This window comes from Dermochelys coriacea, chromosome 6 (assembly GCF_009764565.3).
Source record: "Dermochelys coriacea isolate rDerCor1 chromosome 6, rDerCor1.pri.v4, whole genome shotgun sequence".
Classification (NCBI taxonomy): Eukaryota; Metazoa; Chordata; order Testudines; family Dermochelyidae; genus Dermochelys; species Dermochelys coriacea.
In genome coordinates this window covers 97,007,635-97,151,813 of record NC_050073.1, presented here as the reverse complement: position 1 = coordinate 97,151,813, position 144,179 = coordinate 97,007,635, and the positions used below count along the sequence as shown (strand labels likewise).

Genomic DNA, 144,179 nt, shown 5'->3' with positions numbered 1-144,179 from the left:
ACTTGCCAATGTCTAAATTTTAGCCATTTCCATCTGTTCACCTGTGCTCTGAATCCAAGTGTAGTAGGTAGGGAAAGAGTAGCAGCCGTGTTAGTCTGTATTCGCAAAAAGAAAAGGAGTACTTGTGGCACCTTAGAGACTAACAAATTTATTAGAGCATAAGCTTTCATGAGCTACAGCTCACTTCATCGGATGCATTTGGTTTTTTCCACCAAATGCATCCGATGAAGTGAGCTGTAGCTCACGAAAGCTTATGCTCTAATAAATTTGTTAGTCTCTAAGGTGCCACAAGTACTCCTTTTCTTTTTAGGTAGGGAAAGAGCTGCAAAATTGTGTCACCTTTGAAATGCACTAAATAGCACAAAGCGGTTTATAAGGAAAAAAATGATTTCCCGCTCCAGACCATACCTTCAACATCCTCCTTCACAGGCTTTATCCCCTCTCCTTCTCTACAAAATTAACACCTGGAGAGGATTATGATTTAAAAAAATACAAGAAACAAACAGCATTACTTCTGGTTTCAGAGTAGCAGCCGTGTTAGTCTGTATCCGAGAAAAGAAAAGGAGGACTTGTGGCACCTTAGAGACTAACAAATTTATTTGAGCATAAGCTTTTGTGAGCTACAGGTCACTTCATCGCATGCTGTAGCTAACGAAAGCTTATGCTCAAACAAATTTGTTAGTCTCTAAGCTGCTACAAGTACTCCTTTTCTTTTTGCGAATACAGACTAACAAGGCTGCTACTCTGAAACAGGTAAGGTGAGCTATTACCAGCAGGAGCTGGTGGGGGGGGGGAACCTTTTGTAGTGATAATCAAGGTGGGTCATTTCCAGAAGTTGACAAGAACGTCTGAGGAACAGTGAGGGAGAGGGGAAAATAAACATGGGGAAATAGTTTTACTTTATATAATGACCCATTCACTCCCAGTCTTTATTCAAGCCTAAATTAATTGTATCCAGTTTGCAAAATTAATTCCAATTCGGCAGTCTCTCGTTGGAGTCTGTTTTTGAAGTTTTTTTGTTGAATAATTGCCACTTTTAGGTCTGTAATTGAGTGACCAAAGAGACTGAAGTGTTCTCCGACTGGTTTTTTAATGTTATAATTCTTGATGTCTGATTTGTGTCCATTTATTCTTTAACGTAGAGACTGTTCAGTTTGGCCAATGTACATAGCAGAGGGGCATTGCTGGCACATGATGGCATATATCACATTGGTAGATGTGCAGGTGAACGAGCCTCTGATAGTATGGCTGATGTGATTCGGCCCTATGATGGTGTCCCCTGAATACATATGTGGACACAGTTGGCAACGGGCTTTGTTGCAAGGATAGGTTCCTGGGTTAGTGGTTCTGTTGTGTGGTGTGTGGTTGCTGGTGAGTATTTGCTTCAAGTTGTGGGGTTGTCCGTAAACAAGGGGCTGTCTGTCTCCCAAGATCTATGAGTGTGATGCGTCATCCTTCAGGATAGGTTGTCTGTCTGCCAGTACTCCCCTCCACTCTGTCCAATGTTCAGGAAAAGGGAACTTGGGAGAGGGCTGACTGTCCAGACAGGAATTTACATTTCTCAAGAAAACTTTTTAGGACTATTTGATTAAAAGGAGTCGGATGTGCCTGGAGTTTGAAGTAGAAGGTAAAACTGGGGTGCAGGGAGTCAGCATGTCTATGATTGCCTTTTTTCAAAATAGGGTAACCAGATGTTACGATTTTATAGGGATAGTTCTGATATTTGGGGCTTTTTCTTACATAGGCGCTTATTACTCCTCACCCCGTGTCTTTATTTTTCACATTTGCTACTGGTCAACCTATTTCAAAACCATATTTTTTTTGTCAAGAACCAACTAGATCACAATAAAGTCCTGACCCAGAATCGGATTGTCTACTAATGATTTAGCACTAGGATCCCTTCCCCACAAAGGTCCAATGTACTACAGATGAGAGGCATCACCATACTGTCCATGTCCTGATTCCAAAGTGCATGGCTTCTCTGCACTAGCCCTACATCTATTTTTTGTGGTTTGTTTCCTAAAGTGGTATAAAATATCCCTGATAAATATTTTATATGCATTCACACCATGTATTCTGTACCTATATGGAGACTTAAGAGTAGAGATGGGTCTAAATTAGAATGTAGGATGTTGGCTCCATTCATTAAAAGGTACCCACTGGATTTGAGCTCATTCTCATAGCTCAAAATTTTATATCTGAGGTTTGGGTTTGGGCCCATCTTTTAAAAGGAGAGTGTCAGATACTTTCAATAAGTGTCTCAATTCTGATTTGTTTGTAATATCTTCTTTAAAGCCTTAAAATACAATTTTTCCTTATTGATTTTTTCTTTTCTTTTTGAAAAACCTCATTTACTTCTAATGTTTTAAATAAAGGCAAAAACAGGTTGTTGTTATTGTTTAACAACTCATTTTTGTTATGTAACTATTTATTTGTTAGTTTCTATGGAATGGAACAGTAGATTTGCACACACAACCTTTAGATATTTACGAAGACATTCCCCAACAGATTCAACAGTAGCTTTTTAATATGTCACATTTTGGTCCCAAAACTTTAGTAACATTCCTGTAAAGTGCAGTATTTGAAATAGGTTTCAGAATAGCAGCCATGTTAGTCTGTATTCGCAAAAAGAAAAGGAGTACTTGTGGCACCTTAGAGACTAACAAATTTATTTGAGCATAAGCTTTCATGAGCTACAGCTCACTTCATCGGATTGTATTTGAAATAGTGTCAAAAGTCATTTGCAACTAAAGATTCCACAATTGGGGGTGGTTTTACTTAAGCTGCAGAGTATGATTTTACTACTAATCACTAAAGTTTTATTTCTTGGAGAGGAAAAACATGAACACTGATCTTTTGTTTACAAAGCTAGAGCAACAATTTTAAACTATTATTTCCTTATTCTTCCTATGATACATAGCAGAATCTTCAATTGGCCTGGGCTGCTGGAAAATATTTTGCTTGGATAAATGAGTCTTGGATATATGAGTCTTGTAGGATGTCTGAAAGAAGAATGTTAATGTAGAAATACTGTCCTTATTCAGGTAAAGCTCTCATTTATTGGATCAAGAATCATACTCAAACATTGGATTAAGGGATTTGCATGATTATCCTCTGACGTCAAATATTAAGTCCAATCCTGCAGTTTTTGGCCAAAATTTTGAAATGTGGGAGCTTGAAATTAATAGCTGCAGGGTATGCTTAGGATCTCTGAAAGTCAGGCTATGTGTGTATTTGCTTAAATATAAATGTAGATGCCTAACTTTAGTCCCATATCTGAAAGTTTCCCTTTTTGTGCACGTATGTTCTCCATTGATTTAAAAACTTAGTCCCATTAAAAGTGATGGGAGTGAGGTGTACACATCGATCAGGGAATGTTTGTGGAATATAAGGAATTAGACAAAATGAAAATAATCTCAAAGAATATTAATATTATAATGTTTAGTACTTCTGTGAAAAAATTCAGAAATGCTATAGTAAATTACTACTAAAAGCAATACTCACTTGCCAAAGATTAAATAAAAAGACTTGGAGAGGAAGGGTTATTGTATATTTATGCATAAATCATTTCACAAATTTACTTTTTTAAATCTTTATCTTGTTCGTGGGTGCATATACTAAATATGTATGTTATATATACCAGTTTATAATAAAATAGTATTTTAAAAATAAAGTTACATTTGTATATTTTTAATACAGGTGTCTCATTTTACTTTAGGATGGAACAGCTTCAATTTTAATAATCAAGAGTCAGTTCTGATCTGTAATAGGTTCTGCAAAATTGCATGATTCTGTATGTGAAAATCTTGCAAATTTAATCCTCAAAATAACGTTCTTACTTACTCTAAGCCCTATCATCTGTCTAGTCCTTGCAAATTTGCTTTCACCCGATTGTACAGCTATTGTACAACTAAGTCTTGATCCTGTATTCCTTGTTTCAGAGTAGCAGCCGTGTTAGTCTGTATTCGCAAAAAGAAAAGGAGTACTTGTGGCACCTTAGAGACTAACAAATTTATTAGAGCATAAGCTTTCGTGAGCTACAGCTCACTTCATCGGATGCATCCGATGAAGTGAGCTGTAGCTCACGAAAGCTTATGCTCTAATAAATTTGTTAGTCTCTAAGGTGCCACAAGTACTCCTTTTCTTTTTGTATTCCTTGTGCATCTAAAATTTAGGGCTTGTCGACACTACCGCGCGGGGTTGATCTAAGATATGCAACTTCAGCTACGTGAATAGCATAGCTGAAGTCAACATACTTAGATCTACTTACCGCGGTGTCTTCGCTGCGGTAAATTGACAGCTGATGCTCTCCTGTCGATTCTGCTTACACTTCTCTTTCTGGTGGAGTACCGGAGTCGACGGGAGAGCGCTTAGCGGTCGATTTATTGCGTCTATACTTACACTGAGAGTTTGGGCATGCAAGGAATGCAGGATTATTCCCTAGTTTGACTAACATATAAGAAGGTCAAATAACTTGCCCAAGATCTTACATATAAACTGATCCAACCCCAACTGAAGCCAAAGGGAGTCCTTCCATTGCCCGCAATGGGAGCTGGATTGGGTCAGTAACTCAGGCAATGTTTGTGCCTAGAACTATAGAATTTTGTACCTCACAGCTATTCATTTTTTTGCTCTGGACAGTAAGGTAGGCTATGACTGTTATAATGAATAAACTATTTATTTATATATATATATATATATATATTATTAGGGCGACATTTGTTCTTTTAAATTATTATTACTATATGATTTAATTATCTAATACTTTTACTGATTAAAATGTTTAATTTGTAATATTAGCAAACTATTACTGTAGCTATACTACTCAGTGTAATAGACAATTCTGAATCTATACTATTTCCTATTATATTATTTAAAATTGACTTACTATAACAGTAAGATTACAATTTTAGGTCTGCTCCTGTGAAGACTGATGTGCCTACTTTCTCAGGGACTGGGCCAAGACTGTGGAATGGACTCCCATGGTAAGGACCATCACAAAGCTCAGCACCTTCCGTTCTAAGTTCAAGGCTCCTTTCTTTGACATTGCCTTCTCTAACATAAGCATCTAGCAAAACGCAGTATATATTATTTTTTAAAATCCAAACCAAAACATTCCACTGCACACACTACTTCCCCTGGGGAGAGGATGAGAGAACAAATGTGACAGATGTTAGTCATGTTGCTTAATTCACTAATGAAAGGCACTCAGATACTATGGCAATGTGCACGGCATAAAAACCTATATAGAATAGAACTTTAATCATATGAATTGTCCTACTGAAGTCAATGGAATTACTTACATACTCAAAGATAAGCATGTGCAATAATGTTTGTGGGATTGGGGCCATGCGTTCAAATTCACTCCTGTATTCACTAATGTAAATTCACTAATATCAAGTAAGTTGCACTTTTGCACACTAGGTTTGAATTTGTTCAAGAGAAAACCATTCAGCATCCTTTTAAGTCGACTGGAGTTGTGTGGACATATCTGATAGCATAGCTGGGATCACTACATTCTTAGTATTGAATACAGCTCAGAGTTTAAAGCAAAGAGATCTGGGCACCCAATTCCCATTAAAGTTAAGGAAAAGTAAAAAAAGGAGATTAAACCTAACCCTCTCATATCTCTGATTATTTTCCTGTATTCCTCCACTGTTGCATATGGAAAAGTATGTGCAATTATAGATCTTCACAAGGAAATAACAGCACAAAACCTTATATATAGAAACTGATTAAGATTGTTATTATGCCACTATTTAGTCCCATAAGTAATTCTAAAATGAGTGCACATGTGTAAAACTGATTAGTCAATTGCTTGAAACTGTATTATTTTTAAATTTAAATTATTGTATGTTTGTGTGTATTGCTATGTAAATTGACCTCATTCAGGACTAACTACTTAGAAAGTTTCATCTTGTAAATCTCAGGCATTTTTGATTTACTGTTTATGCTAATGGGACTGAAAGACCCTAATCTAACAAAGATATGCATGCGGCAGTTATGGAAATATTCACATACACACAGCTAAGTACATGTATACGTTGTCATAGGTTTACGGTTACTGTCTTTTTTAATAGAAATATTTTTTCACTCTTCTACAGTTAAATGAGGTGAACAGATTTTGCTCTAACTTGAAAAAACCCCTCACTTTAAGGCTGGGATCACATATGGAAAATTCCAGATGAAAGGAAGAATTTTCCAAAAAGTTATGAGCATGTGAAAACAAGGGCTTATAATGCACGAGTCAGCCTTCACAACCATCAAAAACTAATTCATGCTACAAACATGAGTCTGCTATTGAATTATATTTCTTTAAATGCTGATATACATTTTTCTTCTTGGTGGTGAGACTAGACACCAAATAATATAAATTATATTTCAGAAACCAAACACAGAGGTGGGCAGAATTTGTATCTTGTTATTAACTATGTATCTCACATTTCCATAGGTAACACTACTAAACACACTGGTATTTCAGAGGGCAGGCTACTTTACTGTTGGCTTAAATTTATTCAAATCAGATTCTCTGAGAACCATTATAAGTAATAAACCTGTTAAAAGAAATTAAGTGTTTTACCACAGACTATTTAAAAATATTTTACATAAAAAGATGCATGAGATAGCATTCACTCCAACTATTGAAAATTTTAGTTTTTAACTTTTGTAACTATGAACCATACAAAATTATAGCATATGGATACCATATAATAAACAACCAAAAACAGATTGTCAAATTACGTTTTGAGGATGGTTTTGTATCATCTCCTTTCTCAAGAACACATCAGAAACTTTAGTGAGCCAGCAAACTAGTTTACTTTGTACTTTCAAATTTCTGTGCTGTAACCAATTTATAAAAGCTGAACCATTGTAGCTGTTAGCAAGACATTTTAAACAGTTTGTAATTTAAAATAACCTAATACATAATGACAAACAAATAATGTTTCAGAATTTAAAGTCCTAAAAACAAGTTGCAGAGCAAGAGTAATTAGTTAGTTCTACTCGGTTCATTCTTACTCATTTCTGTTTTTATCAATCAACACTGAAATAAGAAAAAAATTCAAAGTTAACTAAGATTATTTTTTTTAACCATGGAAATCCTTAAAAGTTATTTTTTTGCATTGTTTTTGCAACCCACTTCTCACACAAGTGATCCTTATTCATCTGAGTATTTCTATCCGGCCAAATTGGGAGATATAGTTCCAGTTGAATTTAATGATAAGTTCTCCTGAAAAAATAGATGCTATAGCTCTCACTTACATTAGTGGGGCTAATGGTACGTGTAAGGAATAGGCACATGAGTGAAAGGCCCCAATATCATACAAACATAAATGAAAAAGCCTTTTCATATTGTGCTTGTTTGTGATGCTTTGATAGCAATTCAGAACTCAATGAATAGGAATGACATGGAGGTGAACAACACAGGCATACTTTTCAGAGTGGTAGCCATGTTAGTCTGTATCAGCAAAAAGAATGAGGAGTACTTGTGGCACATTAGAGACTAACAAATTTATTTGGGCATAAGCTTTCATGGGCTAAAACCCACTTCATCAGATACATAGGATCACAGGCATAGGAAATCCACAGATATTGATCCCAGTGGCCAGACCTGTTGCTCTCCTCAACTTGTATCCCAATTCTATAGTAACTCTGAGTTCTATTATTTTCTGAAAAGTAGAGAGGAAGGGCTAACATAAACATAGAAGCTAAGAAACATAAGAGAACATCTAACAACATGGCATATACATTTCAATCAATACCACTTTTAATTTAGAAGTGTAATCTTTAGGGCAGCACATCCTCAGCAGGTGTGAATTGTCACAGCTTCCTTCATTGACATCAATAGAGCTATGACAATTCACACCAGCTGAGGATCTGTCCCTCTATCGCTAACAAATAAAGTGTTTCTATCACAATTTGCACAAAACCACATCAATAGATTTTGGGATAAGAAACCATGAGGTATCTGATGTTCCAATCTGCCATACTATTGTACAGGGCTGAGATGAACTACATTATATATATATATATATATATTCTAAATTAGTGATGCTGGAAGTTAAACTCTTTCATCCAGACCAGTGGTTTAAAAACTTTTTTTCTGGAGACCCAGTTGAAGAAAACTGTTGATGCCCCTGACCCAACAGAACTGGGGATGAGGGGTTTGGGATGTGGGAGGGGCTCAGGGCTGTGGCAGAGGGTTGTGGTGCGGGGGTGCGGGCTCTGGGGTGGGGCCGGGAATGAGGGATTCAGGGGTATAGGAAGGGGCTCTGGGTTTTGGGGGCTCAGGGCTGGGGCAAGGAATTGGGATGCAGGGTTGGGGCATGGGCTTACCTCAAACAGCTCCTGGTCAGCAATGCAGCGGGGATGCTAAGGCAGGCTTCCTGCCTGTTCTGGCACCGCAGACCACACTGTGCCCCAGAAGCGACCAGCAGCAGGTCCGGCTCCTAGGCGAAGCACAACCAGCTCTATGTGGCTCTCACCCGCAGGCACCGCCCCCCAGCTCCCATTGGCTGGTGCTTTGGGCGGGGGCAGCACGTGGAGCCCTATGGTCCCCCGCCTAGGAGCCAGACCTGCTGCTGTCCACTTCCGGGGCACAGCGTGGTGTCAGAACAGGTAGGGACTAGCCTGCCTTAGCCGGGCAGCACCGCAAACAGGACTTTTAATGGCCCAGTCGGCAGTGCTGACCAGAGTTGCTGCAACCCAGTGCCTTACATTCCGTGACGACCTGCAGTTTGAAAACCACTGTTCTAAACAACTGATCTACTGTACCTCACTTATTCTGTTGTACTAAGTGTATGAAGAAAGTTATGCAATCATACCACTTCTCTGGGTAGCCATTTTATGATATCTGGCCCCACAAAAAGTTACAAGCAAGTCATGCAGGAAAAGTCTGACCAAACCCTAAATTTTCTAGCAACCTGCCAGAGAAACTTCTAACTCTATTATCAGATTGGGAAACTGTCAAAAAATACTCAGTTCTCCCTCAGTGCCACCAGCCTGTCTCTCCCTTGTCTATCTGAGATGGCAGTATCTCGGAATCATAGCACTTTAATCTTCTGAGATTTGCGGTTTTTTAGTAGAAAGGACTAAACTGGATATGACAGGAACCCCTGGAAGCCTCCTAAAATCTAGTTTTAAACTCCCTATTTAAATAGTTCCTTTATCCACTTCGGAGTTCAGTAGCTGGTTTTCTAATTGCTTGGAACCAAAAGTACTCATCCTTGAGAACTGTAGTTTGGGCACTGTCCAGTCTCTTATAATAATTGTGACCCTCAGGACATACGATCCTTCCCATACTTAAGGACCTCCGATCACTGCTTCGGCTCTAGAGGTTGCGAACAGAAAAGAAACTCCTGTCCTTTCTGGGAACAGGAAAAACAGAGCTGGCCCAGTTTGGCTGATTTTCCCAAATTCTTTGTGTGGGTGTTGCTGTCAATAGCTATTGTATCTCCATCTAAATCTCTATCCTGCTACCTTTATTCTGAGACTGAAAAAGTCTCAGTCTTTCTGGACTGAGGAAATGCCTAAAATTCAACTATGATCCAGGCATCTCACACACTGGCAAACAGTGTGTCCATCCCCTCCACAGGGCTATTTTCTTGTTATTTCTGTTGTGGCAGAAGTGAGCAATATGCTTAGGACGCATTTATTTTCAGTAAATTTACAACTAGGTTCTGGACTTGAGGTTAGCAGTCATAGTATTGCAGAGCACAAGCATAACAGGAAGGTGCATTGCATCAAGACTTGGATTTGTATGCATTAAAGATAAATCTGATTAGTTTAGTTTGGTTAGTCTTCCGGTTTAGTCTTGGGTTTGCCTGGACTGAGATAAATTTTCCAGTCATGGAGAATCAGGTCACACTCTTTTTTTCACTGCTCTGGGCCTAACACAGTACTTCAGATCATTTCATTTTGGCATCCAATCTGCTTGGGCTCTCTTGCCTTCTCTGTAAGCTATTTTAGGTGGAGTTAGGGTACCAATCTCCTTAATGGAAACACAGGTTAACAAAAATGCAACACTGGATAAGCAAAAATGTAAAGGATTTGAAATGCACTCTTTTTTTTTATCGTGGGGTTAAGCCTTTTAAACATGGATACTTTCCCTCTTTTCCTTCTTTTTTTCTTCAATCTGTATCTTTTTGCTCTCTTTCATCTTCAGATACATAGTAATGCAGATACACAGGCTTTTGCAAAAAGTGGGGGTTTGCACTAAACTCTCTACAGAGTTCATTTTGATAATCTAGTTTGACCTCCTGCATAACACAGGCTGCAGAACTTTATCATGGGAGTCTCGTATCAATCCCATAATTTCTGCTCGAGCTAAAAAATATCTTTTAGAACTACAACCAATCTGGGCATGACTCAGACTCAGGTTGATCTCTCCCTTAAGTTGCTCAAGAAGCTAAGGGCATGGCTACACTTGCAGATGTAGAGCGCAGTAAGGAAAGTGGTACAATCTGTCCACACTGATAGCTACAAGCGTACTGGTGTGGCCACATATGCGGCATTTGCAGTGGCATTGGGAGCGGTGCATTATGGGCAGCTATCCCAGCATGCAAGTGGCTGCAACGTGCTTTTCAAATGGGGGGGTAGAGTGTGACAGGGAGTGTGTTGTGTGTATGTGGGGGGGGGAGAGAGTGGGTTTTGGGGGCCTGAGAGGATGTCAGCATGCTGTCCTATAAGTTTAGACAGCAGACCGCCCTTGCCCCCCCACCTCTCTCTCTCTCTCTCACACACAGCATTCCACACTTATGGTTGCTTTGTCTCAGAGCAGATAAGCAGCCAGCTGTCAGAAACGGAGCTGTCAAAGGGCATTTCTGCATTCCTACAGATGATTCCAAACAGTGACAAGAGTGGCCACTTGATTTAAGGGGATTATGGGATGTTTCCGGAGGCTGATCAGAGCATAGTAAAGCAACACCTCGTTCACAGTTGCCAGTGTGGATGGATAGTGAGCTAGTGCACCCAGACTCCTTTGTTGCGCTGTAACATGCAAGTGTAGCCAAGCCCTTAGACTCAGCACTGACTGAATGCCTTACTACCTAGTAATATTATAAATACTTCTCACCATCCCCAAAGGAGGCACAGTTAGAAATGCACTGAAGACAACCAACCGCCCCAAATTTTGTTACAAACAAACGGAATTGTGTGGTTGGGCAGTAACGGCGATGGAACTTCTCTAACATCCCTTTAAATTCTGCTTGCATCAAGATTTTCAAAGGCAAATCTCAGACTCTCATGTCTTCATAGTGGGGCACCCATTCCTTTACAGTAGCAACCTGAGCTGAGCTCAAGAAGCACATTTCTCTTTCTTCCCCAAAATTGCATTTAAGCTTGGCAAAGCTTCGGTATGACATTAAAACGAAAGCTTATGCTCAAATAAATTGGTTAGTCTCTAAGGTGCTACAAGTATTTCTCTTTTATTAAAAGGGAAGCAGCTTTGTAAGGAAACAGAAACTCGGCGTCCAATCAGCAAATAAAGAGGCTAGAAACTGTTGGAAGTGGATTTACAGGGGGGTGTATGTGTAGGGAGTGAGTTAACATCAGAAAGGGCAGGCTATGGGATTTCTATTTTTGCAAGGGGGTTTCTTTATGGCTGCTGTTGGAGTTGCAGAAAAGAGCTGCATACAGAGACACTGCCCCCCAAGCACTGAAACATGCTCTCTCAGTGGGTGCTGATCATTGCCTGCAGCTGTTTTAAATGCAGCCAACACCATGCAGCCAGCTCCCACAAAGCTGAGAAGAGGGAAGCAAATGCACGCTAAGGTGCAACGGTCTGAAAGCCAAACCTGACGACGTGCCTAGTACCGAGCAAAAGCGATCCGCTCGCACGTGAATTAATTGAAGGCAGGGATTATATCCTCCGGCGGAGGGTTACCAACCTCTCGCGCTCTGCTACAGCGCATAACGTAACTGAAAGCTGCTGATGCGTCTGCGGGGAGCATTTTGTCAAGGGCTCTCCGATTGGCCGAAGGGACCCTGCAATGGTTTGTCGGGAAGAGCCGAGCCTCCTGATTGGTTGCGTTGCACCTGCAATGCGTCAAGTAATGATGCCCGAAAGTGAGTGTGCTAGGGCTTGGCTTTCCTGTGACTGGCTGCCGCGCCGCGGCGGGGGCGTGGCGCCCTTTACACGCGGGAGCTGGCTGCAGAGTGGCGCGCGCGGGGCAGAAGCTCGGTGCGCGCCCTTGTAGGGCGGATGCGCGTGCAGCTCCAGCAAGCGGCATCAGTCGCCTGCATTAGAGCCCTGCCGCCGCCTGCTCTGATACTTGCAGCGGGCGCAGGGACTGGGCTCAGGCGAAGCATCAGGTGTGGCCGGAAGGAGCTTTTCTCCTTCCAGACCCAATGCTCCCCCACCTTAAAAAAAACAAACAAACAAACAAAACCCCCCTTAGCTTCTGAATTAGAAAGCAGCCAAAAGACAGGAACAGCCTCTTGTTTAACCGCGCCCCTGTCCAAACACACATAGCTCCAAGAGCTACAAACTGGGCATTAAAATCTCTCTTACTCCCCTGCTGCTGTGGGTGCAAAAGCATTTACTGTAGGGGTTTTCAGACTGTGGCAATGGGAACGACAGGTGAGGATCTGTCTGTACACTGAAGTCAAAAGATGTACAATCTTGTGACTATCCTATTGAAACACTCTGCAAAAACCTTCATTGCAAGGAGATGCTTTTGCAAAATTAGACCCAAATTGAAACTCTCTGCAAACAAATGAGAACTTGTCATACGGTTATTTAAGACACCTAACAGCATCCAAAAATCTCAAACTCGTTGGCCCTGGCTAGAGATCATAGCTGTATATTGCATAATAAGCTACAAGATAAGGCTGCCAACCTGTGACAGTTCGAGGTTAAGAAAAAGAGAAAGATGAGCTAGTTTTTTAAGTCATGTAATCCTAGTCTAATACAAATGTCTAATTAAAACACACATGCTGCAAAATATTCTTTATTATTAGAGGAAGATGCTTTAAAAACTCCCTTGAAATTGCTCCAAAATGATGGAGTTTCTCTTCAAATAAGCAACAATTTGTTGGCATCTCTGCAAAAGCTAGCTACAACAAAGAATCTAACCATGGGGATGGTTTATAGAGGCTTATTATTTTATTGAAAGACTTAAATAATTTTTGTTATTTGAGGCTTTTTTATTGTGCTTTCAGAATCCTGTTGTTGAAGGGTGAGTCAGCAACAAGTCTGTGAACACAAGGTAGGAAGTAGTATTTTAAATGAGGCTTCACTACTAATACATTATTAAAAGCATGTTTGCATATGAAAAATCCTACTTCATCAATTGCAACATGGAATAGGAACATGGGTCCTGACCACCCAGTTCCTTGACTTAGTGGGAGTTTTGCCTAAGTACAGAATGCAAGGCTCATTGTGTTCTGCTGCAAGCATTTTAAGGTTAAATAATTTTGAATTTTTTTATTTCTTTTGCTCACTATGAAATGAGTGAATTTTTATTTTAAAATTGTCATGATTTCTTTTTCACAGCTTTGCTGGTATGAACACTTTTTACTGCATTTTTTCCCCAGAAGAATTGTCTCTAATATTTTGAAAGAATCTAAGCACATTGTAGCTCCCAGCCAAGCGGAACAAATACAATGAAACCTTTATTAGAAAATGATATGCCTGTGTAATTATAATTATAACATTTATGGGTGAAGCAAGGTTTACTAAAATAAAACATAAAAGCAAGATTATGAGCTCATTCCTTTTCTCACTTGGCCTTTTTGAGTATGAGAACATCGCTTGGCAATATCAGATCTGAAAAACTTGGGCCTAAACAACTATAGGGTCTTCAGCAAAGGAATCTAAGGGTATAAAATAATAGGGAAACTTGTTTCTAAGTGATGTTTTTCTTTGAGAACAACTGTGTACTAGTAGTTATTTGTGTACTAGAAATTATTCATTTTAATAAAAATGTAATTACGCTGAATTCAATACAATGATTAAAGTATATGAGTGTCAGACTGAATCTGAAAAGGTATTTATAAATTAACATTTTACTGAGGAAATAAGCATGTACATTTTAGGGTTTAAAATTAATTATTGCTGCAATCTCTTGAATACATTATATAAATTTTACATAACAAAAAAATAAAAAATATTTGTTTGAAAGGAAAACACTAATGCTCTGAAGATGGAAAAAAATGATGGGTGTTGTTTTGTGATAATATATGTAAAGCAAGAGCTAGTTTACTTGGTTGTTGAAGATGAGTCAGTACAAATAATTGTAAATTATTCCTATATTAAAAATAGGTCACTGATTTAGTTAAGATAATCCAAAACTGAGCTATATAACTAACACTGGTGGTTTTATCAAATAATAATGTACTCTGTGATTCTACTCCAAAAGCAGAACACCATGGATCATAAATAATGGACTCTTATTTGCATCCTTTCTATATTTCCAAGTGTGTCATTGTAAAAATATTCTGATTTTGAAGGAAAGTTTTTCCTACATACGGTGATATTATTAGCCACTGCATATAACATGTATCATCTATTTTAAAACAACCGATCTATGTTCACTGCAATGGTTATCACACTGAAAACTAATATATACAGGTCTGCCATCTTATGGACCGTGAATGGTACTACCAAAACATTGGGTACAGCATTATTTTATTAGGATCAGGAGAATACTGTGTTTACAGTTTTTTTCCTTTCAGATCCTTTGTACTGGAAGTTGCCCCAGCATTTTGACCAATTATTTTTATCTGCTTTTTCATAGCGATTGTACATATATCTATATATAATCACTATGATATTTTTGTGTGCGCCCACACACACACACACACTAATTCACTACATAAGAACATTATTAAAGTTGAAGACAAGCACTCAAAAGTTAGGAAATGCTAGAATTAAGGGTGCCTGTGCAACCTTAATTTGGTCCCCTTGTGCATGTGTGTTATGAGAGAGTCTTTAATTACATGCTCACAGATAATTTTTTTTCACAGGATCCCTATCTTATTCATTGCACAGGATGGACATGTATATAATTAGAAGTTATTCCGTGTTTTGTTTTCTCCGTATTGTTCAATGTGTGGGCCCATGCCTTATTTACTGCACTCTATTCAAACCCTGTTCTGAAGACAGAATTATTAATTTTCTCATGGGCTTTTCTATGGTGCTCATCTTCAGTAGACAGAGTGATTTACAAACATTAATTAATTTATCTTTATGACATCCCTGTGAGGTGAATGGGGAGTATTATTCCCATTTTACAGATAGGGAACCAAGTTACAGATAGATGAAGGTAAAAAGTTTTCACTAATTTTGGCTGACCAACTTGAGACACCAAGAACCTGATTTTTTCAGAGTACTTAGCATTATGTAGCACTTTCTGTGTTCAAAGCACAGCTTTCATTGATGTCAGTTGCAGCTGTGAGTGCTCAGAATGTCTGCAGATCAGACCCCAGGGTATCCTGTTAGCACCCAGAAAATTAGAAACACACAATGACCACCTGTGAAAAAGTGTGGTTTATATTACTTGAGTAGCATCACAGAGGAACTCTGCCACAGATCTGTAAAGGCATTTAGGTACCTAAACATGCAGATAGGTGTCCAAATCTACCATGTAGGCAACCCTGACATTTAAAAAGTCATAGCTCAGGTGCAGCTTAACCTTTCTAGGCACCTAACTTTCCTCTAGTCAGCATTTTCAAAGCAACCTAAGCATTCCCGCCATCCCACTGCTAATGAGCTGTGCAGAGCCCTAGTTTAAACTGGAGGCCCCAAAACAGGATTCTCAAACGAGGCAGGGGAATGTCTGTCTCACCAATGGGGCCCGATCCCATAGACATGCCCTAAGGGAGGTGCCTAGCTCTGGCTCATCTGCCAGGTGTACTAGGTTAACCAGAGAGATACCTAAGCCCCTTTCCTCCTGTAGGCCTAGTATGACATGAGTAATTGGACATGGGTAAGGCCTTATATTTTGGGAGTCAGGATTAGGGAGGTAAATGGATCAGCAGGCTGGAAACAGAAGTCTGTACTAGCTAAAATAAGAGAGAACATCCAGGGAACTATTTACAATGGACGTGTTAACTGGATAAAATAAGCCTGGAATGCAAGATGAGGCAAAGAGTAAGTCATGCATGGACAGAGTATGCTGTACACAGGTTGGTTTTTACAAAGTGACCAAGCCAATCCCAAAATGTGTGGTGCAATATAATGTGTAAACGTATAAAAAGGAAAAGTTTTCATGCTGTGATGCTCTAGCATGTCTCTATTGAGCATGTGCAAACTGATTGATTTTTTTTTTTCAGTTTATAACTTGGCCAGTGGATTTTCACAGAGATGGCAAAAGGCACATCCTTGATAAAAAGCCACATCTATGCCTAATTTTAAGCCTTTGCTCCAAAGCACAGGGGCATTTGAGCTCAGAGAAAAGGTTTCAAGATTATTTTAACATGGATAAAACAACATATTTTTTCCATAGCCTCATTCTTGGAAATGGCTGATCTGTTTTGGCTGATTTTTTTTTTTTTTTTTTTTTTTTTTTTTAAATTCAGCTTGTGGCAGACACCTGGCATAGAAAATTTCAGCCTGAATGGTTAAAATTTGGCAAAGTTATAAGAAAGGCCCTATGTAAATCAGGATTTACTGGCTGGGCTCTTGGGGGAAGGAGGTGTGAGTGTCTGGGCTGGAGGGGCATGACTGGGCTCTGGGGGATATGGGGGTGTGAGTGCACAGAAATTGTGAAAATACTGAGATTTTTTTTCAGTATTCTTAAAAAAGAAGAAAAAAGTGTGAAATACTTTATATTTTATATAAAAAATCACTTTGGCAAACTGTAATGCTCAGTTGTAACGTGTCTGTACTGTTCTACGTGTGCAACACAGAGTGCTGTGTAATACTTTATTCTTGGGGGAATTCTGCATCACTGCGCAATGCAGAATTTTGCAGAAATGAACATTGGGCATGCAGAATCCTATTTCTGTGGAGTGGGGGAGAAAGGTACTGCAGAGATGTTGGCTGCCACTAGGGGTCACTGGACCTGGCACAGCCTAGCTCACAAATAGAAGACAAGGCCTGCGGGAGGGAACTTGAGGGTTCCCAGCAGCTGCAGTTCTTAGCATACCCTGAGGGAAGGAGGCGGCTGCATGCAGGAAACTCCATGCAAGCCCAGGACCCAGCATCATGTTGTTTCTCCCTCTGGATCTCTGGGGGCATAGGGTCTGTGAGTGTCTGGGCCGAGTGGACCACACAGCTGGGCTCAAGAGGGAAAGGGATGTGAGTGTCTGGGCTGGGTGGGGCCATGGCTGGGCTCTGGGGGAGAAGGGGTTGTGAGTGTCTGGCCCCCCAGCTGGGCTGTGGGGGGGAGGAGGCAGAGAAGCAGGATCTGAGTTGTCATAGGGGTTTCTTTAACTCTCTACTCCTGGGGAAAATTTTGTGTGTGTCTGTATTGTTACAGACGTACTTGCTGATAGGTATTTTGAAATAAATTACCAAAATAAGTGAAACTGGCATTATTATGTATACGTGCATCTGAAGAAGTGGGTTTTTTACCCACAAAAGCTTATGTGCAAATAAATCTGTTGGTCTTTAAGGTGCCACCAGACTCATTGTTTTTGTGGATACAGACTAACATGGCTATCCCTCTGATACATGATTATATAGTGTTATTTTGACCAATAAAATTTGCAGAATTTTAAAATGTGTGCACAATTTTTAATTTTTTGGTGCAGAATTCCCCCAGGAGTAGTAATAAATCAATCTAATTGCAGTCTAGGTGGGAAACACTGAAAGGAAGCCCAGTCCCACTCCCCCTGAAAGGCTGCCTTGTTGGATCAACTCAGACTTTCCCCAGAGGTGAACCAGAGGAAGTTCCATTAGGAAGTGTTCCCAAAAGGGGACTGTCCACAGACTCTTGCTTAATGGCTCTGTGATTTAGCCACTCGCTGGCTGATCCTGGAAACCAAGACGATGGGTGACCTCATGGATAGTATTATTTTAGAACAATATTTAAAAATTCTTCCCACAATGGTAAGACCTGTCTGTCGCTTCTGCCCAGCAACCATTTCAGAGACCATAGACAATGAAGAGGTTTTTGGAAGCAGAGCTCTGGAGCATTGGGAGGATTCCCCCCCCCCCCCCCGATGAGGTTCACTGGACCCAGGCTGTGTTTTGGAGCTCCCAGAACAAGGAGGTGCCTGTAGTTCTGGGCCCCTTACATCCCTGTGGATCTCCAGGGCCCAGTGCTCTAAGTTTCCAGGCCTCAAGGAGGCCTTCATCGACCGTTCAAGAGGGCTTAGTCTTATATTATTATTATGAGCAACTGAGACGCAGCAAAAATGCTATGTGTTGGAGCGTGATTATCTTAGGTGTCACTTTGTCCAACAGGATAAGACCTCAAACCCGCTAAAAAAGGTCGCCATAAGAACCTTCCTGGTTCCCACCAAGATAAGATCACACTGGGCAGAAATGTTGTGAGGCCAAACAGTCCTATGCCAAGACTTGCTCCAACTCAAAGTCCTTGAACCCAATCAAACAATCCAAATTGCCTGCATACACGGTGTGACATTATCTGATTAAAATATGACCATATAGATCATTATTGTAACCGCTGTTATATATTTGCAACAAATCTTGTACAAAATATGGCATGTAAGTTGTCTATGAAAAGGTTATGATTTGCTGGTTATGATTATGCTATCTGTATGCATGTATCTTTTGCCTTTGAAGTTATGAATATTGGCTCTATACCTGGATTTCAAATGTTTTGCTCCTGGGGTAATGCCCACAAGGTAGTTAGCCAGCACATCTTGGAGGGACTATTCAAATTGAGTGGCCCATTAAAGGACATTTAACTCACAATGGACCATGGGGATGCCTATCTACAGATAATGGTCTTTCCTGCTGTGACTAAGCAGAAATATGCATGGACATGTGACTTGCCCATATGATTCCAAACCCCATCTTGTCACCTGTGATTTTCCAGTGGCTGTGTTGAGAGCTTTGTTTGGAAACAATGGGTTTCCCTCCACATGGCAGAAGCTACAAAAGGCCCTGGAAACATCTCCATTTTGCCTCTTTCCTGCTCAAACCTCTGGACTTTATACTAATAGGAGCATTCTAGCCAAGGGACTGAGGTCCTTCCAATGATTTGTAAGCAACCAGACTTATTAAGCCAGCAGTTTATTCCATCACTGCTACAAGCCTGAACCAAGAACTTTGCAATTACTATATGTATTTGATTCTTTTAATCAATTTTAGCTCTCACTTTCTTTCTTTTTATGAATAAGCCTTTAGTTTTTAGATACTAAAGGATTGGCAACAGTGTGATTTTTGGGGGGGGCGGGGCGGGTAAGATCTGAGTATATATTGCCCTGGGTGTGTGGCTGGTCCTTTGAGGTCAGAAGAACCTTTTATTTGATGAGGCTGGTTGTAAAGATCTTTAAATTCAGTGTTTTTTGGGGTGTTAGAAGAACTGGAATACCTAAGGAAACTGCTTTTATAACTTCTTGTTAGTCAGTATGGTGAGACAGAAGTTTACTTTTGTTGCTGGTTTGGTATATCTTATGGAGGAACAACATATAGGGAAGAAGCAGATTTTTGTCTGTCCTTCCCAGGCTGCCAGAAGGTAGTCCCTAAGGGATGAGGCTGGGTTCCCTTAATTCCCCTCACCCTCATAACAAAACCATTTGAAAGGGTGGGGATTGATATCATAGGCCCCCTTAAGAAAAGTGCCTTGGGCCACAAATTTATTGTAGTACTTGACTATGGCACAAAGTACACAGAGGTGTTCCCTTGTGGTTTACTTAAATCATGACGTTTATTGTCTGGACCAGTGATGACCAAAATAGATCTACCATGTAAACTGCTTAAGCCTTGGAGGTCTCAGGAAAACCTCTTCCCATACAGAAGAAGGAGATGAAGATTTAGGACCCCAGCTCACAGAACCAACTGAGGTAGGGATTAAGGGGGTCCTGCTTGGGGATGGGTTGTCCACTGGTCAGAGAGAACAATTAGAGACCTGTTGCAGATGCACCAGGGCATATTTTCCCCATTTCCAGGATGAACCTCTGTAGTGGCCCACCAATCTATATAAAACCTGGGACCCAACCCAGTCAAAAGTCAGTATCCCATCCCAGAGGGGTTGAAGTCCTAGTTAGTACAAGAGGTCCATAAGATGTTAAACTAGGTGTGATTGAGGAACTGAGAAGTCCCTGGTGTAGTCTGGTACTCCTTGTCCCTAAACTGGATGGGACTGTTTGATTCTACATAGACTTCCACCAAATCAATGTGAACTTTGACTTCGTTGCCCAGGCAGTGCCCCGAATTAATGTCCTGTTTAATTGGCTCAGCCAGACCTGATGCATCTCTACACTAGACTTAACTAATGGCAATAGGCAGATCCTGCTCTCCCCCAATTCCCATGCTGAGACAGCCTTCTCAACCTCTGTAGGTCTTTTTCAATTTGTTAATATGCCCTTTGGTTTACAAATCAGCCTGGCCACCTTTCAAAGACTCTTGGACCAGGTGATGTGGCACCATCAACCCTGAGCAACAGCCTACTTGGATGATGTGGTAGTCTACAGTCCAGACTTAGCCACAGTTCTGCAGACCCTACAGGATGCCGATTTAACCACAAACCAAAAGAAATGCACATTAGGGAAGTGGCAGACCACATACTTAGGGTACCTGGTGGGGAACAGTAAAGTGGAACTCTTGATTGGTAAAGTGGAAGCCGTAGCCAACACTCCTGTTCTGAAATCAAAAAAGCAAGTTTGGGCATTTCTTGGTCTGGTGGGGACTGGGATTTTATAGAAAATTTGTTTCCAAGTTTGACTCTCTATTGACTCCCCTTACTGATCTCATTAAAAAAGCAGCTCTTTGCCAGGTCACTTGGTCTCCCCAATGTGATCGGGCATTCCTAGAAACTAAAAAGGTTCTCTAACAAAGCAGTGCTGCGTAGCCCTGATTTTTCACAAGAATTTATTTTACACATGGATGCCTCACAGCGGGCACTGAGCAGAGTTGTCCTAGATGCTCCACATTCAGGAACATCTTATTCTGTATATAGGATTAGGACACTCCAGGACTGTAAAATCCAGTATTTGGTCCTCAATAAAGAGTGTCTAGCAATGCACTGGGCAGGGAAAGCCCCGCGCTCCTATTTGTTTGGGACTCCCTTTTTTTCTTGTCACTAACTAAGCAGCGCTCCAACAGCTCCAGACAATGCCTGGGTGACCCATTCGTACTTCACCTTACAGCCCTTCTGGTTTTGTATAGAGAATTGGCCTACCAAGGACCACCAGAATGCAGACTTTCAGTCCAGGATGAATGAAGTTATGCAGTGAGTACCTTGACAGGCCTATTCAAAGCTTACAGTCAAATGCTTGAGGGATTACTGCTTAACTCAGGTCATTTTACCTGCAGTGCTCACATAGTAGCCCTTGCTAGTGACAGCTGGAGGACCTATGTCTCAGACATTGACAAGCTAACAACCACAGTCAAAAAGGTTTGTAAATATTGCCTAAGCAGAACTTTGCATTTTAAAGAGTATCTGCAAAGCACAGGCTGTGGGTTTGAATCATCCTGAAAAATTGTCCCCGGAACTAGGTAATGTTGACCGAAACAGGAGCTAAAATTACAAGTGGCCCAGAAATCTCGGTCTCAGGTTCGCCTTCTACCCATATCTGTCACCGGGGGCTTATATTTCCACATAAAACTCGAACAAAATAAAGGTACAACAGAATTTATAGAAGGGGTGGTGAGGATTCCCAGAATAAACAAGGTAAAACAGATAACAACCAGGCAGATAATAAAAATAAGGCAGGTTGTATCAACAGGGGGACTATGCACACAAACAAATATCCCCTACTCAAAGTAACCCTTGTGGGGTGAATGGCCTATGCTTAATTACCTGTTCCGTCTCAACCAGACTCTACCACTCAGATGGGCAGCAGCGATCTGATCTGAACACTGCCTTGTATAGACACTCTGTCACTAGGCAGATTAGATGATTGACAGCCACTGTCTTTTCCCGCCTAAACAGAAAAAGGCACCAAACTGGAACGAGGAGGGGACAAGAAGGGCTCACAAAAATGGACGACTAGTTGTCCTTTAGAGAATCCAAGATGGCCTTAGGATTTTTACCTCTACAGTAAGATGAGATGGGGAAGCTGTTACGCTACTATTGCATACCATCCACAAGACATTACTTTTTACTCAAGTTTTTTGGAAGGGGAAATTAAAATTACACCAGTATTAAAGGAGCTAAAATGTCTGCTGGACATTCAGAAATGTTACAGAAACAACTCGACTTAATTGCAGAGTCTGGCAAGTAGCTTGTTGATTTAATCAGATGGTTAGAAAGCCATGAGATTTGTGTTCATCAAGTGTACAATAAAGTTATTGACTTAATGAACACCTATTGAGCACTTAAAGTTGAGCAAGAAGGATTCAACACCAGTGTAAAAATTTCTATTGAAATTGCAGATAAGCTTACAAACTAGTGTCTCCCTGATCATGGTGAAAGAAAACCCTATTTTACTCAGATAACACACTAGTTCCTTAAAGCAGTAACAGTGTTTGATTACATGCAAGTTTGTATGTTAAACTTTGATGCCCTCCCACTGGATTCCATACCTGGTTTCAACAAGAGCTTCAAAATTGAATTAGAAGGGTGCTGGTTTTACGCAAAGGAAAGCACGAGTGACCTTTTGATGACTGCCTTTTGGAGGTCTGCAGAACCATGCTTTCCCAACATTGCAAAACTGGCCAACCGATATTTGTCTGTTGTCCCTAGATCTGCATGCCAAGCAAAGCGTTTCAGCATATGAGTAGGTTCAGGCTGTACAGAGGCAATTCATGAAAGAGGAATGAATGAACTGGCAAACGATGCTTAACTTTAATTCAAAAATATAAACAGAAATAACTGAACATTTAGTGGACTGTATATGTTTGTGTTTATTGTTGATTTTAGTTGTAAATAGGGCTGTCAAGCAATTAAAAAAATTAATCCTGCGATTAATCACAATGTTAAACAATAATAGAATACCATTTATTTTAAATATTTTTGGATGTTTTCTACATTTTCAAATATATTGATTTCAATTTATAACACAGAATACAAAGTGTACAGTGCTCACTATATTTATTTTTGATTACAAATATTTGCACTGTAAGAAACAAGATATAGTATTTTTCAGTTCGCCTAATACGAATACAGTAGTTCAATCTCTTTATTGTGAAAGTGGAACCTACAAATGTAGAATTAGGTACAAAAATATAACTGCATTCAAAAATAAAACAATGTAAAACTTCAGAGCCTAAAAGTCCATTCAGTCCTATTTCTTGTTCAGCCAATTGCTCAGACAAACAAGTTTGTTTACATTTGCAGGAGATAATGCTGCCCACTTCTTGTTCACAATGTCACCTGAAAGTGAGAACAGGTGTTCTTATGGCACTTTTGTAGCCGGCGTTGCAAGATATTTATATTCCAGATGCGCTAAAGATTCATATGTCCCTTCATGCTTCAGCCACCATTGCAGAGGACATGCGTCCATGCTGATGATGGGTTCTGCTCGATAACAGTCCAAAACAGTGTGGATCGACACATGTTCGTTTTCATCATCTGAGTCAGATGCCACCAGGAGAAGATTGATTTTCTTTTTTGGTGGTTCAGGTTCTATAGTTTCCGTATTAGAGTGTTGCTCTTTTAACACTTCTGAAAGCATGCTCCACACATCGTCATTCTCAGATTTTGGAAGGAACTTCAGATTCTTAAACCTTGGGTTGAGGGCTGTGGCTATCTTTAGAAATCTTACATCGGTACCTTCTTTGTGTTTTATCAAATCTGCAGTGAAAGTGTTCTTAAAATGAAAATGTGCTGACTTACCATCCAAGACTACTTTTACATGAAATATATGGCAGAATGCAGGTAAAAAGACATAAAATTCACCCCAAAGGAGTTAAGTCACAAATTTAATTAATGTATTATTTTTTTTAACAAACATCATCTTCATGGAAGCATGTCCTCTGGAATGGTGACCAAAGTACGAAGTGATGTTTAGCATATCTGGCACGTAAATACTTTGCAATGCCGGCTACAAAAGTGCTATGCAAATGCCTGTTCTCACTTTCTGGTGACATTGTAAATAATAAGAGGGCAGCATTATCTCCTTCAAATGTAAACAAACTTGTTTGTCTTAGCGATTGGCTGAATGAGAAGTAGGACTGGGTGGATTTGTAGGCACTAAAGTTTTGCATTGTTTTGTTTTTGGGTGCAGTTATGTAACCAAAAAAAAAATCTACATTTGTAAGTTGCACTTTCACAATAAAGAGATTCCTCTACAGTACTTGCATGAGGTGAATTCAAAAGTACTGTTTCTTTTGTTTATAATTTTTACAGTGCAAATATTTGTAATAAAATAATAATATAAAGTGAGCCACATACACTTTGTATTCTGGTTGTAATTGAAATCACTATATTTGAAAATGTAGAAAAACATCCAAAATATTTAATACATTTCAATTGGTATTCTATTATTTAATAGTGCAATTAAAATTGCGATTAATTTTTTTTGAGTTATTTGTGTGAGTTAACTGCAATTAATCGACAGCCCTAGTTGTAAAGTTAATTAAATTTAGTTATAAAATCAGTTCCATGTGTCCTCTGTGAAATTATATATTTTTACCTTTTACATCGTTGTGAATTTTTGAAACAAAATTTGTAATTTACATAAAGCCCTGTTTACAAGCAATTGAAAACAAGGTCTTATAATGGGAAGTGTCAGGCAATTTTAATAATTGGCTTTGCTATCAGTGCAATCTATTATACATTTGGGATAGCTAAGAAGAAATACTATTTTGGCTACTATTAGTTTCCATATTGCATATTATAATACAATAGCTTCTTTTTTATTTTAAACTGGTGCAAAATTTTTTAGCCATAAAGGGCTTTTTATTTTCCACAGGAGGTGCTTAGTCTTTACTATTGAATAAGCTTGCATTAGGATGAGTAGTAGCTGTTTACAGTGATTATTATAATTGCCATTCATTATCATGCAGGTATATCTTTTTATGAAGAATATGATCAGCAACTTCTCCATCAATGAAGAAGGTAAAAATATTTTTATCATGCATCATGAGGGGATTTTAGTATACTGTATGTGGGGTTCTTAATACTTTTGCCCCTTTTCAATCCAGGTGGCTGGCTAGTGCAGTGACTCAAGCCTTGGCTACTGTGAGAAGAGGAGAGGCAAACCAATACAATAGAGATCACCTTAAACCTTTTAAAGGAAAAACCCAGAAATTTGACAGGAACGATGATATGAATAATATAAAGTAGGATCAAATACTTGCTTAGGAAAATAATAAACTGTCAATTACCAGCACAATCAATTTAGTTTTTTTTTTCAACAACATGCTGCATTACCCCAAGAGGGAATCAATTGCTATCCCGTTTTTGCCTCTCTGCTTTGATGCTGCAATGACTGAACCTCTTTCCAACAGGTCCACCGGCAAATGACAGCTCCTCTCCCAGAGGGCTACACCTGTTCCCCAGGCAACCAAACTGTATTTCCTCTGTCAGTGTGACAGAAGTCAACTTCATTGGTCATATACTCTATGCCACTCGCGGCCGGGCTCCTTGAACACTGCCCTTCATGGTCCAGCTTCCTCTAACACCAGTCCCCTTTTCATCCCAGCGTAGTCTCTTTTCACCTCCTTCTCTAACTGCCTTCCAGCATCAACCTTTGGGCGATTCTGGGCTCCTTCTCCCTAGCTCGTGCTGCCCTCTCATGGGCTGTCTCTCTCCCCAGGACAGCCTTCTATGCTGCTGCACCATAGCTGCAGCAGGTGCTAGTGCCAGGGTTACTACACTAGTCAAAGTTTGGGGCCTTGTGGGTGTTCCAGTTAGGAACAGAAATTGGTCGTAGTCAGGTATTTCTGTGATCAAAAGTTGTTTACAAAGAATGTTCAAAGTCCTGTGTCTCTGACTGCAGAAGGAAACTGGGAACAGGTAATAGATTCTTTTGCTCACAACACCAAGAGTACTCTTTTCAGTCTGCAGCCCTGACCCAAAAACTTCTCCCCAGATTTCTTCCAGGGACAGCCACATGTTTTCAGCAGCTCCTTCAGGCTGTCTGTGTCACTCTCTCCTCCTTTATCTTCTGCCTTCCCTATCACACACACTTCTCCTCAAGAAGTGGCAAAGAGTCCTGTGGCACCTTATAGACTAACAGACGTATTGGAGCATGAGCTTTTGTGCGTGAATACCCACTTCGTCGGATGCATGTACTGGAAATTTCCAGAGGCAGGTATAAATATGCAAGCAAGAACTAGGCTAGGGATAACGAGGTTCGTTCAGTCAGGGAGGATGAGGCCCTCTTCTAGCAGTTGAGGTGTGAACACCAAGGAAGGAGAAACTGCTTTACGCCTGGCGGACGCGGGCAGCCCGGAGACACGGTACCGCTCTGGCGGGCGGGCGGCCCCTGACTCTGCGGCGCAGGGCCGGGGCTGGCTGCACGGAGCGTCCCGGGGGGGCCGCTTTGCAGGGCAGCCGGCGGGCGAGATGCTCCGGCCGGGGCCCCTTCCGCGGGGCGTGGGGGGCCCTGCCCGGCGGGGTCTCTGAGCGGGCGGACGCCGGGGCTGCTGCTTCCCTTGGCCTGAGCCAGGAGACTTAACGAGTCCAACAGAGCAGCCCCTCCATGGGGCCCGGCCCGGCCGGGGAGGCGCTAGGTGGGCGGCCTGCCGGGGGGGACGGGGACGCTGACCCAGCCTCTCCTCTGGGTCCGTGCTTAGGAGCAAACGGCCTCCCCTGGTGCGCTACTCCGGGTGCCTGAGGAGCTCATGGGCTAACAGAGGGGAGTGGAACCAGCGCTCTGGTGGCACGTGCCGTCTGTCCCTGGGATGTTTGTTCAGGGAGCCCGTCCCCGTAGCCTCTGGCCTCCGCGCCGCACACAAACCAGCAAGCGCTGCGTGGCGCCCCCTGGGGGCGGAAAGGTGGACAGGCGTCTCCCAGCGGCAGAGGCTCGGCCCTGGCCGGGGTGCTTGTGCTAGCGGTGCCATCCAGGCAGCCTGCCCCCTGCTGAGAGAGGCGAGCTCTTCCCCAGGCCATCTACAATGGACTCAACAGAAGCCGCCCAGTTGTGCCCCTGCTCCTTATTTTCATTGGGTTATATGTAGATTTAAAATAATAACGGCCCCCAGCCAAGGCTCCAGGTGCCCACATGTGGCTAACTGTAAAGACAATGAAATAGGTAAAAGCCCTCTATAGGCCTGACACTATTCACAATTGTGAAGGTATTTGCAATTGTGCACATATGCTCTGCTGAAAGGCCTAGGAGAGTTAACTTCTTTCCTTAGTGAACTTCCCCTCATTTTGACCTCTTTTCTACATGTGAGAGGGACCCCTTACCAGTGATCAACTAGTTCTGATTTTCTGGGCAGTGGATTTGATCCATGAGCTATAGATATATATATCGCCTTCCTCTGTAGCATGCAGCAGGGGTCACTTGCTGGAGGATTCTCTGCATCTTGAAGTCTAAACCATGATTTGAGGACTTCAATAGCTCAGACATAGGTGAGAGGGTTATTGCAGGTGTGGGTGGGTGAGATTCTGTGGCCTGCGTTGTGCAGGAGGTCAGACTAGATGATCATAATGGTCCCTTCTGACCTTAATATCTATGAGTCTATGAGTCTATGAGTAGTTGACTAGCCATTCACAGTCTTTGTTTAATCCTGAGCTGATAGTGTCAAATTTGCAAATGAACTGAAGCTCAGCAGTTTCTCTTTGAAGTCTGGTCCTGAAGTTTTTTTTGCTGCAGGATGGCTACCTTTAAATCTGCTATTGTGTGTCCAGCAAGATTGAAGGGTTCTCCTACAGGTTTTTGTATATTATCATTCCTAATATCTGATTTGTGTCCATTTATCCTTTTACGTAGGAACTGTCCAGTTTGGCTGATGTACATAGCAGAGGAGCATTGCTGGTACGTGATGGCGTATATTGGTGGACGTGCAGGTGAAAGAACCGGTGATTGTGTGGCTGATGGTGTCGCTGGTGTAGATATGTGGGCAGAGTTGGCATTGAGGTTTGTTGCATGGATTGGTTCCTGAGTTAGAGTTACTATGGTGCGGTGTGTAGTTGCTGGTGAGAATATGCTTCAGGTTGTTAGGTTGTCTGTGGGCGAGGACTGGCCTGCCTCACAAGGCCTGTGAAAGTGAGGGACTGTTGTCCATGATGGGTTGTAGATCAGTGATGATGCGTTGGAGAGGTTTTAGCTGAGGACCGTATGTGATGGCCAGTGGAGTTCTGTTGGTTTCTTTCTTGGGCTTGTCTTGCAGCAGGAGGCTTCTGGGTACACGTCTGGCTCTGTTGATCTGTTTCCTTATTTCCTTGTGCGGGTATTGTAGTTTTGAGAATGCTTAGTGAAGATCTCGTAGGTGTTGGTCTCTGTCTGAGGGGTTGGAGCAAATGCGGTTGTTCCTCAGTGCTTGGCTGTAGACAGTGGATCGTGTGGTGTGTCCGGGGTGGAAGCTGGAGGCATGAAGATAGGCATAGCAGTCGGTGGGTTTTCGGTATAGGGTGGTGTTAACGTGACCGTCACTTATTTGCACCATGGTGTTTAGGAAATGGACCTCCCGTGTAGATTGGTCCAGGCTGAGGTTGATGGTGGGGTGGAAGCTGTTGAAATCGTGGTGGAATTCTTCCAGGATTTCCTTCCCATGGGTCCAGATGATGAAGATGTCATCAATGTAACATAGGTAGAGAAGGGGTGTGAATGGATGAGAGCTGAGGAAGCATTGTTCCAGGTCAGCCATAAAAATGTTGGCATATTGTGGGGCCATGCGGGTGTCCATACTGGTACCACTGGTCTGGAGGTATATATTGTCACCAAATTTGAAATAATTGTCCGTGAGGATAAAGTTACAGAGCTCAGCAACCAGTTGTGCTGTGACATCATCAGGGATACTGTTCCTGACAGCTTGTATTCCATCTGTGTGTGGGACGTTTGTGTAGAGAGCCTCTAAATCCATGGTGGCTAGGATGGTGTTTTCTGGAAGATCACCAATGCATTGTTTTCTCAGGAAATCAGTGGTGTCACGGAGATAGCTGGGAATGCTGGTGGCGTAGGGTCTGAGTAGAGAGTCCAAATATCTGGACAGTCCTTTAGTGAGAGTACCTATGCCTGAGATGATGGGGCGTCCAGGGTTTCCGGGTTTGTGGATCTTGGGTAGTAGATAGAATAACCCTGGTCGGGGCTCTAAGGGTATGTTGATTTGTTCCTGTGTTAGTGTAGGGAGTGCTCTGAGTAGATGGTGCAGTTTCTTAAGTGTATTCCTCAGTGGGATCTGAGGAAAGTGGCCTGTAGAATTTGGTATTGGAGAGTTGTCTGGCAGCCTCCTTTTGGTAGTCAGACCTGTTCATGATGACAACAACATCTCCTTTATCAGCCTCTTTGATTATAATGTCAGGGTTGTTTCCGAGGCTGAGGATGGCATTGCATTCTGTATGACTTAGGTTATGAGGCAAGTGATGTTGTTTTTCCACAATTTCTGCCTCTGCACGTCGGCAGAAGCATTCTATGTATAGGTCCAGACTTTCATTTCGACCCTCGGGAGGAGTCCATGTGGAGTTCTTCTTCTTGTGCTGTTGGTGGGAGGGTATTTGTGTATCAGTGTGCTGTTCAGTGTTATCTTGAAAGTATTCTTTGAGTCAAAGACGGCAAAAGTAGGCTTCCAGATCACCGCAGAACTGTATCATGTTTGTGCGAGTAGTGAGGCAGAAAGAGAGTCCCTGAGATAGGACAGACTCTTCTGCTGGGCTGAGTGTGTAGGTGGATAGATTGACGATATTGACTCCTACTCAAAACAATCCTCAGCAAAAGCTCCTGGGCAGGTTCACATGCCCTTTTCTGTATTAGGTGGGGGCTTATCCTTACAGTTATGTTAATTAAAGGGTGCATTCACTTATTCATCTCGATGAAGTTTTAACTTAGCACAGGTTTCATCCAGCTCATAGTAATATAGTGAATATGTGGATTTTATGATAGTGAAGGTGGACATTTTCATGAATTGTTCAAGACTCAAAACAATTAATGTAAAAAAATTAAATAATTTGTATCAATGAATACACTATGTTAAACATTGTGAACAGAAAAAAATATTGACCATACATAATGCTGTACAAACTTAAAACCTAAAAAGCAAAGTGTTGTGTGCAACCAAATTTGTGCACATGTGTAGCCAACTGGGCTGTGGGAAGTCAGGACTATTGGTGAAAGCAAGAGTTCAGCCTACCTGTTAGAGCTGGGTCCAGGGTGTGGAGAGTCCAGGAAATATTTAGAGGGTCAGTATTGGAGGAGAGAATCCAAATGTCAGAGGCTGGGGATAAACTGGAGTCATAAGCCAGAGGCAGAGCTGGGAATCAGTACAGGAGAGACAAGCCGAATGCCAGAACTAGAGGATCAACCAGAGTTGTATGCTTCCAGGAATGGAAGCCGGAAGTCTGATGGATTGGAGCAGGGGCTGGAGTAGAGCAGGAACAGGAAGCAGGCTGGAGCAAGCAGGGGCAGAGACTGGAACAAATCAGGAACAGGGACTGGAAGCAGGCTGAATCAGGGACTGGAATCCAGGCAAGCACATCTGTTGGTGTGGTACATATTGAGCAGCCACTGATCTGCTGTTGGAGCCAGTCAGGGCTTTGGCCACTCTGTCAGTTCCAAGGCAATGCAGCTTGACTCATTGGTTGCCTAGCAGCACAGTTAGTCAGGGAGCAGGCCAGCAGCTGGTCCTAGCTAGTCTGGTCCCTGGCAACATGGGTTGGTCAAAAATATTCTCTGTATCTTGTGTTATGGGATGACAGTGGAAGAGCTTGCCCTTTGCAGGTGAGGCAGTTAAGGAGATCTCCCAGTGTCCACTGTTCTCTTTTTTGTCCTCTAGCACATAGGCTGTAGAGAAAAGGACCCATTCTGGACATTGTTGCAGTAAAGGGTATGTCTTAGAATGCAGAGGCATCAGATGTAGCAGGGTGCAGGGCATGTGTAGGCGGTGGTGAAGTCCTTGACTGCAGAGCAACCATGATCTCGAAGGAAGTTGTTTCTTTTCATCATCCCCAGCAGCTGTGTTGGTGAAGTCCTAGTCATTTTTCTGTCCTTGTGTCTCCTCTTTATCATACTTCAGGAACCCTTCCCTTCACTCTTCTGTCTCTTTATTCCTTGGAATCCAGATTGGAGCTCTTTGAACATGTCATTTCTTCAGCTCCTTTCCCTTTGAGGTTGATTGACTGAATGCATGTCCAATGTGGTTGCCACAATACTTCATCTCCTATGGGGAAAAAGAAAAAGGACAAGTTGTTATTGTCCAAACTTTGTTTCCATGCCAACAGTAATTAAATATTGCTTTATTCTCAGTTTTGGAATTCCATTCCCACAGACTCTTCCCAATCTTGGGTGAACAAGGAGATGTTAAGATGTTTTCACAATCTTCCCTGCTTGCACAGGACCTTTGGGCCTGTAGTGGGATGGAGGTGGCTGGGGGAGTTGTTGTGGCAACTTGTGGGATGTGTTAACAAAAGTCAGGTGGGTTGGAGGGAGTGGCTAATCAAAGAGGGTGCAGCAGAGGGAGGCTAATAATTTCATGTATACCTGTATAGTTGTCGGATGGGTGGTTGATGGGGACTGCAAAGCCAGGACAGTAATTGAATGTTGATCTTTATGTTACCCCAAAATCTCTGGGTGGAATAATAAGGAGGTGATACATACAACAGGTTCGACTCCTACAGCATCTATCGACTGGGAGAGTAGAAATCTGTATGCCTCCCACCCATGTTGCATTGAAATAAAGGATAGAGAGAATATAACCTTAAACAGAAAGGAGATTTATTAAGGGATAGATACAACTGGGGGGAAAATTCACTATGGGGAACACTACAATACCCACGAATAGATTCCAGCAAGAGGGCATAAAGTCCAGACCCTTAAACTGTCCCTTTGTTGAACTAATAAATGCCCCCAAAATAATTACTGTCTCTCTTCTAGCTGCAGATGGAGGGCACCGGCAACAGATGGTCCATCTCGGGATCTCTCGAACATCAGAGGATCTGGCTCTCTACTATCAAAGCAGGAGATCAACAGATCTGGGTTGATAGCAAAGTCTTCACTGGATCCTTTGGTGCATTACAGGAGTCAGGTAAGTATCAGAGTCCTTAACAAATGTTAGTAGCCGAAGTCTTGACCGATGCTGCGCAAAGAACCTGGATGTGGCTGCCTCGATGGTGGTCCATGTATGCTCTCTGCGGTGCACATTCCTGAGGCACACTCTGACAGGCACTGCCCACAACTGGTTCCAGCCAGTTCTCAGTCCTTCAAGTTCTGGCGGGAAACAGAGTTTTGGCGGGAAAATGCCATGAAGAAGGGTACCAAGATGGAGTTCAAACCCTTCCTATCATATGCACCATCTTGAATTTCTAAACTCCATTTTGAATTGCAGCCACATTCATAACAGAATATAACCATGTATCAAAACCACCTTACATTTACATGTTGCTGGTGGAATGGTATTTTCTGGGAAGGTGGGGGGAGAGGCAGCAGAGGCAGCTAGTAATTTACATGTGCACTTCTTCAGGTTGCTGGTGGAATGGGAGGCTGGGGGGCAGCTGAAGCAGTAATTGCATGCGCACCTCTAGAAGCTGGCCTTACTTTGGAGTAAGGTAACCTGAGACATATCCCCATAAGACAGAGGATTCTGTTAAAAAAGCTAATGGGCAAATCTGGAAGATATGCTGCGCTGCTGTTTACCAGGATGTTGTCCCCTGAGCTATTGTAACAGTGGAAGGAAACTGCAAGCTATATGGGCAATACTGAGAGAGCTGCACTGCCGTACAATCTCCATGCAAAGTTTAGAGCATTATCTTAGTCTTAAATTCTCTTTTTTAATACCTGCGGATCAGCACAAAATGCACTGAACATTAAAATTCTGCAGTGACCCAAAGGGGGATGAATTCCTTAGAGTCCTTAAAATATCTCTTTTTTTGAATTGTCTGCAGCATGAGTGGGCTATTTACATCATAATACCTCATATTGGCTCCAAGCTGAGGGCATTAATGAAGCTGTCAGTCAGAAAAATGCATCTAATTTTTTTTCTTTACTGCATCTGCCACTACAATAATAAAAGGTTTCAGAGTAGCGGCTGTGTTAGTCTGTATTTGCAAAAAGAAAAGGAGTACTTGTGGCACCTTAGAGACTCACGAAAGCTTATGCTCAAATAAATTTGTTAGTCTCTAAGGTGCCACAAGTACTCCTTTTCTTTTTACAATAATAAAAGACCCTTTACTTAACACTATCTGTTTTTTTAGTCCATATGTTGCCACCATATTGGTGGATTGGGGGTTGGTTGTGGGAGTTGACGAGGTGGGGAGAAAGCAATAAGCGCTGATGTAGAGACTTATTGGATGGGACCTAGCAGCTTACTCAGTGGATGTGTGTTTGCCTATTTAGAGAAAAAAATGGGGTGAAGAGTTTGTACACTCTCTTATATGGCTGCCATTTTGAGTGATGCACATGGTGGGAATTAAAAGCCCAGCAGGTGGAGAGAAGGCAGAATAAAATGGCAGCACCTTGACAGTACCCAGAACTAAATTACATAAGAACATAAGAATGGCCATACTGGGTCAGACCAATGGTCCATCTAGCCCAGCATCCTGTCTTCCAACAATGGCCAATGCCAGGCGCTTCAGAGGGAATGAGCGGAAGAGACAGTCATTGAGTGATCCATCCGCTGTTGTCCACTCCCAGATTCCAGCAATCAGAGGCTAGGGACACCCAGAGCATGGGGTTGCATCCCTGACCATATTGACTAATCACTATGAACTTGTATAGTTCTTTTTTGAATCCCATTATAGTTTTGGCCTTCACAACATCCCCTGGAAATGAGTTCCACAGGTTGACCGTGCGTTGTGTGAAGAAATACTTCAGTTGGAGTTACAACATAAGGTAAGTCAAAGACAGAGTGAGGAAAGAATATTGCAGATAAATAAGAACTACTCTAAGGACAAACCTCAAAAAATTTGATCGAAGCCATTAATACATGGGCAATACCAGCAATACGGGTACACTACCAGAGAGATTAAGTGGAAGCAAGAGGCAAAGAAAAAAATTGACATCCAAACAAGAAGGCTCTAAGCAATGAATAGAATAATGAATATCAATCAAGACATGGACAGGACATACGTTTGATGATATGATGGAGGAAAAGGTCTGCTATCTTTGGACAATGAAGACTATAATATCAATATATACAACAAGTCAGTCAGAGTAAAAGATCATCTGGTCGTGATAACTAGCGATGGCTGAAATGCATCCCAGCCCAAGAAAGCATAAAAGAAAGGGAAAAGCAAATTGCCAAAGAAAGACTTGAAAGATTTACACAGAAATCAATGTACAGACCATGGTGGGGAGAGATTGAACCCATTAATGATCAAAGATTAACAAATTCATGTCTGGAGGATATCTCAAAAGAGAGACAGAGAGCCTCATCATGAGTGCACAAGAACAGTCCTTAAGGCTTAATTATGTTCAAAACAAAACTGACCAGTGGAACTGCTCCCCAACTGCAGAATGTTTTCAGAACATGTGTTGAGCTCCAGCAGGAGCCTGGCTGGGAGAGAATACGTGAACAGACAAAATGTGTGTCTGCACTGGAGCCTCTGTGGCAAGTACTGATTTAAATGAACCGTGCGGGTATTATGATCGCTGTAGAAAATGAAGAGGCTAAGATTATATGGAATCTGGCAACAGTCACAGACACAGACTGAACAGTGCACACAAATTGGCTGGACATAGCGGTTGTAGAAAAGAAGTCAGACAAGACCATGTTAATTGATATTGCCACATCAACAGACAGAAACAAAACAAAAAAAGAAGAGAAGATAGCAATGTACGAAGAACTCTGCCACAAGGTGGAACTATTATGGAAAACTAGAACAAAGATGATTCCAATGATTATTGAATTATTTGGAGTGATCTTAAGGGTCTGAATGAGCAGCTGAAGAATATGTTAGGACTGCAAGGCTTCATGATCAGTGACCTTCAGAAGATACCATCCTAGGCATTGTGAGAATTTTAAGGAAAGTCAAAGGAGACTGAATGCACTTGAACACTTAAAATGCAAGAATTCTGCAGAGGGTTTAACAAAACTCCCAACTACCCAAAACTAAAGCGTTGATTTGTGGTCAGGATTTATTGGTGACTCATGCAGATAAACGGCGGCTTCCCCCTTTTTATGCTTAAAGATCATGTATGCTGTTAATGCTGTTTGTTTAAAAAAATTCCCCTGATGTAATACTGAGGGATAATAATAATGTAATATATATTGCATACTTAGAAAATCTTACTAAATACAAACAGGAAGCTTCCCAGGCAAATGTGACTAATTCCTTAATGTTCTGCAGAATCTAGGCTTAAAAAGCTTCTAGCCAGTATTGAAAAAAAACTCTTTAAAAATGTGAACACATGCTGCAGCCCCTGGCTGGTCTGAAAGTAGATGCCATTATTACACTTTTAGGCTGTGGAGCTCTCTTAATTCTAGATCAGTTCAGCAGCAAAAGCAAGTTGAAGGGCAGCTACAATGACCCCTACTGAATCCTCTCTGGATTCTCTGTACTTTGGGCCAGACTGCCTAATTTCTTGCTTTTGGTTGGAGACTCTGGTTTACCTGCTCTGATATCTGACCGCCTTAGAATGTGTCTCCAACTTCTGGCCAGTTGCCACAGTAGTTGGGGCCAGTATATGATACTCCATCACCTCTGTGGGAACTATTGGGAACTGTACCTTTAAGTGGCTTAGCTTTGGAAACAAGGAGTCTGAGCAGGGGTGCTGCAGAATCCCATGATCTGTCATGCAGAGGCAGTTGGAACTTGTCATGGAATAACAGTATCTCTTTCAAACACCTTGGACCTAGAGCAATTCCTGAATATCATAATCTCCTTTTCCTGCCAGCCAGTTAGTGCCCTCCTTGTTTTCAGTTCCTCCCTTGTTTGCCAATGAGAGACAGTAGAAGGATGGTTCAATGATTCCGGTGCTCGTCTGGGACTTGGGAACTGTGAGATCACTTCCCAGCTCCACCACAGGGAGGTGTGTGACCTTAGGCCTCAGAGTAGCAACCGTGTTAGTCTGTATTCACAAAAGAAAAGGAGTACTTGTGGCACCTTAGAGATAAACAAATTTATTTGAGCATAACCTTAGACCTGAGTTCCTCATCTGTAAAGTGTAGATAATAGTGAACCCTATATCACAAATGTATTGTGAGGATTATAATAAATGCATTTGAAATTTGTGAAGTGCTCAGATACCATGATAATGGGGGTCATGGGGCACATAGGAGAGAGAATGGAATAGGATTGGAACATTAACAATTCCTCTGGGCGCTGGGCCAGGCCTATTTCCTACTCAACTACTGGATGGTTAAGCTAAGGTCAGGCCCAGGGTGCTCCTGCTTTGTTGCCAGCCCCAGCCACCTCCTTTTCTTACCCAACTCCAGCTGTTCCCTCCCTACTCCTAAAGAAAGGAAGAGAATATACTTAGTTTCTTAGCCTTCTCCACGGAAGGCCACAACATCCCTGGATATCTGCCAGCCTTTTTCAAAATTAGGGGACATGGCTAAAGTGGTTCATCAAGATGGTCTAAAGAAGGTGGAGGGACAATATTCTGCCAGGGCAACACAACAGACTCTGAGATTCAACAGACAATGGAGCATAATCCATCTGGAATTCACTGGGATCTCTGTGAACTGTTTGAATGAGTCACCCAAAGAACCAGACAGACTCTGGAGAATCTAACCCTTAGAAAGTCACCTGTAGTACAACCAGATGCAGTTTGCCTCAGGAACTCGTAAAGACCAAGATGATAGGCACAATGCAATGTGAACTATGTACTAGAAAATATATTGCTAGAACTATGTAGTAGATTGTACTACGACGACTATGTACTGCAGAAGAAGGATTGTTCATATTTTTTGGTTTTCTGTTACTTTCTACCCTCTTCCCGCTTAGACATCACTCTGGCTTTGAGTGAGATAATAGTAAGAAACACTCTGGGTCACCTTTTGGGAAGTGGAACAGGAAGTTCCAAGAGGTAGTTGCGGAAATTAAAACTGTTGAAGCCTACCCTGGGTGTGGAGTGATTGTGGCTATTATCTTATGTCTCCAGTGGAGCCTCGGTTCTGTTCAAACTGATATGGCTGAGACTTTCAGTTCTGTGGTTGATTCTACACAAGGAATGGGGAAGGGCAGAACACCCTTGAACACCTAAAATGCAAGAAGTGCTTTACAATCGAAACTTATGCAGCAGCATGGAAATGTAACTGCCTCTGGGGTGAAGAGGACCAGTAAAGTGGCATAAAATACACTGCAAAACATTAAGAATAGAGAAATGTGTGATCAAGGACACTGAGCAAACCCCAACTTATAAAAAGTATGTTAGGGAATTTAATATCCATGCAGAGAAGACTGGACTTCTTGTTTGTTTGTTTTTAAGATATTGCCTCAAAGATTCCACTATCACTTCCTTCCCTTACCCCCTCACAGTAAACTGTGTAAACTCAACTCATCCAGCTCAGAGGCTGGATGAAATGGTAACCTATGCATTCAAACCATTACACAGGGACATAAGCATTTATACTTGACACTAATGCTTAGCCCTGTCAGAAAGCCAGGCAAAATTATTTGAATGTTCATATAGATAATCAGGAAAAGCCAGACATGAGAGCATGACTCCATCACTCTTGCAAAATTTCCAAGAAAAATCTACTAGCCAGCTATTTCTGTACACCATACATATGGTTTATACACGAATATGCACAAATCCATCACTGCCTTTTCCACAGTATTCCTTCACACACTCTCTGTGTCATCCCTGAACACCTTCTCACGCAGCCAGACCTTCTATTCATCCACCCACACATGGACACTCACACACCCTTGGAATTGTTATTTATTTATTATTTGTATTGTGGTGGCATCTAAGAGCTCAAATCATAGACCAGGAACCCATTGTGCTAGGCAAAACAAAAAAACAGTCCCTCCTGTCCACAGAGCTTACAATCTAAATATCTCTCCGATGCATACTTCTTGCTTGTTTTGCAAATCATTTTCTCCTCTGCCCCACCAAATCTATTAATCCTGAACAGTGGATTTTCAAAGCTGCTACAGCTGTCTCGGGCCCTCTCCCAGGATCTGTCCTCCTCTCAGATGCAGCAGCCATCACAGATCCTTCTCCCCAATGAGGCCTTAAATCCTCTTCTATCAGCAGCCTGTAGCAGCAGTGCATGGGATTTTTCTGTCCTAAGTGCAGTACTTTGCACTTGTCCTTGTTGAACCTCATCAGATTTCTTTTGGCCCAATCATCCAATTTGTCTAGGTCACTCTGGACCCTATCCCTACCCTCCAACGTATCTACCTCTCCCCCCAGCTTAGTGTCATCTGCAAACTTGCTGAGGGTGTAATCCATCCCATCATCCAGATCATTAATGAAGATGTTGAACAAACGGGCCCCAGACAGACCCCTGGGGCACTCCATTTGATACTGGCTGCCAACTAGACATTGAGCCATTGATCACTACCCATTGAGCCTGATAATCTAGCCAGCTTTCTATCCACCTTATAGTCCATTCATCCAATTCATACTTTTTTAACTTGCTGGCGAGAATAATGTGGGAGACCGTATCAAAAGCTTTGCTAAAGTCAAGGTATATCACGTTCTCTGCTTTCCCCTTATCCACAGAACCAGTTATATCATCATAGATGGCAATCAGGTTGGTTAGGCCTGACTTGCCCTTGGTGAATCCATGTTGACTGTTCCTGTTTACCTTCCTCTCCTCCACATGCTTCAAAATGGATTCCTTGAGAATCTGCTCCATGATTTTTCCAGGGACTGCTGTCCCTTTACATCAGTCAATTGGATGGAATTGTATCCACTTCTAGATATGTAGATCCTAGCTCCCATTAACTTTAAGGGGCATTATGGCTGCTCAGCACTTCTAAAAATCAGGCCCAGTCCCGAAGTCTTCATTCAGCAAAACTCTCACAGAAAATTAATGGGAGCTGTATAAGAGAGAATATTGGACGACTGGATCCATCTACTTTTCATTTTGTGCCTGACCTTGCTCGCACTGAAGTCGAAAGCAAAATTCCCATGAACTTCATTGGGAGCAGCACCAGACCCTCCAGTTTTATATACGTATGGTTTGTTGACATGACTATGTTTGTATGTCTGAGATTTATATACATTTCCATGAGATCTTCAGCCTAACAGCCCTATCCAGGGTATTGGCTTCCGAATGAAGAATTTTAATGTTAATTTGTCCACTATTTCTGTTTTTTATCTTTAAACATGTACACAAATTTCACACATGCACAGTGAACCTGACTGTTCAAGGCCAGCACTGCCATGTAGCTCAAAAATTGCAGTATTCTTCATGTATGCAGAAGCTCACTTACAGATCTCTTAAGATTCAGAGTAGTGTGCATTAGTGTATGTCCAAATTGAGTCCTTTATCTTTATTACGTTTCCACCATAAAAATATCTGATACAGGTCATCTAACTGGTAAGTGTCTAATGCAGTACTGAATGAAGTTTTTCGTATAATTGAAAATTTAATGGATAGCATCCAGGGCAGTAGATAAATCACAAGGATCGTTAATTCAAACCACTGAAAGATAATTTGTTGAATGCTCCAACAGCCTATATAAAATAATATTAGAACTGGTGTAGGAAGGGAAAGATTAATATTTTTTCTATTTATTTTCACCTGCTTAGGGAAAAATGTTTTGCATTCCCATGACATATGATTTAATGTGTTTGTTTTACTAATATGTTTATTAAGCCACTGATTTCTTTATAATGTTTATAAAGTAAGAAAAATATTAAACATGCAGCCTTGAGAAATAAGTAGTATAATAAGGTTATTTAGACAAAATGAAAGTCTTCAATAAGCAATAATATATTACTTTTATACAGAGCCTTTCAAAATGTTTAAGAAATTATACACACACAAAATTCATCCACCTTGGAATGCAGCTACTTCTGGGGTGAAACATGGTAACTGTTTAATCTCATAGCTCAGGGGTGGCCAACCTGTGGCTCTTCAGAGGTTAATATGCGGCTCCTTGCAGAGGCGCCAACTATGGGGCTGGAGCTACAGGTGCCAACTTTCCAGTGTGCTACAGGGTGCTCACTGCTCAACCCTTGGCTCTGCCCCAGGCCCCAGCCCCACTCCACTTCTTCTCCCAAGACCCCCCCTTCCCCTGAGTCTGCTGCACCCTTGCTCCTCCTCCCCCCCGCCTCCTGCACACCACAAAACAGCTGATTGCGATGGGCAGGAGGCGCAGGGATGGAGGGTTAGGTGCTGATCGGTGGTGCTGCTGGCGGGTGGAAGAACTGGGGGTAGGAGGGGAGCTGACGGGGGGCTGCTGATATGTTACTGTGGCTCTTTGGCAATACACATTGGGAAATTCTGGCTCCTTCTCAGGCTCAAGTTGGCCATCCCTGTCATAGCTGAATAGGGCACAATAGTCTAGGATGGTAAATTCAAGGAGAATAACTGGAATTTGGTTATTACATGGGCTATCACCCTAATTTTAACAAATACTAAAAATAATGAGGATGCTTTCATGACCACAACTGGTCAGAATTTGGTTTAAGTCTCATGCAAAAAAATGATGAAATATAGTTGCTTCAGTTATAGTCACATCTATGGATAATCCCTTTAAATGATGGATTTAAAGGTCACTAGGTTACACCTTTTCATCAAACTATGTGCAGTTCTGATTTATCAAAATAGTCTTTTTGGGGAGTAAAAGCATAGTACTGCTCCTTTCTCTAGGGGTAGTTCTGGGGTTGTTTTTGCCAATAATTTGAAAATACATGATTCATACATACTGTGATAATAGCTGAAAGGCTTCATGGAACAAGTGCCTTTGGGGAAAACCTTGCAGGCAAAGTCCAAAAAAGACACTGAAAAGTACAAGGTAAGACTTTTCCTGCAAGGTTTTCCTCAAAGGCACTTGTTCCATGAAGCCTTTCAGCTACTATCACAGCACTTGGTGTTTTGCATACATCATACTTGTTTGCATGAGTAGAAAGGACTGCTAGAAAAAGTAGGGTGAGAGTTGAGCCATCAGAGAAGAGATTTGACTACTAGTCCAGAGCAGCAGCCACTGAGCACTGCTTCAACTCTTCCCCATAATGATTAAGGGACCTGGGGAAAGGAGACAGGGATATAGATTTCAGAGTAGCAGCCGTGTTAGTCTGTATTCGCAAAAAGAAAAGCAGTACTTGTGGCACCTTAGAGACTAACAAATTTATTAGAGCATAAGCTTTCGTGAGCTACAGCTCACTTCAAGGGATATAGAGAAGCCTGAAGGAAAGGGAGTGATAAGAGGAGATTTGGAAGGGAATAGGAGAAGCCTTGGTTGAAGGGAAACACACTGGGATGGAGAGGCAGGGGGAGCTGTGAGGGCTCCTGGACAACAGGCAGAGGTTGGTAGAAAGAAGAACCCCAAGAGGATGGAGTATGCTGGGAGATAGAAGAGACTGAGGAATTTCATAGTGAGAGAAGCCTGAAAAGAGACAGGGGAAAATGTAGAGGGAGCGTGGAAACTTGGCATGCTGTCTGAAGAACATTTCTAAGGCCTGGTATACACACAGATTTTGTTCTAAATAATTATACCAATTAGGGGATACGATTTTTTTATGGCAATATTTAGACCATGTGACAGGGTGCTAAGCAGAAAACTGCTTAGCCAACCCTTTGTCACTGCAGCTCCAATTAAGGGAGGTGAATTGGAGCTGGGTAGATCGCCTGGCTGACTGGGGAACCTGCAACAGCTTCTGCCTCATCAGGCTGGGGCTGGGTAAAAGCCCCAGGGGAAGGAAGCCAGGGGAGGAGCTGAAAGGCAGTGAGGGGAAGCAGGGAGCGATAGCTTGCCCCCTCTCTCCTCCTGCTGGTGGACTGTAAGAAGGGGACTATGTATATGGTGGAAAGGCGGTGGGAACACAACCTGTAAATAAAAGCAACAAGTGAGCACTGCACCAACGTCTCTGTGTGACTTTCTCAGCCCAGCGGGGGCAGGAGCCAGGAGGGCCCTGCAGGGACTCCGTTACAGAACATTTCAACCCCTAGTGTGGACATAGTTATAATATTATAAAGGTGCCTTATATTGGTCAATCTTATTCCCCTTCCCATCTTGGAATAAGATATATTAATATAAGCATTTTTTTTTCAGGTATAACGGCAATCAAACTAGAATGATTGAACTTTGGGGTGTAGACAAGGCCTCAGAAGGAGAATAGGATGGAAGCCTGCTGGACTGCCCCATAGGAGAAGTGGCTGGGGGTAATGTTATTGGAGAGAGGAGAGAAGAACTTGTGTTATTGTGGGTTTTGCAGGTCTCGTGCTGCAAGGGTGTGTATATAAATACACCCAACTATCCCCCCAGCTATGTGGGTAAAATTACTCCATTGAAGAAAAGAAGTACTTGTGGCACCTTAGAAACTAACAAATTTATTTGAGCATAAGCTTTTGTGAGCTACGGCTCACTTCATCGGATGCATTCTATTCTTCCTGATACAGCTTCCAACTCTTTGTGATTTTGTTGATTCTTACAATACGTACATATTAGTAGGGAGTTATATGATTATCTGATTTCTAGCTTCTACCCTGTTAAATATTTCCCTTAATCAAAATGGTTGCCATCTTCTGTTATTGTCAGACAGATGTAATGTTAACAAGTTTATTCCACAGAAATTTTAAGAGGCTACATAGTTTTATTTGATTAAGAAGAGGCAGACAGAAATACATTCATACTATACATAGATGTCATGAGGGATTTGATGACTTGCTAAAAATGAAACCATAATGAAAAGCTGAAGGTGACAGCAGTGCTAATACATATTACTCCTGAGTCTCTGAAATCTCAAAGGTTTTTATGTCAACGGTTCTTGGGGGCAGATATAACTATAGGGGAGATTAAAAATCCTACTCAGGCTCTTCCTGTAGTAGTTGGGAGGAGTGCTGAACCTGATTCCTGAGAAAACTGATTTTCAAACACCCTCTTATTAGTGTAGGCCTAACCTGAGATAAGTAACTTGACATAAGTAAGACCTCGTTTTTCAGTGGGCATGACTGAGAAGGGAATGGAAGATTAAGCTGTAAATAGGGCGTAACAAGCCTTAGGCTGGAGTCAGGCTAGCTAAAATAAGCAGGAACACCTTCGTACTAGGAACAATGGACAAGATAAATCTGGAATGCAGCGATCATGAACAGCACAAGGACAGAGCATACTGTACAGAGATTGGTTCCTGAACAGTAATCAAGTGAATCATGAATCACATGATGCAACGTATAGTTCGGAATGCAGATGTTAGTAAAGATGTATATACGAAAAAGTTTTGCTGTGTAACTTTGGATTTGTGCTGTACTCTGTATCATCCGTGTGTTTGATTTTGGCCAGCCTGGGTGCAGTGATGTTGTATGCCAGGGACTGGCAACCTTTGGCACGCGGCCCATCAGGGAAATCTGCTGGCGGGCCGGGACAGTTTGTTTACCTGCAGCATCGCAAGTTCGGCTGATTGCAGCTCCCACTGGCCGTAGTTTGCCGTTCCATGCCAATCGGGGCTGTGGGAAGCGGCGCAGGCTGAGGGATGTGGTCACTTTAAGCATGTGAGCAATCCCACTGAATTCAATGGGAACATGTGCAGGATTGGATTTAGATATAGAGTGACCAGATGTCCCAATATTAGAGGCTTGTCTTGGATAGGCAACCTATTAGCACCCCACATCACTTCCTGTCCCCTCCCCTCATGATTTTTCACACTTGCTATCTGGTCATCCTATCTTGGTATCACCAAATAGACTGAGATGCAAAGACAGGGTGTCCTTGCATGACTCATTGACAGACTCAGATCCAAAGAGAGACAGAGGTATGTTTGCAGTATAGTGTTTTAAAAGGTTTTAAAAATATCATATTGCAAAAAATCTCTATTTCAAAAACATTTGTCATTTGGATTCAGTGTGAGCTAAGTTTTAAAAATAAAAAACACAAAACACATAAAAATCTGTTTTATTTACAGAATAAAACTATCAAAAGTTTTGCTGTTAAGATCTCTGTGCTGCTGGAATGTGTTTTTCAGGGGACCAATTAAAAGTGCCATTGGGATCAGTTAGATTTATAAGGATCTCAAGTAGTTATGTGGAAAAGATAAATTAGGCTTGATTAGAAGACTCTCCCCTCCATGAATGAGAGACCTGGGGCAGGGCAGATCTGAATGGGCAGACTTTTCCTCTCCCAATGACACACTTGAGGGCCGGTCTGGATGAAGAAGCCCTCCCCTCTTCTAAGAAGTAAAACACCATAGGGGAGGGTCAGCCGTAAATGGGGGTGTCTTTCCCTCAAACACTAAGTTTTCTCATCTCTCTCCCAATGAATGAGGAGACCTGTAGTGGATCGTAACTAAATGGCTGGAAGTTGAAGCTAGACAAATTCAGACTGGAAATATGATGTACCATTTTTAACAGTGAGAGTAATTAACCACTGGTTTATTTACCATGGGGTTGCAATGGATTTTCCATCCCTGACAATTTTTAAATCAAGACTGGATGATTTTCTGAAAGATCTGGTCTAGGAATAATTTTGGGGAAGGTCTATGGCCTGTGTTATACAGGCCAGAGTAGATGATCACAATGGTCCCTTCTGGGCTTGGAATCTGTGAATGAGCAAGTCTTTTCTGACCACTCCACAGAGAGGTAGTGGTGAAAGAGCTGAAGGAGAAAAAGAGTCACGTTCTCCTCCCCCACCAAATAAGTGAGAAGAAAACTGGAAGGGGGTGTCAGATCTCATCAGAATAGAATATTTTCCCTCTATCCCATAAATAAGTGGCAATTGGAAGGGGGCACCACAGCTATGAATAGGGTTTGCTCTAGGGTTGCCAACTTTCTAGTCACACAAAATGGAACACCCTAGCCCCGCCCCTTCCCACTCCCTTCCCCAAGGCCCCGCCCCCTGCTCACTTCATTATCCCTCCCTCGGTGGCTTGCTCTCCCCCACCCTCACTGGGCTGGGGCAGGGGGTTGGGGTGAGGGCTCCAGCTGGGTGTGTGGGTTCTGGGGTGGGGCTGGGCATGAGAGGTTTGGGGTGCAGGAGGGGGCTCCAGGCTGGGGGGGTTGGAGATTTGGAATGCAGGAGGGGGCTGCAGGTTGAGGCAGAGGATTTGGGTGCAGGAGCGGGTGAGGGCTCTGGGGTGGGGCCAGGGATAAGGGGTTCAGGATGTGGGAGGGGGCTCTGGGGTGGGGCAGAGGGTTGGATTGCAGGGGGGTGAGGGCTCTGGGGTGGGGCCAGGGATGAGAGGTTTGGGATGCAGGAGGGGGCTCTGGGTTTGATGGGGCTCAGGGCTGGGGCAGGGGGTTGAGGTGTGGGCTTACCTTGGGCAGCTCCCGGTCAGTGGTGCACCAGGGCTAAGGCAGGCTCCCTGCCTGTCCTGGCTCTCTGTTACACCCTGGAAGCAGCCAGCAGATTTGGGTCCTTGGTGTGGGGGCCAGGAGGCTCCACACGCCGCTCTAGCCCGCAGGCACGGCTCCACCCCAGCTCCCATTGGCTGGTGCAGAGCAGGTGCTTGGGGTAGTGCAGAGAGCCCATGGACCCCGTGCCTCGGAGCTGGACCTGCTGGCCACTTCTGGGGTGCAGTGTGGTGCCAGCCAGGACATTTAGGGGCTAGCTTGTCTTAGCCCCACAGACCAGACTTCTAACGACTTGGTCAGCAGAGCTGACCGGAGCCACAAGGGTCCCTTTTCGATCGGGTGTTCTTGTCAAAAACTGGACACATGGTCACCCTAGTTTGCTTCCCCTCTGCAGCTATGAGCCAGAGAAGAACTGTAGGGAGAGGCGTCCCTTTCTGCTCAGGAAGGATGGGAAGCCTGTGTGTGGAGGCTGCACATTCACATATCAAAATAGAGCTTTTTACCCACGGAAATCAAGGCACTTAAGTGGTTTTCCTAAGCAGCAGCACCCCACGGTGTGTGGAGGGGAGTCAGGGCTGAAGAGGGGAGTTTCTCTCTCCGACACTGAGAGCGCCCCAAAGGGTGTGAGGCCTAAACTGTTGGGCAAAATCCTCCCTCTCCCAAAATCCAGTGGCGGGAGAAGCGACTGGACGATCGCGAGGAGACTGCCCGGGCATCTTCCTTTTGCCCCCCCCCCCCCCGAGCGGGAGGCACCCGCACGTCCATGCAGCCTTGGAGCTGTACCGCTGCCCAGCGACTTCCCCCGACGCCATTTTGGGAGCCGGGGCAGGCGGGACTACATTTCCCAGCATGCTGGGGCAGCGAGCGGCGCCATCTTGCCTCGTTGGGCGGCCCGGGTCTCCTCGGGAAGCCAGAGGGGAGGAAGCTGTGGTTCAGCCCATGGCTCTTTTCCCGGCCTTTGCCGGCGCCGCTGAGCCCGGGGAGACGCCAGCCAGCGGTAGCGAGGGCTCCAGGAGAGGTAACGTCCTCCTAGGGGGCCGGCATCAGCGGCCTAGTGCTCTGGCAGCCCCCCAGCTGTAGTGAGCCAGCTCCGGTCCCTCTGCTCACGCCCCCCTCCACCCAGAAACCCTGCTGGGTCTGCTGCACCCCATAGAGACCCCTCCCGGCCCAGCGCTCCCCTCGCAGCAACCCCCCGGTGCCAGCGCTGCACACACGCTCCCTCCAAGGGGTGGCCCCGCTTCTGCTGCTCCGTGCGTGGAGGTGGGGGCCGGGCCCGGACCGCTGAGGGGAAGGCGAAAGCGGCGGCATCAGATACACGCAGGTGCCTGCGACCCACGTGCGGGGGTGTCAGTTATGCCCGGCTGTCAAGGTGGCCCCCGTTTTATGCCCTGCAGCTGGTACCCGTGAGCGCACTTACTGAGCTGTAATACGCGGGTTTGCAGCGAGGCTACTGCGGAAAGTCAGCGGCGTGTGCAAAAGCTATCAATCCTCTGGCACCCCCCCCCCCCCACTTGTGACTGCGCTGGGGGTATGGCGATCTAAATACACCATGAACTATGCCGATTTTCAGGCCCTCCCCTCGGGGTACGCATCTGTTCCCCTGTATTCTTTGTCCAGATTGTGTTAACTCTGGACAGAGTTGGTCTTTATTCCTTTTACCCAGGTCCACAACACAAATACGGTTTTATTTACAGAAACTATCATTTTTGTAAAAAGAAAAGGAGGACTTGTGGCACCTTAGAGACTAACAAATTTATTAGAGCTAAGCATGTGAGTCACTTCATCGAGCTGTAGCTCACGAAAGCTTATGCTCTAATAAATTTGCTAGTCTCTAAGGTGCCAGAAGTACTCCTTTTCTTTTTGCGAATTCAGACTAACACGGCTGCTACTCTGAAACCTGTCATTTTTGTGTGAGACAGTAAGATGATTGCAGAGAAAACCTAAAATAGTGACACCTGCAATTTTTTCCACGAGAGCCCGCCCTCCCGTGTTATACAGGAGCGCAGGGATCGGCAATCTTTGGCACACGGGCTGGTTTGTTTACCTGCCGCGTCCATAGGTTCGGCCAATCGCAGCTCCCACTGGTTGCGGTTCGCCGCTCCAGGCCAATGGGGGCCGCAGGAAGTGGCGCGGGTCGAGGGATGTGCTGGGGAGCTTACTCTGGCAGGCTGCGTGCCAAAGGTTGCAGATCCCTGCAGTAGCGGTTCTCAACCTCTTTCTTTCTGAAGCCCACCCAACATGCTAGAAAAACTCAATGGTCCACTTGTGCCACAACAGTTGTTTTTCTGCATATCCAGTAGATTAAAAGCCAAGTCGGCATTAGGTGTAGCAAGCAGGGTAATTGGGCAACATGGCGCAGGGGGCTTTGCAAAGCTAAGTTGCCAAGGATTCAGCCCTGGGCATTGGGGCTCCGCTTTCTGCCCCGAATTCCAGCAACTCTAACCCCGGCCCTGTGCTTTGGTTTATTTTGGCTGACCCCTTGAAATCTGCTTGCTGCCCTCTTTGGGACCTTGGACCTCTGTCTGAGAACTGCTGTTATACACCATGCTGTGCTTCCACTAGATGGCACTGTAACTTTTGGTGCTGCCCTCACAATGAGGGGACTTTTTAGCCACATTGGGGGACCTTGTTGGGTAGTGAAACTTGGACAGGATGGATGGTACTGGTTAAGGTCCCAGTCCTGCAAATTACATTGCATGGGAAGACCTTTGTGTCTAAGTGGAGATCCAGTAGGGTTTTTCATGGGTGCAGGGCTCTGCCCACACATTGTAACTTGCAGGATTGTGACCTTAGCTTAACCTCTGTATGGACCTCATGTCCCCACAACAATCTTTCATCTTATAGAGTTGAAGGCATATAGAACAAGAGGTTGAGACTGAAATTCAGATTTGGATTCTGGTTTTAGCACTATTTATAGACCACAATTTTGTCCACAAGTAATGTTTTAAAGAAATCATTCATTTTAGAAAAAAGAAAAAAAATTTTCTTTTTGCGAATACAGACTAACACGGCTGCTACTCTGAAACCATTCATTTTAGAAATATAGTCACTTTAAGAGGGAATCATTCAATTACATTGCACTTTCTGCTGTATTTTCTTCTGGTTTTTAACCCCTCCTAATTCTGAAAATTGAATACAAATATTTTAGATATATTTCAACCTAAGAAGCTCAGTGCTAATTCATTTTTTGTGCCTGAGCTTGGAGAGGTAGAGATAGAAAATGATTAGCAAACTAACACATCATTACTTTTCCAGAATTTGTGGAAATATCTTATATAAATTATCAACTTCCACTAATTAACAGATTGAGCATATTTTAGTAATGTTATAAAAACATTAAATATTAAACAAAAATAACTGTTATACCACCATAAACTGTGATCCCATCAAATTTCACAAATTTAATAGAATAAAATGAATACTTGTCTGTGAACTAGGTATTGTAGAATGTGGTGGTGATGAAAGATGGCACTCTTTCCTTGGAGCCAGTGTCCTTCCTGAGTGTGGGGGGCCATTGTGCTGCTGAATGTGTCATTTTTTAGATAATACATAAAACTGAGGTGCTCTTTGTGATCATTTAAGATCTCTATGCATTTTTTTGTAAGAGCTGGGTTATTAACTCTGATACTCTGGCCAGATTTTGGGTAATTGCATTCTGTCTATCTATGCTTTCCCCTCTGTTTTATTTGGATTTTGATAGTTTGACTTCCAGTCTGAAACTTTTGCTGTGCCGTTTTGTACTCTAGAGGTCACTGCAATTTAGTGGTGAGTGAAGTGAGTGATGTTATGCAGTTTAATTAGGACCCAATTCTGCAGAATTTTACTACTAAACATACTGCTTACTAATGTGAGCAGCCCCTTGATGGCAGTCTGTAGTGCTTATAAGATTGGGCCTGTATTTTATAATGTGCCTTACTATCCTCCAGTGAAAGGTGTTTTAAAAATGAAAAGTATCATTATGTCCCACAATTTGTGCTAAACCAGACTTATAGAAGTTTGCAAAGCAAAAAAGCTTGTTTTGAGATTCTTGAACATTGACTCTGCTGTCAGGTACTGGGAGGGTTTTTCAGGTGGGAAGGGTAGAAAGAGTCCAATGCATTATCTTTTTGGTGTTATGCCCATGAACATGGAAAACAATAGAAAAAAATAAATTTTAACACAAATTATATAGACCAACAATATGCCAGGTGTTTTAAAAAGTTGTATTAAAGTGAAGTCCCTTCCTTGAAAACCGCACAATTTTAGGTAAATGATGATGAGATGTGAGGAGTTAAAAGCGGTTCAAATATTTGTTCCCAACCCAGTATTTCACAGGAGATTATTTACAAGTAGGCTTTAACTAGGTACATGTTATGTAACGGAATAGTTGTTTAATTCTCCCCAAAGTATTAGGTCAGCATGGTTTACCATTTTGTACAGAATAGCAAGAGAATTTTTAACATCTGGCTGGTATAAATGATGATTTAGGGGGCATCTATGCAAATACATTGATTGTACCAGGGGATGGAGTTGGAGTTTCTACCATGATTCTACAAGTTTAAAACACAATTTAGTCTTGTCTACGCAGGCAAGATTGAGCTATGGACATAGTCAAGGAATTAATGTGTTTATATAGTCATTTCTCAAGGTCAAATTGCCTTTGATAAAAGGCCCTGTGACTGGGATCCCAGTGGAGGCCAACTGAGGTCACTCAATTAGGGTGAACTGCAAAGAATGGGGCAGTCAATCCCCAAAGCTGTTGGATATTTCAATACTTAGATTTACCAAGCCAGCACAAAACAGCTTCTTTATTACCTCACTGGTTGCCCAGAAACCAGCAACACAGTTCCCTTAAAGTAACCTTAGGCCTCTGTCCAGGTATCCAAGTCAACTATGATGAAGATTTCTGAAAATCTTATTTCATCATATAGAAGAAAAGATTCTACCAATCCCAAAGGATGAGACACATTACCTCCCAGGTTAATGAATATTCCAGATTTTACCCAAATACATGTTTCCTGCCAAATCTTATTAAGTAAACTAAAATTTATTAAAAAAGAAAAGCGAGTATAGGTTAAAAGATCAATATACCTATATAAATGAATTCAATTCTTGAGGCTCAGATACATAGCAGAGATGGTGAGCTTTGTAGTTGTAAAGAGTTCTTTTAGAGTTTAGTCCACAGGTTATAGTCCAATGTCCATACCACATCCAGGGTGTATTGGGTTAACTGTGGTCTCATCTTGCGAATCAAACTTCCTCTGATGAAGCTTAAGCAGATCTGAGATAAACAGGATCAGGACCCAGGGAACTTTTATACAATTTCAAGTCTTCTTTGACAAGTCAGAGTCCCTCAGGGAACAATAGGTAATTAGGATGACTTTGAAGGAGGTCCATCACGGGTACTTAGCTATACAAATTAACATAAGGCAATCGCCTCTTCCTCCACCATTCATAGATGATTTGATATATATTTCAAAGAGAGATGAATACAGCAATATCCCATGTTTACAATGAATGTAAATGCTAGGATGTTCTTTTGATCTCTGAATTATCAGAATACAGCATAGACAGGGACTGTTGATTACATTGTTGACCACTACCTATATATATGTAAACACACAAAACCACAAACATTATCTCCCCACATGTCTTTAAGGGTTGAATTTAAGTCATTTATTTTTCAGGATGTTTAACCTTTTCTGACCATGAGTCACAGGCCCTAAAATGGGAATGTAAAGAATCGGAAACTGAACGATACCTGTGTCCTTTTACTTTTGTGAGCAATCCCATTTATTTTAGTGGGTGCCTTCACCTGTTCTAGGTATAACAGATCCTTCCAGTTAAAGTTAATTTCAGGTTCACGTTTTAAATGTTTTAGATCTGCAGTATTTAGAATGTTTGTTAATAATGGCTCACAATGAGAGTGCTACCTTTTTTATATTTTTCCCTAATTTTTTTTGGATAGTCACCTTGAGAAATACACATGAAAAGGGAATATCAATTTCTTTTTTCTTTCAATTTTTTGTTTTTAGAGTATGGGTCTCGCCCTTTGAGCCACTTTTTAAATTTAGAAATATTAGGTTTGATAACAATCTTCCGCCCTCCCAAAGTGAGATGGTTTCCCTATTTCCTCCCGTCTTCTGAGCTTTGGTCTCACCCTTCACCCAAACTGACTGAATAATGGATTAAGTACATTTTTGTTCCTACAGTCAATCACTTTCCTCACTGTTTCTCTGATGACTCCTGCTTGTGATGTCATCACAACAGCTCACCAACCTCTTTCCAAACAGGAAATAGTGTTTAAAAAATAAAAATGATCTATTAATGTTTTGTTTATATTAAAATCCTTTGATTTAGGGATTTACCTGACCTGATGTTCCTTCATTTAAAATGTTCTCACCACACCTAATGCTCGAGCATATAATTCTACTGATTTCTGCAAAGAAATAAACTTGAACTGAAATAACTAAAGCAATTTTGATTTGAAATAGCATTTTCATTCCTATTGTAATAGTCACAGACTGGCACAAAAAAATAAAATAAATAACTAAATTTGTTTTAATTTGCAATTTTAGTGCAAGTTTGTGTGTTGACCAGCCCTATACTTTTTTTGTGGTTTCTATCCATTGCTGCCTTTTTTTAGTTCTCCGTGCACTGGCATCAAGAGTGATGTAGTCAATAACGTACACAGTTCAGGGAACTGTGTTAGTGTTAGTAATTAACTAATTCAGAGGTAAAGAGACCCTCATGCATTGTTGTTTTATGGTTTTAAGACTCAGATTTTCAATGGTACAGCGCACCTACAACTCCCATTGAAGTCACGAGGAGCAATGGTCCCTAAAAATTAGGCCCCATATAACAGAATCGAGGGATGGTGTCCCTAGCCTCTCTTTTCCAGAAGCTGGGAATGGGCGATAGGGGATGGATCACTTGATGATTACCAGTTCTATTCATTCCCTCTAGGGCACTTGGCCACTTTTGGAAGACAGGATACTGGACTAGATGGGCCTTTGGTCTGACCCTGTATTGCTGTTCTTATGTTCTAATAATAAGATTGGTAATGCAAAAATATTTTTCCCCTTATTGGGGTACTTTTACCATTTTATATCTCAAATGGTTTTATTGTAAACTAACACTTAGCACCTATCCACGTTAATTGTTTAAGGGCCTGATTCTGTGCCTATTCTAGTCAGTGACACAGATTTCCTTCACTTCAGTGGTGAAAGATGCCTTATTTGTTTAGGAAGAATTTCTGAGGCACTGTTATTTAACAGATTGGGAGTTGGAACTCCTGCGTTCTGAATGTTGTACCAACAGTCTCTGTGACTTTGGACAAATCACTTAGCTTCATTATGCCATTTGTAAAATGAAGCTAGTACAAATGCAAATGATCAGAACACTTTCTACTATTAAGTACAAAGTATTATTGTCAATATTTAAAATTAAAATCAAACATGAAATGTAAAAGTATTTACTGTGCAGTAATTACTTTTTATACAAACTTATGAAAAGTATTTCAGCCAAAATAAATAATAACTCAATAGTGAGTTATTACATATTTTATTATGTAGGTAAGCAATAATTTATTAATAAGGGAAGCTGTGTGGTTATACAGAATACCTGTAATTCTCAAGTACATTGTTAGGCATATGGCCAAAAATATAAATGTGTTCAAAATATCCTCTGGGATAGGTGTAATGATTTTAAGGAGGGCTAACTGACTTATTTCCAGTCCTGTGCTGATATGCCACGTAGCTGCACAACTAGAATCTTTGCCAGTCAGTCAATTTTCTCTTTCATTATGTTCATCTGGGTAATATTGCACAAGTCAAAATAGGCACTTTACAAATTCTACTGTGTGTTTGTGTGAACAAATAAATAATGAAAAGGTCATATACATGAAGGACCAAATCATTAAAATTCTGTAAATTCAGAATAATACCATTGAAGTCAGTGCAGTTATTCTGGATTACACAAGTATAAATGAGATCAGAGTATGACCAAGGGATTAAACAACTTTTTGGGGCAGTTCCTATATCTTTCCCCCCACCTTCCCAGAAACAAAAGCACCCCAAAAGCACATGAAAAGAACATTGATGTTATGGCAGAAGTTGATAAGAGCAGTTCCTATTTATGAATATGTATTTCAGTGATAAAAATTAGGAAATAAGGCTGTCTCTTTTTCCAACACACTGTGTGACATTGACTTAATAACTGCTTTAGTCCTCATTATGCAATTGTGATGAGTTGTATGTTGAAGTTCCATGGATCTTGAATGTAGAAAGACTGCAGGACTAGCCCAGAATCAACCACTCTTGATATTTTCTGGAAAACATAGGGACTGCAGCTTGAGCCTGAACGTGTACGCAATAGTTTTGTAGCCTGCAGCTTGACTCCTGCGAGTCCAAGTCAGTTGACCAGGGCCACCTCTGGCTGCGCTGCATGTCTTTTATCACAGCGTAGATATGCCCTAAGAAGCATTCTCTTTAGAGTTAGTTCTTATATATCAGTTCTGAAGTACTTCAGTTACAGAGACTGTGTAAGACAATACTTCAGCCTGTGAAATTCCTTGTGTCAAGGTTCCTTCCCCACTCTGAACTCTACGGTACAGAAGTGGGGACCTGCATGAAAACCCCCTAAGCTTATTTTTACCAGCTTAGGTTAAAACTTCCCCAAGGTACAAACTATTTTACCTTTTGCCCTTGGACTTTATTGCTGCAATCACCAAGCACCGAACAAATATATAACAGGGAAAGAGCCTGCTTGGAAACATCTTTCCCCCCAAAATCCTCCCAAACCCTACACCCCCTTTCCTGGGGTAGGCTTGATAAAAATCTTCACCAATTTGCATAGGTGAACACAGACCCAAACCCTTGGATCTTAAGAACAATGAAAAAGCAATCAGGTTCTTAAAAGAAGAATTTTTTAATTGAAGAAAAAAGTAAAAGAATCACCTCTGTACAATCAGGATGGTAAATACTTTACAGGGTAATCAGATTCAAAACATAGAGAATCCCTCTAGGCAAAACCTTAAGATACAAAAAGACACAAAAACAGGAATATATGTTCCATTCAGCACAGCTTATTTTCTCAGCCATTTAAACGAAACAGAATCTAACGCATATCTAGCTACATTACTTAATAAGTTCTAAGACTCCATTCCTTTCCTGTTCCTGGCAAAAGCATCACACAGACAAAGAGAACCTTTGTTTCTCCCCCCCTCCAGCTTTGAAAGTATCTTGTCTCCTCATTGGTCATTTTGGTCAGGTGCCAGCAAGGTTATCCTAGCTTCTTAACCCTTTACAGGTGAAAGGGTTTTTTCTCTGGCCAGGAGGGATTTTAAAGATGTTTACTCTTCCCTTTATATTATGACACCTTGTTTCCTACCTGGATTGAGTAACATTGTTGATGGCTGAGTCAAATATCTTTAAAGGTCACTTACATGGAAATTTTCCAACATAAGTCCCACCAGAGTGGATTGATTTAAATCAGCTTTCCATTTGTACTTCATTTTTTTCTAAAGAAAGATTCTTTCTTAATGGTTGATATAACCACTAAAACATTGATTAATAGATAAATAGATACTTTACACTAGGTTTGGTGCATGTTTTGCTTCCTAGGAGGGTATGCTATAACTTTATGCATTTATTGAAGCAATTATATAGTGTAGTGTTATGATTGAGCTTTGGGGGCACTCCCAAATAATTAACTTATATGGATATGGTATTTGCAGTGTACATGGGCCTATTGGGTATATAGGTATAGTATGTGTGTATATATAATATATGTATATGAACCACCTCGTATCCAAGCATAGCAATCCTTTTCCAATCTGATGGTGTAGTCTGACTGTTAGTTTTATTTTTGTACCGCAGATGGCAACAGATTCCTATTTGGGCATTCTTATTCTTACTTTTATTTATCCTATTCTTATTCTTACAATTACCACCTAGTAGTAGGCTGAGTGTTTTGAAATACTGGGATAGGCATTATTATTACAGTGTGTCCCACAGTGCTATGTATATAAAAAGTAAAACAGAAATTTGGACTAATGACATTACAAGTGAGGCCTTTATATATAATTTCTTGTAATTAGCTACAGTACTGTCCATCCATGTTATATGTTACCCTTGCCGCTGGCTGTCACCCTCTGGGATAAGCTTTGCTGGGCAGAAAACAGGAGCGGCTAGCTTCTGTGTTCCATTGATTGCATTGCTATGTGATTTACCAGTAGCTGACATAGATTCAGTTTTCAGAGTAGCAGCCATGTTAGTCTGTATTCGCAAAAAGAAAAGGAGTACTTGTGGCACCTTAGAGACTAACAAATTTATTAGAGCATAAGCTTTCGTGAGCTACAGCTCACTTCATCGGATGCATAGATTCAGTTGTTTCTTATAGCTGCTGTCTTCCAGATAACCTACTGAATGGACAGTAACCAATTTATCCAACATTGCAGTGACAGGATTTAGTATTGGTACTCAGACACTGAACAAGATTGTTTTGAATAACATGTGCCTCAGTTAGGATGCAATGTTACTGACCCAAATTATGACTGGTACTAACAGGGAATTTGTTTACACAATTTATAGTTTCGATGTAACTTATTGATTATTTTACCAATGTGTTTTTTCTTTGATGCCATTCATTTGTTAATTTTTACCAGTGTGGTGGTTAAACAGCTTTCCAAAGTTATGCACGTTGTAAATGTTGTACAGCAAAAATACAATACAGCAGTAATACAGCAATAATACAGTTGCTTTTACACAATAGCCAAATTCAAATTAAATGGCAGTTTAACCTGGTCTAGCCTAGTGATTTCTAGCTGATTGCCAACTTAATTGTTCATATATGATAGACTGAGGTGTAGTTGACCAGTCTCTTATTTATAAAGCACTTCATTTTTCTTTTCTTGGTGATTGGGGCTTCCTTCACTATATACCGATATCTTCTGGTGTTTTTGTGGTGTGATATCTTCTGGTGTCTTTGGTCTGTGGGATGCAACCTTAAACAGCTAGTTAGTGAACATAATAAAGTTTTTTTTGTTTTGTTTTTACATTTCTTCTTGTTTTCAGTAACCCAAATTTAATACACTTTTTAACTTAGTGTGTTTACAATGTAATAGAGACCAAGTCTTTTATAACACAAGCTATACTTTTGCAGTTGTATAGACATTGATTTTTCACTTGAGGTGCATTAGTAATATTTAATACTAAATGTAATACTTAACTTCTAAAATAGATGCTCACAACCTTCTGTGAGAAGGTGTAATGCTTTTCCCTGCTGAGCACTCTGTTTTACAAAAGAGTTAGTAACATAATTTTTACCAAGCTTTTTAGAGTTAATTTGCTTGTGATACCAGTTCCACTTTTAACTATTTAGAATCTCAAACTTTAACAATCACTACATAACAAAAAAGAAAAGTGTATAACAATTAAACCAAAATACATTTTAAATGCAAGTTCATGCAAACGCTTTGAGGATATTAAATGGTTATGACACTTTATTGCAGGGGTGGGGAAACTTTTTGGCCTGAGGGCCACGTCTGGGAATAGAAATTTTATGGCGGGCCATGAATGCTCACAAAATTGGGGTTGGGGTGTGGAAGGGAGTGAGGGCTCTGATTGGGGGTGCAGGCTCTGGGGTGCGGCCAGAAATGAGGAGTTCAGGTGCAGGAGGGGACTCCGGGCTGGGGAGGGTGGGGCAGGGGGTTGGGGCGCGGGGGGGAGACTCAGGAGTGCAGGCTCTGGGCGCCACTTACCTCAAGCGGCTCCTGGAAGCAGCAGCATGTCCTTTCTCCAGCTCCTATGCGGAAGTGCATCCAGGCAGCTCTGCTCTGTCTGCAGGCACCACCCCTGCAGCTCCCATTGGCCGCAGTTCCTGGCCAATGGGAGCTGCAGAGGTGGTGCCTGGTGCAGAGCGGAGCCCTTTGGCTGCCCCTTCACTTAGGAGCCGGAGGGGGGACATGCCGCTGCTTCCGGGAGCTACATGGAGCAGCCTCCGACCCTGCTCTCTGGCTGGAGTGGGGCAACCCCAGACCCTGCTCCCCAGCAGGAGCTCGAGGTCCGGATTTGCCCACCTCTGCTTTATTGTGTTTGGGAGCCAAAGGTGGAAACCTGTTGAAATTGTTTGGTTGGCTTTATGCATAAATTGTTATTTATGACATTCTTATAACTATATTTAAAAGTGCAAAGTTTATAAATTATAAACGCAAACAAGAAATTGATATTTTGTTAATATTACCTTAACCCTTAGTTGTTGTTTTTTCTTTGAATAAAAAATACCCCCCTCCCAAAACTGGGATTAATAAAAGATAATTCTTTTTGTTTGCAGTTGCATTGTTTGTTGAGGCATATATTTATAACTGAGACCTTCTTAAACTTTGGAAAAAATAGTAATAATAGTATTATGATGGTTATACCCCAACCATAATATTAAAATAGTGTGGTACCACTTATATTTTTAAAAAAAGGTTATAAGGTATTAAGGCATTGAGATTTTAGTTATTAAAACAATGCATTTAAAACAAAAACAAGCAGATAAAAGGGTTAAACATTTAAATAAGCAAGTTATTACCTTTTTATTTAAAACTTTTAATAAAAATTGATAAAAATTCATATCATTTGCCAAATTCGTGTTGCTAATTTTGTAACTTCAGGCATTTTTCATTACTTTATATAAACTTTATATTAAAACTCTGCTATATGGAAATAAGGAATGCCCATGTTTCAAATATTAGTCACTTCTTAGGATTAGAAACAGTCTGCTTGTCTGTTGCTTTGCAACCATATCTTCAAGAAAGTTAGGAGTAATTCCAGCTGTGCATTCCTGAAGGGTTAAAATAATTAATTTACTGGATTTATTTAAAGTAAAGTTTTTAACTTGTTTTCTCTTTGTTGTTTTGTTTTGTTTTCAGCTGCTTTATCTTTTGGAGGTTTCTTTAAAAACTTCAATTTTTAAAACAAAGGGAGAGTAGTAGTGCAGAGGGGCGGAGGAAGAGGTTGAGAGCAACCTAGGATAGTAGGGAGACCTGAGCCACGAGAGATTAAATCTATCGATATATTAATGTACAGGCAGCAGCAGCGAGTTTAGCAAACTGAGAAAAGAGTATGTAAAAATATTTGAGAAAGACAGTTATATTTTTAGATTTGAGCGAGGAGTGTGGCTCCGTAGGTTAAAGCAGTTCGGAACCTGCAGCCCTGGTTTTTATTTTAGCTCTGAGAGGAGAGCAGGCGTCCTTACTTGCTCTTGCAAAACCTGAATTTGTTCCCCCAGTGTCTTTGTTTTTGTTTGCATGCCAAATGGATTGCGGGAGTGCCCTTTTTTGCTGCAGTTGACTATTTTTGGGCAACTCTGTGTTAATGCATCAATTATAAGTTTTAACCTGCTTAATCTTGTTTTTTTCATTTTGAAATTTTTTTATTCACTCCCTTACAGGGTGGATATAAATCGATTATTTTTGTGAGTTAAATTGGATTTTTTTGATAAAATGCTTTTTGAAGAAAAAACCTATCTAAAGATGGTTTTAATTAAGATACATTATAGCTCAAAGATCTCTCATCATGGAATAGGGATTATAAATTATAATTCTGTAGTATAAAACAATATATTCATCTAACGTTTAAGAAAAGTTTTGTAAATGAGTTCCAATAGTTCATGGATTATGGACCCAATCTTATGGGGTTTCAGGGGCTTCTATATAGATTATTTAGGTTAATCTTGCTATCTACCCAATGGGATTCAGTGCTCAGTCTAGAAGATACTATCAGAGTTGCTTAGTTTTGCAGTTCTCAAACTGTGGATTAGTGTCTCCAGAGAGAACATGCTTGTTAACAGCAAAATGTTTTAAAATAAATAATATATAGAGGTGAGAAATAACAGACCTCAACCCTATTGTCCCTCTACAAATTTGTGTACAAAGAGTCAATCCCTTACCTCTCTCTAAAAGTGCAAAGTTTCAAAAAGTTTAATGAATAGAAGATTGTTGGAGGCGGAATAGGGTCTGGACGAGGAGAAGAAGTCTGGAGATAAATGTGAGAAGGGAAGGACAGGTAGTAGAAATAAAAGTGAAACTGTTTGAGCAACATATTCTGGAAGTCTTGAGGTCTTTCTGAGTGTAGCCTTCATTGATCTACCATACCATTCTCTCACTAGAAGGGAAAACCTATAATGGCAGCAGGCTGTAAAAGAGACCCAGTTTGGGAATAAGAACCATTCAAGAAATATATGTTTGCTGATGATGTTTTAAAGAAAGTCACACCAATGAACTGGTGGAAGTCTCTTAAGCACTTGGATTCAGAAACTGTTGAAGTGATAATTTCATTTTTAACAGCAGTAACTTCTTCTGCCGGTGTAGAAAGAATATTTTCTTCCTTAGGACTAATTCATTCCAAATTGAGAAATAGTTTGGGACCTGAGAAAGCAGGAAAGCTTGTATTTCTTTTCCAGATTATGAGCAAACAGGAAAATGAAGGTGAATACAACTGAGTTAGCTGCAGAAGCCAGTATTTTAAAAAGAACAGGAGTACTCGTGGCACCTTAGAGACTAACAAATTTATTTGAGCATAAGCTTTAAGTGAGCTGTATTTCATGAAAGCTTATGCTCAAATAAATTGGTTAGTCTCTAAGGTGCCACAAGTAGTCCTGTTCTTTTTGCGGATACAGACTAACACGGTTGCTACTCTGAAACCAGTATTTTAAGTTACTCATGTTGATCTGGCTGACACAGTCGATTTAATTATCATTTTGTTTTTTTAATTTAATTTAACTATTTTAGTTAACAACAATTTTAACAAAAACAAACCTATTTTAAAAAACTTGAATGTTTAACTAAATTCAAAAATTCATATGCTTGTTTTGTTAAAGTATTATATGTTTGCTGTTGAGGAAAAAATTCCAGAATACATAACGTTGTTGTTTTAGTTAAATAAAACAATTTAAATGTCTGTCTGGTGATGTTCTCCTCCTAATACAGCATGGCAAGAAAATCCTCCAAATATTAATGATTAACCTGTTGAATTGGAGATAGTTCGCCTCCCAGTGACTTCATAAATATCTGCTTCAATTACCTTTGGTAAATGAAATAACCAAACAGTCATTCATTTTCTGATATAACTGTAAAACTAATCTGAAAAGTTTTCAAAATAAATCACTTTAAAAATTGATAGTGTGTACCTTCTAAAAATGAAACCTACATATATCTCTAAGTTGTGAAGAATAGGTATTAAGGTTATAACAACCAGCAAGAATGCCCTTTTATGTAGAAATCCATGATTAAATAGACAGGTTTCAGAGTAGCAGCCGTGTTAGTCTGTATTCGCAAAAAGAAAAGGAGTACTTGTGGCACCTTAGAGACTAACAAATTTATTTGAGCATAAGCTTTCGTGAGCTACAGCTCACTTCATCGGATGCATTCAGTGGAAAATACAGTGGGGAGATTTATATACACACACAGAGAACATGAAACAATGGGTATTACAATACACACTGTAAGGAGAGTGATCACTTAAGATGAGCTATTACCAGCAGGTAGGGAGGGTGGGGGGAAGGAAGAAGACCTTTTGTGGTGATAATCAAGGTGGGCCATTTCCAGCAGTTAACAAGAAGGTCTGAGGAACAGTGGGGGGTGGAGGGGAAATAACATGGGGAAATAGTATTACTTTGTGTAATGACCCATCCACTCCCAGTCTCTATTCAAGCCTAAGTTAATTGTATCCAGTTTGCAAATTAATTCCAATTCAGCAGTCTCTCGTTGGAGTCTGTTTTTGAAGTTTTTTTGTTGAAGAATAGCCACACTCAGGTCTGTAGTCAAGTGACCAGAGAGATTGAAGTGTTCTCCAACTGGTTTTTGAATGTTATAATTCTTGACGTCTGATTTGTGTCCATTTATTCTTTTACATAGAGACTGTCCAGTTTGACCAATGTACATGGCAGAGGGGCATTGCTGGCACATGATGGCATATATCACATTGGTAGATGCGCAGGTGAAGGAGCCTCTGATAGTGTGGCTGATGTGATTAGGCCCTATGATGGTGTCCCCTGTATAGATATGTGGACAAAGTTGGCAACGGGCTTTGTTGCAAGGATAGGTTCCTGGGTTAGTGGTTCTGTTGTGTGGTGTGTGTGGTTGCTAGTGAGTATTTGCTTCAGGTTGGGGGGCTGTCTGTAAGCAAGGAGTGGCCTGTCTCCCAAGATCTGTGAGAGTGATGGGTTGTCCTTCAGGATAAGTTGTAGATCCTTGATGATGCGTTGGAGAGGTTTTAGTTGGGGGCTGAAGGTGATGGCTAGTGGTGTTCTGTTATTTTCTTTGTTGGGCCTGTCCTGTAGTAGGTGACTTCTGGTACTCTTCTGGCTCATGAGTCAGTCTGTTTCTTCACTTCAGCAGGTGGGTATTGTAGTTGTAAGAATGCTTGATAGAGATCTTGTAGGTGTTTGTGTCTGTCTGAGGGGTTGGAGCAAATGCGGTTGTATCGTAGAGCTTGGCTGTAGACAATGGATCGTGTGGTGTGATCTGGATGAAAGTTGGAGGCATGTAGGTAGGAATAGCGGTCAGTAGGTTTCTGGTATAGGGTGGTGTTTATATGAGCATCGCTTATTAGCACCGTAGTGTCCAGGAAGTGGATCTCTTGTGTGGACTGGTCCAGGCTGAGATTGATGGTGGGATGGAAATTGTTGAAATCATGGTGGAACTCCTCAAGGGCTTCTTTTCCATGGGTCCAGATGATGAAGATGTCATCAATGTAGCGCAAGTAGAGTAGGGGCATTAGGGGACCGAGAGCTGAGGAAGCGTTGTTCTAAGTCAGCCATAAAAATGTTGGCATACTGCGGGGCCATGCGGGTACCTATCGCAGTGCTGCTGATTTGAAGGTATACATTGTCCCCAAATGTGAAATAGTTATGGGTGAGGACAAAGTCACGAAGTTCAGCCACTAGGTTAGCCGTGACATTATCGAGGATACTGTTCCTGACAGCTTGTAGTCCATCTTTGTGGGGAATGCTGATGTAAAGGGCTTCTACATCTATAGTGGCCAGGATGGTGTTTTTAGGAATATCACCCGTGGATTGTAGTTTCCTCAGGAAGTCAGTGGTGTCTTGAAGATAGCTGGGGGTGCTGGTAGTGTAGGGCCTGAGGAGAGAGTCTACATAGCCAGACAATCCTGCTGTCGGGGTGCCAATGCCTGAGATGATGGGGCGTCCAGGATTTCCAAGTTTATGGATCTTGGATAGCAGAAAGAATATCCCTGGTTGCGGTTCCAGGGGTGTGTCTGTGCAGATTTGTTCTTGTGCTTTTTCAGGGAGTTTCTTGTGCAAATGGTGTAGTTTCTTTTGGTAACCCTCAGTGGGATCAGAGGGTAATGGCTTGTAGAAAGTGGTGTTGGAGAGCTGGAAGTAGCCTCTTGTTCATACTCCGACCTATTCATGATGACAACAGCACCTCCTTTGTCAGCCTTTTTGATTATGATGTCAGAGTTGTTTCTAAGGCTGTGGATGGCATTGTGTTCTGCACAGCTGAGGTTATGGGACAAGTGAAGCTGCTTTTCCACAATTTCAGCCCGTGCTCGTCAGTGGAAGCACTCTATGTAGAAGTCCAGTCTGTTGTTTGGACCTTTAGGGGGAGTCCACCCAGAATTCTTCTTTTTGTAGTGTTGGTAGGAAGGTCTCTGTGGGTTAGTATGTTGTTCAGAGGTGTGTTGGAAATATTGCTTGAGTCGGAGATGTCGAAAATAGGATTCTAGGTCACCACAGAACTGTATCATGTTCATGGGGGTGGAGGGGCAAAAGGAGAGGCCCCAAGATAGGACAGATTCTTCTGCTGGGCTAAGAATATAGTTGGATAGATCAATAATCTTGCTGGGTGGGGTTAAGGGAACCACTGTTGTGGCCCCTTGTGACATGTAGTAGTTTAGATAGTTTAGTGTCCTTTTTCTTTTGTAGAGAAGCAAAGTGTGTGTTGTAAATGGCTTGTCTAGTTTTTGTAAAGTCCAGCCACGAGGAAGTTTGTGTAGAAGGTTGTTTTTTTTATGAGAGTATCCAGTTTTGAGAGCTCATTCTTAATCTTTCCGTTTGCTGTAGAGGATGTTGATCAGGTGGTTCCGCAGTTTCTTTGAGAGTGTGTGGCACAAGCTGTCAGCATAGTCTGTGGTATGTAGATTGTAGTGGATTTTTTTAACTTCAGTCCTTTTGATATGATGTCCATCTGTTTGCATTTGGAAAGGAAGATGATGTACAGATACAGACAGACGAGTTTTTTCATGAAGTTGATAGATTTCCACTCCATACGGCTAAATTCAGTGCCTTGCATAATGACAGGTTTCAGAGTAGCAGCCGTGTTGGTCTGTATTCGCAAAAAGAAAAGGAGTACTTGTGGCACCATAGAGACTAACAAATTTATTTGAGCATAAACTTTCGTGAGCTACAGCTCACTTCATCGGATGCATTCAGTGGAAAATACAGTGGGGAGATTTATATACACACACAGAACATGAAACAATGGTTATTACCATACACACTGTAAGGAGAGTGATCACTTAAGATGAGCTATTATCAGCAGGTAGGGAGGGTGGGGGGAAGGAAGAAGACCTTTTGTGGTGATAATTAAGGTGGGCCATTTCCAGCAGTTGACAAGAACGTCTGAGGAACAGATCACACCACACAATCCATTGTCTACAGCCAAGCTCTACGATACAACCTCATTTGCTGGTTGCTAACCATTGTTTCATGTTCTCTGTGTGTGTATATAAATCTCCCCACTGTATTTTCCACTGAATGCATCCGATAAAGTGAGCTGTAGCTCACGAAAGCTTATGCTCAAATAAATTTTAGTCTCTAAGGTGCCACAAGTACTCCTTTTCTTTTTATGATTAAATAGAGTCTTCCTGACTAGTGATTTAAATCATGATCATGATTAAATCAAATCCACCCTGCTTCCCTACGATAGAGTTGCAGTTCCTGTCTACTAATGTGCTCTGTGAAGTGGTCCATTTTTCCCTTCATCTGATTTACCAATCCTGTGACAGTATTGTTTGATACTTCTCCCTCCTGGACACTTACTTCTCCCATTTTGATAGGCAACAGTTTAGGTCTTGGTTTAAGTTTTACCAGAACTTGGCTTTTATTATACTGTGGTGGTTGTATAGCAGTAGCCCCTATTTGTTTTTTTAATTTTGCTAGGGACATTTTTTCCCATTTCAGTTTCCATTATTCAGGCACAGGGTAGCTACCTGAAGCCTGCTGATGACCACAAATATTTATAGCAAGGGATGGCACATCTTTTTTGTAGGTTTTTTTACAGCTGTTTCCAACGTTATATTCTGGTCCTGTGCTTTCTGTTTCTTGACTCTATGCCACCCTGTTAGAGCGGGAGCATTCCAGGACTGTGTGGCTTCTCCTGCTTCTTTTAACTCTTTCTTTGTTTCTGTTACTTGCCCCACCAATCTTGTGGTGTGTTGTCTTAACCATTTAACAGCCATGGCCATAGTTTGCAATATTTTACTTTTATTTTTTTAAGGCTATACTGTAGTCTCTGCACTAGCTTACAGATTCCATTACATGTTTCTTCCCCACCATATTTTTTAAATTCACATGGCCCTGCTTTGCTGGCAACCCAGTGTGTCCATACCTTATCAAACTTTGTGGGGCTTTTTTGGGAGGGGCTAAGGGCTTAGCATGTAGCTTTCTGCCATGTTAGATCGCGATTCTTACAGAGGACAGCTCGCTTACTTACCAGATCAACAGTTATGGTCACCAATGTTGTCAGATGTTTGGCTGTGTGTGTTCTTTGTGTGCTGTCCCAGCTCTGTGCAGATAGTTGGCACAGCAGACCTCAATCGAACTGCCCAATGACCAAAAGATCCATTACGGTACGAAGGCGTCCGGCCAGGTTTATTGTTGATGAAGCACGGTAATAGCACCTACTAGACTCTTTGAGGATACTAAGACATGTATGCCCATGACAATGAACCACCTCAGTCAGTGGCGGGACTTTCTACTGCCCCCTTAGGCTGGACAAAGAGTTATCCCAACATTTATAGACTGAGACAAACAATCTGGGATAAACAACTTGTGTATCACCTTACGTGTTTCATGACGTTTGTTACCTCCCCTTGTACTTTCTACCTGATGTTTCAAACAAAACATTCCTATTCGCCACCTGTCTTTATACCTTTACTCCTAATGTTTCAAACAAAATCTCTATTCATCACTTTTGTCAAACCATTTTATTGTGTACTAGGTTAGTGTATTTACATATTCTGTATTTACCTATTCTGTGTGTTTTAGGAATGCTAGCAATACTGGTGCCAAGTTTGTGTACTGGTTACTGACTTGCAGGCAAGCATCCTCTTTTGACATGGCCTGACTGTTGCTCATAGCATAACTTTTGCTGATTTTTGGTTCAGGCCTCAGGCCTTACACCAGGCCCATGTGTCAGGGTTCTCTCTCTCTACTGCAAATAACTTAGTATTTTTAGTTTCTTATTGATTGTACATTTTTAGTATGTTAAAAATGGTGAATGATATATTGCTTATGGACTAGATAATTCACTTTTTGCTTATGATTAAGGATAAGATTGTCACAGATGTCATGGATTCTGTGGCTTTCCAATACCTCCCTGTTGTTTTCTGCTTCAGCCTCGGGCGGTGGGAGGATCAGGAGCTGCAGCAGGGCGTGGACTCTCTTCCTCTCCCCCCCCCCCCCCCCGATTTGGGCTTCACTCGTCCCCAGTCAGCCTCTCCCTCCATTATTTTTAGTAAAAGTCACAGACAGGTCATGTGCTTCCGTGAATTTTTTTTATTGCCTGCAACTTGTCCATAACTTTTACTAAAAATAACCATGACAAAATCTTAATCTTACTCATGATTTGTGTCAAACTGTTAGGATGGTAACTGGAATTTAATTACACACACCCAATAGCATATAAAATGAATTATTAAACAAAATATCCTTAAATGTTTTGATAAGAGAAGTTTATGTATCCAAAACATTTTTCACATTTATAACTAAATGATTTATTAACAGAGGGATTAACTGTAGTCAGTGAATTAGGCTGATTATTTCAGGTCACCCTGGGAAAATTTTCAAATATGCCTGTGTGAAAGTGACTGGAATTTAAGTTCCTAATCTTGTCTAAATCTGTTGAAAATGAGACAGTTTATTAAATTACTTAGGCTGACCTGTTGTGCTGTATTCGTAAAGCTTGATCTCAAAAGTTAGATGTTTTTCCTCCTAATTTTTTCTTTATATAGAAAAGCAACTTTTACCTCAGTTTTTGAAACAGGCTCATGGATTTGGCATATCTATTTTTTATTAAAAATGTTTGAATAGATTATAATAAATCTAGGCTTTAACATATTTTGTATTACATTCAAATTTCATCTTTTAGCAGGTTTATTATAAAGAGAGAATTATTGTTATCAAAATCAAAGAAATCTGATTTTAATTAAAAATCTGATTTTTTTTTCTTTTTAAATCATTGAGTGTTATCCACTTTGAGTCCCAGACATTGAGGGCTTCTGAGGAACTGTGTGTGGTAGGCTTGTAGATTCAGGCCAACAAGGAAACCTTCATTTACAATAAAACCGTATTCACTTCTGGCAAGTCTTACTTGAATGAGTGAATCTTGTTCATGAAAGGCCCTAAGATGGACAAGATAAGATACAGGACAACAGTTCAGGGAAGTGAGACAGAAGAGAAGGTTTGATGTGGAATTGTAAGGAAGTATTCCTGGAAGAAGTGCATTTTGAAGGAGGAGAGAGATGTGACTTGGAGGACAGGGAGCCTGAGGCCGTTTAAAGATATGGGGCCAGCCGGATAGAAAGCACAAAGACAAGAGTGTGATTGAAGGAGCAGCAAGGCAAAGAGGACTGTGAAGAGCATGAGGAGCAAGCAGGGAAGGAAGCGGAAGTTTTTTTTTTTTTTTTTTTTTTTCATTATCACTACCACCACAAGCATCATGGCAACAAGTTATATTTTGTGCCTCCACTAGCTATTTTTCATGATTCTGTAAGGCTGGAATAAATATTTTTTGTATTCTTCCTCATTTTTTTATGATTTTGAATATTTATGAAAATAGGTCTTTATTTCTGAATAGTTCATTTCCTTCTCTTTATTCTCCAAAAGAAGTCAATATCTTCTCTCTTTTACCATTCTAATGTTGTGGAGTTAATTTTGATGGCACAAGTAAAAATTATGGCAATGATTAAGTAGCCTGAACAGATGAATTTTTAAACACAAAGAGTTGATATTTTCATGCAGAGATCTCCAGCAATAAAATGCCTGGGAAGTGAACCACTTCCATATCCTACCGCCAACCAGAAAATGTGACATAAGCAAAATTTTGGAGAAGTAATCACTTAAAATGCTATATTGTATATCAGAATTAAATGTGAGTGTCTTTGATTTCACTTGATACAGGGGTAATGGTATGTTAGTGGTTAGAGGAGGGGGGGTCTAGGATTTAGGGTTCTAATTCTGGCTCTGCAATGTGAACTTGTACAAGTAACTTAAACTTGCTGAGTGTCCCTAACTGTAAAATGAGTTTAAAAACATTTTTCACACATATAGTATTATGAGGTATAATTAGTTCGTATACACAAAGTGCTTTGATGTTCTTGAAGGAAATAAATACAAAGTGTTATTTATTTATTTACTTGTAGCACAATCTTCTTATTTTTCAGAATTTTTAAGATAAAATAATTTCTGTATAGGAATGGTGGTTGAGAGTTTTATATTGAAATATTGTCTAGGGAAAGCTCTATCTGAATAACACAGGTATTCATGCATTATAATAAACATTGTTAATATTGAGAGCAGTACATTCCTTTTGAAGTCCACTGGTATTTTTTTTATTTTAGTAACTACATGTCTGTTGTTTGGGGCATTAAAACCCACAGTCAGCCTGGTTTTGACATTCACCATATAGAGAGTTCTAAAGTATGTGAAACACTTTTGCTTTTCAGTTTACACTTTTAAATATTGTTTTGTAGCATTTTACTTAAAATTTAGATTGATGTCATGGGAGGATTCTAGGTCCTAAAAATGTTTTACAGTGTGCTAAAACTTAGTGCTCTGCTAAGTGAAAATTTCATGGATTGCTTTCTACTATCCTTGCCTCTTATAAATTACTTTAGTGACATTTGCTGTGAATTAGGTTGTCTGCTGACTAGATGAATCTGCACATTTTAAAGAGTACAACAGGCAAATTTTTGTAGATCTCACATTTTTCTCTACCTGCAGAATTGGACTGGCTTAGCAATCCAAGCTTCTGCACAGAAGATGCACTGAAACTGCACCAGCGCACTGCAAAGGCTTCAGATCCTACTCCTGAGAGATCACAGTTTATAAGGTAGCAGGTTCTTTGCAACTTTTTAAATAGCCTTTTTCTAATGTCCTACTTTTCTTTTGGTGTAAGTGTGGCCAAACTCAGGAGCTTACAGTGTAGCTTTTCATTGCACGGTTTACTGTTTATATCACCAACAGAAGTTGTTCCGATGAAAGATATTACCTCACCCACCTTGTCACTCAGTTCACTGGTTAGAAAGCCAGAATTGTGTCATCTATAAAAATATGAATAATTTATTGCATTTCCTTTCATTTAAAGTAATGAGAAATTAGCCTTTTAAAATTACTTTTCCTTTAGCTTTTTCTCACTGGTGCATTCAAATTGCTGCTAATCTTGGTGAAAGGAGGTAGCTGAGTGATCATGATTATGGCTACATTTTAGTCACAGGTATTTTTAGTAAAAGTCATGGACAGATTTCGGGCAGTAAACAAAAATTCATAGCCTGTGACCTGTTCATGACTTGTACTACATACACCTGACTAAATGTTGGGGTGGGGAATGGCCAGGGGGTGCTGCAGGTGCATTGGTGGTGGCCTGGGGGCACCACGGGGGATGGGGGTTGGCAGGGCTGGCAGGCTCCCTACCTGGCTCCGTGCCTCCCTGGAAGTGGCGACATAGATTCATAGATACTAAGGTCAGAAGGGACCATTATGATCATCTAGTCCGACCTCCTGCACAACACAGTCCACAGAATCTCACCCACCCACTCCTGTGATATGTCTGAGCTACTGAAGTCCTCAAATTGTGGTTTAAAGACTTCAAGGAGCAGAGAATCCTCCAGCAAGTGACCCATGCCCCATGCTACAGAGGAAGGCGAAAAACTTCCAGGGCCTATTCCAATCTGTCCTGGAGGAAAATTCCTTCCCGACCTCAAATATGGCGATCAGCCAAACCCTAAGCATATAGGCAAGATTCACCAGCCAGATACCCAGGAAAGAATATTCTGTGGTAACTCAGATCCTACCCTATCTAACATCTCATCACAGGCCATTGGGCTTATTTACCATGAATATTTAAGGATCAATTAATTACCAAAATCATGTTATACCATCTCCTCCATAAACTTATCGAGTTTAATCTTAAAGCCAGATAGGTCCTTTTCCCCCACTGCTTCCCTTGGAAGGCTATTCCAAAAGTTCACTCCTCTGATGGTTAGAAACCTTCGTCTAATTTCAAGTATAAACTTCCCAATGACCAGTTTATATCCATTTGTTCTGGTGTCCACATTGGTACTGAGCTTAAATAATTCTTCTCCCTATCCGGTATTTATCCCTCTGATATATTTATAGAGAGCAATCCTATCTCCCCTCAACCTTCTTTTAGTTAGGCTAAACAAGCCAAGCTCCTTGAGTCTCCTTTCATAAGACAGGTTTTCCATTCTCGGATTATCCTAGTAGCCCTTCTCTGTACCTGTTCCAGTTTGAATTCATCCTTCTTAAACACAGGAGACCAGAACTGCACACAGTATTCCAGGTGAGGTCTTACCGGTGCCTTGTGTAATGGTACTAACACCTCCTTATCTCTACTGGAAATACCTCGCCTGATGCATTCCAAGACCGCATTAGCTTTTTTCACGGACATATCACATTGGCAGCTCATAGTCATCCTATGATCAACCAATCCTCCAAGGTCCTTCTCCTCCTCCGTTACTTCTAATTGAAGCGTACCCAGCTTATAACTAAAATTCTTATTAATCCCTAAATGCATAAGCTTACACTTCTCACTATTAAATTTCATCCTATTGCTATTACTCCAGTTTACAAGGTCATCTAAATCTTCCTGTATGATTTCCCGGTCTTTCTCTAAATTGGCAATACCTCCCAGCTTTGTATCATCCGCAAACTTTATTAGCACACTCCTACTTTTTGTGCTGAGGTCAGTAATAAAAAGATTAAATAAGATTGGTCCCAAAACTGATCCCTGAGGAACTCCACAGGTAACTTCCCTCCAGCCTGACAGTTCACCTTTCAATAGGACCCACTGTAGTCTCCCTGTTAACCAATTCCTTATTCACCTTTCAGTTTTCATATTTAACTAATAATTCCCCATGTAGCACTGTATCAAACGCTTTACTGAAATCTAGGTTAATTAGATCCACTGCATTTCCTTTGTCTAAAAAAACTGTTACTTTCTCAAAGAAGGAGATCAGGTTGGTTTGGCACGATCTACCTTTTGTAAAACCATGTTGTATTTTATCCCATTTACCATTGACTTCAATATCCTTAACTACCTTCTCCTTCAAAATTTTTTCCAAGACCTTGCATACTACAGATGTCAAACTAACAGGCCTGTAGTTACCTGAATCACTTTTTTGTCCTTTCTTAAAAATAGGAACTATGTTAGCAATTCTCCAATCATTCGGTACAACCCCTGAGTTTACAGATTAATTAAAAATTCTTGCTAATGGGCTTGCAGTTTCATGTGCCAATTCCTTTAATATTCTTGGATGAAGATTATCTGGGCCCCCCGATTTAGTCCCATTAAGCTTTTCGAGTTTCGCTTCTACCTCCATATCCTCATTCCCATTTGTCATGCTACCATTATCCCTAAGATCCTCTTTAGCCTTATTAAAGACTGAGGCAAAGTATTTGTTTAGATATTGGGTCATGCCAGATTATCCTTGACCTTCACTCCATCATTAGCAGTCCCACTTCTTCTTTCTTAGTTTTCTTCTTATTTATATGGCTATAGAACCTTTTACTGTTGGTTTTAATTCCCTTTGCAAGGTCCAACTCTACTATGACAGGCCATAGAACTTCCCCAAAATAATTCATAGAGCATACTTTTTAGAAGAATCCATCATGATCCCTAGACCATAAGAACGGCCATAATGGGTCAGACCAAAGGTCCATCTAGCCAGTCCCATCTTCTGACAGTGGCCAATGCCAGGTGCTTCAGAGGGAATGAACAGAGCAGATAATCATCTACGGATTCATCTCCTGTCGCCCGTTCCCAGCTTCTGGGAAACAGAGGCTAGGGATCCATTGTTCCCGGTTAGTTACTCTCACCTTATTTTCCATCTGAATTTGTTTAGCTTCACCTTCTAGCCATTGGATCATGTTTTACCTTTCTCTACTAGATTGAAGAGCACATTATTAAATATTTGTTCCCCATGTAGATACTTAAAAATTGTAATCAAATCATTCCTTAATCTTTTTTTTTTTGTTAAACTATATAGATTGAGCACTTGGAGTCTATCACTATAAGGCATGTTTTCTAATCCTTTAATTCTTCTCGTGGCTCTTCTCTGAACCCTCTCCAATTTATCATCAACATTGAATTGTGGGCACAGACCTCACACAGTATTCTAGCAGTAGTCACACCAGTGCCAAATACTGAGGTAAAATAACCTCTCTACTCCTACTTGAGATTCCCCTGCTTATGCATCCTAGGATCCTTAGCTCTTTTGACCATAGCATCACACTGGAAGCTCTTGTTCAGCTGATGATCAGCCATAACGTCCAAATCTTTTTCAGAGTCACTGCTTCCCAGAATAGACTCCCATTCTATAAGTACAACAAGGAGTCTGGTGGCACCTTAAAAAGTAACAGATTTATTTGGGCATAAGCTTTTGTGGGTAAAACACCACTTCTTCAGATGCATCTGGCTACCCCTGGATACTTGACATCATTCTATAAGTATCGCCTACATTCTTTATTTCTAGATGTATACCCTTATATTTAGGCATGTTAAAATGAATGCTGTTTGGTTGAATGCAGTTTACCATGCTTCTTTTTTGCCCCGAAAGAGTGCTTTTTCGGATGGTCTTCAATCTTTGAAATATCAAGAATGTCAAGTCTGGTCTCTCTCTTGCTTTTTACTGAAAGACGTCTTGAAAGTATCAGATGTTTATTGTCAGCTTGTATCTTAGCTGAGAGAGTACTGATGTTGAATTCTTAACAAAGACATCCCTTCTTCCAACTGTTCATTATGTGCTGAAATTAACAGGGAGTATCCTCTCAGTTGCTTTCTTTATCCTCTCAATTGCTCAGCTTTTAGTTGTGTGTACTGTCAAAATTTCACTAATTCTCTAGTGATCATAGATTCTTCCAAGATCAGCAAGAACTGTATTTCTAATCTAAAAAGCATATATTTTTTTTTACAACACATCTTACAGATATTTGTTATGCATCAATAAAAAGCAAAAAAGAGCACTAGTTAATTTCTCCCACCCCTTGAAAGCCCCTACAATCATTTTAACTTGATCTAAAGTGAAAGTGCCCTTGCAAAATAGTCTTGAAAATTTATCAGCCTAGGTACAAAAGCAACTCATTCGCTTTTACTCTGGAGGTCGTAATGGAAAGGACTACTGATATTTATTCACTTATCAAAGTGTACTTACCATGGGCAAGTACAACTTTGTACGACCTGTCTCAAGTAGTAATTTCAAAAAAAAAATTCGGTAATTTTAAAGGTAAATGGTGGCTGTTACGCAGATTTCTTCCACTTTTGTGGCAACCATTGATGCAATTCACTGTCTGAGAGCTATCCTTCCCTATAATTTGGGGGATGAGGAAAACTCTGGGTATGGACTTTCTAACTGGTGAAATTTCTTTAAAATTGTTCTAACTATGTAGGGAATTATGTTTCTTAGCAGGAGTCCTTCAAGATCAGAGCTCTCAGGAGGAAGTGACACCAATGAAGATCTAAAAAAATCAACTAAGAAAAAGAAAGGGAAAAAGAAAAAGCATCATCACCACAAAAAAAGAAAAAAGAAAGCCAGAGAGGAATCAAGTAACAGTGAGTCAGACTTGGACAGTGAGTGTATGAGGGATAAACCTAGAGGAAGTGACACAAACCATGAAAGAGAAGCAGCAACACTGAAGTATGTGCATTTTACTAATATGCTTGGATATAAATATAATCCTATTCTAGTATTGTATGTGGTGTTTGAACTGGTTAGATGAGAATACTCTCACCAGTGGATCAGTTCTAACTCTTAAAAGAATATGTTTAAACTTTCATTTTAACTGTCATAGAACAGAACAAGAAACACACAAACATTTTTTATTAATTGTTGCATCTGAAAAATTATGACGAGGAGTATTTTATGAAGTTTTTTTTTTCAGAGCTGAACAGAATAGCAAAGCAATGAAAATGTGGTGCTTTTTTAATGTTAATGCTCCCTGTGAATTATTGTAAATCTTTGTTTCCTTATATTAATCCTTGAGTAACCTATTGTGCTTTGAGAGGAATTGTATTAAACGATGTTCTGAGGTACTGCAGAAAATTGAAGTTGTTGAATATTGAAGCAAAAATTTGTTTTTCCTAAGGGGAAGTGTTTCATTATACTGTGCATTCATAATTTCCCCTCTCAGCAGTGTGCATTCATTATAAGATGTATATTGATATTTGTATTAATTTAGTATTTTTAGTTTCATTTCTGGCCGTTAGCCATTCATTAGTATGCAGTATGCTTCATACACTTTATTTTTTGTATATGTGAATCAAGATTTGAATGAGTGATGTTCTATTATATCAGTGGTTCTCAACCAGGGAGTACATCAACTCATCTGGATGTTTGCCTAGTTTTACAACAGGCTACATAAAAAGCATTAGCGAAGTCAGTACAAACTAAAATTTCATACAGACAATGACTTGTTTATACTTCTCTGTATATTATACACTGAAATGTAAATATAATATTTATATTCCAATTGATTTATTTAGAATTATATGGTAAAAATGAGAAAGGAAGCAATTTTTCAGTAATAGTGTGTTGTGACACTTTTGTGTTTTTATGTCTAATTTTGTAAGTAAGTAGTTTTTAAGTGAGGTGAATCTTGGAGTATGCAAGACAAATCAGATTCCTGAAAGGGGTACAGTAGTCTAGTCTGGAAAGATTGAGAGCCACTGTATTATCACCTGTTGGCTTGCTGCTTTCAGAGACCCTAAAATAACGAGTAACTAGTCTATATGTAGCAAGAAAAATGTTTTAAAGTTACCGGTATGATGATTTAAATAAGAAAAAGAGCTTACATGGGTGCATTGGGTGCCCAGGCTCAAAAAGTGGACTTTCCATTTTGCACTGACCATTCTCATTGGTCTTTGATGACTTAAATGTAATTCAGGTGCCCAAACAAAAGGATTGATGTTCTTGTACGGTACCTATACTGTGCATATAGGTTGTTTTAAGTTTTCTCAGGAAAAAAACCTATATAAATACTCTTTAAGTATAAATCTGTGTTTAAATTTTAGGTTTAAAACTCAAACTGATGTTAACATCGGACCTATGTGCAGAATTATTCCTGTTAGCATTTCCATCTGAAATATAAACTGTGAAACCCTCTTGAGTGCCTTGTCACAGGTGAATGTTGGAAACCTTGTCAAGGCGCTGAAGCTCCTTTTTTAATATTCACATTTGTAATACAAATGTGAAAGCAGAATTCATATCTTGTAGTTCTTAGAGAGGTAACTTAGCTGCATCTTTAAAAAAAAAATATCACTTATGTAACTAATTCATAAAACCTTTACATTTTACTGAATTGCATTGGTATTGTTATAGAAAATTAGCACAGTATAGCACAGATTGTCCCCTTTTTGATCCTCTTTTTCCTATAGAGGAAGTTACAGTTAATAGCAATGTTTTTTCTTGCAGGCTTTAAACTTAGTAAGAAACCCATTTATTAAATCCTGTTGAGCACTTTCCATGCTATTGGAAGTCATTTTTGGAAATGCAGTGAATGATTTTCTCTTGAAAGTTCACTGTGTTGGTGGCTCCAGTGGTAAATTTCCACTTCAGTTTTCTCATCTTTCATCAGTATGTAACTTATTTGTTAAACAGTACATGTACCATGGCCTTTTGAATGTGTATAATTTATTATAGGATCTAGAAATGTTAAATTTCCTGGTTTTGAAAATACTTAATGTTTAACTCGGATGTTCAGAAAATGCTTCTTCCTCCTTCTTCAGGCTAGAAGACATAACATCAAATGTTGCCACCGATCGCTTTGTTTGGCTTGAGGATATTCAGGCTTTGACAGCAGAAACCTTCAGAAAAGATAATAAACCCGACCCTGCAAACTGGGAATACAAGTCACTGTATCGAGGGGACATAGCAAGGTACAATGCACTGTTTTGTTTTGATACTTAAAATGTCTCTAGACATGTTAGTGGTGAGATATTAAAAGTTTGACACTAAAAATATTTATTTATAAAACATAAAACCATGCTCAGTAATGTCCCTAGCCTCTGTTTGCCAGAAACTGGGAATGGGTGACAGGGCGATCATTTGATGATTACCTGTTCTGTTCATTCCTTCTGAAGCACCTGGAATTGGCCACTATCAGAAGACTCAGTATGGCCGTTCTTATGTGAAATTGTCTATTCAGACTTTTGTGATTTCACACTCTTCTGTATTGAAACTCAACTTTATGGTATGTGGAAATAGTTTTTACATCACAAAACTTGGATGTAATCAGAGTAAGTGATGTCATGTTTGCTCATGGATAGTCTTAACATTATGGTGTACAGTCACTCCTCAGTGCACATGTAGAACTACCATTAGAAGATGGCAGTGGAGTCTAGCAGTGCATGCAGGGGACTGGAAGTCAGGAATCCTGGGTTCTGTTCTAACTTCTGTCTCTGATCTGTTGTGATTTTGGTTAAGTCTTAACATTTCTGTGTCTGTTTTCTCATCTGTAAAATGGGACTAATACTTAGGTTATGTATATTACAAACTTTTGCCAATGCAAGTTACATAGAATCATAGAATCATAGAATATCAGGGTTGGAAGGGACCCCAGAAGGTCATCTAGTCCAACCCCCTGCTCAAAGCAGGACCAAGTCCCAGTTAAATCATCCTAGCCAGGGCTTTGTCAAGCCTGACCTTAAAAACCTCTAAGGAAGGAGATTCTACCACCTCCCTAGGTAACGCATTCCAGTGTTTCACCACCCTCTTAGTGAAAAAGTTTTTCCTAATATGCAATCTAAACCTCCCCCATTGCAACTTGAGACCATTACTCCTCGTTCTGTCATCTGCTACCATTGAGAACAGTCTAGAGCCATCCTCTTTGAAACCCCCTTTCAGGTAGTTGAAAGCAGCTATCAAATCCCCCCTCATTCTTCTCTTCTGCAGACTAAACAATCCCAGCTCCCTCAGCCTCTCCTCATAAGTCATGTGCTCTAGACCCCTAATCATTTTTGTTGCCCTTCGCTGTACTCTTTCCAATTTATCCACATCCTTCTTGTAGTGTGGGGCCCAAAACTGGACACAGTACTCCAGATGAGGCCTCACCAGTGTCGAATAGAGGGGAACGATCACGTCCCTCGATCTGCTCGCTATGCCCCTACTTATACATCCCAAAATGCCATTGGCCTTCTTGGCAACAAGGGCACACTGCTGACTCATATCCAGCTTCTCGTCCACTGTCACCCCTAGGTCCTTTTCCGCAGAACTGCTGCCGAGCCATTCGGTCCCTAGTCTGTAGCGGTGCATTGGATTCTTCCATCCTAAGTGCAGGACCCTGCACTTATCCTTATTGAACCTCATTAGATTTCTTTTGGCCCAATCTTCCAATTTGTCTAGGTCCTTCTGTATCCTATCCCTCCCCTCCAGCGTATCTACCACTCCTCCCAGTTTAGTATCATCCGCAAATTTGCTGAGAGTGCAATCCACACCATCCTCCAGATCATTTATGAAGATATTGAACAAAACGGGCCCCAGGACCGACCCCTGGGGCACTCCACTTGACACCGGCTGCCAACTAGACATGGAGCCATTGATCACTACCCGTTGAGCCCGACAATCTAGCCAGCTTTCTACCCACCTTATAGTGCATTCATCCAGCCCATACTTCCTTAACTTGCTGACAAGAATGCTGTGGGAGACCGTGTCAAAAGCTTTGCTAAAGTCAAGAAACAATACATCCACTGCTTTCCCTTCATCCACAGAACCAGTAATCTCATCATAAAAGGCTATTAGATTAGTCAGGCATGACCTTCCCTTGGTGAATCCATGCTGACTGTTCCTGATCACTTTCCTCTCCTCTAAGTGCTTCAGGATTGATTCTTTGAGGACCTGCTCCATGATTTTTCCAGGGACTGAGGTGAGGCTGACCGGCCTGTAGTTCCCAGGATCCTCCTTCTTCCCTTTTTTAAAGATGGGCACTACATTAGCCTTTTTCCAGTCATCCGGGACTTCCCCCGTTCGCCACGAGTTTTCAAAGATAATGGCCAAGGGCTCTGCAATCACAGCCGCCAATTCCCTCAGCACTCTCGGATGCAATTCGTCCGGCCCCATGGACTTGTGCACGTCCAGCTTTTCTAAATAGTCCCTAACCACCTCTATCTCTACAGAGGGCTGGCCATCTCTTCCCCATTTTGTGATGCCCAGCCCCGCAGTCTGGGAGCTGACCTTGTTAGTGAAAACAGAGGCAAAAAAAGCATTGAGTACATTAGCTTTTTCCACATCCTCTGTCACTAGCTTGCCTCCCTCATTCAGTAAGGGGCCCACACTTTCCTTGGCTTTCTTCTTGTTGCCAACATACCTGAAGAAACCCTTCTTGTTACTCTTGACATCTCTTGCTAGCTGCAGCTCCAGGTGCGATTTGGCCCTCCTGATATCTTTCCTACATGCCCGAGCAATATTTTTATACTCTTCCCTGGTCATATGTCCAACCTTCCACTTCTTGTAAGCTTCTTTTTTATGTTTAAGATCCGCTAGGATTTCACCATTAAGCCAAGCTGGTCGCCTGCCATATTTACTATTCTTTCGATTCATCGGGATGGTTTGTCCCTGTAACCTCAACAGGGATTCCTTGAAATACAGCCAGCTCTCCTGGACTCCCTTCCCTTTCATGTTAGTCCCCCAGGGGATCCTGGCCATCTGTTCCCTGAGGGAGTCAAAGTCTGCTTTCCTGAAGTCCAGGGTCCGTATCCTGCTGCTTACCTTTCTTCCCTGCGTCAGGATCCTGAACTCAACCAACTCATGGTCACTGCCTCCCAGATTCCCATCCACTTTTGCTTCCCCCACTAATTCTACCCGGTTTGTGAGCAGCAGGTCAAGAAAAGCGCTCCCCCTAGTTGGCTCCCCTAGCACTTGCACCAGGAAATTGTCCCCTACGCTTTCCAAAAACTTCCTGGATTGTCTATGCACCGCTGTATTGCTCTCCCAGCAGATATCAGGAAAATTAAAGTCACCCATGAGAATCAGGGCATGCGATCTAGTAGCTTCCGTGAGTTGCCGGAAGAAAGCCTCATCCACCTCATCCCCCTGGTCCGGTGGTCTATAGCAGACTCCCACCATGACATCACTCTTGTTGCACACACTTCTAAACTTAATCCAGAGACACTCAGGTTTTTCCACAGTTTCGTACCGGAGCTCTGAGCAGTCATACTGCTCCCTTACATACAGTGCTACTCCCCCACCTTTTCTGCCCTGCCTGTCCTTCCTGAACAGTTTATAACCATCCATGACTGTACTCCAGTCATGTGAGTTATCCCACCAAGTCTCTGTTATTCCAATCACGTCATAATTCCTTGACATCACCAGGACCTCCAGTTCTCCCTGCTTGTTTCCAAGGCTTTGTGCATTTGTATATAAGCACTTGAGATAACCTGTTGATCGCCCCTCATTCCCAGTATGAGGCAGGAGCCCTCCCCTCACAGACATTCCTGCCTGTGCTTCCTCCCGGTATCCCGCTTTCCCACTTACCTCAGGGCTTTGGTCTCCTTCCCCCGGTGAACCTAGTTTAAAGCCCTCCTCACTAGGTTAGCCAGCCTGCTGGCAAAGATGTTCTTCCCTCTCTTCATCATCATAAAGGCATTGCGGTTAGTATATTGTTTATGCACATGCATATGTAATGATGCTGGCTTTGGTGGGACCCAACTGAGAGTACCAATTCAGGACAAGTTGCTTAAAACAGGGCAGTTACAGCCTAAAGCTGGGGTTCCTTTGCACACCAAGGCAAGGCAAACCAAACCAAACCAGCCAAACAGAGAAGACTTCGGTTTTACCCCACTGATTAACAATAAGTCACACAAGCAATTCCCTTAGACACTCCAGTTTCCCAGTATCACCACCAGTGCCACTCGTTGTGGGGATGAATGATTATGAAAACCAATGCCCCAGTAAAAGGAAAAAAGGTTCTCCCGATCCCAGAAGACCAAGCCCCAGACCAGGTCAATATATAAATCGGATCTTACCCACAAATCACGCTGTTGCCAATCCTTTAGAATTTAAAATCTAAAGGTTTATTCATAAAAGGAAAAAGATGAGAGCTAGAATTGGTTAAATGGAATCCATTACATACAGTAATGGCAAAGTTCTTGGTTCAGGCTTGTAGCAGTGATGGAATATACTGCAGGTTGAAATCAAGTCTCTGGAGTACATCCACAGCTGGGATGGGTCATTCAGTCCTTTTTTCAGAGCTTCAGTTTGTAGCAAAGTCCCTCCAGAGGCAAGAAGCAAGACTGAAGACAAAATGGAGGAGATGCAGCAGCCTTTATAGGCTTTCTCTTGTGGGTGAAAACTCCTTGGTTCTCCTGTGCAAGATCACAGCAAGATGGAGTTTAGAGTCACATGGGCAAGTCACATGTCCATGCATGATTCAGTTCTTTACAGGCCGACCCCATTGTTTACATGTTAGTTTGAGCGTTCCCAGGAAAGCTAGATGTGGATTGGCGTCTCCCAAAGTTCATTGTCAGCTAGGTGTTTCTTGATTGGGCTCTTACTGAGAATAGTCCCTTCTCAAGAAGCTGACCATATGTTTCGCTGAGGCCACTTAGAATCAAAACACATTAGGATACAAGTACATAGCCAATATTCATAACTTCAACTACAAAAATGATACACACATACAGCTAGCATAATCATAATTAGCAAATCATAACCTTTCCATAGACACCTTACACATCAACCTTTATACAATCTTTGCTGCAAATATATAACAGTGGTTGCAACAATGATCTATACGGTTACAGTTTGTCAATAACGTCACTGCATACTTGGTTCTATGTGTTGGTGGTGCACATATTCACCAGAAGTGGTTGTTTCGATGTAGTGTGTGGTGCACCATGGGTAGGTATCCCAGTGTGCAACTTGCCACCGTCCAATGCATTGTCTTTTGGGAAGTATTGGAAATGCATGGTGGGGCAGAAATGAGTAGTGCAAGGGAGACTGGGACTGCTGGATCAAGTTCCCATTATGTAGTTTTCTCCACGCCATAATGCCATCTCCATCCCATAATATTCACTGCTATTTTGAAAATCCCATAAACCTGCACGGGACTTGTCACTATCTGCCATCTGTGACAGAAGCATGGAGCCTGCACAGCTCTGCACTATTGTCATGAGGGTTGCAATCACAGGATTCGTGATCCTCTGATATTTGTAGAGCCACAAGAAGGTCTATGGGGAACATGACGATTTCCTGGAGGGCAGATTGCAAGAATCAGTTGCAGTTTATTGGTGGTGGTCATAGAGCAGATGCAAATAGTGGCACGCTGCTTCTGGCCTGAGAAATGGAGCACTAGGTGGAGGGAATGCATCATAATGTAAGCTTGGGATGATGAGCAGTGGCCGCAGAACTTTTGGATGCGCAAGGCCACATTCTTGAATCTGTGTGCGAAGCTCACCCCAGCCCTCAGTACAGTTCTCATTTTAGTGTCCCTGCACTGACAGTGGAGAAGCGAGTGACAGTCATACTGTGGAAACTTGCAGCGCTGGATTGCTATAGGCAAGGGGGAAATAATTTTAATGTAGCCTCACACCCTACAAGGCAGCACGAATGGAGGGAGGAGATACAATAGATGCATGGCAATGGCTGCAAACATTCCCTGCAGAAACTGAACATAATGAACCCATGCTATCCCACTGGAGTGCACCACTGCCTCCGCTTTCCAAAGTGCTAGAGGGTGCGTGTGTGTGAGAGAGAGAGAGAGAGACACGCACATTGCCCTTTTAAGTACGCTGACCCCACTCTAAGTACACAGCCTTTTTAAGTAGATCAGAAAGCTCCCTCCATCCTGAGCCCTGTCCTGTCCCAACCATGCTCTGTGGAAATGGGCTACAGGAGTGGGGGGAAGGAGGACACCCTGACATCAGCACCCCTCTTCCCCCCCACCTCTTACACAGCAAACAGGAGGCTCCTGAGAGCAGCTCCAAGGCAAAGGGCAGGAGCAGCACACGGCAGTGGTCGAGGACAACTGAACTACCCGGCAATTGATAGCCTGCTGGGCGGCTGCTGCGCAGGGAACTTAGGGGAGCTGATGGGGGGGCTGCCAGCTCACCCTGGTTGCAAGCCTCCACCAGCTGGCTCCAACGGGCTGCTCTTCCTGCAAGCAGTGGACAAAGCAGGCGGCTGCCAAACAACATTATAAGGGAGCATTGCGCAACTTTAAATAGCATGTTCTCTAACAGATCTGCGACATAACGAAACATTAACTGGGACGATGTTAAGCGAGGAGTTACGGTAGACTACCACTGCTTTCATCAGGCATTATGCAGCATCTGTTGGGAACTAAAAGATAAACTGTTTTCCAAACAAGACTTTTATTGACTAACTAACAAAAAGCACCTCAGAAATTTTTTTTTTTGCAAGTTAACAGTAAATACATTAAAACCTTAATAATTTTAGGATACAGCACAAAGAAGAGGAAGGAACATTCATGTCCATTTAGCTACATATACACTTACATTCACTGCAGAGGATGTGAGAGAGATTCCCACACCTCAGCCATTCTTTTTATGTGACAAATCTGAGGAACTGTTCCGGATTGAGGTGTCAATAGAGGAGGTTTTGAAACAAATTGATAAATTAAATAGTAGTAAGGCACCAGGACCGGATGGTATTCACCCAAGAATTCAAAAGGAATTCAAATACGAAATTGCAGAACTACTAACTGGTTTGTAACTGGTCACTTAAATCTAATTATTTTCCAGATGACTGAAGGATAGCTAATATGATGCAAATTTAAAAAAAAAAAGAAAGGGAAAAAAAAAAAGGTGCAAGTGATTCTGGCATTTTCAGGCCAGTAAGCCTAACTTAAGTACCAGGCAAATTGGTTGAAACTATACTAAAGAACAGACTTGCCAGACACATAGATGAATATATGTTGGGGCTGAGTCAACATGGCTTTTGTAAAGGGAAATCATGCCTCACTAATCTATTAGTATTGTTTAAGGGAAGTCAACAAACGTGTGAACAACAATGATCCAGTGGATATAATGTGCTTGGACTTTCAGAAAGCCTTTGACAAGGTCCCTCACCAAAGGCTCTGAAGCAAAGTAAGCAGCCCTGGGATAAGAGGGAAGGTCCTCTCATGGATCAGTAACTGGTAAGAGACAGGAAACAAAGGGTAGGAATAAATGGTTAGTATTCAGAATGGAGAGAGGTAAATAGTGGGGTCCCCTAGGGATCTGTACTGGGACCAGTGCTGTTCAGCATATTCATAAATCATCTGGAAATAAGGATAAACAGTGAGGTAGAAAAATTTGCAGATAATACAGAATTACTCAAGATAGTTAAGTCCAAAGCAGACTGTGAAGAGTTAGAAGGGATCTCACAAAACTGGGTGACCGGGCAACAAAATGGCATGTGAAATTGTGTTGATAAATCAGAAGCAATGCACATGCAGTTATACATTAAAATGATGAGTTCTAAATTAAATGCTACCATGCAAGAAAAGGACCTTGGAGTCATTGTGGATAGTTCTCTGAAAACATCTGCTTAATGTGCAGCATCGGTCAAAAAACCTAACAGAGCATTAGAAATCATTAGGAAAGGGACATAATGACAGAAAATATCAAAATGCCACTATATAAATCTCTGGTATGCCCTTCTTGAATACCATGTGCAGTTCTGGTCACCCCATCTCAAAGAAGATATATTAGAATTGGAAAAGGTACAGAGAAGGGCAACAAAAATGATTAGGGTTATGGAATAGCTTCCATATGAGGAGAGATTAAAAAGACTGGGATTGTTCATCTTGGGAAAAAGATAACTAAGGGGAGATGTGATAGAGGTCTATAAAATCATGAATGGTGTGGAGAAAGTGAATAAGGAAGAGTTATTTACCCCTTAACACAATACAAGAACCAGGGGCCACTCAATTAAATTAATAGGCAGCAGATTTAAAACAAACAAAAGGAAGTACTGCTTCACACAACATGCAGTCAGCCTGTGGAACTTAGTGCCATAGGCTGTTGTAAAGTCCAAAAGTATAACTGGGTTCAAAAAAGAATTAGATAAGTTTATGGAGAATAGGTCTGTCAGTGGCTGTTGGCCAGGATGGTCAGGGATGCAACTCCATGCTCTGGATGTCCCTAAGCCTGCTAGATGTTGGGACTGGATGATGGGATGGATCACTTGATTGCCTTGTTCTGTTTATTCTCTTTGAAGTGTCAAGGCATTGGCCACAGTTGGAAGATAGGATACTGGGCAAGGTGGAACATTAGTTTGACCCAGTATGGATGTTCTTATGACCTGTGAGAGCCATGGCTGACGTATATGAAGTTGTGGTTGTCTTTACTGTCCCCTTGTCTGGAGTGGTAGGGGGAGGAATGCGGCCCCTGATGCCACATGGAATGCTGGGGGAAGGGGGCGTAGAGAGGCACTGTGCTACAGGACTGCAAAGGGAGGCGAGTCTGTGATTGTTGAACCCGTAGGTCCTTAAGAATCTGCACCACCTGTGTTTGCTTTTGCGAAAAGCTCCATTATATCCTGGTGTATCTCCTTCTTTTCCTGCTAGGCCCCTTGGGCCTTTTTCCTATCCGCTCTTTTCATCTCCACATAGTCTGCAATATTCATCCTCCAGGCCGACTGTTCACAGACTGATGCAGCACTGGCTTGCAGGATCTCTCAGAATATGTCCATCCTGAGTCCTTTTTTTTCTCCTCTTTATCTGGCTCAGGTGTTCTGTATGGGTGGAAACCCCTCAAAGCCGCTTTGGTGCAGCTACAGAAAAAACACAGAGGTGCCAAAGTCAGTATAGTCACAATGGAAATCAGAAATTAAGATTCAGAATTCCCTTCCCTTGCTTCCCTAAAGTTTTAAACAAGACTTGCTTATTGACGCTTGTGCTTTGCAGTGATTGTGCACAGCACCACTCACAGCACCAACCATGGTGAGTATGGTCTGCTGTGGTGAGGGAAATGAGGAGGGAATTGCTTAATTGCATGAAACTCTGTGGGAGTGTAGGGCAATGGCATTGAATACTTACACCATTTTCCACAGGCAATGGTGATTTTAGCTGGTATCTCACTCCTGAAGGTAATAAAGGCATAGCTGTGCTGGTGTCCCAAAGCTGATTAGGCCCGTATGCTGCTAGCCTGCAATGGTGCCTGCCAAAGTTATTGCTGACTGGCATGGGAAAGTGTCCTACTGTGGAGGAAGAAATAAGGCTGCCATCCCTAGAAACCTTCAGGAGAGGATTGCAGTGTACCTCTATGAAAATTGCATTGAGATCACACAAGAGGATTCAAGGGACATCCCTGTGTATATAAAAAACTGCTCCGCATGGCCCCCTGCCCAGCTCTAGAGGGAGAATGAAAAGCTGATAACATTTCTATCTTGTTGTAAATTCTTCTGGTACAAATAAATTTAATGAAAAGTCAATAGCTGTGTCCTGAGAAGTTGGGGGTGCCTTTACTTTACTGACAAATTTACACAGTTACCCAAGGTTCCTTCTCTTGCATCAGGCTTGCCCATACTTGACCGCCAGGACTGACTGGACTGCGGTGGAGTCTCAAACAGGTCCTGGTTCACAGCATAGCAGCTGCCCTCCCCCCCCGGACTTGTATTCCCCATCCTCTTCTTCCTCCTCCATCACCTCCTTGTCCTCTATGTTCCCAGAAGGGGCCTGTGACACAGCCTGCTTTGCAGTATCCATGTGTGGAGGTGGTCATGGGGTCTCTGCCAACTATGGCATGCAGCTCTTTGTAAAAGTAGCAGGTCTGTGTCTTGGCACAGTATTGATTGTATGTCTCCCTGGCCTTCTGATATGCCTGCCACAGTTCCTTTGCTTTCATGTGGCACTGCTGCTGATCCCCATCACATCCCTTCTTCTATGAGCAGATTGCACAGGGGATGCAGATGTCCATGTTTCTATGGCTGGTCCATAGCTGTGTGTGCATAGCCTACTCTCCACACAGGCTGGGAGATCCATTATCTCCTGACTGCTCCTGGCCAGAGCGCATCTGGAGCATGTAGCTGGCACAACAATTGTGAGCTGCTTGAGGTGTACTCACCAATATGCACAATCAGGAAAAGGCATTTCAAAAATTCATAAGGTTTTAAATGGGGGTATGTGACATTAACCAGGGTACAAGCTGGACTGATGAACAGCTGCATCCCTTGAATTCTCCAGTCTGGGGCACCTTTTACACTGCTTCGCTATGAGAGCTACCACTCCTTTACAAATATCTAATTTAATTAGGAAATACAGAAAAGCGAACTTCTGTCTTCTGAAAGATAAAAATACATATTTGACTAATGTACATTTTAATGGTTACATTTTTAAAAAATGCATTGTTGTATTTTTTCTTTAAGATACAAGCGGAAAGGGGACTCATGCCTTGGTATTGACCTAAAGAAACAATGTATAACTTGGGAAAGTTCCATGGTAGAAAAGAAACAATCCCCCAAGCGACCTGAACGCTACTTCACGAAGAATAGTGTGAAGTTATTGAGCACAGATGGAATTCCAGTTTACAGTAAAAGCCAAACTTCATCTGGTTCAAGCACTTTTATACCAGTTTCACAACTGGACAGTAATGCTCCTACTACCACAACCTGTGTGAATCCTCTTGGGATTTATGATCCATTGACCACACTCTGGTTGCAAGGAAAAGGTCCCCCAGAGCATGAGACTTTAAAGCAGCAGGCATCCCAAGAGACCAGTGGGAATATTAACTCTATTCTAATGGCAAAAGTGGAAGAATATAATAGGATGGTCAGAGAAAATCCAAGAGATGTTCACACTTGGATGGAATTTGTTTCTTTTCAGGTACGCAGTCTTGTATTTCTCATTGCAGTATTTTGTGATGTATTTATTTTATTTGTATCTGAGTAATAATTTCCTGCCTAACATCTTGTTTCTGAGTTAAATTATATATGTGTGTGTGTTCTGTTAGAGTACATGAAATATTCTTGTGTGATTTAACAACTTGCACTAATAAAGAGAGATGCAGTCATTCGTTGTCACTTATGTCAACCTTCTCCTTAGTGCTCCTTCAAAGCCTGAGACCCTTCTGTATTTATAACTGAGTTGATTTCCTTTTCTTTTAAGGATGAAATAATGAGAGGACCCAGCCCTTATGCCATCAAAGAGGGAGAGCAAGAAATAAGGAGAAAATCATTCAAGCTAATCCTAGAAAAGAAACTGGCCATTTTAGAGAGAGCTATTGAAAGCAACCCAAATGATGTTGATCTGAAACTTGCCAAGCTGAAGCTTTGTACAGAATTCTGGGAACCATCAACTTTGATCAAAGAATGGCAGAAGCTGGTTTTTTTGCATCCCAATAATCCAGTGCTGTGGCAGAAATATCTCTTATTTTGTCAAAGTCAGTTCAGTACCTTTTCAGTTTCAAAAGTCCATAGTTTATATGGAAAATGTTTGAGCACTTTGGCAGCTGTACAGGATGGCAGCATGGTATCACATCCTATACTGCCTGGCACAGAGGAAGCTATGTTAGGTAAGAAGGTTATCCTTTTATATCTCATTTTATGGCTATTAAGATTTTCACACAGCTGAATATATTTTAGGAAGAGATTCTCTCTGTATTGTGCTAATTTTTTGCTTTTTTCTGCTGAAAACATCTGGCATCTTGCCTCTTTAGGTGACAGTAAAAGTAAATATTCAAGCCCAATATGGATACAGCAGATGCTTCCCTTCCCCAAGAGAGCTTGTGATATCACATCCAGTAATGCTCTGAAGAGTTTAAAGTACAAATTTCAAGGCAAGGGAATCTAGCCAACAGCAAATAGGTGTGTTGCTTACCTTCACAAAATAAATTCTTTTGGTTTGCACAGCAAATAGCAGTTGTATCATTTGTTAAAGATGAAACTTTTGAAGTACTCTTAATTAGGGCTGTCAGTTAATCACAGATAACTCACACGATTAACTCAAAAAAATTAATCATGATTAATCACACCGTTAAACAATAGACTAGCAATTGAAATTTATTAAATATTTTTGGATGTTTTTCTACATTTTCAAATATATCTATTTCAGTTACATCAGGTAGTCACTTTATTTTTTTTATTACAAATATTTGCATTGTAAATGATGATAGTATTTTTCAATTCACCTTATACGAGTACTGTCATGCAATCTCTTTATCATGAAAGTGTAACTTACTAATTTTTTTTGGTTACATAACTCCACTCAAAAACAAAACAATGTAAAACTTTAGCGCCTACAAGTCCATTCAGTCCTACTTCTTGTTCAGCCAATCGCTAAGAGAAACAAGTTTGTTTACATTTACGGGAGGTAATGCTGCCCACTTCTTATTTACAATGTTACCTGAAAGTGAGAATAGGCATTCGCATGACACTGTTATAGCTGGCGTAGCAAGATATTTACTTGCCAGATGCGCTAAAGATTCATATGCCTCTTCATGCTTTGGCCATCGTTCCAGAGGACATGCTGATGCTTGTTAAAAAAAATAATGCGTTAATTAAATTTGTGACTGAATCCTTGGGAGAGAATTGCATGTCTCGTGCTCTGTTTTACCCTCATTCTGCCATATATTTCATATTATAGCAGTCTCGGATGATGACCAAGGACATGTTGTTCATTTTAAGAACACTTTCACTGCAAATTTGACAATTTGCAAAGATACCAATGTGAAATTTCTAAAGATAGCTACAGCACTCTACCCAAGATTTAAGAATCTGAAGTGCCTTCCAAAATCAGAGAGGGATGAGGTGTGGAGCATGCTTTCAGAAGTCTTAAAAGAGCAACACTCCGATGTGGCAACTACAAAACCCTAACCACCAAAAAAGAAAATCAAACATCTGCAGATAGCATCTGATTCAGATTAGGAAAATGAACATGCATTGGTCTGCATTGCTTTGGATCTTTATCAAGGAGAACCCGTCATCAGCATGAACGTATGTCCTCTGGAATGGTGGTTGAAGCATCAAAGGACATAATCTTTCGCGCATTTAGCATGTAAATATCTTGCAGTGCCGGCTACAACAGTGCCATGCGAATGCCTGTTCTCACTTCCAGGTGACATTGTAAACAAGAAGCAGGCAGCGTTATCTTCTGGAAATGTAAACAAACCTGTTTGTCTGAGTGACTGGCTGAATAAGAAGTAGGGCTGATTGGAATTTGTAGGCTCTAAAGTTTGACATTGTAGAAAATGTAGATAACATCCAAAAATACTTAAATAATCTATTATTGTTTAACAGCGCAATTAATCACAAATAATTGTTGTAATTGGTTGACAGCCCTACTCTTAATTATTGGGGAAAGGATAATGGAAAGTCTATATTTTTTTTTTGTCCTGAGAATCCCTTCTAGAGAATTTGAAGTCTAAACACTGACAATATATTAATAAAATAATTTATACTGTGAGGAAGGATGGTCAGTGGCTGAGACACTGAACTGGTGGCAGGAGAGTTGGGTTCAGTTCCCAGCTCTGGCACAGGCTTCCTTTGTGATTGTATCCCAAGTTATGTAATTTCTCATTCTTTTATCTTCTCCATCTGTAAATTTGAGGTAATACTTCCCTACCTCACAGGTTTATTGTAGTGACAAATTCATAAACACTTGAGAAACAGCATGTAGATAAAATATGGATCCTTTGTATCACAACCAACACCATTTTTCTTTTAGATTCATGGACTTTTAAGGCCAAAAGGGACCATTTATGATCCTCTTGTCTGACCTACATTACAGGCCACAGATTCTCACCTAATAATTTCTGCATCTAGCCCCTAACCTCTGGTTGAACAATAGTATAGCTTCTAGAAAGATGTCCAGTGTTGATTTAAAGTCTTAAAGTGCTGGATTACCAGTTGGTTTAGAGCGCTTCTATATTGCTCGTTCATTTAAACTGGGCTGGACAAAGCACTGGGAAATGTACTATAGGAACAAATCCTGCATTGGCAGGTAGATGTTGGACCACATGATAATAGCTTCTTACATCTCCAATTTCTGACATTATAATCACATCCTATAGCGGGGTGGGCAAACTTTTTGGCCCGAGGGCCACATCGGGGTGTGAAATTGTGTGGAGGGCTGGATAAGGAAGGCTGTGCCCCCAAAACAGCCTGGCCCCTGCCCCATCTGCCCCCTCCCACTTCGTGCCCCCTGACAGCCCCCCTCAGAAGCTCTGACCCATCCAACCCCCTCCCGCCATCCCCTGCCCCTAACCGCCTCCCCAGGACCCCTCCCCCATCCAACCCACCCTGCTCTTTGTCCCCTGACTGCCCCGACCTCTATCCACACCCCTTCCCCCTGACAGGCCCCCCCAGTCTCCCACACCTATCCAAACCCCCCTGCTCCCTATCCCCCCGACACCTGACCCCACCCCCTGACAGGCCCCTGGGGACCCCACCCTCATCCAACTTCCCCTGCTCCCTGTCTCCTGACTACCCTCCCCCGAACCCTATCCACACCCCCGCCCCCGACAGGCCACCTGGGACCCCACCCCCATCCAACCCCCCTGTCCCTGGACTGCCCTATCCACATCCCTGCCCCTTGACAGGACTCCCATGCCTATCCAACCCCCCATCTCAATTGCCCCCCTGAACCTCTGCCCCATCCAACCGCCCCCTGCTCTCTGTCCCCTGACTGCCCCCCCCCAGGACCTCCTACCCAACTCTCTTTTTTTTTTTTTTTTTTTTTGCTACTACCGTGCGCGCACACATATGTGCCGCTGTCCCCTTACCATGCCGCTCAGAGCGGCAGGACCTCATAGCCCCGCTGCCCGGACTGAGCAAGCTGCGGTGTCCGTGCAGCTGTGTTGCTGTGGGGGAGGGGGGATAGCCTCCCCGGCCAGGAGCTCAAGGGTCACACAGGACGGTCCCACGGGCCGTAGTTTGCCCACCTCCATCCTACAGTTATCACAGTAAGGGATGTTTCACTGGGTATGTGTATCCTTATTGGTCCTTATTTCTTAATCTGTAAATTCTTCTTCTTACCAAACACCTTTAAGTTATTTTCAATGTTTGCCACTTCCTTTGGGGGGGAAAAGTTTGCAAATACCTTGTGTTAAATGGACAATGATCAAATCTTTTTTCAAAGAAACAAACTTTTTCTTTGTTTATTGATATCTTTCTGGTTGAAATGAAAAGAGACTCAATTTCACCTTTGTTTCTGGTCATTTTCATTTTCTGGTTCTCATGCACTAGTATGATGCTGTTATAGCTGGGTTACAAACACTTTAGGAGAATGGTTTTGACGTCAGAATTAAAATAATACTAATGGAAACATTTCTGTGAGTTTCAGGTTTTGCGAATGCTTCTTTTAATCAAACCTAAATCTTGGGTTAAATTTGGCCTGACAATGTCCCTTTACTTATTAGGAAAATTACCAAATTGTCAGTCATGATAAATGCACCAAGTTTTTTACAGGTGGCATAATCCTGTTATGAAGATAGTGGGTACTACAGATGTAGGCATCCTATTTTCAGCCTTTGACAAGTACGGATAAATGAACAGATTAAAAAACTTGGTGAATTATGCCATCTAGTGTTTAATCAAACATATTGCTAGCTGCATGAAAATAAACAAAAACAACGAGGAGTCTGGTGGACTGTTAAAGACTAAGATGTATTTGGGCATAAGCTTTCTTGGGTAAAAAAAAAAAAATCACTTCAGATGCATGGAGTGAAAATTACAGATACAGGCATAAATATATATTGGCACATGGAAAGAAGGGTGTTACCTTACAAGTGGAGAACCAATGCTGAAGGCCCATTTAGTCAGGGTGGATGTGGTCCGCTCCCAATAATGGATGAAGAGGTGTCAGTGCCCCTCTGCCATGTATATTGGCCCAACCGGACAGTCTCTATGTAAAAGGATAAATGGACACGAATCAGACATCAGGAATGGTAACATACAAAAGCCAGTAGGAGAACACTTCAGTCTCCCTGGACATTCAACAACAGATCTAAAAATAGCCATTCTTCAACCAAAAAAAAAACTTCAAAAATAGACTTCAAAGAGAAACTGCAGAGCTACAATTCATTTGCAAATTTAACACAATCAATTTGGGCTTGAATAGGGACTGGGAGTGGCTTGCTCACTACAAAAGCAATTTTCCCTCTCTTAGTATTGACACCTCCTCATCAATTATTGGGAGTGGACCACATCCACTTGGACTAAATAGGCAAGGACTCCCTGCAGCACGCTCTCCCTGCAGCAGCACCTGGGAGGGAGGGGGAAAGGTGCCTCTCCCTGCTGCGGCAGCTCTGGGGCTAGGGCTGTAGGATAGGCGCCCTTCTCCCAGCCCCTGCAGGTCTGGCTGGGGCTAGGTTCAGGGAGGGGCATCTCGGCTGCGATAGGTCCGGGCTGGGGTTGGGTTTGGAGAGGGGCGTCCCATGATAGGGCTGGGGTGCCTTGGCCGGGTTCAGGTCTGGGATGCTCTGGCCGCAGCTGGGGCCAGGTCTGGCTAGGCTGAGCTGCCCTGACCACGGCTGGGGCTGGTCCGCGCGCGGTAGGGGCACCCCGCCTGTGGCAGATCGAGGCCGCTGCATAGTTGAGTTGGGGGGCCGCTGTGGCAGGTTGGGGGTGGGACTAGGTTGAGGCTGGGAAGGGGTGCCCCTCCCCTGGCTGCAGCAGATCCCCTGGCAGGTTCCCTGAGCGCTTGCGCAGTGTTATATAGGCTGCTGCACGGCCACACAGCTTACAGGGAACTTAGGCCTTGACATAAATCTTGGACGTGCCAGTAACACTTAATAATTTTTCGGAAGGTCGTTTTGTTCCAACATAATGAGTCTCCACAGCACTGGGTAGTGGAGGAGATGTGTCTCTTTATATTTGTGTTGCAATCCAATATTTCGGAACTAACTCTTACTTTTAAAGTATTATGATTTTTGTCCCCTTTGCTTTCCAGCTATCTTTCTTCAGCAATGCCATTTTCTTAGACAGGCGGGCCATTCTGAGAAAGCTGTGTCTTTGTTCCAAGCCCTGGTTGATTTCACCTTCTTTAAACCTGACAGCGTAAAAGATCTGCCAACAAGAGGACAGGTAGCAATTTCTATTTAGAACTGTTTTTCCACTCTCTCATTGCATGATCTGTTTATGTTGGAGCTTCAGCACTGACAGAAAAATATTTGCTGATTTAAAGATGGTAGTCAAAATTAAAAATTGATTCACTATTTGACACTTTTTCGGGGTGGTCCCTGCGTTCTCCCCTGGTTGGGAAAGGCAGCCATAGTGCTGTGAGCTTCTGGAACCTTCTGAAACGCATACCCAACAGGGAATGTGCGGCAATGAATATTGGTACCTCGGGTTATATAAAGGAGTTGCAGCCCCCTCCCTCCCCCCTTGTCACCTCATCTCTTCCTTCTGCCCAATTGCAAGTGGAAGAACTTCAACTGGTTGCCCAATGTCTGGTTTGCCCAACTTATAGTGAACACTTTCCTTATCCCTTTTCTATCTTTGGTGTAATTAGGATTGTGTAAATAGTATTATCTAATTTTGTTATTATAGGGAGAGCGGGTAGTGACCCTATTATTTAGACTACTTAACAATTTCCATTCTAAAAGATTCTTGCAAGCTTTTCTTTGAGATGGTCTCACATTTCCATTGTTTGCAGCAGGCCTTTGACATTCAGGAGGAGGAGTGCCCTCAGGCCATAGAATCCACACCTTTGAGTGACAGAATTATATAGGCCTAACTCCCAGTGGAGACAGTGCTATTTCTGTGTTTCTTTCTTTCTACTGTATGCTAATTTAGTTATTGCTTTTTTTATTAGTGATGGCTTGACAGAATGGACTGCTAAGTCATTTTTAAATGTGGCTACAACATTGAAAATGATATATAGAATGTTTCTTGCCTCAACAATAGGTAGAGTTCTTTGAACCATTTTGGGATAGTGGAGAGCCTCGGTTTGGAGAAAAAGGAGCAAAAGGCTGGAAATCATGGATGCATCAACAAGAAAAGGGAGGCTGGATTATCACCAATAAACCTGGTAAAACTGTACCCTTTCATACTTTAGTTTTTGGCAAGTGTTTTTTTTGTTTTTTTTGTTTTTTTTGCTTTCTCCTGTTTATTAACTCATAAAGGCTTCTGGTTTTATTCAGAGCCTGAGAACATTGAGAGTTTCCATATATATCTATATGTCAGAAACAAATTAAGCCACATGGGCTGAGGGAAATATATTGTAGTTTTCTTCGTGTGCCTTTGCATGTTACAGGCTATTCCCAGACAAAAATCTTCACCAAGATAGAGATACAGTTGAAAATATATTGCCCTTTTTAAAAAAAATAGAGATTTATTTTAAATTAGAACAACCTAAAACTAGAAACTCCAGGTTACATTCCAATTGCAGCCTTTATGCCATTCCTGCATCCTAATCCATTTTCCATGATCTGCCTATAAATTGGAGACCATTGCCAGTTACTACACTCAAGTGAAGTCTGCCTTTGTGCACATATGAATTCTAACAGTTTGCTCTTCAGTCTTATACTTTGTTTAAGGTTAAGATTTTGTTACAGTTATTTTTAGTAAAAGTCATGGACCAGTTGCAGGCAATAAACAAAAATTCACAGGAGCTGTGACCTGTGCAAGACTCTTCTAAAAATAATGGGGTGGGGAGAGGACTGTGGGGGGAAGAGGAAAGGGGAAGGAATGGCAGCTGTAGCCCTGGCTGAAGCCATGGGACAGAGGCATACAGAAACAGCTCCAGCCCCAGCGAAATCCGCGGAGGGCATGGGGGGCACGCAGTCCTGGCTCTGTCCGAAGTTGCAGGTCAGTGGTGCACAGCCCAGGTTCCCGCACTGATGGAAAGTGGTGCACAGCCCCGGTTTCTGCACAGTCCTGGCTGCAGCTGTGTTGGTGGGGGCACAGCCCAGGTTCCTGTTGTAGCTGCGAGGGGCGTGTGCAGCCCTGACTCTGGCTGAAGCCATGGGTTGGAGGGTGCACAGCCTCAGCTTCTGCTGCAGTTGTGAGGGGGGAGCACAGCCCCAGCTCTAGTAAAGCTGTGGGTCAGGGGCATACATCCCTAGCTCCAGCCAAAGTTGCATCCCGGCTGCTGCCAGCTGAAGCGAAGTCACGGAGGTCTGGTAAAATCACAGAATCCATGACTTCCCTATCCTCTGTGACTAAATCATATCCTTAAATATGTGTAACATAGCCTGCATCGTCAATCCCAGCCAGTATCTGGTGTAGGGGTCTCCATCAGATATGAAGACAGTGGCAAGGTTTATCCTTAGAATTTGAGCATGTGGATTTGGTGCCCGATAATGTTTGATATTGAAAAATGGTTCTTTGGTGTTCGTTTTAACTATGTTGAAAATCCCACTATTTCTTTACCATTTTTTATATATTTATTTGATATGGCAGGCCTAGCCCAGAGGCCAGGAAGTCAGACATGCAATGTCCCTCCTGCCTTGAATTAGAAACCATCTCCTTGTCTTGGGCTGTGATGATTCATTGCTGCTGTAGTTGCCACCTCCATTTAGTTAAGTGCTGTCGTGATTTTAAATCCCAAAGCACCTGTCTTGTGTGTTCTTTTGTTATGTTGCTCATGGAAAAATGGATTCCATGATTGTCCATCTTTCCTTGAAAACGGCCCCTCCCCCACTTTTCCAGCCCATCATTCAAGGGAGAAGGATGTGAATATTCAGCTGACACCCACCTGTATCTGCAGGGGTTAAAGATACTATCCTTATGAGCCCCTTTGAATATATGTGAGTGAAATTTTCTACTGGTGCAGAATGGTGGTAGCACTAATCCTGGTAGTACTTTCTGGCTTAAACTTCACGATTCTGTTGGCTTTCCCCCTGCCTCACTAGGGGTGGTTGTCTGTGATGCTACTTCTGGGAGGAGGCATTGCCTCTACAGTCAAACATCTCTCACACAGCAGCATAGTAGAACCTTGCCTCCCTCTTCAGATGGGGCAGAGCGATTGGAGCATTTTGCCCTGGGATGACCCCACCGCCACCCCAACCCCCATTGCTCAGCAGCGCCTAATTGACGTGATTTCTAGGACCCTCATTGCCCATGTTGTATGCAGCAGCCAGCTTGCTCATCCATGTTAAAAGCATACCTTCAAAACTTTTTTTTTAAACTTACCTATATTTCTGTTTTCAGAGTAGCAGCCGTGTTAGTCTGTATTCGCAAAAAGAAAAGGAGTACTTGTGGCACCTTAGAGACTAACAAATTTATTAGAGCATAAGCTTTCGTGAGCTACAGCTCACTTCATCGGATGCATCCGATGAAGTGAGCTGTAGCTCACGAAAGCTTATGCTCTAATAAATTTGTTAGTCTCTAAGGTGCCACAAGTACTCCTTTTCCCTTTATTGTTAGTATTGAAAGAAAATGAAAAATCATATGTACTTTTCATTAGTGGGGCTGTTTGCTTACTTTTTCTATTCTATCACCCCAACCCCCATTGCTCAGCAGCGCCTGCTGGAGACCTTTCACCTTGCTGTTGTCCTAGGTGTGAAACAATGGTGACTTAGAAGACTAAGGAGTGAGTAAAAAGAAAAGGAGTACTTGTGGCACCTTAGAGACTAACAAATTTATTTGAGCATAAGCTTTCATGAGCTACAGATCACTTCATCGGATGCATCAAGGAGGGAGTGCTGCTGTTTCTCACAAAAGAGCTGGTTGAAGCGGAGAGTATAGGTTGAAGGAGAGAGTACCAGGACTGAAGGTCTCATCATTACCTGTTTTATCCGAAGTGTGGGGGAGAGAGTTGAGTGTCAGTCAACACTAGATGACAGGAACAAAAGCTTAGAATTGGTGCTACAGTAGTTTTGTGAGGGTGGGCTGGAGGAATGGCAATTTTCCTTTAAAAACTGCAGCTTAACCCCATGGCTTTGAAGACTTTTTTGTTTTAAAGGAGGAGGAATTGTTTCGAAAAGCTCCCCTGCAATCCTATTGTTAGGCCACACATTTTTCCATGAGTGCTCATCACTGTAAATGCAGAATTGAAATTACAGGCCAAAAAAAAAAAAAAAAAGCTTTTAACCCTCTAAAATCCTGCTGTACATTATAAAACTGTAGTCTGATTCCAACACTTGGATTTTCGGTTCAGTGAATATTTTTAATCTGAGAAGAATTTAATTGCTTGGCAAGATCTAATGCATGTAAAATTAGTCATTGAATATATCAGTCAGTTTAAAATAATGATACCTATTTTAATTTGTAATGTTTAATGCCGTAGTAATACTTTGCATACAGTTAGTGCTTTGCATTTTTAAAACACTTTCTGTACATTAATCCTCACAATGCACAAATGAAGTAAGTAAGCGTGATACTCATTTTACATATGGGGTAACTAAGACAGAGCAAATTATGATTTTCTTTAGGCCACACATGGAGTTGGTGTTAGAACCAGATGAGAACTCAGAATTTTTCAGTTCTCAATCTTGTATTTTACATATATAAAGTTTCAGGTTTTGGATGGGTGACTTTAAATTTTGGTGTCTGGGGTTTTTTTTGTTTTGTTTATTTTGTAGATGATGATGAGGAAGATGTAGATGAAGATCAAGAAATAAAGGATAAAACTCTGCCCAAATGGCAAATTTGGCTGGACATTGAATTTTACCGTGAAACAAGGCATTGGCTGCCTTGGCGACCTGACAAAACTAAAAAGCAGACTGAAGAAGATTGTGAAGACCCGGAGAGACAGGTCATTGTGATATATAAGACGATGTGTGTGTGTGTGTGTGTGTGTGTGTGTGTGTGTGTGAGAGATTTCTTTACATTTAAGTTAATCTGTCAAGGACTCCATGCATAATTGTTTTAAACAAAAATAATAATTTTGGAAGATCTTGGATATCTTTAGGGCAGTGGGTCTGAATTTTTTATTTTTTATTTTTTTTTAACTTGGGTGGGACTGAAAACTCACCAGTGGTTTCTTGCTGGGAGCCATGCAAGTCCCCCCCAGAACCCACTGATGGGCTTGAGGTAAGGTTGTTCCAGGGAGTGAGGAGGTACTGGTTGGTGAGGGTAGGCTGATGGGGCTCATGGAGATCAGCTATTATGTTGGGGGGAGGGAAGTTTCCAGGAGGAAGTGGAAGGCTAGTGGAAATAGGAAAGGGCATTGGGGTTGAGGTGATGCTTCTCATTGTTTAGCTCCAAAACTGTGCTACTTCACAAAGCTGAAGCTGTCTTGTTGGCACCAAAGCCTATTGGACATGCTGCTTCACCTCCCCTGGAGCTGAGCACAGTGCAGGCATCAAGAAGGGAGGAGCTGCTGTGGGTTAGAGGTGGGGGTGGAGTGTGCTGATCCTTCTCTCCTCAGACTGTCTCTGGGTCCTAGCTACTGCAAGATTTGGCTGATTGATTTTTGTTGTTTTGTTTTGCCCCTGCCCCCAGTTGATTGTGCCCTACAGTTTGAAAAAAACTGCTCTAGGGACTGGAAATGGGAACCTTTAACCTGTAGGTTGTTGGTTTATATCCAACCTGTGTTAGTGGTGAGAGAGAGTTCTGTGGTGGCATTTCTGAAGTGTGGTGGTGGTGGTCCCAGTCCAATCTTTTTGCAGATAAGTCCTTATTCATAAAATCACCATCACTTTTGAACTGTCCCTACAGTTTTAGTCAAGGCTTGAAAAATTTACCAGACATCAAACCATAATCTGTATAGTCAAGGTGTTGCCCTGGATTTGAGGGTTGTGCATACCCCAGAATATGATCAAGCTAATTGCAACCATATTATGTGCATTCAGCCACCATGAATTAATGAAATAAAAAACCACACAGTTAAGGGTTAATTTGTAGACAGGCTTTCAGAAGCAAGGTCAAAACTATTGTCAGTTTTGTTAATCAGAATGCAAAGAGGGGAGAGGAAAATAAGCAACTGAGACTGAAAACCTTGGTGGAAGGAAGACCTTGAATTTGGATGCCTCTGATATTAGGAAGTTTATTGAAAGTTAGGAAGAGTAGTGATCTAGTAGTGGTCATTATGACATTTGTGTTTTATAGAAGCTAGTTATAAAGTCTAGATAATAGAATGTATTTTGGAGCAGTCCTCTAAAGCCATCTTGAGAGACGTTTTTCCTGACACTTTTTCTCCCCGGTGGGTGAGCAACTGGCAACTGCGAACCTGCAGTTAATTACTTAATAATGTACCAGATATTAGGTAAATATCTGGGATGTGCTAAACCTATTGCTTATGTCTGTGTGTGCTTAAATCTAATAAGCTGCAGGTTTTAGATAGAACATGCTTACTTGCCTTAATCTTATCAGATGGATTTGCTGTCTTCCTATTGATTTATTCCTGACACCGCCTGGAGTGAAATAGTTAAGGTGCCCCTGCTGTGGGTCCAGAAAACCCTGGGTAACAAAGGAAGATGCAAAAGACAAGGATGGGAGGGTGGAAAAGTGCTTCTCAGCTAGGTCTAGAGGCCATACTCTGCTTATGAGCTCAGTACCCTTGTCGCTTCATGTGCTTGAAAGGAAGAAGGTGCTGAGACTTCGACCCCTGCTTGAGGGCTTCCACCTTTATAGCAACCTCTCGCTAGTAGGAGTCTTACAAATTTTAAACTTCTGCTGCTGTAAGGGAAAATACATTTCTTCAAATTATCCTCGCTATTGGTTCTTCATGTCAGGAGATTTTTGTCAGTAGTGTCTGTGATTCCATGCCTGCTCCCTACATATCCTCCTTGCTTTGGTATGAGAGTATATAGGAAGGGGCAGATGCTCTGCCACTGCAGTTCCTTCTCAACCACCTGTGGCTTGAGATGGAGCGTCACTGTGTCCAGTAGCTAGCTGACCCAACTTGCTGACTTTTTCTTTGTTTGTTTATATTACTTTTTGTTTATTTGATTATTTTCTTGTTTAATTTAGCACAGCTTTGTGCTTTTTTGGGAGGGGGGTGTCTTTGTGTCTCAGGTTTCTTTTGCCCATTCCACTCAGCCCCTCTCCATCTGCGGCCTTTCTTCATAGATTATGCCAAAGATCCTGGGCTTCAAACCTTGCCAGATCTGCCACAGGTCCTTCCCTGTCAGCAAGGGGCATTCCAGCTGCCTTGAAGAGGCGCATGTCCCCTCCATGTGTAGCATCCAATCAGCAGCATATCCAGAAAGCTGAGGGAGGGTTGATTGAAACTGCTTCTTATAGAATATTCCCTGAGACTTGCAGGATCCAAGTCCCCCCCTATTGTTCATCTGCCTCAACTGCTCAGAATGTTTCAGTGGCTTCCAAAGCCTCTGCTCTGGTAACCAAAGACCTGGAAGGGGAGCCTTCAGAGTCTTCAGGAACATCTGATAAGAAGAGACCCCATTTTCCTGAGAGAGATTCCAAGAGAAGGGGGAAAGTCACCCTCTAATTAGGGAACAAGGAGACTTTTTGTGTCCCAATATGGGTACCATTAAGGCTTTTCCCTCCTCTGATACTGAAATCCCAGTACATCTTCATAATGCTTACTGAGAAGCCTTGTGCAATACCAGTGTTGGTACCGGAATAGGAGCCTTCTAAACAAAAGGATTCCTTGAAGACTTGGGATTTAGTCATCGTCCTTGGCATCACTCTGCTCAGGCCACGAGAAAGAGCGCATGGCCCGTACTTTGGTACCATTCCAGGTATCTCTCGACATGATGACTCCTGAAGAACAGTACCCAGATTCTCTGGTACCATCCAGGATCCTCATTTTAATGAAGACCTTTGAATCCTGGAAAAGCCCAAATCACCTCTGCTCAGGGCTACTGAGAGGGATTTCCCACCCATATTGACATTACTGTCTGGTACTATACCACTGTACCCTTCTTTGAAGGCTTGGCTGTCCTTACTGATACAGTTGCCAGTCCTTTCTTGCCCTCTGGTACTAAAATGACTCCCAGTACTGACAACTGTTGCTCATCCACTAGACATGGGTAAGGACACTTTCTTGGGCTCAGCTGTGTTTGTCTAGAATTCCACCACCTTTCAGCCTTCTTCCCTTGAAGTGCACCCTGAGGTCTCACCAAGAACACCAGCACCTATGTATCCTCTGGAGACTTGGGAGAAGGGTCAGACACTGGAAGGAGCATGGGCCATTATAGCAGGGATAAAGGAGAAACAAGGGAGAACATAGGGGGGAAATCAGATCAGTATCTTAGAAGTCTATATACTAATGTGAGAAGTAAGGGGAATAAGCAGGAAGAACTGGAAAAGCTAGTTAATAAACACAACTATGACATAATTGGCATCACAGAGATTTGGTGAGATAATACAAAAAGAAATCTGCTGAGGTTCAACAAGGAAAAGTGCAGAGTCTTGCACTTAGGAAGGAAGAATCCCATGCACTGCTACAGGCTGGGGACCGACTGGCTAAGAAGAAGTTCTGCAGAAAAGGACCTGGGGATTACAGTGGATGAGAAGCTGGATATGAGTCAGCAGTATTCCCTTGTTGCCAAGAAGACCAACGGCACATTGGGCTGTATTAGTAGGAGCATTGCCAGCAGATCGAGGGAAGTGATTATTCCCCTCTATTCGACACTAGTAAGGCCACACTGGATTGCATCCAGTTTTGGTCCCCCCCCTCCTCCCCCCCGACTACAGAAGGGATGTGGACAAATTGGAGAGAGTCCAGCGGAGGGCAATGAAAATTATTAGAGGGCTGAGGCACATGACTTATGAGGAAAGGCTGAGGGAACTGGGGTTATTTATTCTGCAGAAGAGAAGAGTGAAGGGGGATTTGATAGCAGCCTTCAAGTATCTGAAGGGGGGTTCCAAAGAGGATGGAGCTCGGCCATTCTCAGTGGTGGCAGATGACCAAACAAGGAGCAATGGTCTCCAGTTGCAGTGCAGGAGGTCTAGGTTGGATATTAGGAAACACTATTTCACTAGGAGTGTGGTGAAACACTGGAATGGTTTGCCTAGAGAGGTGTTGGAATCTCCATCCTTAGAGGTTTTTAAGGCCTGGCTTGACAAAGCCTTGGCTGGGATGATTTAGTTGGTGTTGGTCCTGCTTTGAGCAGGGGATTGGACTAGATGACCTCCTGAGGTCTCTTCCAACCCTAATATTCTATGATTCTAATACACATGACTGGAATATTGGTATAGAAAGGTACAGCTTGCTCAGGAAGGACAGGCAGGGAAAAAAGGGAGGAGGGTGTTGCCTTATAAATCAAAAATGTATACACTTGGACTGAGGTTGAGATGGAAATAGGAGACAGACTTGTTGAAAGTTTCTGGGTAAAAATAAAAGGGGTAAAAACAAGGGTCATGTCGTGATAGGGATCTACTACAGACCACCTAACCAGGAAGAGAAGGTGAATGAGGCTTTTTTTTTTTTTTTTTTTTTTTTTTTTTTAAATAAACTAACAAAATCATCCAAAGCAGAGGACTTGGTGGTGATGGGGGACTTCAACTACCCAAACATCTGTTGGGAAAATAACACAGGAAAGTACAGATTTCCAACAAGTTCTTGGAATGTACTGGAGACCATTTTTTATTCCAGAAGGTGGAGAAAACCACTAGGGGAGAGACGATTCTAGATTTGATTGTGACAAATAGGGAAGAGCTGGTTGAAAATTTGAAGGTGGAAGGCAGCTTGGATGAAAGTGATCATGAATTGATACAGTTCATGATTCTAAGGAATGATAGGAGGGAAGACAGCACAATAAAGGCCATGTATTTCAAGAAGGTAGACTTTAGCAAATTCAGGGAGTTGGTAGGTAAGACCCCTTGGGAAGCAAGTCTAAGGGAAAAACAGTTCAAGAAGTCTCTTTGAAAAACTGCCATTATTAAGGGCTCAAGAGCAAACTATCCCACTGCGTAGGAAAGATAGGAAGTATTGTAAGAGACCATCCTGGCTTAATCAGGAGATCTTCAATGATCTGAAATTCAAAAAAGAGTCCTAGAAAAAGTGGAAACTAGGTTAAATTACAAAGGATGAATATAAACAAATAACACAAATATGGAGGAATAAAATTAGAAAGGCCAAGGCATAAAACAAAATTAAATTATAAAGGGTAACAAGAAAACTTTCTGCAAATATATTAGAAGCAAGAAGATGACCAAGGACAGGATAGGCCTGTTACTGAATGAAGAGGAAAAACAATAATAGAAAATGGTAGAAGTGCTAAATGACTTTTTTGTTTGTTTCCACCAAAAAGTTTGGTAGCAATTGGACATCTAACTTAATGAATGCTAGTGAAAATGAGGTAGGATCTGAGGCTAAAGTAGGGAAAGAACAAGTTAAAAATTACTTAGATAAGTTAGATGTTTTCAAGTCTCACCAGGGCCTGATGAAATACATCCTAGAATACTCAAGGAGCTAACTGAGGAGATATTTGAGCCATTAGCGATTATCTTCAAAAAATCATGGAAGATGGGAGAGATTCTGGAGGATTGGCAGAGGGCAAATATAGTGCCAATCTATAAAAAGGGGAATAAGGGCAACCCAGAGAATTACAGACCAGTCAGCCTAACTTCAGTCCTGGAAATATGGAGCAAATAAGTAAGCAATCACTTTGCAGACACCTAGAAGATAATAAGGTGATAAGTAACAGTCAGCATGGATTTGTCAAGGATAAATCATATCAAACCAATCTAATAGCTTTCTTTGACAGGGTAACAAGCCTTGTGTATGGGGGTGCAGGGAAGTGGTAGATGTGGTACATCTTGACTTTAGTAAGGCTTTTGATACTGTCTTGCATGATGTTCTCATAAACTAGGGAAATACAACCTAGATGGAGCTACTATTAGCTGGGTGTATAACTGGTTGGAAAACCATTCCAAGAGAGTAGTTATCAGTGTTTTACAGTCAAGCTGGAAGGGCATATCCAGTGGGGTCCTGCAGGGACCAGTTCTGGGTCTGGTTCTGTTCAATATCTTCATCAATGATTTAGATAATGGTATAGAGAATACACTTACAAAGTTTGCAGATGGTACCAAGCTGGGAGGGGTTGCAAGTGGTGGGAGGGTAGGATTTAAGTTCAAAATTATCTGGACAAACTGGAGAAATGGTCTGAAGTAAATAGGATGAAATTTAATAAGGATAAATGCAAAGTACTCTACTTAAGAAGGAACAATCAGTTGCACACATACAAAATGGGAAATGATTGCCTAGGAAGGAGTACTGCGGAAAGGGATCTGGGGGTTGTAGTGGATCACAAGCTAAATATGAGTCAACAGTGTAACACTGTTGCAAAAAAAGCAAACATCATTCTGGGATATATTAGCAGGAGTGTTGTAAGCAAGACACAAGAAGTAATTCTTCTGCTCTACTCAGTGCTGATTAGGCTTCAACTGGAGTATTGTGGCCGGTTCTGCATGCCACATTTCAGGAAAGATGGGACAAATTGGAGAAAATCCAGAGAAGAGCAACAAAAATGATTGAAGGTCTAGAAAACATGGCCTATGAGGGAAGATTGAAAAAATTGGGTTTGTTTAGTCTGACAAAGAGAAGACTGAGAGGGGACATAAGTTTTCAACTACATAAAAGGCTGTTACAAGGAGGAGGGAGAAAAATTGTTCTATTTAACCTCTGAGGATAGAACAAGGAACAATGAGCTTAAATTGCAACCGTGGCTGTTTAGGTTGGACATTAGGAAAAACTTCTTAACTGTTAGTGTGGTTAAGCACTGGAACAATTTGCTTAGGGAGGTTGTGGAATTTCCATCATTGGAGATTTTTAAGAGGAGGTTAGACAATACATATCAGGGATGGTCTAGATAATACTTAGTCCTGCCTTGAGTGCAGGAGACTGGATTAGAAGACTTCTTGAGGTCCCTTCTAATTCTCTGATTTTTCCTCGGGAAGTTCCTTCAGAGGAGCAGAACCTAGGTATAGAGGAGGAGACATCACCTTCTTACAAATCCTCCTCAAGAGATGAAGCTGTTATGCTCTTCCCCCAGCCCTCCTACTCTGATGACTTCAAGGCCTTTCAGGACTTTCTGAAAAGGATTTCAGAGGCCTTACAAATTCTGCTGGAGGAGATAAAAGAACCTCAGCATTCCCTGCTGGACATCCAACACACTTCTCCCCAGGGCAAGATTGCCTTACTAAGGAACAATGCTTTCTTGTCACTAACCTGCATGGTGTGGCTAACACCAGCAACCATACCACCCACTTTTAAGTGGGCTGATTAAAAAGTTCTATATTCCTGCCAAGAGTTTGGAGTTCTCCCATCCTGTCCCTAATTGTGGTTGTAGTTGCTGTCAAGGAAAGAAACAGACTATATTGGTCTAGATCAGTTGCTTCTGACAAGAAGCTGAAGCACCCGGACCGTCTCAGCCACAAAAGCTTTTCCTCAGCTGCTCTACAATCAGAGTTGCCAACTATCATGCCTCAATGGCAAAATATGCCTTCGCTCCAGATTACTCCAAATGTTCTCATTTTATTGAGATCTGAGTGGCTCAGAAGCTTCTCTCTAACCAACAGAAGGTCCAATAAAAGATATTACCTCACTCATCTTGTCTTTCCAATATCCTGGGTCTGTCACAGCTACAGCTACACTGCATACTGTGGAACTCCTTGCCAGAGGATGTTCTGAAGGCCAAGACTATAAGGGTTCAAAAAGAACTAGATATGTTCATGGAGAATAGGTCCATCAATGGGTGTTAGCCAGGATGGGCAGAGGTGGTGTCCTTAGCCTCGATTTGCCAGAAGTTGGGAATAGGCAACAGGGGGTTGATCACTTGGTGATTATCTGTTCATTCCCTTTGGGGCACCTGGCATTAACCACTGTCAGAAGACAGGATACTGGGCTAGATGGACCTTTGGTCTGACCCAGTATGGCCGTTCTTATACAAGACCAGATGGAGCAGTTGCAAACTCTGATAACAGCCGGCTGGACGATTGCTAATGATTTCCTTTAGGTCTTACTCAATGCAGCTGACACAGCTTCACGCTCCATGATAACTGTCCAAAGTCATGCGTTGAGCCTCATGACTGCAATCCTCTGGCCTTTCCCAGAAAGTACAAAACACTGTGGAAGACATTTTCTTTGAAGGGACTAAGCTCTTCAGTGTTGCCGTGGATGGATCCCTCTACTCACTCGAAGATTCCAGGTGACCTTGTGATTTCTTGGTATTGACACACCTGTGACAAAAATTAAATACAGCAAGGTGCAGATAGCTCAGTGGTCTCACCTCGTTCTCTATCAAACCTCCGTGAAGCCAACCAAACCACCCAGAAAGAGGCCCAGATTTCCTAAGAAAGGACCAACCTCCAAGGTGATGTTGCACTCGGTAACTGCTTCTAAGGAGTTGTTTTGACTCACTGGTCAAGGGTCACAAATCCCCTTTCCAGATCATGTGCTGCATTAACTCCTCCTCCATTTTCCTAGGGGAATCTCTCTCCCATTTTCTACCTTCCTGGGAGTTCATTACCTTGGAGAGAAGGATCCTAGAGATGGTTTCGACAGGCTATTCTATGCCTCCCTCCTCATTCCTTTTCAAGGACCCTTCTCAAGAGGGCCTTTTAAGAGAGGAGGTACAATAACTCCTCTTCCTAGGGGTAATCAGATCTGTTCCACTGGACTTTGTGAGTAAAGGTTTTTATTTCAGGTATGTCTTGATTCCCAAGAAAAGAGAAGGGTGGAGACTGATTCTGCACCTCAGGACTTTGATCACCTTCGTCCTCTCATGGGAGCTGCTCTAAACTCCAAAAACTCCAGAGGGCACCAGTCCACATAAAAAAGAAAAGGAGTACTTGTGGCACCTTAGAGACTAACAAATTTATTTGAGCATAAGCTTTCGTGAGCTAAAGCTGTCTTAATCAGCTGCATGCAGTGGAAAATACAGTGGGGAGATTTTATATACACAGAGAACATGAAACAATGGGTGTTACCATACACACTGCTCTCGTTACAGTGTTTATGGTAATACCCATTGTTTCATATTCTCTGTGTATATAAAATCTCCCCACTGTATTTTCCACTGCATGCATCTGATGAAGTGAGCTGTAGCTCACGAAAGCTTATGCTCAGATAAATTTGTTAGTACTTGTGGCACCTTAGAGACTCCTTTTCTTTTTGCGGATACAAACTAACACAGATGCTACTCTGAAACCAGTCTACATACAGGTTATCTATGATTTCATTTCCACGGTACAGCAGAGCCCACAAACAACAGCAAGGGCTTGTTTTCAACTCCTAGGGCACATGGCAGCCTGTACATTCATAAGATTTCTGATGTCCTCAAGCCTGCCTCAGGGCTGTCTACACCCCTAATAAGCATAAACTGTCCAAGCAGGTGTCAGAGTGTCCTTGACTCCTTCAACTGCTGGAAGGATCATCAGAAGGTCTGTGTGGGAGTTGCATTCTCTTATCCTGCCTCCACAAAGATCACCACCACGGATGCTTCCCTGATCAGCTGGGGCATCCATTTCTGAGACTTCACACCCCAAGGCAAATGAACTCTCCAGCAGATGTCTCCCCATATCAACATTCTCCATCTCAGAGCAGTCCAGTATGCATGCCATCACTTCCTATCCAACATCAGAGGCCACTTGGTCAGAGTAATGCTGGACAATGGGTCTACAGTATAATGATTGTCAAGGAGAAGCAAGATCCCAGTCCTCATAGTTAGAATCCATAAAATTATGGAGTTGGTGCATATCCTGTCACATAGAGATCTCAGCAGTTTATCTGCCAGAGCCACAGAACACCACAGTGGACTCTATGAGTAGGCATTTCTGTCAAGACCTTGCATGGGAGTTGAGCAATGCAGTATTTCAGCATATTTGTCACACCTACGGCTTCCCAGAGATCGATCTCTTCACAACACCATTCAACACAAAATACCGGTGCTTCTGCTGGAGGGGAAGGCATGGTTGCAACTCACTGAGAGGCACCTTCCTTACCCCTTGGCCTTACATTCTGTTAAATGCTTAATCCCTCCTCCCATGCCATTGCTTCTCAAGCTCCTGAATAAATTGAAAAAAGAGAGATTGGGGACCATCCTTACAGCGCCATCATGGCCAAGACAGGTATGACTCCCAGATCTGGTGCACCTGTTACCTGCGACTGCCTCTTAGCCTTCCTCTGACCAGTGAATATTCTGACCCAGGAATCTGGCACCATGACCCACCCCAATCTCTCATCACTTATACTCAAGGACTGGCTCCTCAATGGCTATCTAGTATAGAACAGGATTGCCCCCCAGAAGTTCAAACAATATTGCTGAACAGTAGACAACCCACCACAAGGATAAGTTACCTGCAGAAGTGGAAACATTTCCAAGGGTGGTGTTCTCAACTGTCCATATCTTCTCTCAAGTTGCTCCTCATGCATGTTCTCTGTTACCTGCTAAATGTAAAATCATGGGTTTATCACTGAGCTCAATTAATATTCACCTGTAGAGCCTTTTACCCCCCCCCCATGAGGGTTTTCAGTGTTTGCTCACCCAATGACTGCATGATTAATTAAGGGTCTGTTTAACCTTTTTCCTCCTGTCTAAGAACCTACTCCTCCATGGGATTTCAACTTAGTCCTCAATGTCCTGAGAAAATCCCCATTTGAACCTATGGGGAGCTGTTTCCATTTCATATATACTTTAAGACCACATTCCTAATAGCCATTTTCCTGGCCAGAGGGGTAAGAGAACTAGGAGATCTTATGGCCGAGCCGTTGTGCAGTATTCTGTCACAGCAAAGTGACCTTGCATCCCCATCCTTGCTTCCTACCTAAAGTTTCATCAGAATTTCACATTAATCAGAATGTCTCCTGGTGTTTTCCTCAAGCCTCGCTTCTTGAGAGAGGAAGTTAGTCTCTGCACACTTGATGTAAGGAGAGCCCTTGCTTTTTACCTCAATAGGACTAAGCCCTTCAGGGCTTCCTTCAGACCCTTTATTTCCCATGGAGAAAGAATGAAAGAGTATCCAATTTCCACTCAGTCTGTTCAAATGGATTTTTGAGATATATTTTGACCTGTTACAAAGCCTTTGGGGTGCATCCTCCACCAAGGGTGATTACCCATTCCATCAGGGCTGAGTGCACCCCAGTGGCCTTACTGAAGAACATATCCATCTCACATATTTACAAGGCAGCCACCTGGTCTTCGGTGCACATGCTATATTGTAGCACTATGTTATTGCATGTGCTTCTAGAACTGATGAGGCCTTAGAACAAACTCATCAATGATCTGTAGTGAATTTGTCTCCTCAGCACCCTCCTCCTTAATTGGGGTACTGCTCTGGAATCTTCTGACATGGAACACCCATCGGGACAAAAATATGAAGAAGGGATTACTTATCTTGTACAGGTTTCAGAGTAGCAGCCGTGTTAGTCTGTATTCGCAAAAAGAAAAGGAGTACTTGTGGCACCTTAGAGACTAACAAATTTATTTGAGCATAAGCTTGTATGTATTATCTTGTACAGTAAGTGGAGTGCTTTGAGATGTTTTGTCCACATGGGTGCTCCACTACCCACTCTCCTTCCCCTCTGTTTTGGACTTTGTGGTTGAAAAGGAACTGGAGTGGTGTGGGTCCACCCCTCCTTGTACCCTTATATAAGAGCATGAGAATGTGTAGGGTGCAAGCGTGGACCCATGCACTGATGATAAAAATCTCTGATCAAGAGTGCATGGGGCACATGCAAATCCTCACATGGAGCACCCATAGGGATGAAACACCTTGAAGAACTCCAATTACTGTACAGGTAAGTAATCTTTCTGTCTCTTTTCTCCTTTCCAGACCTCCCTAACTGCTGTAAGAAGTGGAGGGGGTGTCCATTACTCTGCCTCTCCCACAGCCTCTTTACCATTCTTCCAGTTGTGTTCTCATTCCTTGTGAATAGCTGAGTGCCTGCCTCTTTGTCATGCATTGCTTTTTCAAGCAGCATGAAATTGATGTAATTTTGGCAATTTTACTGTTGCCCAAAGGGTTCTAAATAGACAGTGAATTTGGCCATTGCCTTGTTAATACCATTCTTCTGCTCCTTGGTGTGCAGGTATGCAGAGACAAAGCACTAAGCAATAGTGGCTGGGAGGCTCTTTGCCTGCCTAGGGAAGAAGAAGACATAATAGCTCCATGAGTGCTGGAAGCAGTTTGCTCACTAGCAGCAGTCATAATACCATACATTTTTCTTTAAAGGCTGCTGCACTCGCCTCCCTCAGCACTTGCCTCCGGGTACTAGCAACACTCCATGTCCCCAGTCCCCTTGGTCATGTGCATATGTTGAGGAGTGTAGAGCTGCTATCTTTACTAGTCAGCCCCGTTCTCAAAGAGAGCTGTCTGTAGCATTTTGGCTGCCTTTGGAATTGTACCAGGAGAGGGAAGGAGCTCGAGTTATTTGTGCTCTCTTTTCCCCCCCCCCTCCCCTGCACTCTTTTCACTAATCCAGAACTGTAGAAGTCTATTATCTGCAGATTGGGTCAGCAGTCTTCTCTGGAAGGGAGCTATTATACTCGTCTAATTTGCCTTGTTTTTCTTAATTCGAATCAAGTTCCATCACCATTTCATATTCATTTTTGAAAATCTTCATTTAACTCGGAAAGATGCTTGATAAATTATAGACTTATTTGGTTGAATTATAATTAAATTAACTGTTTTATTCCTTTTTCTAGGTATTGTTTGATGATCTTGGACCATCTTTAATCAGACTTTCTAGTCCAGATCTTCAGTTTCAGCTGCTGTACTCATTTCTGCAATTCTTGGGAATTCCATGTGGGTGTAGTCTCTTTCCTTCAAATCTCTATATCGCGATGGATGAGAACAACATCTTTGACACTGGGCAGTCTGAAAGGCCACTGACTTCTTTTGACTTGCTGCTTTCTGGAGTCAATAGTATTGGCCATATGGACACAATGACCAGAGGGAGACAGCACATAGGACACAGTAAGGAAGGAGAGGAGTTCATACAGAATGTCTTTCATTTAATATTGCCGTTATTTTCAGGAAAGGAAAAGTCAAACCTTTCAGTCTGTTGGCTACAATATGAAATCTCAAAGGTAATTAAGTATTTGTGCACTGTCTCTCAGTGTGGCTTATAGTTTTATTGTGTATATTTTTATACCATTAAAATAAGCAACATTAAGATAAAGTGAAGGTTGAGCACTCAAATGTCAGGAAAAGCTATAGTTAAGGTGGTGTACTCAGCTTTAACTCCATTCACTTATGCATATGTATCACAGTTGTCTATAATAATTACACAATAACATATTATTCTTTGAAAAATAGTATAATTTTTCTATATTCTTAGCTACATGTTACATTGTCTATTATTGTGTAATACTTCGTGTATGCTAGAGATAGTCCATAAGTGGTGGTTATACAAGATGCACAATTAGAGAGGCAAGAGCTCCTATGAAGTCTAATCTACCAAGGCATTTTGTATAATACTTAGCTGAGTGCCTGAGTGATGTGGTACCTGAGTACTTTACAAGGAAACTCGCTACTCACTTTACGTTGTTGAAAAAATAGTAGAAAAGTAGAATGTGATCATGTAATTCAGTTTTAATTCTACTAGTTTATTCAAAGTAAAAAATAATAATTTTACAACCCCCTTTAAACTTATAATAAGAGTAAAAAATGTGTCAATAAGAATGATGAACCTATATAAATTGAGTATATTTTTGAGAGGTTGACAAAGAATACTGGGGCAGAGGAAAGTGAGAGTTTCTTTGCATTAAATTGTAATAAGATTTTCAGCACTTTGCAAAGTCTCCCCAAATTGCCTGTCATGAAACACTAATATGTGTGGAATGCATGTGAAGGCAGCTTGATAGGGAGTGGTATTCACCTGCAGCAAACAGATCTGACACTTGGCAAAGGATTCAGTCTTTTTTAGGCCTACAAAGGGGTTTTTAGCCTTTGGTGTAGCTTCACCAGTGAAGATCCCTAGCTGTAGGTATGATGCATTGGTACATCTTATCACAGTTTTGAACCATAGTAAAGCACATTGGTAAGTAATGGGTTTACACTCACACACTGAGTCTACAGTAGAGGCTTGCAGCAGTGTACTGGTGGCTAAAAATCCTGGTGTGGAGAAGGCCTCAGTTTCTCTTTGCTGATTCTCTGTTCCTTACAACCACTCCCTGCAGTATAAGTGACATATGACATGAGCTGGCTGGTGGCCCAGGATGGGGAGGGAAACAGATTAATTTTTTTTGCATAAGAGCAAAGCTAAGGTGGTAAGGGCATTTTTCTCCCTCATCCTCCCAGGTTGTGCCTGTGGGAAATGCTGTTGACTCAGTAATCTTTAATGGGCTAGTGATGCTAAAGAATACAGAAATAGAATAATGAACCCAAATACAACTATGGGTTGTTTTTTGTTGTTGTTGTTTTTTCCTCCAAATTTTGTTCTGTCAATTTTCCATGCAGGTTGGTCAGTGTCTCCAAGCAAAAAACAAGAAGAAACTGAAGTCACAGGGAAAGAAAAGCAAAAAACTAGCCAAGAATCTCCTTAAGGCATCTGAAAACCGAAACAACCTTTCCCTCTGGAAACTGTATGCCTACTTGGAATGGTTACTTGGCAACACAGAAGATGCTAGAAAAGTGTTTGATACAGCTCTTTGCTTGGCAGGAACTGAAGGAATGAGAAATACCCAACTCTGTAATCTGAGCCTGCTTTATGCTTCACTGGAAGTGGAGCTACTAGAGAGTCTGGAGGAAACTGTTATGTCACGTGCTGTACATATATTGACCAAACTGGCTGAAAGTGGGCCATATGTACCTTATCCTGGGCAAGTGTTATCTGTGAATATCTTGAAAGCTCGGAAGGCATATGAGCATGCGTTGCAAGATTATTTAAATGAAAGTCCAGTCTTTAATTGGGATCAAGCCAGCAGTTCTAACCAACTGGTTAGTTTAGTTGGTTGTTATGCACTTTTCCAGTATTTGACTGTTGGGATTGATGCTGCTGTATTAGTATGTAGACATATTTCTGAAAAGCTTAAAGGTTCTGCTTCACGGAAGTTTGAAAGTATTGGAGAAAATCTTGGCATTCATAATTTCCCAACTGCTCTTGAAGCAGTCACACTCATGCACACAAATTTACTCAGGTACCATATGAAAGTTAGCATTTACCCTTTAAATCCACTGCGAGAGGCACTAACGGAAGCTTTGAAGCTGTATCCTAGCAACCAGTCTCTTTGGAGGTCATATATCCAGATCCAAAGCAAGTCTCACAATGCTAGCAAAGCACGAAGATTTTTTGATAGTGTCACAAGGTCTGCTAAGTCCCTAGAGCCGTGGCTGTTTGCAATCCAAGCAGAGGAGATGAGAAAGAAGCTTGTCGAGAATGTTCAGAGGTAATAGAACTTGAGACAATAATAATACTTTCCACTTCACTCTTCATCTGTAGCTATCAAATCACTTTACCAAGGAGGGTGGGTACTGTCATTATCTTTACTTTACAGATGAAGAAACTGAGGTTTGGAGAGGGTATTTGTTCAAGATCTCTCAGTGAATCAGTGGCAGAATCATGAATAGAATGTAAATCTCCTGACTCTTGTCCCATAGCTTTTCTGTTGAATCACATTGCCCTCAAACATTTCTCAAACCACACAAGTGACAGTCTTGTTCTTGAGCTGTCAGTATAATAAAGTCATAAATTGTAATACTTTGTGATAAAATGTAAAGGAAGACAGCATGTTGCAATTTAGAACTTCCTGTTGGTTGCAGTCTGGACACTGTATTTTGACTGTTGTAACAAGAAGTCTCTTTAAATCACCAGATGACTAATTATCATAAATATCAAATTAATCTTTGCTCATTGGTGGAAATTTGAGACTAGCCCATGCCTTCTTCCTTCAGACATTAAAAGAGGACAGGGGCAATTCTCAGGTCTTTGATAGTGAGCAAAGAGTTGCCTAGTGTGCTAGCTGGACTGTTTTAATAAATGAAAAGCCCACAATGCTCATTTTACATCATCTGAACGCATTAAGTGATTTAATCTGTATCTCTGCCATGCAGAGGGAGATCAAGGAGACCTGGTGCTGTAATGGAGAAGAGATCAGAATATTGCGAGCTTTTAAAAAATGGATGATTGCAGCTCTGTGCTGTCGGTGTTTGCCTTTTGCCTTCGGTCAGATTACTTTCCCTGCAGTATTTCATTCTTTCCTGAGTGAAGTCGTCTTTAACCCAGACACCTTTGTGCAGATTGTATTATCCATTTGTATAAATTCCAGTTGACTATTACAGGACAAAGATACAAATTATTAATTAATTATGCATAAAATATGTTGAATGCCCCCACTAATGAGGAATAAGAGGAATTCAGTAAATAAAATCTCTGGTCTTTTTAAAGATTCTTTTTAGCCTCTACAAACTCTACTTGCTCTTTCAGGTTTGCTAAAGAGGTATTTTGGGAAATTTCTAGAGAACGGAGAAGGAGCTAGCAAAATCGAAGGTCACTAACTTTTTTTTTTTTTTTTGTAGGCTAGTATAGTTTATGTGCTAAATGCACCCCCCAGCCTTGTTAGTTGAACACAAACCTATTCTTAATTAAGTTTTTGTTTTGGCCTTTTAATTCACCCCCCAGACTCCATTGTGATTCGTTATGGGAACTTGCACCTACAGGTGATTGAGGCTGACTACAGTGTTGCTTCTTAAATGGTGTCAAAAATATTTCATTTCCGATCACTGATGTTTTTGTGCTGTTTTCAGCATTCTGTGTTAATTACGCTATTTTTATTAGTTACTTAAATGATTGTTCATTCTTCAGTATGTTTCTGAATGCAGAACAGAATGTGCAGAACACATTAGACAATTTAAATAAGTTGCGTAATCTTGGGAGCATATGTTGATTTTTTTAAAAGTGTTACTATTGTTGATGTTGCTAAAAGCCTTGTTTTATTTACTTCTAACATATAGGCTAAAATGTCTGAAGAATAGTGATATGTCATGCTGGGTGAAGACTAGAATCCATAGGTGCCCTCAGGTTACACTGAATTAGGATATTATAACCTAGAAAAAATTATAATTTTTCTCAACTCTGAGTTTAGAGTAATAATTACTTTGATATGCCAGACGTCCTTTCCACAAAGAAAAATAAATACCTCATTGGGTTTTTTTATTGATTTATATACTAAAATGCCAGTTGGACCAGCATCTATTCCAAATCAGTTTATTCTGATAGCAGATAATGTTAACAGAGAAAGCAGCATGAAGTTCCTAATACATTTGTGCAATTTTCTGTGGAATGGAAGCAGTGAAATTACTCTTGCCTTCTTGTATAAGTACACAGTTGTTTACCTCGTATATATATTTTCTTTTCTGTTTCAGAGTAGATGTTGGAGAAATATATTCAACGATTCCTGAAACTGGGTTAACAAATCGGATCAAAGCTTTATTTGAACACGCAATTCAGAGTGAAAACGGTGCCCATTGTCCGTTGCTGTGGAGAATGTATTTGAATTTTCTGGTGAGATTAGAATAGCGTTTGGGCTCAGTTTTATTATATTTACCATATTTGGAATTTCTAATTAACAATGGGCACTATATGGTATGGGTGGGTTGAAAGATGCCTACATTTATCATCTTGAAGTTTGGTGCACATGTTAATCATATCAGTTCCTGCAGAAGGGAATATTTGAGGAAATGCAGTTCAGTCATTTAGTCCAGAGATTCTCAACCTTTTTCTTACTGAGGCTCCCCCCCAACATGCTATAAAAATTTCACTGCCCACCTGTGTCACAATTGTTTTTCTGCATATAAAAGCTGGGGCCTGTAGTAAGCATGGCAATTGCCTGGGGCCCTGCAAAGCTCAGTTGCTCAGGCTTTTATATGCAGAAAAACAGTTGTTTTCTGCAGCTTCAGTGTTCTTCAATTTCAGTCCCAGGCAGTGGGAAAGTGGGGATCCGGGCTTCAGCTCCAGGCAGCAGGGCTCGGGACTCCGGTCCCTGTGGGGCAGTGGGGCTCGGCAAACCCCCTGAAACCTGTTTGCAGCCCCCTAGTTTGAGAACTGCTGATATAAACCGTCTTGGTTTAGTGAAGAGTTGTAATGTCCTTGCAACATAGTTTTAGCAAGTAAGAGATACTAAGTATTATTACTGTTTGCTTATGACAGTGGCCACAATGTGGTAGGCATTTTTCAGACATTCAGGAATGGACTGTCCCTGTTATGGGGAGCTTGCAGTTTAAAGATAGGTGGACAGAAGTTAAGGAAAGGGGAAGAACAAACAGGAAAATTATAGAAGTCAACTCAGTTTATTTTAGATAGCACAGCAGATAAGGATCTTTAAGGTCTTGAAGATTAAGCTGTAGCTGCTTTACTAGCTATATGCGATAATTATGGTTATGTCTCCAGTAGAGTTTGTTTTTGTTGGTAAAGTCAAAATGGAAATGTCTGCTGAGATGGCCATAGTGGGCTGGGCACTTCTTTATAAGAAGTTGATTTCCATTTTTTATTTTGAAAGTGATCTGATCTCTGAGCCCCTCTTGTATCACTTCTATAAACCAGGGTTTCTCACACTGGGGTCCGCGGACCCCTGCGGTCCACAAGGGCATTCCAGGGGGTCTACAAGTCATGTCTGGGGCTGCCGGCCACACTGATAAATTCCTCCCCATCCCTCCCAGTGCCTCCTGCATGCCGGAGAACAGCTGTTCAGCGGTGTGCAGGAGGCACTGGGAGGGAGGGGGAGGAGCGGGGCCAGGACACGCTCATGGGAGGGGCAGGAAGAGGATGGGCAGGGGTGGGGCCGTGGGGGGTCCGTGAAAAATTTAAAAGCAAAATGGGGGTCCTCAGGTTGCTAAAGTTTGAGAACCACTGCTCTAAATGTTCCATTCCCCAACTTTTTGGTTCAAGCTTTTCAGAAAAGGAAGATAAAAGGGGGCTTTTTTATTCTGAACTTAACCGATAGGTAAGCTGGATTGGTTTCCAGCTATGCATTTGTCAGTGTTCAGTGAGGCCCGGGGCCTTGGCATGAGCTGGCACCTGGTCTGCCAGTGTCACATCCCCAACTCTAAACAAAAATTGATTTGACATTTGGACCATGTGTGTCTGAATGATAAAAATGCTACCTATGATAAAATGTGATCCTTACATTTTCATTTGTGGAAGAGTTATTGGTGTCAGATGAGAATAAGATGCAATAATAATTCTTCACCTAACATCGATGGCACCAAAAAGCTTCTTGAGGCATAAAACCAATTTAGTAATGTTCAGCTCTGCAGATTTTACCACTTAAAAGTAAATGTTATGTCTGTCCATTGTCACCAGAAGGTCCTGTAGATGTTGTCAGATCTTGTGATGTGTTTAGTTCGTTCAGTCTTAAGTATTTTCGACAAGGTATTTCTCCATCTTTAACAGAATCAGTAATTCAGTTGGATTTTCAAAAAGAAAAGGAGTACCCGTGGCACCTTAGAGATGCATCCGATGAAGTGAGCTGTAGCTCACGAAAGCTTATGCTCTAATAAATTTGTTAGTCTCTAAGGTGCCACGGGTACTCCTTTTCTTTTTGCGAATACAGACTAACACGGCTGCTACTCTGAAATCAGTTGGATTTTGAATCAGTATTCCCCTTACCCTAAAATCCCATTTATTCTTTAAGAAAGAATTAGAGGCAGAATGATATTGAGAGTTGCTTGCTGAACAACAGGAGATGTAAATTTTAGTGCTCAGTTGTGACAAGTAAATGAAGTGTGTTGCTATCTAGCATTCATAAATCTCACCACGCAGTATAAAAGGTTTAGTGATCCAAAAGAACCCAATCAGTATCTACAAATAATATTTCGTCTATGTGAAATAGAAATCCTGTACTTCAGCACAAAACCTGTTGATCTTCATAGCATCGTTAGTGTAATGAGATCAAGTGAAAATGTTAAATCACTTACAGTTGAAGAATCTCCTGCTCCTTGAATACCCCAAGGAACTTTTGTAAATTGTTGGTGTAGGAAGGCATTGTTTAGATCTAGATTTGCCACAGACTTCCCTTTTATGTGAAGTTATTTTCAAACCTGGCCAATTCAAAATATTCCCTTCACGAGAAATTATTAAAATCTTTACATATACATGATGACCAAATAAGGAGACTAGCCAACTAATGCACTCAAAGCTGTAGCCTTTTCTTCTTCTTTTTTAAAGCTCTATGCTGCTGTTGTGTTCTGTACTTGCCCCATCAGATATCCAAGCTGGCATTTCTAGGAAGAGGATTTACCTTCCTTTAGCTAGATGCCATCACAGGTTCTGATGAGCAGCACCATCTTGGCCACTCATCTGACTGCTGTGAGGGGATTCAGCTGCTAGATCCTGTTTGTTTTAAGTCTGAACAGAGCCCAGGCATAGTGAACAGGGACAGTCTTACAGCTTCTGAGCATGCTCTCAGGGTGCAGATTTTCTGTCATCCCCACTGAGATCACACAGCCCATTGCCCCATCATTGGAACCGGTGCTTAGCTCTCTATCTCCCCTTGTAGTTTGAACCTACCCTCCGATGAAGTGAGTTGTAGCTCACGAAAGCTTATGCTCAAATAAATTTGTTAGTCTCTAAGGTGCCACAAGTACTCCTTTTCTTTTTGCGAATACAGACTAACACGGCTGCTACTCTGAAACCACACAGAAGTGTGAGCCTTCTGGTTTACTTCTTCAAGGGGCCCTGTGGTAGGTGTAACTGTTAAATGCACAGACGCTACATGGAATTCTAAACAACTCTTTACTAAAGCACAAGAAATACACAGAGAACAGATCATATAGAAAACAACAAACAACCTGAACGTAATGCTCACTTTAATTCATCCTTCCTTTGGGAGTTCTTGGGGACCCATCTGTGTTCAGATAGGCAGGGCTTGCCCTACCTCATCAGGTTCCTGCAGCAGCTTCTCATATCTATTGCTGGTTACCGATTGCATTTACATAGACGTTCCAGTCTAAGTGTCTTAACCATTTAATAACTAAGGGAAAGGCATTGTGCAAGTCCATGAGGAAACCAGGCAACTCTTGCTGACAGATGCAGCCTGCAAGTATATGATCTATATCTTCTTGGCCACAGCGCCAATGCGGGGAGTCATGAAAGCCCTACTTATGGTCACTAGAAGTATATCTTATCACTCTACATCTGAAGCAATTGAGCTTTGCCAACAGATGGTGTGGAAAGTCAAAACCAGGGGACTGGACTGTTGGATCTGTCATGAGATAGGCTATGTTGGAAGCTTGTTCTTGACTCCTGTATGCTGCCTGCAGGTGACATCGAGGTTCCTTAAAAGGAATCATCCAAATTGGGTGCCTTGAGCTAAAATGGTAGATTCGTGGATTAGAGACCTCTGTAAATAGTGATAGAACCAGATTCTGTAAAGTGACTTGTCAACTAATGTCAGAAGTAGCAATATAGGACAGGACCAGCAACCAGGCCAGGTTGGTTGGTCTCATGGTACCAGTTATTATATACATAGTTTCATTCAGGTGCATGTCCACTAGTCCTATGTGAGAGGGAGCAATATTCTGCTACAGAATAGCACAAGGAAAGCCTGGAACTTTTTAGTGACCTCGCATTGGCTCCCTAGTTTGAACCGGATAGCTGCCTGATCAGGACGTTTCTTGTCTTTATTTGCAGAGGGGTCTTGGTAAAGTGTTCCTTGCATAGAATAGAATCATAGAATATCAGGGTTGGAAGGGACCTCAGAAGGTCATCTAGTCCAGCCCCTGCTCAAAGCAGGACCAATCCCCAACTAAATCATCCCAGCCCAGGGCTTTGTCAAGCCTGACCTTAAAAACTTCTAAGGAAGGAGATTCCACCACCTCCCTGGGTAACGCATTCCAGTGTTTCACCACCCTCCTAGTGAAAAAGTTTTTCCTAATATCCAACCTAAACCTCCCCCGCTGCAACTTGAGACCATTACTCCTTGTTCTGTCATCTGCTACCATTGAGAACAGTCTAGATCCATCCTCTTTGGAACCCCCTTTCAGGTAGTTAAAAGCAGCTATCAAATCCCCCCTCATTCTTCTCTTCCGCAGACAAAACAATCCCAGTTCCCTCAGCGTCTCCTCATAAGTCATGTGTTCCAGTCCCCTAATCATTTTTGTTGCCCTCCGCTGGACGTTTTCCAATTTTTCCACATCCTTCTTGTAGTGTGGGGCCCAAAATTGGACACAGTACTCCAGATGAGGCCTCACCAATGTTGAATAGAGGGGAACAATCACGTCCCTCGATCGGCTGGCAATGCCCCTACTTATACATCCCAAAATGCCATTGGCCTTCTTGGCAACAAGGGCATGCTGTTGACTCATATCCAGCTTCTCATCCACTGTAACCCCTAGGTCCTTTTCTGCAGAACTGCTGCCTAACCATTCGGTCCCTAGTCTATAGCTATGCATGGGATTCTTCCGTCCTAAGTGCAGGACTCTGCACTTGTCCTTGTTGATCCTCATCAGATTTCTTTTGGCCCAATCCTCTAATTTGTGTAGGGCCCTCTGTATCCTATCCCTACCCTCCAGCGTATCTACCTCTCCTCCCAGCTTAGTGTCATCTGCAAACTTGCTGAGGATGCAATTCACACCATCCTCCAAATAATTTATGAAGATACTGAACAAAACCGGCTCGAGGACTGACCCTTGGGGCACTCCACTTGATACGGGCTGCCAACTAGACATGGAGCCATTGATCACTACCCGTTGAGCCCAACAATCTAGTCAACTTTCTATCCACCTTATAGTCCATTCATCCAGCCCATACTTCTTTAACTTACTGGCAAGAATACTGTGGGACACCGTGTCAAAAGCTTTGCTAACGTCAAGGAACAACACGTCCACTGCTTTCCCCTCATCCACAGAGCCTGTTATCTCGTCATAGAAGGCAATTAGATTAGTCAGGCATGACTTTCCCTTGGTGAATCCATGCTGACTGTTCCTGATCGCTTTCCTCTCCTCTAAGTGCTTCAGAATTGATTCCTTGAAGACCTGCTCCATGATTTTTCCAGGGACTGAGGTGAGGCTGACTGGCCTGTAGTTCCCAGGATCCTCCTCCTTCCCTTTTTTAAAGATGGGCACTACATTAGCCTTTTTCCAGTCATCCAGGTGTGGCCCAGTGTAACACCTACATACTACACAGGCATTATGTTGTTGTTCAGTCTGAGTCCATTCAGGAAGATGTTGAGCTGTTTGTTGGCCTTATGTGTGGTTTAGATGCAAACAGCCGGAAACGGTCTTTGACACTTAGTTTGAGTCTCCATTTTTACAGTAGTTTTACAGTTTTTTCTCATATCTACATTGAAGACTTTGTCTAGGTGACTGAAATCCTGGTCCTGCACTGCCAGACAGATGATGTCTGCATAGATAAAAGGCCTGGCTGTGGTGTAGGGAAGATCATTTGTGAAGAGGATGAAAAGTATCAGTGCTAGAACTGATTCCTGAGGTATACCATTGTTTTGGGACCTCCAGGAGCTGGTTTTTTGTCCATGTGAAACTTGGAACTGGTGGCCTCTCAGCAGCAGTTCCACACCTCTGACAGCCCATCACGGTATGACCAATGACACTTTGCACCTTAAGCCTGTATGCCAGATCGTGTTATATACAACAGCAAAGTCTAGGAATACTGCACCTGTCCTCTGCCTGGTCTGGAAGCCATTCGTGATGTAGGCAGTGAGTGCCAGCACTTGACCACAGATACTGTGGTTTGGTCTGAAACCTCTTTCATCTACGCTCAGGACAAGGGGTGGGAGCAATTCTCTGAAGGATAAGCCTTTCAAGTAATTTGTACACACGTCATAACAAAGAGATGGGATTGTGGTAATATGCTGCAACTCGATTGTCTTTCTCATGTTTTGGCAAGACTATTTATTACCTTTTGTCCTGTGCCAGATCTTAGGCTTTTTATTCTTCTAGATGACTCTTGCATCGAATTCTAGATGACTCTGGATAGCAAAATGGCTATTCAGCGTTTGCTAGTTTTTCCCAGGCTCTTCAGGAATTCAGTTGAGCTATTACCAAGCCCTTAGCATCATCTGTTTTCAGTGTTTTGATCGCAGTTTCTGTTTCATCTGTGGCAAAAGGCTGAAGTCTTCACTTTTAGGTATGCACTGTTTCTAGTGCCGTCATTATTTCTTCATCTCTCCTTCAAACTTTTTGTCCTTATCTGCCTTTGCAACATTTATCAGGTGGGTAGCAATGCTGTTTGGAGAGACTGGGTGTTGGCACTATGCTGGAGGCTGCTGAGCAGCACCAAGTTTTCTGATCAATTCCCTGACTTTGTGGCTGGATCTTGAGGTGTTTAGTTCCATATTAACCTGCTCTCATCTTGCTCTTCTAGAAATATTCAAGCTGTCTCAAGCTGTGTGGTGATGTCTGGATCACAACTTTCTTCTTACTGATTGAGTTCTGCATGCTCTTTATCTAGATAGAGAATGTAGACATTAAAACAACCTCTTGGAATTGATGTGGTGAAAGCTTTATACATGGCTCTTGTAAATACTACGTAAGATTCTTCAGTAAAGATGTGCGATAAAACTGGGCCAATTTGCTCTCCATAGTTCCAGCACTTGGCACTTTCACCAAGTACCCATACCTATTGTAAGTGGCTAAAGATCTCAAATCACTCAACTCCTGCCCTTTAATCACTGTCTAGTCTCTGTCAGGTGACCTCAAACCCTTATTAGGTGACTTTGTTGCCAGGTGCCCTCCTCTGACAAACCACTTCTGGGTGGGAGCCTATCTGTTTTCAATGATACTTATATTTGAATAGAGGACCATCCCGAGTTAATGAACCTTTATTGTTAACCCTGTATCATTCCCCTGTGGGATTTTTGTCCATTATGGAGGAAAAAGTACAGCAGAGGAGACAGCTACCCCCAGATATTCAAAATGGAGTTTGCAGTCTGCTAAAGATAGAGAGTTCATAATCTCACACAGAATTTATAAATTGTATAGCTAGACCTGCCAAATTTATCACAGATGCAAAGTTAATTTTTGCAAACAAAAGGGTCTACATTTTCAAGAAGACCGCAACCCTTTCTCCTGCTGTGTGTATGAAACTATGTGCACTATCATTCCCACACACAATTTTTTTTGTGGACTATCGCTTTTGTAGGCAGGTGATAGAATTTGCCCATGTAACCCCTTTATAAAATGCAAATATTGTTGTGCATGTAAATATTATTACTTGCGTACAAATAGCAATATACTAACATTGTATGGACAAATGGAGGGCACTTCTTAGCAAATTTGGAATTGAGGGAAATCTGGAAATGGAACAATTAGATATTCTAGTTTTTTAAGGAGAGAGAAAAGTTAAGATGACACAGTATTTAGAGATTAGCAGGAAAAGATAGTATAGCTCTGTTGCTAATGTACATGCCTTGGAGCCCCATGCTTCCATGCCATGAGTTGTGTTCTTGCTTAATGCTAACCTTTGAGTGCAGTATTAGAGAAGTGCTGTCTTGCAAGTGAAAACAGGTTCTTAGTCATTCTTTGATGTGTTTCTGTTTCACTCCGCCACTTGTGAGTTATGAAGGGCCAACTCCTAACTCATAAAGGCATTGCTCATATCATAGTCCATTAATATAATATACCATATTACATATATGCCTATTATACAATCTGTTCATAAAGGATTCCTCACCAGGGAAACTCTGTCTGAACTTTTGCATGGTTGTTTCTCTGCTTCTAAGAAGATATAAAATATCACTTCAGCAGCCCCATTTTATTTGAAATATGGATTTTTTCCCCTCACAGTTTTCTCTAGAAGATAAAGAAAGGAGCAAAGGATTGTTTTATAAAGCCCTTCAGAACTGTCCCTGGGCAAAGGTAAGTGTTTTGTTTTGTTTTTAAATTTAAATTGGTCATCAAGAAATTAAGATTTTTATAGAAATAAATTTGAAAAGTTTAGGATGTAATTAGCCATGATACATATGTGGAAAAAGAATGAAAACTGAAGGAACTCTTGTTGTCAAAAGATACCAAAGATTGACTACAAATGAGAGGTAAATTTGCAGGGTAAACAATAAATAAATAAAGTGGCCAGTGCAGTTTTCAGTTTCATAAGTTGAGGAATCGTATTGTATAAAGCATGGAGACGATCCCCCTCCCTGTGACTCCGGAGAGATGGTGTTCTGAGTATGTCAGCAGAAATATGTAGAAAACAAATCAGAAGGAATTCAGAGAATTGCAGAAAATAAATAAATAAATTGGCGAGCACCTATGACTCCCATTGAAATTAAAAGGATCTTCAAGAGATTCAGCACATTTCAGACCTACATTGGGATGCTGAATAAGAGACCTAGTCATTTATAGTCCATACCCCTATCTTGATTCTTTCTTATATGTATGCTGAAATGCTGGTTGCATCTACTAGTTGTATATACTCCTTTCTGTCTAGTCCCTCTTTCTTGAACAGAAAGATGTCTGAGTAAATGTTTTTTGTTTTTTTTTAAATTGTATTCATAGGTACTGTATATGGATGCAATTGAGTATTTTCCAGATCAACTGCAGGAGACCCTAGATCTAATGACTGAAAAAGAATTGAGAGTAAGGGTACCTATAGAAGAACTGGAATTACTACTGGAAGATTAAAAGAAGATGGTGCAAGAACAAACAAAAAAAAGAAAAAGAAAAAAACAAAAAAGGGAATGTTGATGTCCAAAAGGCCAACTATAATCTTTGACTGGGACTTCAATGGACTATGCACATATTTTTCTTACTAAGAATAATTTGTTAAAAACTTTGCTATTAACTATGCCACACCACTAGCTGTAAATATGCTAGAATTTGTTCCACATCTTGTAGTGGGCTGCTTTACACATGTAAATACATCTGTTTTTCTGGAAAGTACAGCAAAATCCACAAAATGATACTTACTGGTAATTAATTTGCTGTTGGACCCCACTTACAACTCGTATGCTACAGTTTAATACAGCCATTCCCTTGAATTCAGTGGAATGTCAAGACATGCCTACTACAGTTTGCTAGGCAGCACAGGAAGTAAACATCTGCCAAATGTACCCTTTACAATCTGCTGCTGTCAACAGGCTAAATATGTCCTGCTTGGTGTGGATGTATATATAAATATCCACGTATGTTCCAGTATCTTGCTCTCTGTACAAAACAAGAAGATAAGTAAAACTCTTGAAAAAATATCCAAGCAACAATTAGCTAATTGATAAGCTGTTACCTTGTCAAACAAGTTTTGGCTTTTATCAGCTTTGTCTTTGCATGTTTACATGATATGACAATTCTAATGTAAATATTTATGAAAAACATACTTAAATATTTTAATTTCATTGGAACTTGGATTTTTTATTTTTTAAATGTTATTTTTGGTGAGGAAAATGTATACATCTTTATTTTTAATACCTAGATTTTTTTCTAGCAGCAAGTTTTTGTTTTGTTTCCAATACGCAAGCTATTATAATTAACTTCCCTGTACTCCCAACATACAGTGGGTAATTGTCATGAGAGAAAGAAATGGTAATTCTATTTTGAGGTGCCACTTCTTAAGCTGACTGCTCAGGATATTAGACTGTTTATAGCAACTCTGTACTTTACAGGCTAGTCGACACTGATATAGGATGGAATATGGCAACTGTTTAACAGTGTATAGCATATTTTTTCCACTTCCCATCATAAACAAATGTGTAATGTTACTATGTTCAGACGAAAATAAATAGGGAATTTAGTTATATAGAAAGTGCTAAAATATGAACAAGACACTGGATTTCTCACCCTTGTTGTTAAGACTGTAAATGATGAGGATCTGAGTTTTCATCTGTGAAAGAAACTGCCTCCAACAGCAGAGCCCTTTAAAATCTTATGGGGTATTGGTTTTGTATCGACTCTGAAGGAAGAGTGCGAGCTACTCAATCACTTATACTTATCTCTGCAGCAATGAGATATACCATGGAGGGCTCCTGTCCAGCCCAACCCTGGTCAGCTGATGAGATCTGTTAGCATTGCAGCACAGGCTGTTAAGTCCATTTTAGTTTGCATTGTAATTCATTTATCCATCTTGTGAACGTATTTTGAATAGAGATGGAGATGTGCAAATGTTTGACCATGTTCTTAAATTTTATAATACTCTGTAGCAACTTTTACTGAAGATCTTAAATTGCTTTACTTAGTTAATTTAGCCTCATATTATCTCTCTGATTAAGTGCAAGTATGGCCACGTTTTTGTTTCAAAATGAATGGATTCGATGATATTTTTCTTTTTAAAAAATCGATTACTTCTAAAACCCCAGTTTCATGCGAGTCTGAGAGATGGCAGGAACACTCAAATTAGAGCTAGCAGCTTGTTACTGGGTGGTGGGTGAAGAAAGAGAGGTCAGACTCTAACTTTTCTGTTTCTTTGGTGGATCAAAAATTGAGTCACTCATTCTCTGTTCCCCTTTGAGATGTGGCCAATGGTAGGGGTGTGGTAGAGGATCTGGCATGCCTAGACTCTGCCCACCCTTGGAGGTCTGTTTCTGCTTTGCTACATTGCTTTGCTTTTTCTCCCATGGGATGGGGAAGTTCCTGGAGCTCTTGCTCTATATTATTCTCCACACCTCGCCCTACATTCATCCTCTTGCTCACACTTGTCTATTTTCTCTCCTTCTAGCTCACTTTACTCTGCTCCTCCTCTCCCAGCACCAGCGCTAGAAAGTTTGTGATTACATGGGTCTCATTTCTCATGCATAAGAGCAAGTCATTGACTCCACTCCACCCTCTGAGAAGTGTAAGTGTAAGCAGGTTGGGGGTGGTGAGTGCAGGCCCATTTCCCCAGACCCTTTTCTCCGCACCTGAAGACTAAGAGCAGCAACAATGGCTAGCTGGCCTCCAGCTCCATGAACTTACTGTACAGTGCTGTATGCAGATGTAATGCCATTTCTTATTCTTACATGATATTTCTTCTGCTTATATATCTGAGTTAGCCCTCTTAACCACAGCTTTAACCTGGTAGCTTATGGTAGTTGGTTGTGCACCATGACCCTAAATCTATTTGAGTCACTGCTTTCCAAGATACAGTTCCCCATTCTGTAAGTGTGATCTACATTCTGTGTTCCTTGCAGTTTGGCTGTATTAAAACACATGTTCAAGTGAACCCAGCTTATTAATGATCCAGATTGCTTTGTAAAACTCACCTGTCCTTCATTACCATTTCACCAATTTTAGTGTCTTCTTTAACAGCAATGGTTTTATATTTTCTTCTTGATTACTGATAAAGATATTGGATGGCATTGGGCCAACAACAGATTCCTGCAGGATCCCATTTGAAATAGTCTCTTGGATGATGGTTTTCCATTTACAATTTACTTTTTGAGATTTGTCAGTTTGTAATCCATTTCATGGATTACGTTCCATTGGTATTCTTTATATTGTTAATTTTTCAGTCAGAATGTTGTCCAGTTATAAGTCAAATAACTTACAGAAGTCTTAAGCATGCCGTATTCAGAATTACTTTTTATTATTCAGGCTTGTAATTTCACCAAGAAAAATGAGCTTTGTGTCACAAGATTTATTTTTCCATAAAACCATGCTAACTGTCATCAACTACACTACCATCCTTTAATTTGTTACTGATTGCACCCCGTATCAGTCTTTCCATGATTTTGCCTGGGCTGAATGTCAGGCTAGCTGGAGGAGAAAAGGCATGGGTCACAGAAATATTACATTACATATCTACTCAGTTTCTAGAAATGTCCTTTTTCCACATCCCTAACCCTTTAAGTAAGGGGTTAGAGCATATCTGAGACACCCAACAAGTTCAGCAGCAAAAGCAGGAGAAATGGACTGTATATTCCTGACATTTCTAAGGTTGTGGGTTTTTTTAAGCAGATTTTTTATTTTTAAATCTTTTAGGTCATCTTTATCCATCATAAAGCAGCAAGAGAGCATACAAGCCCAATGTTTAAGAATTCCTTTGCAGGGCCTCTGTAAGACGAGTCACTCCTCAGGCATATAAAAGGAAAGTTTGGCATCACCCTTGTATCGGCCCCTGCTCCTTCGCCATGCAGAACCCATTGTTTTCATACCGATTGTCTTGATCTGTATCAGTAAGCCAGGCTCTGCTCCTCCCCTTGTAGTACTGGAGGTTAGCAGCAATGGAGCATTAAGTCAGATTCCTCATCTTCCCTCAGCCCGTCAGTAGACATGGAGCAGTGGTAAAAATAGGCCTGACAGGAGGGAGACTCTAGCTGGCAAAAGCCTGAAGAATGGGAGCAGCAGCAATGGTAGCAGCCTGGACCCTTCATGCAGGTACTGACTCCAGCCCTATAGGGGAGGAACTAGGGGGTGGGGAGGGATGGCTGGGCAGTATCCTTACTCTGTAGCCTCACAGCTGCACCTGGTTCCTCTTTGATTACTCCCTTTTCTGGAGCAAAGTGCCTGGTGCAGCAGACTAGATTCTTGTGCATTTTAACCGTGCTCCCATACTGCTCACTGAGCCAGGTTCCTAGGGCATGTACCTACAGAGCCTAGTGCTTATTCAGCACTTCACAGTGTCGGGAAGCTTGAAGTACCTGATGCTAAGAGAAGTGAGGGTGGGGGGAACCATCATCATACAGCACTTTCTCTACTACAAAGAGCTACTTTGCAATCCTGAAACCCTGGTAAAAGAAAGAGGCTTTGGGGGAGGGGAAAGGAGGGTCTAGAAATTTGGCAGGGGGGTTGCCCTAGTCTTGCTAACCTGCCCAAATTATGAGCCATTGAAAATCAGGAGCCTGGATAGATAACTGCAAGAAGCTCAAGAGATGTAGGGAGCAGGAGGAAATTTGAGGAGAACTGCTTAGGGGAAAAGGGGTCAGGGAGATTGTGAGGGGTAAAAGACTGACGGGAAGTGATATCTGTTTCTGTGACCAGTCATTTAGTTAATTCAGCAAGATTCAGTGAGGTAGTCCAGTTTAAAATCCACCCCTCTCTATTGGGTATAAGAGCCTGAAGATACAGGATCAGATTCTCAGATGGTGTGAATTGGTGTAGCTCCATTAGCAACACTGATTTATACCAGCTGAGAATCCAGCCTACTGTGTGAAATTCATCCTGAGCCAAATTTCCACCTTCCTTCCATGGAATTGGATATACTGTCAAATTAAATTTAGTCCCACAACACAACTGTACTTTCCTCTTCAAATAGGCCTTTTCACTGAGAAAAATGCTTATGAGCTAGAGCATGCAGTGCTTTCTTTTCAGTACCATAAATGTCCCACATTGCTTTGGGTTTAAAATATGTAACTCCACATCTGTGTGATGAACTGTACCTGGAAGACATAATCGCAAACTGGAGCTTTAATGAACTGGAACTGACTGCTGGAGATTAAGCTGCCAGCCATGTTGTGGGTTAATGGGGAAAAACCTTTTCAGAACTACTGTGTCACTGTTTCTATTGCATAGGGCCAAGGGAAAAAGATGTTTCCACAGTGTTTTCTTCTGTGTAGTCATTTTGGAAGTGATCTGCCATGTATCTCCTGTCCCAGTAAGCGAAAAGGTACTTGGACCAGTGGTTCTGAGTAACAGTGAATGATTGTTTTTCTCTCATTACTAAGAAGGGAATCTAGCAGAACTTTCCAGGATGAAGTTTGCTTTGCCATCTGTGATTCTGGATTGTGTGGATTTCATATCAAGATCTCATCAACACTGACAGTTTGCCTGGAAAGTCTTTTTTTTTTTTTTCTTCTTTCCAAAATATCTGTGTTTCTATATCTTTGCCTGAGACCAGATGAACCCAAACCAGTTATATTCTGTAGAGTGGGAATTCAGAGGCTGAGCATTGAACTTTCAGCTAACAAGATCCGGGAGGCAAGTTATCCTAACAGCTAGTGCACTGGACTGGGAATCAGGAGCCCATGGTTCAATTATTAGCTCTGCCGCTGGTTTTCTGTGACCTTGGGTAAGTCACTTCCCCTGACTGAGCCTCACAGGAATAATATTCCTGACCTCCTTTATAAAGCACTTTGAGATCTATGGTGGTGTTGCTTTATATTTTTTTTGCTGTCTTGAATTTGAATCATATTCAATAGTACTTGGCCTGTAAATACAAAGATATCTGTTTCCAAGGCAGTCAGTATGACTGAGATTCTCCAATTATATATTTGGGGTAGTTAATTAGGAAATGGCAATGGCCAAGAAAGCTGAAGATAGTGTTTAATGAAAGCAAACCTCCCTTTTAGATGATGAATGCCCAGATGCATTGCCTGCCCATGGAAACTGTGACTATGATGATGTGTGTGAAGATGCCTCCTGCCAGTACAATGAGTATGTGACCTGTCACTTGAACAGATGTGGGACATGTGAAGCTGTTTTTCTGGGCTATGACAGCCTCACTGTAAACTGCAACCAGTGTAAGTCATTTTGGGAGAGGCGGGAGTTCCTGTCACTTACTGTACGTTGCAGTGTTGTAAGTCGTTTTGGTCCCAGAATATGAGAAAGATGGGGGAGATAATATCTTTTATGGGACCAACCTCTGTTGGTGAAAAGGACAAGCTTTTGAGCTACACAGAGCTCTTCTGTGTAGCTCAAAAGCTTGTCTCTTTCACCAACAGAAACTGGTCCCATAGAAGAGATTACCTCACACACCTTGTATCTCATATATACGGTGCAGTTAACTAGTCTGTGATCTCAGTGTGGTAATACAAATACATATGAGACCTGCTAAACTAGTGACTTGGTTGTTTTGGTTCTTCAGTTGAACTGTTGTTGTGCACTGATAAAGAGCTGGTGCACTATACTGCCAAGGGGGCTGCACTTCAGTGGTGAATAAATCATTTATATGCTTGAGATCTTACATGTATATAGAATTTATCTTTCAATGTGCTGAGCTTAGGAAAGAGGACATATGGTAGGGTATCCTTCTTCCCCTCCATACATCCAAACTATGGGCAAGCAGCATGGCAGGATCTCTGCTTAGAGTTTCAGACTGCTAAAAGAAATGCACAGTTGCACTAGGAAGTTTTCTTAAAATGCTTTTAGTAAGCATTCTGTGTTCTCACTTGGTGTTTCAAGGAGTTTCATTATATTTCCATCTGTTTTGGCTTGCTGAATGCAACATAACTTTGTATGAATGGATCTCCCAAGGGAATCCTCATCCCTAAGACACTTGAAACTAGAATGGACAAAGCTCTGGAGAATATACTGTAGGGAAAGGTTCTGGCATGATTTTTGCGGGGAGGGGAGTGATTAGATGACCTACTAGTTCCTTTCCATCTCTAATTTATTTTATTCTTGGACCTTTCCTTTAACACGTATTGTCTAGTCTGTCTCTAACCTCTCTATTTATTTACATGGTCCTCAACACCAGAGTATCTGAGCTGTTCCCCAAATTAACAAAACAATCTTGCTCTTTCTTCACTGCTTTTTAGGGTAAAAACTTGACTAGTTAGTATGTGGTTTGGTTTTTGTGTTTTTTTGGGGGGGGTGGGGGGGTGGGTGCTGTGGGGATGAGCGTAAGTGTGAGGGTAGAAATTGCTGCAATAAAGCTAAGTTGAAGAAATAAGTTTTGCATTTGGTTCTGAAAATGCAGAGATGGTTATTCTCTTATTCCATAGTCTTGAGTCCAGCTTCTATGGAAGTTCTGGCTCCCATGCTCATGAGTGTTCCTGACTGGTGAACAGTGGGATGTAGCTTTTTTGAGAGGTCATGGTCATGAAGGCAGAGGTGATCTCTCAGATAGCTTGGAACAGTCCCCTAGAGAGCTTTGTATTTTAGGACAGGTTTCAGAGTAGCAGCCGTGTTAGTCTGTATTCGCAAAAAGAAAAGGAGTACTTGTGGCACCTTAGAGACTAACAAATTTATTAGAGCATAAGCTTTCGTGAGCTACAGCTCACTTCATCGGATGCTGTAGCTCACGAAAGCTTATGCTCAAATAAAATTGTTAGTCTCTAAGGAGCCACAAGTACTCCTTTTATTTTTAGGACAGAGACCTGAGCCTTATATTCAATGGAGAGTAAGTGCAGAGGGTGATGCATAAGGATGATGTGTTCACAGCATCTGGTGGTGGTGATCTGTAACCGTTTGAACTTTACCAGGTTGTGTGGTTTCATTCTTTAGATACAATAATGAATTGCAGTAATTGACCCTGGATGTCAGAAACTGTAGGTCACCATGGCCAGGTCAGGGTTTTTGTGAGGCTCACTTTATTAGGAGTAAAAAGAAAAGGAGTACTTGTGGCACCATAGAGACTAACAAATTTATTAGAGCATAAGCTTTCGTGAGCTACAGCTCACTTCATCGGATGCATTTGGTGGAAAATTATTAGGAGTATCTCAGAAAAGTTTGGAGTTGGATTAGGCTTTAGTTAGATATTAACTAGATAGGAAAATACAAAAGGCACAACCCTGAAACACCACATCTGCACAAAACCAAGGCAGTTTTAATGCTGACCCCGTTGTTTATAACCCTTCCTATCAGGACTCCATTTGAAACGGAATGCAAAAAGATCTAACGTTCAGCCCCATTGTCCCACCCACACTGGGGCACACACAGGATAATCCTACTGTTACCCTGATCTGTTAATATGAGTGCCCCACCCAGTGTAGCCTCCTGAGTCCTGGCACATGTGACATTCACTAGCTGGGGCTTTTCTTCCTTCCATGTGAAACGACTCACTTTGCTGCTGCTTTAGTCCCCATTAGGATTTTTCCTGACTGTTCCTGCAATGGTACATGGGGAACCTTTTGGTTGTGTCATACTGCAGCCCTCCTTTAGCTATAATTGTGGAAGCCATGCTCCTTGGTGTGGCACTCTATCCTCCTCTAGGCCAGCTAGAGATTGAGCCTGCTACAGCCTCTGCTGACAGACATGTCTTGTAGCTCAGCCAGTAGAGGCTCCTCCATTAAGATCAGGCAGTGCTCAGTTTGATCCCTGCTGCGGATGAACCACTGGGGTGCTAGTGTTACACTTGGATTGTCGTTCCCTTTGTTGAATACCTGAAGTGGGAGATCTTCATTCCTGTGCAGGCAGAACCACCTTCTGCAGAAGCTATTTAACAATATCAGCTACAAACAGTTTGTGTCATCAACTGATTATGGGCTAACAGGGCAGTTTAATAACAGGAGAATATAAGAAGATACCGGCAGTGCAGTGATTTATATAGGCAAATGGAACGATTTATACTGCTGTTTTCACAGTCAGTGACACTGTCTAAATAGTTATTTATACCACGCTCATCACCATGGTATCTGGGCACCAGCTGTGTAGGTGGTGAGAGAGGAGAATAGTCCATGATGATTTTGTTCTTCAGAGGATCCAGTTATGCACTACATCACATTCTCTCCTTATGGCTTTTCTCATATTTTTTTTAGTCACTCCAAAGTGTCACCTGATGCACTTAGAGCTGCTCTAAAAGAGCAGAAATGGTCTGAGTCATCCCAGTAGCCGACGAGATGTGGATAATGTGTATGACACTGAATGTGAAGAAGATGGCACCTTTAAAGCTACTCAGTGTGATGAAGACTCATGTTGGTGTATGCACAGTGTTGGAGCCAGGGTCACAGATAAAACTGGAGATGATCCTAACTGCGACCACCTGGTTCGGGTGCAGTAAGTAAATGCCAGATGAACCCTATCCCAATATGAGCAGAGAGTAGTTAGCTAGTGTCTGGGAAAGACTCCCATAACAATAGCATTTACTTTCTGATCTTTATCAGAGCTGCAGACTATTGGTATAATCTATCTAGGATTTTATGCCATGCTTATCACTATAATACAGCAGCCAAGTCATTCTATACTGCATGAGTTGTGATAGTAACTTTATATATGAGGCACTCATAATCTGGTGTTGAGCTTGACATAAATATTTGAAAAAATAATGAGATTGATACCTCCCCAAACACAGGCATCCTTCTTGGATCATGAGTTAGTATAAATACCAAGGAGAGAGAAATATTATTTAGGTGTGTATATATACCTTTGTGTGTGTATTTAGATTTGTACCCCATCTATTGATTATGCCATGCATTTACAAGATGATAGTCAACAGGAGGTCTGGCATATTGAACCTAGTTTAAATTGGGTTATTTGCATTGCTAAAAAGGGGAGTAAGCACAATTTGCTCCCCCACCACTTGACGCTATGAGCAGAGAATATGAAAAGAGACCTGAATAAATTATTCAATGAATTTAGCCCCTTTTCCTGTTTGTGAATCATTGACAAACTGTTCCTGATTTCTGCATTATTCACAAGTATTTGCCAAATAGTTCATGCCAACCAATATGCTGTATGTGTTGTTCACAAACTGTTCACTTTGTGCTCTTCATTTTCATTAGTTGTGGTGTGTAATTGATCACCTAAGTCACATGGCATCATTTTTACTTCCTGTTTGGATGAGTGATGCTTTTTAAACAGGAAAATATGAAATATCAAATTCTGAATAATAAATTGCAAATCCTCTTGTTCTTGCACACAAATCTTCTTGTCCATGTGTAAGTACAGAGATTAATTCATACGAAGAACAGCCAGTCCCCAAATGTTAGTGCAGACACAACCCTTTTTGTGCAAATCCCTGAAAGCTATGAGTAAAGGTACAAACATGGTTAAAGCAAACAGCCATTCAATATTCAAGTGAATGGTTGCAGACCTTGTTGCTACCGTATTCATCCAACTCTAGCGGCAAGGTTTCATGAAGCATTCTCCTTGACTCTGGGTATGCTCCATATTGTATATTCCGTAGTAGTGTCTTCCCCATTGTAAGGCCACTTGCTCACTCCAGCACTTATTTGTTTCAACTCCACCTTTAATGACCTATTTCTGATAGTTTACATTGTTGAGCTTGAGATAATATGTAAGCAGTTTGTTTTTTACATTGCTTAACTTGCTCATTGGAGCTATGAGAGATCCCTCTAAGGCTTTTAAAACATACTTTATAATTTACAAGCAGAGGGAATCTGTTACAGTTTAATGGTGTTTTTCCTAGTGCAGGACAGAGGTAAAAATACACCTCCAAATTGTTTGTTTGAATAAAACATTTGGAGTTTTATGTTTGGCTCTCAGGCTACTTCTTATGTTATTGCTTTCCGGTTAAATACAAATAGACTTCAGTTTCAAGGCTGAGTTTTTGTTTCTCAAGGGAAAAGAAGAGGCACTTTGCAGGTTTATTACTCATGGACACTTTAGAGGTCATTAAAAATCGCTTTTTACTAGCGAGAGGATTGGAACTCTTGAGATCTCTAGCAAAGAATCTTGACTAGCTGTTCTTCAAACTCCTTTTTGGCTTTTATTATGACATTTTTACACTTAATTTGGCAGTGTTTATGTTTTTCTATTTACCTCACTAGGATCAGGATTGACTTCCACTTTTTAAAAGATGCCTTTTTATCTCTCACTGCTTCTTTTACATGGTTGTTTAAGCCATGGTGGCTCTTTTTTAGTTCTTTTACTGTGTTTTTTAATTTGGGGTATACATATAAGTTGAGCCTCTATTATGGTGTCTTAGAAAAGTATCCATGCAGCTTGCAGGGATTTCACTCTAGTCACTGTACCTTTTAATTTCTGTTTAATTAACCTCCTCATTTTTGCATAGTTCCCCTTTCTGAAATTAAATGCCACAGTACTGGGTTGTTGAGGTGTCCTTCCCACCACAGGAATGTTAAATGTTGTTATATTATGGTCACTATTTCCAAGCGGTCCTGTTAGAGTTACCTCTTGGACCAGATCCTGCGCTCCACTAAGGACTAAATCAAGAGTTGCCTCTCCCCTTCTGGGTTCCTGTACCAGCTGCTCCAAGGAACAGTCATTTAAGCATTGAGTACTTCAGCTTTTTCCACATCATCTGTCACTATGTTGCCTCCCCCATTCAGTAGGGATCCCACATTTTCCATGACCACCTTCTTGTTGCTAACATACCTGTAGAAACCTTTCTTGTTACCCTTCACATCCCTTGCTAGCTGCAACTCCAATTGTGCTTTGGTCTTCCTGATTATACCCCTGCATGCTCAAGCAATATTTTTATACTTCTCCCTACTCATCTGTCCAAGTTTCCACTTCTTGTAAGCTTCCTTTTTGTGTTTAAGCTCAGTGAAGATTTCTCTGTTAAGCCAAGCTGGTAACCTGCCATATTTGCAATTCTTTCTTGCAAACCACATTGGGATGGTTTGTTCCTGCGCCCTCAATATGGCTTCTTTAAAATACAGCCAGATCTCCTGGATTCCTTTCCCCCTCATATTAGCCTCCCAGAAGTTCCTGCCCATCAGTTCCCTGAGGGAGTCAAAGTCTGCTTTTCTGAAGTTCAGGGTCCATATTCTGCTGCTCTCCTTTCTTCCTTTTGTCAGGATCCTGAACTTGACCATCTCATTTCCATACATAGCGTGCCCTTTGCTCAGACAATTGCACTGTACCTTTTAAACCCTTACTTATGGCTTATTATTACTTAATAATCATGAAAAAACACATGGCTACAATTGGGATTAATCATTGAGATGTACGTAGCAGTAGTCAAGAGCAAAAGATTTTATAAGTGGGTATTTCAGCATTTTTAAGCAGAGCTTTGAGTGTCCTGGTTAGAGATGAGTGAATGATTCACAATGAATAAATTAGCTGACAAATTTAGCCTCTCTTTCTGCTTGAAGAACATCTTCAGGAAGCATCTGAGGATATTCAGATACCTTTGAATATCATCAGATGTAACTGTTTTTTAAAAATGTTTGGCAGATCTGCTGATCCAAGATTTTTACTTCTGTGGACTGATCACAAACTGTTCTTTGTGAATACTCAGTGTTGATTTTTGGTGGTTAGTTTTGTTGTCTCAGATGAGCCTTTTGGTGGTGGTTCTGTTCTCAGATTGGGTTACTGAACAAGCACTTCTGGCACGAATGCCCAGATATGTGAATCCAAAGTTAAGAACATAAGAGCTGCCATACTGGGTCAGGCCATGGTCCATTTTGCCCAGTGTACTGTCTCGGACAGTGGCGTGTAGCAGAGCTTCAGGAGGAGTGTACAAACAGGGCAATTATGGAGTGAACCAACCCCATCCTCCACTCGCAGCCTCTGCAAAGGTTTAGAGTTGTGCTGAGTATGGGGTTGTGTCCCTGACTATCTATGCTAATAGCCGTTGATATCTTCCATGAACTTACTCAGTTCTTTTTTTTTAAACCCAGTTATACTTTTGGTCACCACCACAACCCAGAGTAATGAATTCCAGAGGTTGACTGCGTTGTGTGAAGTACTACTTCATCTTGTTTGTATTAAATCTGCTGCCTATTAATTTAATAGAGTGACTCCTGGTTTATGTATGGTGTGAAAAGGTAAATAACACATCTCTGTTCATTTTTTCCACACCATTCATGATATTTATAGACCTCTATCATATTTCACTTTATCTGTTTTCTAAAATGAACAGCCCTAATCCACGTCCTATGGAAGCTGTTCTATACCCTTTATCATCTTTGTTGCTCTTCTAAGGACCTTTTCCAGTTCCACTAGATCCTTTTTGAGATGGGGCAACCAGAATTGCATGCAGTGTTCAAGATGTGAGCATTCCATGGATTTATATAGTGGCATTATGATATTTTCTGTCTTATCCTTTTGCAAATAGTTCCTAATGTACTGTTAACCTTTGTGGTTGCTGCTGTGCATTGAGTGGAAGTTTTCAGAGAATGATCCAGGGTGACTCCAAGATCTATCGTGGGTGGTAACAGCTAATTTAGAACCCATCATTTTGTGTGTATAGCTGGGATTATTTTTTCCAATCTGCTTTACTTTGCATTTATCAACATTGAATTTCATCTGCCATTTTCTTGCCCAGTCACCCAGTTTAGAGAGATCCTTTTGTAGCTCTTCGCAGTCTGCCTGGGACTTAACTATCTTGAGTAGTTTTTTATCATCTGCAAATTTTGCCACCTCACTGTTGACCCCTTTTTCCAGATCATTTATGAATACGTTAAGTAGGACTGGGCCCAGTACAGATCCCCTGCAGAACGTTGCTATTTACCTCTCTCCATTCTGAAAATGACCATTTACTCCTACCTTTGTTTCATAGAATCATAGAATATAAGGGTTGGAAGGGACCTCAGGAGGTCATCTAGTCCAACCCCTGCTCAAAGCAGGACCAATCCCCAGCTAAATCATCCCAGCCAGGGCTCTGTCAAGCCTGACCTTAAAAACTTCAAAGGAAGGAGATTCCACCACCTCTCTAGGTAACGCATTCCAGTGTTTCACCACCCTCCTAGTGAAAAAGTTTTTCCTAATATCCAACCTAAACCTCCCCCACTGCAACTTGAGACCATTACTCCTTGTTCTGTCATCTGCTATCATTGAGAACAGTCTAGATCCATCCTCTTTGGAACCCCCTTTCAGGTAGTTGAAAGCAGCTATCAAATCCCCCCTCATTCTTCTCTTCCGCAGACTAAACAATCCCAGTTCCCTCAGTCTCTCCTCATAAGTCATGTGTTCCAGTCCCCTAATCGTTTTTGTTGCCCTCCGCTGGACGTTTTCCAATTTTTCCACATCCTTCTTGTAGTGTGGGGCCCAAAACTGGACACAGTATTCCAGATGAGGCCTCACCAATGTTGAATAGAGGGGAACGATCACGTCCCTCGATCGGCTGGCAGTGCCCCTACTTATACATCCCAAAATGCCATTGGCCTTCTTGGCAACAAGGGCATGCTGTTGACTCATATCCAGCTTCTCATCCACTGTAACCCCTAGGTCCTTTTCTGCAGAACTGCTGCCTAACCATTCGGTCCCTAGTCTATAGCTGTGCATGGGATTCTTCCGTCCTAAGTGCAGGACTCTGCACTTGTCCTTGTTGATCCTCATCAGATTTCTTTTGGCCCAATCCTCTAATTTGTGTAGGGCCCTCTGTATCCTATCCCTACCCTCCAGCGTATCTGCCTCTCCTCCCAGCTTAGTGTCATCTGCAAACTTGCTGAGGATGCAATTCACACCATCCTCCAGATAATTTATGAAGATACTGAACAAAACCGGCTCGAGGACTGACGCTTGGGGCACTTCACTTGATACGGGCTGCCAGCTAGACATGGAGCCATTGATCACTACCCGTTGAGCCCAACAATCTAGCCAACTTTCTATCCACCTTATAGTCCATTCATCCAGCCCATACTTCTTTAACTTACTGGCAAGAATACTGTGGGACACCGTGTCAAAAGCTTTGCTAAAGTCAAGGAACAACACGTCCACTGCTTTCCCCTCATCCACAGAGCCTGTTATCTCATCATAGAAGGCAATTAGATTAGTCAGGCATGACTTTCCCTTGGTGAATCAATGCTGACTGTTCCTGATCACTTTCCTCTCCTCTAAGTGCTTCAGAATTGATTCCTTGAGGACCTGCTCCATGATTTTTCCAGGGACTGAGGTGAGGCTGACTGGCCTGTAGTTCCTAGGATCCTCCTCCTTCCCTTTTTTTAAAGATGGGCACTACATTAGCCTTTTTCCAGTCGTCCGGGACTTCCCCCGATCGCCATGAATTTTCAAAGATAATGGCCAATGGCTCTGCAATCACATCCGCCAACTCCTTTAGCACTCTCGGATGCAGTGCATCTGGCCCCATGGACTTGTGCTCCTCCAGCTTTTCTAAATAGTCCCAAACCACTTCTTTCTCCACAGAGGGCTGGTCACCTCCTCCCCATGCTGTGTTGCCCAGTGCAGTAGTCTGGGAGCTGACCTTGTTCGTGAAGATGGAGCCAAAAAAACATTGAGTACATTAGCTTTTTCCACATCCTCTGTCACTAGGTTTCCTCCCTCATTCAGTAAGGGGCCCACACTTTTCTTGACTTTCTTCTTGTTGCTAACATACCTGAAGAAACCTTTCTTGTTACTCTTAAGATCTGTTGCTAGCTGCAATTCCAGGTGTGATTTGGCCTTCCTGATTTCACTCCTGCATACCCGAGCAATATTTTTATACTCTTCCCTGGTCATGTGTCCAATCTTCCACTTCTTTTAAGATTCTTTTTTGTGTTTCCTATCTTTTAACCAGTTACCAATCCATGAGAGAAGCTTCCTTTTTATCCCATGTCTGCTTACTTTGCTTAAGAGCCTTTGGTGAGGGACATTGTCAAAGGCTTTCTGAAAATCTAAATACACTATATCCCTGGATCCCCCTTGTCCATGTGCTTGTTGACCCCCTCAGAGAATTCTAGTAGATTGGTGTACCATTCATTTGGTACAGAAGCTGATTTAAATGATAGGTTACAGACTACAGTTATTAGTCCTGCAATTTCACATTTGTGTTCCTTCAGAACTCTTGGGTGAATACCATCTGGTCCTGGTGACTTATTACTGTTTAGTTGTCAGTTTGTTCCAAAACCTCCTCTAATGACATCTCAATCTGGGACAGTTCCTCAGATTTGTCACCTAAAAAGAATGGCTCAGGTTTGGGAATCTCCCTCATATTCTCAGCTGTGAAGACTGATGCAAAGAATTCATTTAGTTTCTCTGCAATGGGCTTATCGTCCTTGAGTGCTCGTTTAGCATTTCAATCGTCCAGTGGCCCCACTGGTTGTTTAGCAGGCTTCCTGCTTCTGATGTACTTAAAATTTTTTTGCTATTATTTTTTGAGTCTTTGGCTAGCTGTTCTTCAAATTATATTTGTATGTTTCATTTGCCAGAGTTTCTGCTCCTTTCTGTTTTCCTCAGTAGGATTTAACTTCTACTTTTTAAAAAGATGCCTTTTTGCCTCTCACTGCTTCTTTTACTTTGTTTTTTAGTTATGGTGGCTCTTTTTTGGTTCTCTGTTTTTTTTTATCTGGGGTATACATTTAAGTTGAGCCTCTATTATGGTGTCTTTAAAAAGTTCCCATGCAGCTTGCAGGGATTTTACTTTTGTTGCTGTACCTTTCAGTTTCTGTTTAACGAACCACCTCATTTTTGTGTAGTTCGCCTTTCTGAAATTAAATGCTACAGTGTTGGGCACTGTGGTGTTTTTCCCACCACAGGGATGTTTATCAAGGTTCCTTCCCCACCCTGAACTCTAAGGTACAGATGTGGGGACCTGCATGAAAGACCCCCCAAGCTTATTCTTACCAGCTTAGGTTAAAAACTTCCCCAAGGTACAAACTTTGCCTTGACCTTGAACAGTATGCTGCCACCACCAAGCATTTTAAACAAAGAACAAGGAAAAAGACCACTTGAAGTCTTCCCTCAAAATATCCCCCCCAAATCCTACACCCCCTTTCCTGGGGAAGGCTTGATAATAATCCTCACCAATTCGTACAGGTGAACACAGACCCAAACCCTTGGATCTTAAGAACAATGAAAAATCAATCGGGTTCCTAAAAGAAGAATTTTAATTAATGAAAAGGTAAAAGAATCACCTCTGTAATATCAGGATGGTAAATACCTTACAGGGTAATCAGATTCAAAACATAAGGAATCCCTCTAGGCAAAACCTTAAGTTACAAAAAGACACACAAACAGGAATATACATTACCTCCAGCATAGCTTATTTTACAAGCCATTAAACAAAAGAAAATCTAACGCATTTTCTAGCTAGATTACTTACTAACTTTACAGGAGTTGTATAGGCTGCATTCCTGATCTGTTCCTAGCAAAAACATCACACAGATAGACGGAACCCTTTGTTCTCTCCCCCTCCCTCCCGATTTGAAAGTATCTTGTCCCCTCATTGGTCATTTTGGGTCAGGTGCCAGCGAAGTTACCTTAGCTTCTTAACCCTTTACAGGTGAAAGGGTTTTGCCTCTGGCCAGGAGGAATTTTATAGCTCTGTATACAGAAAGGTGGTTACCCTTCCCTTTATATTTATGACAACGTTAAATTTAATTATATTATCGTCGCTATTACCAAGTGGTCCAGCTATATTCACCTCTTGGATCTGATCCTGTGTTCCACTTGGGACTAAATCAAGAATTGCCTCTCCTATTGTGGGTTCCAGGACTAGCTGCTCCAAGCAGCAGTCATTTAAGATTTCAAGAAACTTTATCTCTGCATCCCGTCCTCATTCGACATATACCCAATCAATATGGGGATAGTTGAAATTCCATTATTGAATTTTTTATTTTAATAGCCTCTCTAATCTTCCTGAGCATTTATTCCTACCCCTTGTTTCCTATCTTTTAACCAGATACTGACCCACGAGAGGACCTTCCCTCTTATCCCATGACTGCTTACTTTGCTTAAAAGCCTTTGTCAGGCTTTCTGAAAGTCCAAGTACACTATATCCATTTGATCACCCTTGTCCACATGCTTGTTGACCCCCTCAAAGAATTCTAGTAGATTGGCTAGGCATGATTTCCATTTACAAAAGCCATTTTGACTCATCCCCAACAAATTGTGTTCATCTATGTGTCAGATAATTCTGTTCTTTACTATATTTTTAGCCAGTTTGCCTGATACTGAAGTTAGGCTTACTGGCCTGGAATTGCCAGGATTGCCTTTGGAGTCTTTTTTTTTAAAATTGGTGTCATCTGGTACAGAGGCGGATTTAAGTGACCAGTTACATACCAGTTGTTAGTTCTACAATTTCTTATTTGAGTTCCTTCAGAGCTAAGGCTGAATACCATCTGATTCTGGTAACTTACTACTGTTAATCAATTTGTTCCAAAACCACCTCTGTTGACAGCTCAATCTGGGACAATTCCTCAGATTTATCACCTAAAAAGAATAGCTCAAGTATGGGAATCTTCCACATACCTTCTGTGAAGACTGATGCAAAGAATTCATTTAGCTTCTTTTGATATGTTACGTACTACAGTTAGTAGTTGTGCAATTGCATGTTTAAGTTCTGTGAGAACTCTTGGATGAATACCATCTGGTCCTGGTGACTTATTACTGTTTAGTTCATCAGTTTGTTCTAAAACCTCTTCTACTGGCACATCATTTTAGGACAATACTTCACATTTGTCTCCTAAAAAGAATGGCTCTGATGTGGGTATCTCCGTCATGTTCTCTGCAGTGAACACAAATGCAAAGAATTGATATAACTAGTTTGCAATGCTCTTGTCTTCCCTGATTGCTCAACACCTTTGTCATCTCGTAGCCCCACTGCCTGTTTGACAGGCGTCCTGCTTCTGATGTACTTGCAAAAACTAGTAGTAATTTTTTTTTCTATCTTTAGCAAGTTGCTTCTCAAATTTTTTTTTGGCCATTATACTTTTATATTTTGCTTGCCAGAGTTTATGCCCCTCCCTATTTTCCTCATTAGGATTTGCCTTAATTTTAGAAGATGCCTTTTTGCCTCTAATGGCTTCCCTTACTCTATTTAGCTATGGTGGCATTATTTTGGACTGCTGACTTTTTTTTGAATTGGGTATACATTTAGTCTGAGCTTCTATTATGGTGTTTTTAAATAGTCTATGTGCTGCTTGCAGGCATTTTACCCTTGTGACTGCTCTTTTTAATTTCTGTCTAACTTGCATCCTCATTCATGTGTCATTCCCCTTTTTAAAGTCAAATGTTACTGTGATGTTTCTGTTGTTGGTATTCCCACCTCCCCCACAAGGATGCTAAATTTAATTACATTATGGTTAGGGCTCTGTGTCTTTCACTGAGGTCGTGGAAGTCACGGATACCACGACTCTCTGCAACCTCAGTGACTTCTGCAGCAGCTGCTCAGGTGGCCCCGGGGACAGCCACACCAGCCACTGCTGGAACGGCCCTGGGCCAGTTGCACCAGCTGCTGCTCAAGCGGCCTCGGGCAGCTGGCCCTGGGAACTGCCCGATCAGCAGCTGGTGCAGCTGAACCCGGGGACCACCCGAGCAGCTACTGCTCGGTGGCAGTTGGTGCTGCTGCCTTGCCCCTGCAGCATCCCCTGGGGAGTAGAAAAGAGAAAATAGATGCTTACGTGTTAGAGAAGACCTAGTTGATCATAAAGTCCCATAGTTTTCAACTGGTGGGGTATGATTTGGAAGTGGTTCAAGAATGGGTACCTGGAAGGTCACGCCATACCAGCTGAGAGCAGCAAAATCTCTGGGGCTGAAAAGGGAAAAAGCAGCTTGCTTCTCTGTATGCCCCACCCCACTGCACAAAATAACTTTTCTCCCTTTTTGAAGTTTGTCCTATGGTTGCTATTTAAACTTGATACATAGAGTAATCTTACTGCAACTTCTTTTTGCAACATTCCATATTCTAGGGCAGTGGTTCTTAACCTGGGGTGCACACACCTCCTGGGGGGGATGCAAGATGCCCTTTCTGGGGATGCGAGACATGCCAGATTTTTTTAGAAGGTAAATCGTCAAAAACACAAATTAAGCACAGCACGTAAGTACAACTACTTTGTTTCATCAAACCTATGTATGTATTATACATTTTTAAACAATCACTGTAATATACAAACAATATATATCTAGGTTTATAGAACTGACCTACTTCAATGATTTTTGATAAGGAGTGCAGGCTGCAGTAAAGGTTAAGAACCACTGTTCTAGGGATAGAAATGTTGCAAAAAGTGCAGAAAGTTTAATTCTACCTGCTAATGGTAATTGGCAGGTTGTTAATATGGACCAACAATGTCATCTCATCTCCTCAGTTATTGCCAAGTCAAACTGTATGCATTTACTTCTTTTGAGCTTTCCTTGCAAGCCTGTTAATCCAGCCTCTTCATTTCTGTTGCTCATCTCCAAAACTCCTAGGATTTCCTCATATTTCTGGAGTAGAA

At 41.6% G+C, this 144,179-nt stretch overlaps 1 protein-coding gene and 2 long non-coding RNA genes across 6 annotated transcripts; 2 read left to right on the top strand and 1 right to left on the bottom strand.

Annotated features, from left to right (window-relative positions):
- Nucleotides 1-6,628: 6,628 nt before the first annotated feature.
- LOC122460857 lies at nt 6,629-12,082 on the bottom strand. Its single transcript, XR_006282428.1, has 2 exons — nt 11,793-12,082; nt 6,629-7,042 (listed from the first exon to the last, which is right to left on the bottom strand). It is a non-coding gene; the product is annotated as an uncharacterized LOC122460857 (long non-coding RNA).
- Nucleotides 12,083-14,869: 2,787 nt separating this feature from the next.
- LOC122460859 lies at nt 14,870-25,342 on the top strand. Of its 2 annotated transcripts, none has more exons than XR_006282430.1 (3): nt 14,870-16,090; nt 25,025-25,076; nt 25,163-25,342. It is a non-coding gene; the product is annotated as an uncharacterized LOC122460859 (long non-coding RNA). The 2 variants fall into 2 exon arrangements; XR_006282429.1 differs by having other exon boundaries at nt 14,870-16,125.
- Nucleotides 25,343-46,300: 20,958 nt separating this feature from the next.
- NRDE2 (NRDE-2, necessary for RNA interference, domain containing) lies at nt 46,301-125,766 on the top strand. 3 transcript variants are annotated; one of them, XM_038405590.2, is made up of 14 exons: nt 46,301-46,484; nt 68,678-68,786; nt 73,381-73,608; nt 75,696-75,845; nt 86,272-86,728; nt 87,011-87,416; nt 92,792-92,925; nt 93,748-93,871; nt 97,368-97,540; nt 110,346-110,729; nt 112,102-113,030; nt 115,006-115,144; nt 123,382-123,453; nt 124,093-125,766. In XM_038405590.2, exons 1-14 carry the CDS (start codon nt 46,316-46,318, stop codon nt 124,216-124,218), a joined length of 3,600 nt encoding a protein of 1,199 aa, XP_038261518.1. In that variant the 5' UTR covers nt 46,301-46,315; the 3' UTR covers nt 124,219-125,766. The 3 variants fall into 3 exon arrangements, 2 of the variants coding, with proteins under 2 accessions (XP_038261518.1, XP_038261517.1); XM_038405589.2 differs by having other exon boundaries at nt 73,378-73,608; XR_005293530.1 differs by lacking the exon at nt 124,093-125,766 and having other exon boundaries at nt 73,378-73,608; nt 115,011-115,144.
- The last annotated feature ends 18,413 nt before the right edge of the window (nt 125,767-144,179 follow it).

What these genes read in the sequence shown, in the direction of transcription:
- NRDE2 (XM_038405589.2), top strand. Translation starts at nt 46,316, where the DNA reads ATGCTGGGGCAGCGAGCGGCGCCATCTTGCCTCGTTGGGCGGCCCGGG. An exon ending in GTGAAGACCCGGAGAGACAG is followed by an intron (nt 97,541 to 110,345) that starts GTCATTGTGATA and finishes TCCTTTTTCTAG; the next exon opens with GTATTGTTTGATGATCTTGG. An exon ending in CTTGTCGAGAATGTTCAGAG is followed by an intron (nt 113,031 to 115,005) that starts GTAATAGAACTT and finishes TTTCTGTTTCAG; the next exon opens with AGTAGATGTTGGAGAAATAT.